Source organism: Hypanus sabinus, unplaced genomic scaffold, assembly GCF_030144855.1.
Source record: "Hypanus sabinus isolate sHypSab1 unplaced genomic scaffold, sHypSab1.hap1 scaffold_678, whole genome shotgun sequence".
Taxonomy (NCBI): domain Eukaryota; kingdom Metazoa; phylum Chordata; class Chondrichthyes; order Myliobatiformes; family Dasyatidae; genus Hypanus; species Hypanus sabinus.
In genome coordinates, this window is record NW_026781531.1 from 13,885 (window position 1) to 158,063 (window position 144,179).

Below are 144,179 nucleotides of genomic sequence, written 5' to 3' on the forward strand. Positions count from 1 at the left end.
ATTTTTTGTGGTGTAATATATAATTGATGTAGGAAATTATACTGCACTAATCTTACCCGAACATTTATTGTATTTGTCATGCTATCAAGACATAGTCTTGACAATTTGTTTCTTCAATTTTAATATTCAAATCACTTTCCCATTTTTGTCTTGACTTATGAATTCCTTGTTTAATTGTCTGTTTTTGAATCAGGTTATACATACAAGATACAATTTTTTTAATATTTCCTTTTTGCATTAAAATTTCTATTTCATTAGGTTTCGGCAATAACATTGTTTGACCTAATTTTTCTCTTAAATAAGCCCTTAATTGAAAATAACAATATAAAGTATTATTTGATACTTTATATGTATTATTTAATTGATCAAATGACATTAATATACCTCCTTCAAATCAATTCGCTATATATCTAATCCCTTTTTGTATCCAATTATATAAAAGTTGATTGTCCATGGTCAAAGGAATAAGTCTATTTTGAATTAAAGGTCTCTTTGCTAATAAAGATTTTTTTTGTCTCATCATCAACATTTATCTTATTCCATAAATCAATCAAATGTTTTAATATAGGAGATTCTTTCTTTTCCCGTATCCGTTTAGATTCCCATTTGTATATAAAATGTATATAAAATGGTACGTTTTCTCCTATTTTATCTGATTCTACTCTAACCCATGCCGGTTTATCTTTCTCGAAAAAAGATGCAATAAATCTGTTGATTTGCTTTATAATAATTCTAAAAATTTGGAAGTTGTAATCCTCCTAGATCAAATTTCCATGTCAATTTTTCCAACGATATTCTTGACATCTTACCTTTCCAGAGAAATTTCCTCACATATTTGTTTAACTCTTGAAAAAACTTCTGGGGTAATTGTATTGGTAATGATTGAAATAAATATTGTAGTCTAGGGAATATATTCATTTTCATAGTATTTACTCTACCTACTAATGTTATTGGTAATGCCATCCATTTATCAAGATCTTCCTGAATTTTTTTCAAAAGTGATAAATAATTTAATTTGTATAAGTTTTTTATGTCATTATCAACTCTCATACCTAAATATTTTATACCATTTGCTGGACAACTAAATTGAGTTATTAATCGACATTGATTATAATCTCCTTTAGTAAGAGGTAAAATTTCACTTTTATCCCAATTTATTTTATAACCCGATATTTTCCCATATTCTTCTAATCTATAGGATAATTTGCGTAGTGAATGTAGTGGATCTGTTAAATAAAGTAGAACATCATCAGCAAATAAGTTAATCTTGTATTCTTCCTGATTAACTCTGAAACCCTTAATATCTGGATCCATTCTAATTAATTCAGCTAGTGGTTCTATTGCCAACACAAACAAAGCTGGTGATAATGGGCAACCTTGCCTAGTTGATCTTGTTAACTGAAATGATGTTGAAATTTGACCATTTGTCACTACTTTAGCTTTGGGATTAGTATTTAAGGTTTTAATCCATTTTATAAATGATTTTCATAATCCATATTTTTCCAATACCTTAAATAAAAAATCCCATTCCAATCTATCAAATGCTTTTTCTGCATCTAAAGCAACTGCCACATTCATTTCCTCCCTCTTTTGCGCTAAATGGATTATACTAAATAAACGGGTTACATTATCTGCCGATTGTCTATTTTTGATAAATCCTGTTTGATCCATATGCACTAATTTTGGTAAGCATTTAGATAATCTATTAGATAAGATTTTTGCTATTATTTTATAATCGGTGTTTAATAAAGAAATAGGTCTATATGATGCTGGTTTTAAAAGGTCTATCTTTTTTTGGCAATACTATTAAAGTAGCTGTTGAAAAAGATTCTGGAAGTTTATGCGTTTTTTCCGCTTGATATATTAACTCCATAAAAGGAGGAATTAATAAATCTTTAAACTTTTTATAAAATTCAGGTGGAAAACGATCTTCTCCTGGAGATTTATTACTTTGAAGTGATCCCAAAGCTTCCTCAACTTCCTTCAATGTAAAAGGCGTATTTAATCTCTTTTGTTCTTCTGTATTTAATTTTGGAAGAGTTATTTGTGATAAAAATTCTTCAATCTTAACATCATCATTCTTTGATTCTGATTGATACAACTCAGAATAAAAATTCTTAAAAGCCTCATTAATTTCTAGAGGCTTATAAGTAATTTCATTCACTTTTGTTCGAATTGCATTTATTGCTTTGGAAATCTGATCTGTTTTTAACTGCAATGCAAGAACTTTATGTGATCTTTCACCTAGTTCAGAATATCTCTGTTTAGTTCTCATAATTACTTTTTCTGTTCGATATGTCTGGAGTGTATTATATTTTAACTTCTTATTAATAAGTTTTCTTCTTTTTTCTTCTGTCATATTTCTTTGAGATTCTTTTTCTAATTTTATAATCTCTTTTTCCAATTGATCTATTTCTATCATATATTCCTACTTAATTTTAGAAGTATAACTTATTATCTGGCCTCTCAATTATGCTTTCATTGCTTCCCATAATATAAATTTATCACCAACTGAATGTAAATTTCTATCTGAAAAGAACTTAATCTGCTTTCTCATAAAATCACAAAAATCTTGACGTTTTAATAGAATTGAATTAAATCTCCATCTATAAACTGATTCCTCGATCTATCATTGTCATTGTCATTGTTAAAGGAGTGTGATCAGACAATAGTCTTGCTTTATATTCCTCATTTTTCACTCTATCGTGAGTATTTGTTGATAATAGTAAAACATCTATCCAAGAGTATGTTTTATGTCTATTTGAATAGAATGAATAATCCCTTTCTTTTGGATAGATTCTTCTACATATATCAATCAAATTTAAATCTTTCATCAATGATAGAGTTAATGTTGCTACTTTTGATATTGTAATAGCCTTTGTTGATCTATCTAAAACTGGATCTAAACAAAAACTAAAATCTTCACCTTTTAATATTTCATCATGTGCGTTAGCCAAATTCAAAAAAAACCTCCTGTATAAATTTTACATCATTTTCATTTGGTGCATAAATATTCATAAGAGTCCATAGTTCTGAAAAAATTTGACAATGTATAATTAAATATCTTCCTGCCGAATCAGTTAATACATTTTGTATTTTAATTGGTAAATGTTTATTAACCAAAATTGAAACTCCTCTCGCCTTTGAGTTAAATGAAGCTGCAATAACATTTCCAACCCAGTCTGTTTTTAATTTCTGATGTTCTATATCCGTTAAATGAGCTTCTTGTAAGAAAGCTATATCTATTTTCATTTTTTTAATATATGTTAAAATTCTTTTTTCTTTTTATTGGTCCATTAAGCCCATTAACATTAAAACTTAAAAAAATTCAATAGATTAGTCATTATTTTTAATTATGTTACTCCAATCTATAATAATATCTAATCTTTCAACTTTCATTGTATCCTGGGAAATCTTTTTAGAAGTCTCCATGTTGCTATGTGTGTCCCCACCAATCATCCAGGCAAAAGAATAGAAGAAAAATACAAAGTAAAGAAAAAAACAAAATACCCCCCTACTAATGTTGTGAAAGAAAAAAAAAACACAACATTACCCTCCTTATTGTACGGGTCATGGCAATCGCCATGATTACACACGTGAATCCCGTAGTAACCGATTCAAAGCTCCCCAGCCCCCCCGCAACATAAAAAGTATATATATAAAAAAACATACTATTCTCAGTTATTATTTCTAAAATTTTACTTTTTTCCCTTATATCATCCTTAAATGTCCATCAGTTCCATGCACTATTTCTGTCTTCATCTTTAACCATTACATTTAAAAGTCTCTACGTTTAATTAGCGAAGAGATGGGATTTTTTGTGCGAACACCTCCGCTTCACGATAATCAGAAAAAAAAATCGTTTTCCCTCCTCCAAAAAAATTATCAGTGTTGCTGGCTGACGCATTAAAAACATAACCTTTTTTCCATAAAACTTTTTTAGCTTGGTTGAATTCTTTCTTTCTCTTCAAAAGGTTATAACTTATATCAGGATAAAAAAGAACTGGTTTCTCTGCTATCATCAATGGACTTTTTCTTCTCTTGGCACCTTGGGCAGCTGCCTTCAAAATCTTTTCTTTGTCCTGGTATCTTAAACACCTTATCAGAATTGATCGCGGATTTTGATCATCTTGAGATCTTGGTCTTAAGACTCTGTGCACCCTTTCAAATTCAATTGAAGTTTCTTCAGCCATTTCCAATTTTTAAGGTATCCATTTTTGATAAAAAAAAATATTGGGTCTTCTCCTTCGGTACCTTCTTTAAGTCCAACAATTTTAATATTGTTGCGTCTACTAAAATTTTCGAGCTTATCAATTTTTCCCACGAGTTGTTTTCTTTCTGATGTCCAGGCATCATTATCATCTTCCATCCTCTTCATTCTTCCATCCATTTCTTCCACTTTGACTTCCAAATCTGTAATTTTCTTTTCCATTTTTACCTGTTTCTTTGTCATTTTATCAAACATAGCCTCCATTTTTGTTATTTTTTCTTTAATTTCTTTTAATGCATTTATTTTTTTTTCTAATTTATGCATTATTTGCCTCAAAATCTTTTTTGTGTTTTCAGAGGAACTTTCATCTTCTTCTTCTGCTCCATCTTCGTCTGATTTTTCCAGAGCGTCCGGCTCTCTCTGAGACTCACTTTCACTGTCGGTTTCAGGCGTTGCTGGGTTTTGTAGTTCTGGGTGCACTCGTTTGCGCATGCTCGTTCCTTTCCGCTTGCGCAGTTCTCGTTGATCTTTTCCTTTAGAAATGGCCGATGCTGCCGCGTTCTCCTTTTCTGTTTCACCATTGGTGTGTTGTAACTGAGTCCGCTGTTCTTCGGTAGAAGTAGGCATTGATTCTGTTCCAAGAGGGATCTTCGTCGAAGTAGTTTTCTTCATCCTCTGTTTATGAGGCATAGCTTAAAACAATCCAGAGTAGTTTATGAGTAACCTTAAAAAAAGTATTGATTGACTTTTCTTCACTTAAACATTAATTTATTAACTTTTTTATGGGAGCTCTGAGTTCCAGCGTCTCGATCCTACGTCATCACGTGACGTCCCCTATGTACCGATTTTAAAGTCCAGTCAGCTGCCTTCTGAACTGTTTGAAACGCTTCCTGCTCTGGGAATATCTGGTGTGAATGTGAGAGGTGTCAGCACGTTTGGGGTGCACACTGAATTGGACATTGCACAGATTCCATGGTATCTTCTCGAATATGTAGATACAAACCGGTCTGGCGATTGAGCAGATTTAGGGATGTGTTCTCCAGTATCGGACGCGCACGGATTTGGGATTAACACTGTAAAATGTTTTTGAATCTGACAGAACCAAACATGCATATGCCGTTGTCAGCAGGTTGAGTGCACATGGAATTTGGGGTTCCGCACGCATTCTGGGTTACGTGCGGATTTTTAATGTCGAGGCCCATCTTCTTACCCTGTTCTGTTCCGGCAGGGCTTCACCCTTAAACTGCTGGAGAAAGTGAGAAAAGGACAGATGCTTTTATTCTCGCGGTAGGGAACAGTCTACAGTGCCAAGTGCTCCTGTCATGTTTTGTCACCCTGCAACCTTATCCTTCAATCTCTTTGAATTACGGAGGTGAACGTGTGTATAAATGTCTCTCTCCAGCTTACTTCATCATGATCATAATGATGAAGTACTTGTACTTTTTTTAATGTTTCCTAATTATAGATGCAATTTTTTTATGGTTTATCGCCAAGCAGCAGTGAACCACCTGATTGGCCTTGCAGAGTTCTCTTTGGGAACTGGTGAACTTGATCAGCTCAGCATTTCTGATCGTGTGCTCACGATCACGCTTAATCAAAAAAGGCGGTCATATTCTGAACAGTTTGAAATGTTAACCTCATGATTATGTGGATGTGTCAGCGGGCTTGGATGGAAACTCAATTAGGAATGGCGCAGATTTAGGGCAGCATCGGCGAATATGGAGGTGCACACTGCTTTGGTGTGCTCATGGATTAGCAGATGCGCACATATAGGGGTGCCTTATAAAATATGGGGTGCACAGTGATTTGGGAAATCCGCAGATTCAGGGGTTTGGAGGCAAACATGTGTCTGCAAACTGTATTATGGAGTGCACATGGATTTGGGGAGTCGTGCAGATTTAAAAGTGTTTACCTGAGCGTTGGGCACGGATTTGGCGATGTGCACAGATTGAGAAGAGTTTTGTCCAATTTGACGGTGCACACAAATTTGGGACATACATTGGAGTTCTGTCTGTCGCCCTATCTGCAGTTGAAATCGCATTTTGGTGTGCGTGGGAATTTTAAATGTCGAAACAGACATTTTCCGAACTGTTTGAATTCATTCCTTCTCTGGAATAATCTATTTTGTATGTGGGATGTCTTTGGGTGAGGTGCACTGACTTGGGGATGCGTTTTGGGTGTGTTGGCGGATCAGGATTTGCAGACGAATAAAGTTTGGTTTTGATGTGGATTTTTAATGACAAGGCTCCAATTTTGTGAACTGGTTGAAATGGACTTTGCTTTGGGATAATATAATATATGTGGTGTGTCAGCGTGTTTGGAGAGCTCACTGAAATGCTGACATGCGCAGATTTCGGGGTGTGTTTTCAAAGATGGGCGTGCACATGTATTTTGAATACATATAGATTTGGCTGTGTTTGCCGGAGCAAAGATTGCGCACGAATCCTTGGGGAGGTCATGAAACCGGGGATGCGCACGGATTTAGGTGAGTTCTCGAAAATGGGATTGCACACGCATTTGCACACGTGCGCTGATTCAGGGTGTGTACTCCAATATGGGGCTGTGGATCTATTTGGGGATTGAGCAGATATAGAGGTGTGTCGACGAATATGGGAGTGGCAAAGATATTGTGGGTGTACATGACGGTTCAGATGGATCTGGCTGTGTCGGAACTTGGGATGCGTGCGGATAATTTAACGCTCAGGTCGCCAGTTTGTGTTTGGAGTGAATCTTCGTCTGGATAATTTAATGTGCATATGGGAATATGCGCAGATCTGGGGGTGCAAGTGGATTTCAGTGATGTGCGCATTTTTAAGTGGGAATTTTAAATATGGGAGTGCACACGAATTTGGGTGACAGCCAGATCTGTGTATGTAGGGCGATTTGCAAACGAATTTTAGGGGGCGTGAGAACTTTTATTGTCGGGACAACCATTTTCTGCTCTGAACCATACCTCTGTAATAGGTGTTTCACTACTTTACGTATTAATCCAGGTTCGAAGTATGTCTGTCTTAAGTGTTACACACCATTTGTGACATAAACTGACCCCGGCCTCGGAGCCACCTGGATAATTAACTGTGTCCAGTCTGATCTTCAGTTTGGCGTTCCTTGACCTCGTCTCTGCCTTTCATTCAATGCTACTTGCTCACCTGTGGTTCTAGTTCCTACTCCGTCGCCCACCCCACAACAGCAGGCATGCGCATACCACATGTTAATGCCAGGGTAGCTGCATTAAACTCCCCAGTTAGAATATTAAATTTTTTTCAGTACACATGTAAAACCCGTGCTCCTTACACCAGCCATACCAAATGCTGGAAGAAAGTCCAATAATGTGTGTATACGATGACCTCCAGCACAAATCGTTAGCCATACATTTACCTGGACTTACTTAGCACCTCTTCCCTCGTCAGATCACTAATTCGGAGTTGCTAGCTCTTCAGCCATGAACCTTCGAAACCACTAAATTAACTTATTTGGAAATGTTGGGGGATCACTAGGCTTGCATAGCACGACTCTCCTGTTCCTCCACACTGTGATCAAATCTACCATATGTACTCTGTTATCCAGTTTAAAATTTTATTGTGTATGAACTACTTATTGTGATAAAATTCTACGTTGTCCACAATATCACATAGTTGTCATTGATTAATTTAGAGATGAAGCGAAGAATAATGAACCATGGAGCACAATAACCTCAATTTTACACCAGCCTAATCGCTAAGTTGTTTTCTGTTTTTTTTTTTCAGTTTACCTTGTGAGAATACCAACAAATATCACGCAGGGGATGTACAAATTCCTTCCTGAAAAAAAACACAGGAGTGAACTCCGATTTCCATCGCCCCGAGCTGGAATCGTCTGATTCTAACCGGGATGCTACGTGGATCCCCAAACTGCAAGTTACCAACCCACATATCCACTTCTTCTCTCAAGTCATTTACAAATATCAGAGAAAGCAGGGTTACAGAACAGATCTTTTGGAAACGCCCCATCTACTGCCAGCCCCCATACTCACCATGCCTCCCGACGTCCTGGATCGAGCTATTGTGGGGACTCTTGTCAAACGCCTCACTCAATTCCATACACAGATCATCTATCTCATTAATTTGTTTTGTCACTCTCTCAGAAAGTCAGTCAGGTGCGTAAGTTATGACCTTCCCCTCACAAAGCCAGTTGATTGCCTGTGATTCTGCTTCTACAATTATTTGTCAAACCTGTCGTGAAGAATCCCCTTCAAACGTTTAGCCTCCATTGATGGCAGTAGTCACTGTTTTACAATTCCCAGGATTATCCTCACTACTTATTACCCGTCTTAACCAAGCTTATATTAAGAGTTTCTACTTCGGTATTACCCGCTCACGATTTAAAATAATAAACATCATGGACCAACCACTGAAGGACTCAGATTAATTTCTCAATTTACCTTTCTCTGGAGAATGTAAAATCTCAATACAAACTGCCGCAATTCCCAACTTATTTCTAATTGTATAAATAATTTATCACTGATCGTGTCTGTTTAGAGAAACCCTCCAATTTCCCAGTTGCGCCAATTCAAAATTAGCAGAACCTTTTTTTCCATTAATTATCAAGTTTCTGTTTCTATCACACTGTCCTTTTCAAACATACTTTCCATGTTCTTTTTCCAAGGTCAGTTCTGCGTTGCTATAGTCGAATATCTCGCTGACAGTGACTAAGAGTAGACCAGTCAGAAGCAGGAGACCATCTGCAGACTCTAGAATTCCAAAGTGCTGGAGGATCTCTGCAGGCCAGGCAGCATCTGTGGACAAGTGCAAACTGTGGACGTTTAGGGCAGAGACCTTTCATCAGAATTGGATTTACTTTTCTCTCTCTACAAGTCTGCTGCCTGGGCTGAAGACTTTCACCAGCACTTTGTGCAGGATTAGTTCATATCAGTTCGCATTTCGCTCTGCTGTGTCTTTTGTCCTTGGGTTCACAGCATCGGCTCGTCCACCTAACACCGCTCCTCCACGTAACACCGCTCCTCCACATTCCCTTTGAAAGCTAACATTCTGTTCCTGGAAATTAGTTCAAATCGGAAAACAGAAGGATAAAATACAGGTAAGGGAGAGGAGAAAATTAGTGTGATGTAAAGGACGGGTAATGATGGGAGCAGGAATGGTTAATACCGACGGAAGTATACTCCATATCAAGCTGTTTTGTCAGAATCGGGAAGAAGGGTTGACAGGTTCGCTTCAAGGCACACCTTAAGCGGTACGAGGGTGAAATGAAAAGGGGATTTTTACTGGGATGCTGAGTCCAGTGGTGCCGTTGCGATCGACTGTACATATTTGTTGTATAACTGTAAGACAACACACACAAAATGCTGGAGCAATTGAGCAGATGGATGGCAACTTTGGAAAAGAGTAAACATTCAACTATGCGGGCCGACAACCTTCATGATTTTGTATGTGTTGTTCTGTATTTCGATCATCGACAGATTTTCTCCTGCTTTGTTTGAAACTCTGTTCATTACATTGTTTCCGTTTATTTACAAGTGGGAGTACAGAATAGGAGCGTGAAGACAGCTGAATTGTAAAACTGCATAGCATTTATTTCTATGCTTTAATGAGTTTCAAAATCCGATTAACTGGGTATTTCACCACATTCTTGAGATCCTTACGGAATTTGCTCTGAGTCAGGACGTAAATACACGTGTTGGTGCAGGAACTTAGAATCTGCAGCATTCCTGATGTCTCTTCTATAATGTAAACGGGATTCATGACAGAGTAATAAACAAAACTCATTGAAATCCGCTGATAGATACAGCATGCCAAACGTGTTCCCCACAACAATATGAAACTTCCCGTTATGCTGAAGAGCAAAATGATGGATTTGCGTCGGCTCTCCATCTCCCGGTCCTTGTCATTCTCTCGACTCTTTTGTGCCCGGAGCCTCCTGCGGGCTTGACTGACCACCAGAATCCGCCCGACAGTCAGAATATTGAAAAATAAAATCAGAAAGAATGGGACACAAGGGGTTAAAATGCGGTGAAACATCTCAAATACCACCCATGACGGAGAGTTTCTGTAGCTCGGTGTAAGAACACAATACCAGGGGATACCATCAATTATTATCAGGCTCGTATACAAAGCCCCAGGGGACACTCTCCAAACAGGCCAGAACACTCACTGTCCCGATAACCACAGCCGCCGTTCTCTCGGTGCAATATTTTGTTTTCAGCTTCTCACAGCAAATAGCCACAAATCGATCGACGGTGAAAGAGGCAGTCAACCAGACAGAGGCAGTAGTGCTCGTATGAATCAGCCATCTAGCGATACTGCACACAGGAGTGATGAACAGGAATGATCGGGGAAAATAAAGCCAAGCAGTCCACATCATGAGCGGAAGCGTGATAACGACCAGGAGATCGGCCGCTGCCATTCCCACCAGGTAGAGAATTACACATTTGGAGAGACCGCACTTATCCCGGGATAGGATCACAATCGCCATCAAGTTCGCTGAAGAGAGAGGGGAAATAGGAAATTGAGAAAATGCTGAGTAAAACCCATTGCCGCAGTTTTCGAGGATCATGTAGTATTCCCATTTTATTGTTGCATTCAACGGTAGAAGGGTGAAGAGAGGGTCAAGAGCTGGCTGAGCTTACACAATAAAATAAAGTCAAATAATGTAAATTCGGATTCCTTTCTGATGACCAAAAATATGAAGAGGCAGCAGACAGATGAAACTAGGTACCTTCAGAGTCAGTACAGTGTGGAACATTTTTATCGGCTTCATCCGCGTCTGATATCAATGAAATAAATCAATTCGGACGCCGATGGCGGGATTCTTTCATTAAACAATCATCAACTTCCCTGTGACTCCCTGTCAGCGACAGAACAGCCGAAGGGCACAACAGAAACAGGAATTCCCGGAACCACTCATCCAGACAAAATAGAATATGATGTGGGAAAGCAGTGAACGTGTATTTTCTGAGCTGTGTTCAGAGAGCCCCCATGACACAACTTTCTCTTACTCTTTCTATACAAGCTGCCTGAGGTTTTGTGTTTCCAGCATTTCCCGTGTTTGTTTCCTATTCCAGCATTTACCACCGCGCCGACTTTACAGCAGAACATTGACTGAGGTAGCAGTCACAACCTAGTCTGATACAGCCTCTCAGATATACTTGACGCTCCCGACTAAATCCATGACAGGGAAGCCGGGAGAATAATCCAACGTACAGTAGCAGGCACGTTGACACAGTCAGATGTATGCAGCGGTGTCAGATGTGGATACATTATAATATGTTTTACGCTATTTATGGTTATATGGACAGTATAATGCATTTCACAGTGTTGGTAGTTATGAATCTACACGTCGGATTTGTTAATTGATCTGCAACGACATCATTGTGTTGTCCAGCAACTGCTTCACTTTCTGTCACACCACACACTTTTACTGAAAACCCTCAATCTTCCTGCTGTAACAGGGAGCTCCTCAAATTTGCTGTATCGTTACCACTAATCGATTGTTTGATCATGACACGTACCACACACAACCGCTCATATACCAAAGCAGGCAATCAATTAGCATCATCTTCGCGATAGTATAAACACAGTATTTGCAAATGCAGTGCAGCTGCTTCGAGACCAGAAGCACTGAGACCCGAGCATCACATTATTGAACAGAAACCGCTAGAAGATATCTGCCTGTCCCACTGAGGTCTTCCGATGTTGGCGGATTCGCTGAATTCCTACAGCCGTTTGTTTTTAGATCCGGATATCAGAATCCACAATCGCTGTCTTTGCTTCCATTCCTAGATTGCCGAATGCTAGCACTGGAGATGAGGTTGTGGAAACCAGTGACAGAAACAATCACTACATTGGCATTAATTTCAGTTCCCACCAACGGCAGCCGATACCGCAGTTTACCGAGAATTCCAAAGGCTGAAATAAAAGGATAGTAAACTTCTCCTATCCGCAAAAGGACTGGATAACCCATGTCCGTGATAAACTGCCAATTGTGTTGCTCCTGAATTCACAGCTCCCTCGGAAACTCTGAGCTGATGTATTCAAAGCGGCCCGGATTTATAAAAATGATCAGTCTCCAGAGACACTGTTCTGCCGCTGACTGACTGCAGTCACTTGAGCAATCATGGTGATTCAACACCATTCATTGTCTCTGGTGTAAATATTGGGCCGACAGAAGACAAGCACTTCTAAATTCCTAGGCATTACCTCCGCGGTACCTCATCTAGTGAGAAGAATGCCGGAGCTCCATTGATAAACACCCGAAGCAGCCACATTTACAGATTTCATTTTTTTTTTCTCCGCTAATTAACCACTTGTGAACAGAGTTCAACGACACGTCCGAACCCAAACTTCTCTCCCTGTGGTTTTTCGTTTTCAACATCATCCTGGACGCACGCACACACACGCGGAATGACCGTGTTCTGATGACCACGATGCTGATGTACGAAAGATGACAACATTTGCAGATGCTGGAAATCCTCAGAGGAAGGCAAACACACAAAGTGCTGGGAAAAAAATCTAGAGATTTTGCTGATGTAATTGGATCATAAGGGCATCTCAGACCTGCCAGAACTCAAAGGAAGAAATGCAAAGGGAATATTCAATAATAAATATTAAACATAGGTCTCTACATTGGGAAATGAATCGACGTAGGATGGATGAAAGTGAATGAATGAAAGACAAGCATCATATGCTATATTATAACTGTGTGAAAAAGACAGAGGGTCAGACCGACAGATTGACAGTGGTACACGCTGCAACGGCCGCTTCACACAACCGTCTGGCATATACCTCTCCCTCACTGACCGACTTTCCTTCTCCTACCAACAGGGAAAACTACAATCAACTCCGATTTTCCCGCCTATGGAGGCACCGGAGCAGTCGCTCCTCTCTGACACGCAAGGTGTGTTACAAAGCACAGAGATACCGACAGCTCATTAGTTCCACAGTTTCAGACAACAGAGAAATTCAGATTCAGTCCCAGACTGAACTCAAGACCCAGACACAGATTACCAGCACAACGGCTACACTGAAACACAGATGGTTAACATTTCCATTGACCTCGGCACCACTGTCCTACAATAGAGATACAGCCCCAGCCTCCATATCCACACCCACGGGATTAGCAGTGTCAGTGTGAGTTCAGGATTGGGCCAACAGCTGGAAAATTGGGAAATTATGAATGTGGTATTGGAAGAACTTAAGAAAGTTTCGGATAAGCGCGCGGTGTTCTGGACGATATGCGTGTGTCAGAATTAGTCAGCAGGTTAATATCAGACTGTCAGGCGGGGCCGGTTGCGGTAGGACTCAAGTACAGACCAATGAATGTTCTTTTACCAGGATTTTATTAGTCTATCAACACCAGGAGGCAGGGACGTAGCCGGAATGGCAGGCGGAGGTCTTACCCGGGAAAAGCTGTCCGGCGAGGGAAGACGATTACGGATGCTTCAGGCAAGAATCAGGTTCCAAACAGGCAGAATCCGGAAACACAAAATTCAACAATTTCAGTTGGCAGTAGTCACTATCAACAAAAATTCAACAAATTCACTATCGCAGGCTGGAACGACTCAGTTCAGGACCTGGACGAAGAGGCAGAGAGTATAAGTCGAGGCAGGGTTTAAGTGGACCGGGTAATAAGCGAGAACAGAAACAGTTGGGTGAGTGCTATTGAGGAGATAAGTGGGTAATTGGCGAGAGTCCAAATAGGGAAGAGGCTGGTTCAAAGCCCACATGGCCAGGTGAAAAAACGTAGAATTTAATGGCTGTCGTGGTCAAGAGTTATCAGCAGAGCCCCTTTGACCCAGTGTTCAGGGCGGATCCTTAATAGAAACCTGTCTGCTCAGATCCCGGGAGGTCTCCTATGGAGGGACATGAGTGGTGAACTTGATCTTCTATAGTGACCATTTCTTCATTTCTCTGGATTGTGTTTTCATTTAACTTCAGTGCTATGCACTCCTTATTAATTTTACACATGCTGTCATGGAGTGCTGAATCCTAGTTTCGTTGTACAAAGTATATCCTGGGGAGATATTTTACTTGACCCCTCTCCATCCCGATGTTCACCCATGACCTACCACCTTGTACTTCTTCCTCCGCTGTCCACTCTACATTCCTTACTTTGTCTTTGCATCTTTTTTTCCACAGAAATGCCAATACTTCAAGAGCATCGGGGACAGAAGTGAGTATACTGTAGACTTTATTACTAAGGAGAAAATGTGTTTTGGAAACTGAAAGTTCTGAAGGTAGATAAGTCTCCCGGACAGATGGTGAACACCCCAGGCTTCAGAAAGAGGTAGCCGAAGAGTTTGCGCAGACATTATAGCCAGAGAGCACTACAGCACAGTATAATGCCATTCTGCCAATCTAGTCTGTGCCAATCCGTCTATCCGCCGAGTTCAAGCAACCTCCACTGGGACCATATTCCCCCATACCCCTCGCACCATGAACCCATACAAAATTCTTTTACATGTTGAAATCGAACCTGCCACTTGCTCTGGCAGCCCATTCTACAGTCTCATCGCCTCTGAGTGAAGAAGTCGCCCATCATCTTTCTCTTAAAGAACGAGTAATGTCCTTTCAAGAATCACTAGATTTGGGAATGGGTCTGGCGGACTACACAGTTGTAAATATCAGCCCATTCTTTAAGAAGCGAATGAGGCCGAAGAAAGGAAATCATAGGACATTTAGACTGACCTTAGTGGTTGGGATGATCTTGGAGTCCATTAACGATGATTTTTCGATGTACTTGGAAGAGCATAATAAAGTAGGCCAACGTCAGCATAGTTTCCCTCAGAGGAAATCTTGCCTGACGAAGCTGTTGGAATTCTTTGATGAAATAACAGGCAGGATAGAGAAAAGAGAAGCAGTAAATGTTGTTTGTTTGAATTTTCAGATGGTCTTTTACAAGTTGCTGCACATGAGGCTCCTTAACAATACAACAGATCAGGGTATTACAGGAAAGATACTGGCATGAATGAGGATTGGTTTACTAGCGGGAGGCAAAGAGTGAGCTGTTATATTTGCTGCCCGTAACTAATGGCGTTCTGCTGGGGTCGGTATTGAGACCAATCTTTCTCATGTTAGATTTCCTTGATCCATTGAGAGAATTGAAGGCTTGGTTACCAACTTTGCAGTTGATATGAAGGTAGGTGCCGGGCAGGTAGCTTAGAGTAAAACTGGTGTCTGCAAAAGGACTCGGACAGGTTTGGAGAAGAGGCAATAAAGTGGGAGATGGAATACACTGTGGGGACTGTGGTCTACTGTCTGGTACTCAAGTTCTCTCAGCATTACGGTGGACGAACATTATTAGAAAAACACTGCGATATAATATGGGTTTCATTTTGTTACATTCAAAAATGCTATTTTAGTACTACAAGTACATTTCCACAGTGGTGGAAAAGTGCCCTATCTCCCCTCGCCAACTGTAAAATCCCTTCCAACTCCTGCATCATTCCACATTTCGTAAACCCCTCCGACCCCGACAGCACTCGCCATCTCTGCCAAACCCTGTACCATCCACCCTGGTGCATTCAGGTGGCAGCTGACACGATGAAGACACTGCCCGTGCCATATGACAGGGTTCATAAAACACCCTCACACTTCCTGTTTGTAAACCGATTTGCATGGTTATCTTGATTAAACCTCTTCCCACATTCCTCCTGAAAAATATATATTCCCTTTTCTCAGTCCCTTTATGCCGGCCATATCTGTTCCCAGTATGAGGTTTTCCCCTTCCGGGACACCAGAGATGTCCCTTCATAGAGAGGGTATTCCTTCCTCCATCATTGATGCTGATCTCAGTCCAATCGGTTCTGTTTCCTGAAAATCCGCCTTCGCTCCATCTTACCGTCCCCTTAACATTGGCAGAGTCCCTCTTGTCCTTACCTGCAAACCCACTAGACATCGGTGGCAGACTCTCCAGGTTAGAGTAATGAGCAGAGCTGGAATAATTAGGCCGGCTCCTTTGGCAATGGGAATTGCGGGGATGGCCAGGAAACGTGAGTAGACTTGTCCATGTATAGGCAGCCTGGATCAAACCAGTTTCCTGTGCTTTGTCGGGGTGACGTCAGTCTTCCAGCCTCCCGGACAGCCATATCTGTACCCGGTGTGTGGAGCTGCAGCTCCTAAGGGACCACGTTAGGGAACGGGAGTTGCAGCTCGATGACTTTCGTCTGGTGAGGGAGAGAAGAGGTGATAGAAATGAGTTAAAGGCATTTGGACACACCGGGGCCACGGGAGATAGACAAATGGGAAACAGGAGAGGGAAGGGGAAGTGTCAGGTACTAGAGAGTACCACTGTGGCTGTTCCCCTGAACAATAAGTCCTCCTGTTTGAGTACTGGTGGGGGGGGAGTCTACCTGGGGATGCAACTGTGTCCGTGCTTCTGGCGTTGTCCGGCCCTGTGGCTCAGAAGGGTAGGGAAAGGAAGAGGAAGACAGTAGCACAAAGGTAGCAATCTCTGTATTATTGCCTGTGCCACGATACAGTTAGTATAGGAATGGAATGAGGTGAAGGTTAAATGCGTGGCTGAGGGATTAGAGCATGGCACAGGAATTCATATTTCTGGGTCATTAAGACTTCTCTTGGGGCAGGTGTGACCTGTACAAAAAGGATGGATTGCACTTGAATCTCAGGGGGACCAATATCCTGTTTTGGAGATTTGCTAACGCTACTGGGGAGAGTTTAAACTGGAATGGTTGGGGGGTGGGAACCGGGAAAGAGGCGGTTGGCTCACAAATAGAGGGAGCTTGGAGACAATGTGTGAGAGGGGATAGGCAGGTGATAGAGAAGAGACACTCTCAGACCAACGGTTCAAGATGAGTCTATTTTAACGCAAGTATTGTGAATGCAGCATTTGGGCTTAAGGCGTGATTCAGACCTTGGAGCCATGATGTTGTGCTCATTACAGAGACGTGTAATGGCTCATGTACCGGAAAGTGCCGGGTTTTAGATGGTTCAGATAGGACATGGAGCGAGGCAGAAGACGTAGGGTGTGGCACTGTTGAACAGAGATAGTGTGGAGTCTGCAGATAAGGAGGACGTAATGGAATGATTGTCTAGGGAGACTTGGTCGGTGGACGTCAGGAACAGGAAGGGGTCGATAATTATACTGGCTGTTTTTTATAGACAGCCCAGTGGTAATAGGGATATCAAGGAGCAGATAGGGAAACAGATCGTGGCAAGGTATAAAAGTAACAGTTGTCAATAACAGGAGGGAGATTTTAATTTCACAAATATAAGTTGGTACCTCACTAGAACAAGTGTTTTAGATGAAGTGTCTGTCGGGAAGCGTATTTCGCCAAATTTTCCACTGAGACAATGCTCAACATTGGAAGGAAAAGACAGGCTACTGAGCGGACGGATGTAACTGCGGAGTTTTCATCTCAGGTAGCTGAAGGATGGACGTCCGCGGTGGAGGGAGGGCCATGCGGGAATGAATGACTGAAAGAGCGCTGAACTCTGGGATCATGGGACTGATTTGGACGGGACTTTGGTCTGATTTAAATACAAGTGCATGAAATTATAAACCCAGCGTTCTCGATTAAGCTGTGCCGTTGGACATGTAAACATCTGTCTTCAATTTATCCCCCAAACTCCGTTTACAGTTTGTGACTCTTAAATGCATTTTTCCTCCTTCTTCACCGATTCCACATTGCTCCTCTTACCACTTCATTTCTTGAAAAATAGATCAGTTCTCTTTATTTCGGTGTGGGAATGTCGTGGGGGAAAATTCCGGTTAACAAAAATTATGTATATACAGCCCGGAAGGTAATTCATCGAAGCGAATGTGGAGATAGTATGGTCTTGTGACGGGGACGTCATTTCTCACAAATACGACTGGTTTTAAAGGAATACTTTCGACGATTTAACGAAGCAGGAAGGTAGAGGAAGTTTGGATAGACTTCAGAAATGTTTCTAAGAAGTCTCCCATGGCAGATACAGGGAAGCCGAGATTAATTTACATACTAGTCACAATATTAGCTCGGTGAATGAATGCAAATCATAGTGTGCGTGTGTCTCCCTCTTCCCGGACGCTGCCAATAAGCGGCGAGATGTATATTTGCTGCTGGATCCTTTTTTGTTTGCAAAACAGTATGTAAAACAAAATGTGACAATGCCCTTTGTGCAATAAAATTCTGGGAGAACATACAGACTTTTGTATGGTCGCTTTTATTTGTAATCTTGCATTGCTAGGTCATACCTCTCTGAATGCAGTGTTATTAGTGGACTGTACAAGAGGAATTGTTCACCTAGCTTTGAGCAGAAGTGTTCCGACTCGGTCTCACAGCCGGACGGAGCACTGATTCGAGCAGGCATAACGCAACGGGTGCAAATCTAATTGCCACGCCATGGGAAGTATACTGCAGGAACTGAGCGATGGTAGATCAAAATTCACCAGATTGTTTCTGAACTGTGGGGAAGGGAATAAGCTATAAGAAGAAATTTGATTGATTGATATAGGAAATAAATTGAAGGGTCCTTGTAGAAGTTTATGCAATTATGGGGAGGTGTATATTGTACAGATAGCGAAAACTTTGTCTTTTCCTACGTCGGTAGTAGCTAAAACTACAGGCACGTGCATACACAGGTCTGAAGACATTCTTTTTTCCGCCCAGTGCTGCGTGACTATGTCTAGAGCAGACGTTCTGGATGCAGGTGACAATAAAATAATGGGTAAGTGTCTGGATAGCCCTTGGTTAACAAAGTTAGCGAGGGATACGGGCTGTATTATGGGTCTTGCGATTGGCATAGTTCGCTATAGTCGACGTGGGTCAGAATCTATGCAATATTGATTTCCGCTGCAAACTACAAGAAGGTGGCTCTGTCACAGCGCTGACCGCAGCGAATCTCCACTGCCAGTGTAAAGCTAGTTGTGATTGCTCCACCTTTACCTGAGTTACACTGCAGCCGATTGAGCCCTGAGTGTCAAAACGATTGAATGAAATCAACTGAGCGATCAGATGCCGGGATTGCTGATGACGTCACGCTGTCAAGGGCGCTCCTGCACGGAAACGTAGTGAGTGTTATTTTATTCCGTCAATTTAATAGCGAGACCCATTGTACTTAAACACATAAATCCCAGATGCATATCGCGACCCAATGGCGGGTGCCCGATGCGGAGAATTAGTTGATAATGAACGTTCGACCTTTAGGAACATGTGCTTTGCTTTCCCTGTGCTTTTTAACTAATATTGAAAACAAAGTCCAAGGAGATTTTAACACCCGCAGCATTTCTTCTCTAAACTTAGCCTGGGTCGCTGTATAAATGCAGGTGTTGGTGCAGGAACTCAGGTACATCAACATGTAGCCGGCTTCAGTGGCGACGTAGGCAGAGTCGGTGTAATCGCCGTCGTAATGCGCGGTTCCTGTGAGTCGGGTGGTCAGAAAACTCACAGTGACCGGCAGCCACAACAGAATGAAACTGCCGGACACACTAAAGAGTAAAATGATGGATTTCCGGCGGCTTTCCATCTCCGGATCCTTCTGTGTTTGACTGTTGTGACCGCGCAGACCGCGACGCACTTTACTGGCTCTTAATATGCGCCTCACTGTTAGACAGTTAAACAGGGTTATCAGAACAAAAGGCATTATTGCCATTAAAATACTCTGCAGAAAGGAGAATGTGACTCCCACAGGAGACGTCTTGAACCATGAGCTCGGCTGACAGCCCCACTGATTACCGTTAACTACATACACAGGTTTATACTGAAATAGATACGGGACGCTCTGTAAATGCAACAGGACCGGCGCGGTTATAATTCCGGCAACAGCTGTCCTCACTGTGCAATATTTCGCTTTAAGCTTCTGACAACAGATCGCTACAAAGCGATCGACTGTGAACAGGACAGTGAACCAGACGGAGGTTAGCAGGCTGGTTGAATTGAAGTACAGGACAACCTTACAAGCGGATGTGTAGGCCAGGAAGGATGTTGGAAGCTGGTACATGACGACATGATAGCCGATTACACAGAATATCATCACTAGGAGATCTGCCATTGCCATGGCAACCATATAGTGGGATATACATTTGGAAAGGCCGCAATTCCCTCGGAAGAGGACCACCATTGTCAGTAGGTTCGCTAGGGAAAGAGATACAAAATGTGAGTTACAAACGGGGCGAGGAGAAGTGTTTGAGAAGACCAATGTGAAAATACTATTCCGACAGTGATCGGTAAAGTTACTGGCGAAATATGTTCCAAGCGAGAATATTTTAAAATTATTTCAAGAGGCCGAAATCCTCTCATTCAGTGAACTAAAATGGTTTGCAGCCGAACTACGCATTTGCTCCTGGTTAAGTTGCTGAAGACATTCTCTCGATTTCACCTTGGCGATGTAACCGAGAGGGACAGCACCTCTGCTCTTTCGCCATCACAACCCAGAAACACAGAGATCACCATCTTCCCCCATACATCCCTTGCGCCCTACAACCCCTACCCGTGGGATCGTCATTTCAATGGCACTTACCCTCGAAACCCCATTCAGGTACCAGCTGTCGGGAATGAGAGCCGGGACAGAGCTGAACCCAGCAGCTGTAGGAGAGTCTGCTGATGTGAACTCGACAGATTCCACTCGACGTAACTCTCACAATTATTGAGCCAGTAGTGCCCCGGACTAAGTGGGGTCGTGCTGCTCTCGGTCGCCAGGCCCAGGGTGAAACCGATGCACTCGTTCCCTGCGTTTAATCAATGAATGAGCACGGGGCCGGTTGAACAGAAACGGACTTCACTGACTCGTCCAGTATCGCTTGTACATAAACTAACTGAAATTCAATAGTTTCAGACATGTCGATCAATAAATAAGCTCCTCCTCTGGGATACATCTGCCCTTTTGATCGCATTCGTTATCATCTTGCAGGAGCAATGGGGAGAAATTATTTCAAATCCCTAGCTGGACATACTTGTGATAGCTACATTTAATATAATTCCCAACTAGTACGGGTAAGACATATTATCAAAGGTTTGATCGAAAAGCCTAAAGTGGCGGGGCGCGGGAGAGTGAGGGGGGGCGGGGAGAGGGAGAGAAAGAGAGAGACGAAGGTAAGCAGAATTTATCCTGAAACTCCACTCTCTGTCCAATTATGAAAGACTGGAAGGTGCTATGTTTAGCGGCAGTTGGTACGATCCACAATGATCCCGCAATTCGTACTCTTCTTCAAAAATAAGTTATATCACAAGATTTATTTCAATCTGTAACAATGCGTGGTTGCCGATTTACAGCAGCCAGCGGGGAGGATTGATTTCTCTGAATTTGAGCAGCAACGTCAGGGGTGACCTTTGGAGAGGGGAGGGGGCGGCAGTGAACGTGAGAGGATCCACCGGAGAGGATCATCTCTGCAGCAGTAGTCTGCCGTGTCTCCGCGCTGGGTTGGTTTCACCGGGACAAGACACCCAGTGAAACGACTGTAAATCGAAGAGCGTCCCAAGCATTTCAGACAGAGAGTAATTCCAATGTGTCGTCTTACCCGGAACACCGAAGACAGCGAGAATAGGGTAAAATGCAATCCTTACATCCCGGATTGTTGGTAGAGCCATTTTTCGGATATTGCACAAAATGTACCGCACTCCTTGCACTAAGGACCACTCGCCTGCGCTCTGAGCTTGCTGCCCTTTTATATATTAATCTACGCCTCGATAAAAATAAAACAACAGGCACAAAGGTTGCACAATGACTCAAGTTAGTTACAGTCAGTGAACAAACAAGGCGCCGTTTCTAATTCTGTGTTCTCTCGGCACCACACCGTCTAGCAAAGTAGACAATCAGGAAGTTCTTAAAGCTGTTCCAGGCGTTCTGCATTGAAAATGCCAGTCGCCTAGTTCTATTGTTGCCTTGATATTCATTTTTTGTAATATTAATTGTATGCTATCTCGGTCCATATCTCTCAAAGCAAATGTTTGCTCAGTGCGAGCTCATGTTTTATCCTGAACACAACCACACGTTATGTGAGCATTACAGCAGTCTTGCACAGTCTGCATTAGTTGCCCAATAAATGAGTGGAACATACCGATTTCATCACCTTATTCCAACTTTGCTCATTTTTCATTTTTTTTAATTTATTTTTTATTGAAATTCATCATTGAACTGACATTTCCATAAGATGTATTTCAGACATTGTACAAATATATCATATAATCACATATGTTACAAAACTCCACATAGCATTTATCTGAGGTAAACACTTATAGAAAACAGTGGAAAGAAACTAAAATAAGCAAATTGAAAAGTAAACTATGTACACGTAGAGAGGGATTTTTTCTAATAACATATTCATTGATATGTGAGAATAAAATCAGGCCTGTGAGGCATTGTGTAGTTAACCCATTTTACCCAGTATGAATCAAATTGTTCCAGCTAATGATTAAAATATGCTGTTATATTCTCCATTTTGAAAATGCCCATTGTAATTTCCATCCATGAATCTAAATGTGGGCTCTCCTGTGATAACCATTTCCTAGTAAGAGTCTTTTTAACAGCCACCAATAGTATATTCATTAAATATTCATCAATTGTATACCATTTGATTCAGATTCGGAAGGAATTTGTCAGCTATGTCCATGATAACTCCTGTTCTGTCGGAAGAATAGAGGGTTGGGTAAAGTTTCGCCAAAGAATGTTCAGTGCCTTTAAGCCGTTTCATTTTCTTCATCAAGAATCCTTCGAACAAAACATACTTCGTCGGGGAGGAGCAGTAACACGACCTGAAAGAGAATTTAAATTGTTTCAAGAAGTCTCTCCTAAGCGACTGGGTAAAAGTTTGGACTTTCGTATTACCACTTATGAGAACTGTTTTTGCATTATCGTTTTAAGAACTGCTTTCGGATTCTCGCTTTAAGAAGTGTTCGAGCTGCCATATCGCAGCTGACTTCCGGTTGTTAATCGTTTGTTTACTTTTTGTTTTTTTAGCAGTGTTTAATAAATGTCTTAATTGTTATAAAAACCATGTTTTTGCTGTTTTCGTTGTTGCTGGATTGTAACATATTCATCTGAACTTTGGAAAAGTCTGTAACAAGATCCCGCATGACAGCTCATCTGGAAGGATAGGTCACGTGGGATTCTCGGAGAGCTGGTGAGCTGGATTCTCACCGGGTTCAATGACTGAGGGTGACTGAAGATGGATTTAACGAATGGATGTCCGTGACGAGTGGGAATTGCATGTCAGTGTCGAGGCCTCGTTAATTAGATATTCATGTCATTGATTTTTATATGATTGTACATGGCATGGTTAGAAAGTTTGATATTAAATTCAGGAGTCTGCTTCATATTGCAACAGGTTACAATGAATTTTCCCAACTTACTGTTTCGGATGTATGGCGGGTCTCCATTGTGCTTAACAAGGTACCATATAACTATCTGATAATAGCCAAGTGATATGTCCAAAGGAATCTTGACCGAGTTTAGATGATAATAATGGTCTTACAGTTCTGCCGGAGATAGCATAGTGGTTCAGAACAAGATGTCATGATGCTATGTGTGAGATTGCATTGTTCAGGATGTCAGAGTGATTCTATATAGACGCAAACCATGTATTGCCACTGTTGTCAATGCCAGGGGATGTAAAACTCAAAGGAGATGGTGAGAATCAGGTGTGACTGAGAAATCTGTATAATTCAGTGACGAGAGGAATGGATGTCCCATTAATCAGCAGAAATGTTTCAACCCACACTGCTGTAACAGCTGTCCATTACTCACCATAGCGCCACCAGTGGTAGGAGGGCCAAAGCAGTGGGCGCTGTCTGCTCAACCTGCCTTGCCATTGCATTGACACATCACTCCCGGTCGAGGACACAAGATTGGCTCCGAAAAGGGAATTGTGTGCAATATAGCACGTAGGTACCCCGGACGTCCCGGCACGGTGTACAATAGATGGAGAGAGCGGGAATCGATGGGCTCAGCTGGATCAGGCCCTGTCAGGGCTTCAGTGGACAGGCTCACGATGTTTGGAAGTGTTTGCCTCAGTTTAATAACAAAACCGTGTTCTCCTGTAAACCCCAATTAATGTTTGACCCTCCTGTTATTTGTTTTGTTACAGAGAAACAAAAGCTGATCACACTTGTCCTCACAATGGGTCAATGCGCGGGCAGGGGAGGACTTCCAGTGCCTTCAACATCGGGAAAGGTCACGGGTATGTTGGCGAATTATTTTAATTTATAAATACTCTGCTGATTCTGCGACCGTATTTAATTCAATATTGGGAATTCACAAAGTGTTTGTGAAAACTGATCAGAGAGATAAGAGAGAGAGTTAACATTTCTGGGGGAAATACAGTCAAACGTAGAAGGTGTACAATTACCGTCTGCTGCTGCTCCTCTAACAGATCGTGATGCACATTGAAATAGTGAGTTACTCTAGAAGACAAGACATTCTGCAGATGCTGAAAGTTTTGGGCAATAAAAAGACACACGAAATATTGACAGAACTCAGCAGGTCAGGCAGTATCCATGGAGAGGTACAAATATTTGACATTTCGGATGAGGACCACAATGAATGGAAAGTAATGTGGCAATATCTAGAATTTCTGTTCCCTCATTTCCAGTCCGATGAAGGGCCTTGGCCCAAAACGTTGATTGCTTATTCTCCTCCATCCCCATATACATATACTTCGCATTGTGTTTGGTGATCTTTAGGTTAAAAAGTGAAGTTACTGTCCAGTATGAGGTCAGTAATTTCTTTAATGCTCCTCATTTTCCTTTACAGGTCCGGGCTCAGTGATCACGGAGCTCCTGGCAAGCTGGGACGATTTCCAGCTGCTGCAGTTGACGGACTTCTACCGGGACAGGCTGGAGCTGGCGATGGAAGGAGGGGTTCACGGAGTGAGTCTGGCGTTAGAGGCTGAGAAACAGTTCAGCAGACAGGAACATCGGGTGAGTGGGAGGGAGAATGGGTTCGAATTTTCCCACATCACAGGACTGATGGCTGTCGGATCTCTGACTCAACGGATATTAAATAAGATAAAAGAATAACTGGGAAATAAATACTCCACATACAATCCGGAACATGTGAATCTGAACCAGAGATGGAAAGAGGTGAAAAGAACCCGCGGACTGGTGGGGAGCTGCTCGATGTTCAGAGTGAGTTGAGCAAGTAACAGCATTAATTGCAAATACGACAGGAAGTTTCAATCTGTGAAAAATGTACAGAGTGACGGCAGGATGTCAGTGAGAACCGGGACATCATCAGTGAATGCCACAGGAGCCTGGGTGTGTTCAGTTCTGGGTGGAGATAATTCTGTTACCATCTGTAACTGCAAACAGTGTGAATCGGGGAACATTGCCATGTTGTAACGTGTAATCACTGAGAAAACCTCTACTGGAAAAGGGAAGCGAAAGGTGTCAGATGTCAGCCAGTAATCCGCTGTCATTTTAGACACTGGCGGACTGAGGAGATGAATCACATCATAAATTCTGAAACTTCTCTGAGGCTATTCAGTCTGTTATATAAAATAAAATCCTCCAGTTTTATTTCTTCCTCTGTGATCGTTATTTTATGATTTCTGCTTTACACCGTCAAATCCGGTGAGGGATTATTTATGGAACTGGAGCCACGTCAATGAAGCGGTCATAGACCAGCCAGGATCTCATTGACTGGTGGACCAGGTTCACAGTGAATGTCCCTCCCTGTGCTCTGCACTCAGAATGTACACTCCATGCCCAGACAGGATCGGCACCCGTCCGGGTGACTGCTCAGTCTGATCCCGTTACACAGCACATCATTTACTTCTCATTCTCTGTGTGAATCTGCCAGTCCCCAATATGTTCACCGTTACTCTTCACAGAAAATCTCTGATCTTGCTGATAAGGGAGAGCGGGCGGACAGTTCTAAAATCCTCCTGAGCCTGGTGATGGAGAAAGGCTCCCACGCCCGGAGGGTGATGTGGGAAACCTATATGAAAATGTGGAATGATGTTCCAATGTTGGACAAAATACTTAACGAAATACAGATGTATGGTGAGAAAATATCAGAGATTAATTCAAATTTGGATTGAATACAGCACACTTTAAAATTTTACACATCTCCCTCAATGTGTTTAAATTCAAACAGGTTGTGATCCCTCCCATCGATCAAATCCTGCTCAAGGTTTAATCAAGGTTCTCAGTGAGCTGAAAGGTAAGTGAACGTGCATTGAACATTGAAGAGTATATAACAGGAATAGGTCATTTGTCATATAATATTGTGCCGAACCAGCTGAGAGGTAAATCTACATAACCCAACTCTAATCTCTCCTTCCTGCACCATGTCCATACTCCTTCATCTTCCTTACATCCATGTGTATATCCAAACGTCTCTAAAAAGCTTCTAATAATTTGTCTCTATCACCTTACCGGGCAGTGCGGTCCATGCAGCCACGGCTCTCTGATGAATAAGAAAGCTCTCCCTCACATCCTGCTTCATTCTACAGTATCTCACCTTCAATACATTCCCTCTGGTAATAGACATTTCAACCGCGACAAACTGGTGATCGCTGTCCACTCTATCTCTGCCTCTCATAATATTCTCAACCTGTGTCAGAGCTCCCCTCGGTCTCCGACGATCCAGAGCAAACAATCTAACTTCATCCAGCCTCTCATCATAGCACATGCCCTCTGATCCAGGCAGCATCCCGGTAAACCTCTTCTGCTCCCTCTCTAAAGCCTCAACATCCCTCCGGTACTGGGGCGGTATGCAATAGCCCAGAATGGGCTGCAGCAGAGTTCATTAAGTTGAAACTTGACCTCGGTTTCCACCAACGGTTGTAAGTTGCGTACGGCGGTTAGGTTGTTGAGCCACAGGGATCTGACCAGGTAAATATGGGCACTGTGACAGAGAACACAGTGAGACACATGGAAGCATGTTTCTTAGAGCGAATGTTTTCAAAGGTCATTTTGAGGAAAGAGGCAGAGAGCTGGAGAGTTTGAGGAAATTGTTCACACCGCTCCAGGGCCTACAAATTCCTCCACAGCGAGTCTACGTGGAGAAAGGGAGAGGGGGATATGGAAAATGGAATTAAAAACTTATATTTCTTCACACAAGATGTCAAAATATTCTCTTGACTGCCACTGCCCTCTCCTTAACAGAATCTTTCTTATCCGTTTTCTAAACTTCCCCCAGCAGATTATCTTTTCTTAGAGTTGGGCGTCCACTGAAGTTCCAGTCACAGAATAGTAATAATAGCATCACTTTAATTAGAAAATCAGGTGACATCCCAACTGGTCTGTTCAACCACAGAGTAGAATATGAACACATTGTGTTCACATCTACACCCCCTAGTGCAAACACTGCTACAGTGTTAGAGAGGGTGAGATTGGGGGACATATTCCTCAGCTCAGTCCACAGAAGCTGAAATTCATGTCTGCCGGTGTTGTGCGCTGGACACTGTCGAAGGGTGAGAGATGGGAATTAGGACAGAGAAACCAAGGGTTATGGGATCGCGGCAAGGAAGGTGAAAATGACTGAAAATATCTCTAAATAATATTGCAATTAGTTAAACTATGACCGTCTGGATGGAAAGCTCAATACATCTATAGGCCCATCATGACTGTGAAAACGGAGCCCGGGGCAGTTCCTGGGCTCAAGAGATTGTGAGGCTTCATCACTGCAGACTGAGTTAGATCACTCAACTGCACATTTAACAGAGGAGAGAGCTTAGGAAAGACAAACATCACAAAACTTATTAATATTGCATCAGCCCATGTTTTACCTGATTATTCAAAGCTCTCAACAGAAATATAAGGAACCTCGGCCAGAACCCTGGTACTGTCTCTCTCAATTACAAGAACAAATTCCAAAGATGATAATTTAAATATGGGACCAGAGTGAGATGAATCAGGATGTTTACAAACTACTCACCTCTGTTAATGCTGTTCCAGTCCACATCATATCAATGAAACCCCTCAGTTTCTCTGCACCATGGGTTTGGTAAATCGCTACAAGCTTTTTGTTCACTATTCCTCATGTTGTTTGCCGAGGGAACAAACACGACAGTGAAATTCCTACAGCCATTTCTGTACATGAAACAGAATCTCTCCATGACTATTGAAGAACACCATTTCTACCACTGTCATATTCTCTAAAGAAAATATGTCTACAATTAATGTTTTCCTACGCTCCCAATTACAGCCGAACACTTTGAATGGAGACCCCACACACCCCTGACAGGGTTCAGATACACTGCGAGACGGCACACAACCTCTGACAGGGTTCTGACACAGTTTGAGACCCCACACAGCCCAGAAACGGTCCTGACACACTGTGAGACCCCACACATCTCTGACATGGTCCTGACACACTGTGTCACCATCACACCACTGGTAAGATCTTCACACATTATGAGACCTCACAGATCGCTGGCAGGGTCCCGAAACTCTGTGAGACCCCATATATCGCGAACAGGGTCCTGACACACTTTGAGACCACACTCATCGCTGGAGGTCCTGACACACAGCCAGACACCAGACAACCCTGACAGGTTCCGGGCATACTGTGGGACCACACACACCCCTGACAGGGTCCTGACACATTGTGAATCCCCACCCACTAATGACAGGGTACTGACATACTGTGAGACCACACAAACACCTGGCAGTGTCCTGACACACAGTGAGACCACACGGACACCTGGCAGGGTCCTGACACACAGTGAGACACCAGACAACCCTGACAGGGTCTTTGACACACTGTGAGACCCCACAAACACCTGGCAGGGTCCTGACACATTGTGAATCCCCACCCACTAATGACAGGGTCCTGACACACAGTGAGACCACACACACCCCTGACAGGGTTCGGACACATTGTGAATCCCCACCCACTAATGACAGTGTCCTGACACACTGTGAGAACCCACAAACACCCCTGACAGGGTCCTGACACACTGTGAATCCCCACCCACTAATGACAGGGTCCTGACACACTGTGAATCCCCACCCACTAATGACAGGGTACTGACACACTGTGAATCACCGCCCATTAATGACAGGGTCCTGACACACTGTGAATCCCCAACCACTAATGACAGGGTCCTGACACACTGTGAGACCACACACCCCTGACAGGGTCCTGACACATTGTGAATCCCCACCCACTAATGAGAGGGTCCTGACATACTGTGAGAACCCACAAACACCTGACAGGGTCCTGACACATTGTGAATCCCCAGCCACTAATGACAGGGCCCTGACATACTGTGAGACCCCACAAACACCTGGCATGGTCCTGACACACAGTGAGACACCAGACAACCCTGACAGGTTGCGGGCATACTGTGGGACCACAAACACCCCTGACAGGGTCCTGACACATTGTGAATCCCCACCCACTAATGACAGGGTCCTGACACAGTGTGAGACCCCACAAACACCTGGCAGGGTCCTGACACACAGTGAAACCCCACCCACTAATGACAGGGTCCTGACATACTGTGGGACCACACACACCCCTGACAGGGTCCTGACATACTGTGAGACCCCACAAACACCTGGCAGGGTCCTGACACACAGTGAGACCACACGGAGACCCAGCAAGTTGCTGATACACAGAGAGACCCATGCACTTCTGACAGGATCCTGTCACGCTTTGAGACCCCACACACCCCTGACAGGGTTCCGACACAGACACCCCACACACCCCTCGCAGATTCCTGACACACTGGGAGTCCCCACACACACCTGACAGGTTCCAGGTACACTAGGAGACCCCCACACACCCCTGAAAGCGTCCTGATACACTGAATCCCCACACAAACCTGACTGGTTCCTGACACACTGTCAGACAGCTCATGCCCCTGACAGGGTCCGGACACACTGTGAATCCCCACCCACTAATGACAGGGTCCTGACATACTGTGGGACCTCACACACCTCAGACAGTGTCCCGACACACCGTGCGGCACCACTCACCACTGACAGGGTCCTGACACATTGTGAAGCCCCTAACACCACTGACAGGGCCTTGACACACTATGACACCCCACACACCCCTGACAGGGTCCAGACACGCCGTTAGACACCACACAACCTTGGCAAGGTCCTGATGCACTGTGAGTCTCCACACACCCCTGACAGGTTCCAGACACGCCGTTAGACACCACAGAACCTTGGCAAGGTCCTGATGTACTGTGAGTCTCCACACACCCCTGACAGGGTCCAGACAAGCCTTTAGACACCACACAACCTTGGCAAGGTCCTGATGCACTGTGAGTCTCCACACAGCTCTGACAGGTTCCCAGTACTCTGTGAGACCCTACACATGCCTAGCCATTGTCTTGAGACACTGTGAGACCCCACACGTCCCTAACAGGTTCCCGGCACTCTGTGATAACCTACATGTCCCTGACACACTGAAATCAGATCTTATCAGGGAGATTATTGTAATGATCCCTTATGAGGCAGCTAGGGACTGCATAATAGAATAGGATACGCAATATAATGTAGCAGAAGTGAGAGGAAAGCTAGTTGATTTGGAAGCTTCTAAAATCTAACAATAGGTAACAAAAAGAAGCATAAAGAAGGGATGAAGACAAAAGAAATAAGTTATAGTCTATCACACAGAAAATGATGGAGAAACTCAGCACATCTATGGAGAAAGTACAGTAAACGTTTCGGGCTGAGAACATTCGATGGGACTGGAGATAAAACGCTGAGGAGTCGATTTGAAAGCTGGCGGGCGGGGTGGGAGGGGAGAGAGAAATGCCAGGCGATAGGTGAAATTTGGAGAGGGAGGGATGAGCAAAGAGCTAGGAAGTTGGTTAGTAAAAGAGACAGAAGGCATGGAAGAAAGGAAAATAGAGGGTGGAGAGAGCAAAAGAGGGAGGCGTAGATGATCTCGGTATGGTCTGTTGTCTCTCGATGAAACCAGTGCCGAGCGTCTGCACTGTGTCCGCCAGAAGAAGCGTGATCTCCCAGTGGCCACCCATTTTATTTCCACTTCCCATTCCCATTCCGATACGTCAGTCCATGACATCCTGCACCGTCAGGATAAGGGCACACTCGGGTTGGAGGAACAACACCTTTTGAGCAGCGTCCAACCTGATGGCATGAATATCAATTACTTAAGATTCCAGAAAGGCTTCCTCTCCCCCTTCACCGTTCCCCATGCCCTCGTACGTCTCACATGTTATCCCCTCGCCTGTCCATCGCCTCCCTCTGGTGACCCTCCCCACCTTTTTCTTGCTTCCATGGCCTCCTGTCTCTATCAAGAATCAACTTCATACACTTTGCTTCATCCCCTCCCCTCCAAGTTTCACCTGTCACCTGTCACTTCACTCTCCCTCCGCCCCCTCCCCCTCCACCTTCCGAATCTACTCCTCAGCTTTTTGTCTCCAGTCCTGCCGAAGGATCTCGAAAGAAAACGTCAGCTGTTCCACAGCTGCTGTCTGGCCTGCTGAGTCCCTCCAACATTTTGTGTGTGTTGCTTGGATTTCCAGCATCTGCAGATTCTCTCTTGTTTGTGGAATTACAGGCCAGTTTGCCTAACCTAAGTGATTGAAGCGTTGGAGTCTATCCTCCTCATATGTTACACTACCACCCAGCTTTGTGTCATCTGCAAATTAGCCAATGTTACTTTTAATCCCTTCATCTAAATCAGTAATGTATATTGTAAATAGCTGCGGTCCCAGCACCAACCCTTGCAGTACCCGACGAGTCACTGTCTGTCATTCTGAAAAGTACCCATTAATCCCTGCTCTTTGTTTCGTGACTGCCAATCAATTTTCTATCCACGTAAATACCCTACCCCCAATACCATGTGTTTTAATTTGCCCACTAATCTCCTATATGGGACCTTATCAAAGGCTTTCTATAAGTCCAGGTACACTACATCCACTGGCTCTTTCTTGTCCATTTTCATAGTTAGATACTCAAAAAAATTCAGAAGATCAGTCAAGCATGATTTCCCCTTCGTAAATACATGCTGACTCGGATCCTGTTACTGTTATCCACATTTACTGTTATTTCATCTTTTATAATTGACTCCAGCATCTTCCTTACCACTGATGTCTGGCTAACTGGTCTATCATTCCCTGTTTTCTCTCTCCCCTCTTTGTTAAAAAGCGAGATAACTTTAGCTATTCTCCAATTCTCAGGAACCGATCCTGAATCTATAGAACATTGGAAAATAATTACCAATGCGTCCACGATTTCTAGAGCCACCTCCTTAAGTACCCTGGGATGCAGACCATAAGGCCTTGGGGATTTATCAGCCTTCAGTCCCATCAGACTACCCAACACCTTTTTCTGCATAATGTGAATTTCCTTCAGTCCCTCCATTATCCTATGTCCTCTGGCCACTATTATATTTGGGAGATTGTCTGTGTCTTCCCTAGTGAGGACAGATCCACAGTATCTGTTCAACTCGTCTGACATTTGCTCACTCTTCATAGTAAATTCACCTGTTTCTGCCTTCAAGGGCCCAACTTTAGTTTTAACTAACGTTTTCCTCTTCACATACCTAAAGAAGCTTTTACTATCCTCCTTTATAGTCTCCGCATATTGCCTTTTTTTTAGTAATTTTTTATTGTTCTTTAAATGTTCCCAGTGCTCTCGCTTCCCGCTCATCTTTGCTATGTTATACTTCTTCTCTCTTATGTTTTATACTCTCCTTGACTTCCCTTGTTAGCCACGGTGAGAATCACTGATCCTGCCGCTCCCTCTCAAATTGTAGATTAAAACTTAACATATTATTGTCACAACCTCCTAATGGCTCCTTTACCTAGAGTTCCCTTATCAAATCTGGTTCATTACACAACACTAGATCCAGAATTGCCTTCTCCCTGGTAGGCTCCAGCACAAGCTGCTCTGAGAATCCATCTCGGAGGCACTCCACCAACTCCCTTTCTTGGGGTCCAGTACCAATCTGATTTTCCCAGTCTACCTGCACGTTGAAATCCCCCATTACAACTGTAGTATTACCTTTGCAACATGCTAATTTTAGATCTTTATTCAACTTGCACCCTATATCCAGGCTACTATTTGGGGGTCTGTAGATAACTCCCATTAGAATATTTTTGCCCTTACAATTTCTCAGTTCTACCCATACTGACTCTGCATCTCCTGATTCTATGTCACTCCTTGCAAGGGACTGTATTTCATTCCTCACCAGCAGAGCCACCCCACCCCATCTGCCCACCTGTCTGTCCTTCCGATAGGATGTATATCCTTGAATATTCATTTCCCTGCCCTGGTCCTCTTGCAGCCATGTCTCTGTTATTCCTACAACATCATACTTACCAACTTCCAACTGAAATTCAAGCTCATCTATATATAATATTTTTAATCCATTACTCCCCTTCTTGTCACATTGGTCCTATTGCACTTGGCCATACTCTCCGATCCCTTCCTGAGCTTTCTGCCCCGTAAATTCTGACGTCTTTCTTAACTTTTCTTATTCACTCTTTCCCTTTAACTCCATCCTTATATTTCCAGTTCGTCTCCTCCCCACACTTATTAGTTTAAACACACGCGTGTTGCAGTGGCAAACCTGCCTGCCAGAATGCTGGTCCCCTGACTGCTAAGGTGCAACCCGTCCCTTTTGTACAATTCATCCTTACCCCGAAACTGATCCCAGTGGTCTAAGAATCTAAAACCCACAGCTCTGCCAGTCGTCTGTCTCTTTGGCTTTGCTTCAGTGCCAATTTTTGACTCGCAGACCCGTCCACCTCTCAGACTGGCAGTGTCTTCTGTCCCAAGCTTCCAAGAGGGTGAACATGATTTCAAGAGGCACATCCCCCGGGGTCTCCTGTACTTCAAGCTTCCATCTCTTCCTCATCGTCGCCCCCGTTGTCTCCTCTGTTATCTTCGGATGTAACGATTTCACTGTAGGTCCTGTCCAGAAAACTCACGTTTTTCCTGGATGAACCTGAGGTCATCCAATTGCCTCTCCAGTGCCCTAACACGGTCTTTCAGGATCTGAACCTGGACACGCTTTTCACAGTTGTAGCAGCCGGAAACACCATCAGTGTCCCTGACCACCCACATCAGGCAAGCATCACACTGAACCAATTTACCTGTCATCTCTTCACCACCTCTCACCCTCACCAACTGTGGCGTAGTCTCCTCCCTCAGCTTCCTCGCCAAAGACTCGCTCTTTCCTCACAAGGACCTTTCCTCAACAAGGCTGCTCCCCGAGTCAAAGCCGCAAAGCTCAACTCCTTTACTGGCTGCTCCACTTGAGCTACCCCTCTATTTATTTGTCTGAGTTTTTCAAGCTGCTTGGTCACCTGAGCTCGATTGCTCAATCAGCTGCTTTCTGCTGATTCTGAGCTATTCAAATCTTGAATTATCTAATTAACTGCTTTCTGTTAAGATATTCAAATCGTAATTGACTTGATTGCACAGTCAAACTGCCAAAATCTCTCAAGCCAAAGACTCGCAGTTCCCTCACAAGGCTCTACCCTCGACAAGGCCGCTCCATGAGTCAAAGCCCCAAAGCTCCAGACCTCTACTGGCAGCTTTGCACTGGCCGCTCCACTTGAGCTACCCCTCTATTTATTGGTATCAGTCTTTCAAAACCGCTTGGTCACTTGACCTTGGTTGCCCAATCAGCTGCTTCTGCTGGGCTCCTTTACTGACCGCATTTGTTGATGATACAAAAATTGGCGAAGGGGCAGATAGTGCTGAGGAAGCAATGCAATTGCAGCAAAACTTCGACGAATTGGAAGAGTGTCGCAAATGGATTACAATGTTGGGGAATGAATGGTAATGCATTTTGGCAAGAGAAACAATAGGGTGGACTATTATCTAAATGAGGAGAATGCTTAAACATCACAGTGTAATGAGACTTCATGCTGGCTGCTACCAAAATTCCTCGGTCTCTGCTCTCTTTAACTCCCGACCTGTAAACAACATGGTTTTCAAACGTGTATTTAAAGCCATAGACCAGTGGTCTCTCCCGTTTCCACAGACGTTGGCTGACCTGTACTCACATCTACATTCGCGTCCTTCGACAGCTGTGATGCAGAGGGCAGGTCAACATGCTGCATAACTGTGGCCAACTGGACAACGGGTAGTCAAAACTGTCCAAACGTATCACCGGCACCCCCATCCCACCTCTCATCAGGGACGTATATACAGAACGGCTCTGGAAAAGGGCCAGCAGCGTTAGGAAGGATCCCACCTATCCTGCCTATGGGCTGTTTGCCCCGCCCCATGAGGGAGGAAGCTACATAGCATCCACAGCAGGACCACCAGACTCAAAATCAGTTACTTTCCTCAAGCAGTAAGACAGATCAACACATCCACAACTAACAACCGCACCCCACCACCAGAACGATTGAAAAAAAAAATACTGAGTTTTCCATTGCATACACTATCTGAGTTTGAGCTTCATCAGAGCCAGAATAACAATTATTTCCTTCTCCTTTACACTCGTGTATATTCAATCTTGGATCTGTTGAGCATTTACAACACAGACTCTTTAAGAGACCCGGTACTGCAGATCTGCCGTCTCGAACCATTTTCTGGACGAACCCAGTGAGCTGAGCAGCATCTGTGATGATGGAAGTGGGGGGTGGGTGGATTGTCTGTGGTTTGTGCCAAAATGCTGACTGTCTCAATCTCCTGAACAAGACATTGACATTTTCTCCCCCAGCCACCCAGCCACAGAGCAGAAACTGATCAGCGAATATACTTCTTTGCATTTTGAATCAGTGATGTTGAGAGGGGAGGGGGGAGCTGTGATTCCCCGACCTGTTCCTTTGACAGAATGCCAACGTCCCTTTTCTCTATCTCCACACACACCTCATCAACAATGGGGATTAAAAGTTTCTTCCACAAGAACAGTGATATCTGTGGCTGTAGTGAGAGGGTGTCCAGTACGGGACAGTCGGGGGTCAGTAAACTACCAGGGAAATTCTCATCTTCACAGCACAGTTAATATGGAAATATGATGACCATGTGTTTATCCAGACCAGGCCTCTCTGTTCAGTCAGGGGACTGTTATGCAAATTTACTTTACTGTACGGACATTCATTGATTAATTCAACTAATGCAATAGCTTTGGGCTCACTCTTGTGTGCTTAAATAATGAGTTCTGAGTTGAGACATCTAACAGTTTGAACACTGTCTGTTCCCATTGAAGATGTTCAACAGAAACACAAGGAGACTCTGCGGGCACAAACTGAAACACTGAGAGTGAACACGATCCTGATGAGGGAGAAGGTGAAGGTTTTCCACCTGGTTGATCGATACGCTGAGCTCATCGTCATTTCTGCTGTTCGAGATCGGAGACTGGTGGAACATGAGCTGCTGGCAAGACGCAGAGACCACGAGCGTTGGAGAGAGAAACATCTCCACGGAGAGATGGAAAAAATCCAGACTGATCAGTTATTCCAGAGCAGCTTTTCCCGAAGTAAATCCGAATCTGGGAGATCAGCAGCAGTGGCCGGAGTCGCGGGGATTGGGAAAACAACAATGGTACAAAAGATTGTTTATGACTGGGCCACGGGGAAGATATTCCAACAATTCCAGTTTGTCTTTAGTTTCAAATTCCGGGAGTTAAACTCCATTAACTGCAGAACAAACCTGAGGGAACTGATTCTGGATCAGTATCCTTACTTTGGGAATTTCCTGAGAGATGTCTGGAAGAACCCACAGGGATTGTTGTTCATATTCGATGGTTTGGATGAATTCAAACACAGAATCTATTTTGCAGATAAATGGAGAGATACAGAACCTAAGCACCAGTGTCCAGATCCCGAGTGCTGGTGTGAAGTGTCGGAAATTGTGTACAGTTTAATCCAGGGCAAGCTGCTCCCAGGGTGTTCGGTGCTGGTGACCACCCGCCCCACTGCGTTACATTTATTGGAAAAGGCAGAGATCAGGGTCTGGGCAGAAATCCTGGGATTTGCTGGTGAGCAATGGAAGGAATATTTCATGAAGCATTTTGATGATCAGACGGTGGCGGCAGCTGTTTTCAAACACGTGAAGGAGAACGAGATCCTGTATACCATGAGCTACAACCCCTCCTACTGCTGGATCCTCGCACTTGCACTCGGCCCTTTCTTCACACAAAGAGACAGGGACCCACAGCAAATTCCCAAGACCATCACCCAACTGTATTCCTACTATATTTACAGCATCCTGAAAAACCACAGCCGTGAGATTGAGAACCCCCGTGATGTGTTACTCAGGGTTGGTCAGATGGCCTTCAGAGGAGTGTCCGATAAGAGAACTGTGTTTACAGATGGAGATTTCAACAACTACAATCTGCAGCCTTCCCAGATCCTGTCTGGGTTCCTGATGGAGCTTTTGGGGAGAGAGGATTCTGCCCAGTGCGTGGTGTACACATTCCCACACCTCACCATCCAAGAGTTTGCAGCTGCAGTCGCACAATTCCTGACTATACATCCCGAGGATATCCTGAAATTCCTCACTGAAGCCCACAATACGACAGATGGGCGATTCGAGGTATTTCTCCGTTTTGTTGCTGGTCTCTCCTCCCCATTGACAGCTCGGGGTCTGGAGGAGTTTCTGGGTCCATTTCCTCATGAAACAACCTGCCGGGTGATGGACTGGGTGAAGGAGGAGGTTAAACGCCAGAGTGAAAACACATCGAGTGAAGCTGGTAAAAGGAGGCTCCTGAACACATTTCACTACCTGTTTGAGTCTCAGAATCGTGAACTGACTCAGACCGCACTGGGATCTGTGGAAGAACTTTCATTCAGTGGAATGACACTGATCCCAGTTGACTGCGCGGTCCTGTCTCATGTTGTCAGACTCTGTGATACAATAAAACGTCTCGACCTGTCGTACTGCCACATTTTGTGTGAGGGAATCCAGCAGCTGGGACCCTGGCTGCACAAGTTCCAGGTATTGAGGTAACCTAATTTTTCTCTCACTCTGAACTGTGAAATTGTTCCATTGTGTTGTTCCAATGTAAAGGGATTTGGGTAAAACTATAGTGAATATGATTGTGAAGAATTGTGACAAATGCGATCCCCCTTCCTCCTGTGAGATGTATCTTCCCCAACTCCGTTCCTGCTGTGGAATCTCTCTTCTCCATCCTGCTTCGTCCTGTGGGATCTCTCTTTCACATCCCCCTTCCTCCTTCATGTCCCGTCTTTCCATCCTTTTCCTCAGATGGTGTCATTTCCCACCAACATTTCTCTATTCACAAATCTTCCTCACTGTGGGACTTTCTCCCCTTCAACCCTGTCCCTTCCGATCCACTCACAGGTCAGGAACACTTTCCTAACCATCGCGCAATGAGACAGAATATGAGGAGTTTACAAGGTCACACCGACAGACTAAATTACTGACATCAGTGAATCCCCTGTAACTGGTCAGTGAGGGACATTGACAGTGATGGGAACACTGATCAGTGATTTACTGAAGGGTTTAATGTTTCCTGAAATAACCGAGTGAGAGAAATTCCTTCTGACCCATTCATTAATTTGTCTGTTTCTGTTTAGTCTTGGACGGAATGACCTGGGAGATTCAGGAGTGAAACTGGTGTCTGCGGCTCTTGGGAACTCGGAGTGTAAAATACAGACACTGAAGTGAGTACCAGACTGTGGGAGATTGTGTTTACAGACACTGGGTGTCTGACACTGAACATTAATGTGATCAGTAATTGTGTTACTGATAAATTCTGGAAATTTGTACTGCCCCTGTCTCTCTGTGTCCTTCACCCTCAATCTATCTCTCATTTCCAGTCTGAACCATGTCGAACTTACAGATTCTGGTGCTGAGGATCTCGCCTCCGCTCTCAGTACAAACCGATCACTGATAGAGCTGGACCTGGGATGGAACCCGCTCACAGACCAGTCTGTCCCCGCTCTCCGCCGGCTCATACTGACCCACCCGAGTCTGGAGCAGATCATGTGAGTGTCTGTGTTAATGTTCAATGTGATAAAATTTCAGCAGATCCGCGGGTTTTCTGGTGATGTTTGCCTGTGATTATTGTTGAAACATTAACCCCAGTACCCTGTTACTGACAGGGTTATATAATCTGTTTTTTTTCATCTTTATTTTTCCATCCGTTTCAGGCTGGCGGTGAATAATTTCAGTGGGACTGGGGAAAATGAACTGGAGTCTCTACGGGAGTCTAGACCCGGACTGAGAGTGTACCTGTAAACGTCTGAATGTGTGAATATACCCGTCCACAAGATGGAGACAATTTGGCCGATATTCCCCCCTCCCCCACTTTAACTCCCGCCCTTATCTTTCCGCACTCCAGAAGCAATTCGCAAGGGTTCAGAAATGACCCTGGATCTGCGGTGATCTGGGACACGGCCCTGAAGTGTGATTTGATAATCATCAGTTCCGTGATGCAGAGTGACAGTGAGAAACGGGACTGATTATTCAAACTGCCCCTGGTTGTCGCCGGTCAGCTAATTGTGTGTGACTGTGAGTGAGTCGGGAGCAACTCATTTATTCCCGAACGTCAGCAGCTCACAAATTGTTTAATTTACATTTGTCGATGAAATCAATAAACCACTGTAACATCCTGTCTTCGTTTCGGACGAGTTTGATTTGAGGTTTCTGCTGTCCCCCTCACCCTGGGTGCCCAGGATCTCATCTCCACCCAGCCCCCTTGCTGAGAAACTCAACCCCTCCTTACACTCCACAAAGAAAGGGAGGGGGGACAGAGAGAGAGCTGGCCTTATTTGGCGGTCCTGCATTTCTTTCTACCATGACACTGCGAGGGGAATGCTAACTACACGGATACCTTAAGGACAGAGCAGGAGTTGAAAACGTCAGTATACGGAGCGGATTCTGTACATGGCAGAATATATTCTGTTAAATTATGCCAGCATTTCCCAGAGACAAACGTGTTGGTGGTTGCTCTCATAACTCACAGAACAGCGAGTGGCAGCCTGAACAGCCAATTGTATTCCTACAGCTAATTGAACTCCACAATATTTCAAAATCTAACTGTTCCTCAGGTGGATTCAACAGCGGCTTTGTCCGTCACTAAGGTTTAAAAGTCCACAGCACGGGCAGGAAATTCTGTTCATATACATTTGAAGAAATGTAATAGGGGCATTTATGCACGCACACACACACACACACACACACCACAAGATGTGGGAAGATGATTTAAGAGATGGAGGGAACCGTGCACAGCTCTGAGCTTCATGTTATTGGAAATAAACATTATAGTGGGAAGCTGATTAAAATGAGGAAAACACTGGTGGTCCAGGGCTGATGAAGAACTACACAGCTTGTCGGTACAGCGAGTACATTTCATATCTGGTGGCACATAGTGGGACGTGTTGGGGTGGTTTTGGTGTCAGACCGACCAAAGTGGATCTGCTGAATATATATTAAAAAATCAATGACGTTAATTGAAAGTCTGCAGAAGGAAACTGGGAAGGTTCTCATGTGTCGCTGGATCACGCCCACACTGAGGGGAAACCGGTTCTACTTGCAGAGGAAACAGCAGGCGTGACTGTGAAAAGTGCCGAAAATGCTGGAAACATCGATTCCGGAATGCTTGTGGGAAGAGAGCCACAGTGAAAGTTTCAGGTTGGAAAATGGGAACAGTCGTGACCATTGACAATACAGCTGTGGAAAAGTTGTAAACAGAGCCGCTGACTGCTCACTTACTGGTCTCGTTGCACATTTTGGTAAAATTACGCAGAAGGATCTAAGTGAGCTAATGCCAATAGTATTAAAGTGTTTGTGTTACATGCCGACAGCTTTTGGACCCGAGACACCGGTGATGTAATTTGTTGGTTCAATAGCAGAATCAAAGGTGGGACTCCGTTACTGCAGATTGATCCCCTGTATAAATCATAGCTTGTTGCTGTATTCAGCCCAGAGTGTCTTGCCGAGCTGTGGAATTCAGGACAATAGCGTTCACTGCGTCACTCAAGTGGGATATACAGTAATGTGGCGGATAGAAGACATTTACTACCCTGTTATTTCAGCCGTTGGAATTCCCGGTAAGTCGCTATCACATCTGCAAACGGCAGAAACTGAGAGTTAATTCTGATATTCGGAAGTGTTTCTCTAGCTACGTGCTTCCACAGTTACCTGCCGTGTCCCCGTATTTCTGCCGTGGGCGGAACGCGCTGACAATATTACTCCCATTGCTTTGGAAGCGGGTCTAATGGAGCCGAGATGCTGCCTTTGACTGAATTCCTCTCTCCTGATTGGATATCATGGAATAATTGTGAATCGAATTGTCTGCACAGGAGGACACGGGCTATACTACAGCTGTGAGAACCAGCCGTCCTTCTGTTACGTCCGTATAAATCGTCTGTGAATTGCGCGGCTTGGTTATGGAACAGAGAGAATAGCTCATTGATTTCCGACATGTGAGTAGAGGGAACTGCAGGTGTGGATTTAATTTCATTCCTGTGCTGTTCAGAGCCAGTGATGCTGTATTGAATGTCCATCCTTTACTGCGCCCGAGGAAGAATTTAAGCAGCTCTCCTCTCGTCGGCTTACGAATTCATTTTGATTTAACACTATTACAAAATTCGCGCAAGTTCTCTTCCACGCCGATAATACATGGCTTCTTATGTACTGGGGATTCTACGCTGTGAGCCAGAAAAAAACCCCCACAAAATCTAATCTAATTCTATCACACGGCTGCTCCGTTACCCTGACTAGTCAGTAATTTCTCTGTTTCTTTTCTTCTATTTTGCAGTTAACCAGTTGGCGATTGCTATCTTCTCCCGAGGTAAGCGCGGTCTCTCCAAATGTCTCAGACGGAACCTGCTGGGAATGGCAGCGGCCGATCTCCTGGTCGTTATCTCTGACCCTCTGCTGAAGTGGAAGGTTATGAAATACTTCTGGTCTTCCTTCCTCCATTGAACTCCCGTTTACAAGTTCGTCCCTTGCTTCCTTTGAGCAAGCACCTGAATCTCTGTCTGGCTGACAGTCGCCTTTACCAATGACAGTTTTGTGGTCATTTGTTGTGAAAAGTTGAAAAGAAAATATTGCATCGAATGAACGGTTGTTATAGTCATAGGCACGGTGAGTGTTCTGGGCTATTTAGAATGTATCCCTTTCTACTTTACATTAGATCCGTTGGTGCTAGTTAACGGAGTTTCCTATGGCTGTTTGACCAGAGCGAGATTCGTGGGTCGCCCTCGTGGGTCGCACTCAGATGATTCACCGTATTTTCATTCCTTGTCTCCCGTTTATTCTGATTTTATTGTTCAATGCTCTGACAGTTAGACGGATTTTTTCCGCCAATAAAGTCCGGATGGTGCTCCCCGGCAGCGACGGAAAGGATGACAGGACCCGGAAATGGAGAACCGAATGAAATCCGTCGTTTTACTATTCAGTATAACCGGTAGTTTTATATTTCTGTGGTTAACACTGGTGGTTTTTTGATATCTACGTACTGATTGCAAATATCCCTCGTTACAGGGACGCGGATCCGACTTATATCGCAGTATCCACGGCAACGATGCTGCAGATCCTCAGCTCCTGCACCAACACATGTATTTACTCAGAGCAAGTTCAGAGAGGAGCTGCAGAACGCGGTGAAACACCCACTGAAACTGTTAACCAAATTCCTTAAATCGTAGATCGGCTTGCTGATTTCTGCAGGTGTTTTGTCAAACACCATGTTTCCTTCATAATTTATCCCCTTGCCGATACGGTATGCAGAACCACGGGTAACAACTGAGCGCTCGGAAATACGCATGCATTTGGTGATGATATATTTCACTCGCTGCTTACCCAGTACAGGTGAAATGTGTCGTTCATCGAACGTGTAATATGTAATGGTCACCTCAGCAGTAATTCACCCCGATGAAGGGTCTATAGTCGGGTCACGCCCGTTTTATTGTAATAATGTCCATTACCTCTGACAATGATTTAATCCGGGTTGGTCCAGTTAGGAAAAATCCTTTCCATTTCTACATTCTCTCCGTTGTTTCTGATTCATTCTTTTTAGTGATGCTCACGGTGTTTTACTCTCAATATCTTTCACGTTGTCCTCGTTTACTCCTTCCCCCACGTCCACTTCTCATCAAAATTTAATCTCATTGCAGACTAGTGAGTTTCATCGTGAGGGAAGATGAACGGGCTGAAACAGAGCGTGTATATTTTTCTTTTTTTTTACTCTATCTCCATCTCCGACCTGCTCCCTCGTTGTCCCTGCATATCTCCCACGCCTTTATCTCTGTTCATATCCCAAGGCCTCGTGACAATCTGTTACTTTCCTTCGCCATCTATACTCTGTTTCTCTCTTACCACACGTCCGGTTCCCTACAGAAAAAAATAAGTCTCATTCGGGAATATATATTTCTATTGATGATAAGTGCACGCTGAAATTTAATGAACTTCCAGAGCAACTGCAAAAAGTTATTTGTTTTGTTTCTCTCCCGAACGAACTGAGTTCTATCTGGAAGGTTTGCCGATGTTTGAAAAATAAAAGAATGATACTGGAAATCCGAATTAAAATTGTTTTTAATGATGTTGCACTACTTTCTTACGGAACATTACTCACTCTGTTGCATTTCCAGTTCCGTCTCACTGCTGTCTGTCCTGCAACCGATTAGCGGTACACAACACTGGTGATTCTCCTCGCCCGGGGCTGACAGTTGACACGACCGATATCTTTTCGAACGCACAATAGATTTATGCACCTCGCGCCAGTTACTACTAACTCGACGCTTTGTTATAAATAATGTTTCTAGTGAAACTTAAGGATTATACTTAAGGTGCAATGTAAATACATCAGATGTTTGCATGTCAGGATAAGCTGTCGTTGGTTAACATCTTAGTCCAGGTGTATTTTCAATTCCGTGTATGGCAGCGCAGAGTTGCTCTGTAAGTCTATTCCATCATACGTCAGGGAAACGGGAAATAACGTCAGTTATGTTGTCTCCTGTTGTTTGACTGCACCTGGATCCCTCTACAAAATCAATATGCTGACAGACTAGCCCACGACGGCAGCCGAGCTTGTCCCTTTAACCACGTGCCCATGGTAGCGTTACATCCATTATTATCGTTTTCACCTCTATTCCTCTGCAAAATTGAACCGCGCTTTGTCCTGCAGGCGAAGTGGGTTCCACGGACGGCATTTCAGAACATCCGGACATTTCCAGTCAAGGGCTTACAAATTTCAAAAATTTGTCCAATAGCCCGAACTTCACACGGGGTCTATAGCCCAATTACCGTGGTGATGCCAATATATATATATATTTGGATATGATGCAACAGAATCGACTTCTGAATTCGCTTCTCTTTATTTCTCCCCGTTTCCTGTTCGAATACGCAAATTAAAGTCATGTACTGTTTTGAGACCCCTCGATGTTTCGGAATCGACCCTAGAAATGGCCTCATTTTTCCTTCGATAGTTATTTGACTTGCCATTTGTCACCCTCCTGCCCCTCTGCTTCGTTTGCCTGAGCGTTATCAGGCGGGTTTGGGATGTTTGATTTTGTTGTATGGCTTCTGCTAACATTAAAACTTTGTCCAGACCTGATTCGGGCCTGAGCTCAGGCTGTCTAGGTGAGGATATAGACATTGAGACGCATCCCCTTTCTTTTGTTTGGACATCGTTTGGTCAGTCAGTCTATTTTTGTTGTTGTTCTTGTTCTGGAGGTTGATATCACTTATACCTCCAGAATTTATTGAACTCAAGTCAAGTTTACTCTCGTTTAACTACACACATGCTCACCGACAAACGAGACGACGATTCGTCGACCCAGAGTGTAGGGTACAGCAGCACACGCAACAGACAAACACTTATGAAAGCAAGAACATCCTCTGGTGAACTACGCACAAACAAACAAAGTGCATAAATCAAAACACATTACTGCATTATAAAATCATAATCCTACGTAGGATCTCCGTCTCCACTACCAGTTTCTTGTTTAAATTATTTGACTTTCTTTAACTAAAAAGACTCCAATAGGACCACCGTCCTTGTGTCCAACCACACAAACCACTAGTAAAACGAATCACATATCTAGTGCAGCATATCCACTTTTCAACCAGACCCTATCAGGAGGGAGATTAGCGGCACCAATGGAACTTCCAGGGATTTTGTTACTCGATCAACTTTCGGGTTATTCTTTCTCGTTTTCTTCTTTACCTTCACAGCGAAGACTCTCCCCGCATTCCTGATCAACGTCACTGTTGCTACTTCCCATCCTTCTTAAATCTACTGACCTGGTCCTGCAAAGGAAAGACAGTCAGTCGCAAGCAGAAGCACGAACGAAATTTCGTTCTGTTCACTTCTTGCAGTCTGATTTCTATCTATTGGTTTTGTTTACCGACCGGATAACATCTTGGGTGCGACTAGGATCCTTATTTCACACAATACTTCACGTAATACTGCTGTCTCTCCTACTTGGTTGCGCCGATCCCATCCTTGCTGCCTGGTGATGGGCCAGGTTCTGTAGGCACAAAACGGAACACCCAACGGGTGGCGAACTTGAATGTGCCTCTGAGACATAGTTACTCCATCGTTTCAATCCCGTTTTGTCGGGATCCTGGTGCACTACAGCAATTTGGCAGAGATATCTCAAAGTGAAGTGCGGTACCAGACTTTAATTGGCGAACCTTTTATATCATGCAGTGTGGAACTCTGTACAAGTAAAAGGCTTGCCTGTAGATCCATTAGCAGGGAAGCGTGCGAAACCGTAGAACAATAGAATTATGTCATAATGTTGTTTTCTTGATTTGTGGGTCATCCGTTTATACCCATCTGACTTGTGCAGCCGGGTTATCGTTCCAAGGAGTATTGGTAAGAAGATGCTATTCTCAAGTGGAAAACGCAGAGGTCTGCAATTTCACAAAACTGAAGCAACATACAGCATTGGAAACGTTATATTCGAAAATGTCGTGCACAAGGAGCGAGGTTGGAGATTAGAGAGAGACAGGGAGGTGGCGAAGAAGGTTATGAGGGAGGGAGAACGCCGATGCGGTTTGGCAGGAGTCGGGTCAGGGGAAGGAGTCACCGAGGCAGGTTGGATGATTCGGCAGCACTTTCCAATGGTGCCACGGCAGTCCCAGAATGCTGTGCGTGACGGAAAGCCCTCCAGACCCTCACGGTACATTTTTCACGGTTTTGGCTCTCTCTTCCCTACACATCCTCATCGAAGATTTACCACGTCCGCGCAGTCTTTCTGTCCCACGTCTCTCTGCCCAAGCCCGGTCTCTTTCCCTACCCCATCCGTCTCGGTCTCCCCCAGCTTCCGATCTTTTCAGTCATTCGAAATCTCTCTCAATACCCTGCCTCTATCTCTATACTGTCCCTCTCCTGCCATTATTATCCACTGTCCCTCCAGTCAATCTCTCTCCACATTGCTCTCTTGTACATCACTCCATGGTTCTTTCTATCTCCAATCTTTCTAACCCCAAATCTCCCTCTCCCCACACTCGCTTTCTACCGTTTCCTTCTCTCCGACTCCCTCTTCCCCTCTATCACTCTCTCTACCTATCTCTATCTTTCCCCCTTTCATCTTTCACCCCAATCTCGTCTTCCCACACATTCTTTCTTCTACCCCAGTCACGCTCAGGTTCTATATCTGTAATTAATTTAGATCACGTTTTAGAGATTCGTTTTCACTTTGACATTTTTTGGTTTATCATTCAAGGAGGCGAATACTTTTCATGGGCACTGCATGGGTATTTGAAAGAAAGGTTTAATTCTTAAAATTGTTCATTCGTTGACACAGTGGCGGATAAAAAGAGATGTGGATCTCTTTTGGTTGGATACGTTGCTGCTGCGAACCAGAAATGGATTCGTTCTGGATTGGAAAGCTCTGGAGCGAGCCTGGGCTCAGCTCTCTGGAGGGTGAGAGGTGAGTTGATCGACTTATGCGCGATCGTAAGCGGCATAGACAGTCTCAACCGCCTGTGTCTTTTTCCCAGTATGGAAATGACAAAAAGGAATGGGAAAATACGGCGGGAGGTTGGTTATAGGTTTTCTATACAAGGAAAAGGAGGTGCAAAGAAAGCGCTGCCAAACATCATGATAGAGGCTGATATATTGTGGCGATAAAACAGACATTGGCACATACAGGCTCTCAGTTTGATACATAATTTCCGTACTTCTGCTTTTCACAGTGAACGCGCTGACGATTGTCATACTGTCACGGGGAAAGTGCGGACTCTCTAAAACAGTCATCCGCTATCTGCTGGCCATGTCAGCGGCTGACCTAGCGGTCGTTTTCCTGGACGTTATATTGATGAAAATTCCGAAGGCTTTTCCGGATGAGTTCTCCTTCCTGTTTTACGTCCGCGTGTGTAGAACCCACGTCTTCTTAATGCAGGCCGCCACAGATTGTTCTGTTTGGTTCACCGTCGCCTTCACCTTTGATCGATTTGTGGCCATTTGCTTCCAGGATCTACTCGCTAAGTATTGTACCGGGAGAACGGCGGATGTGATTCTGACCTTTGCGCCTTCACTGAGTTGCTTAAAGTTTTTCATGGTCCAATATATATATGTATATCTTTCCTTTAACATGCCTTTGCATGCAGAGTTTAGAATTACTTATGTCACTATTTTGGACATTAATATGTGTTCATCGTTCTGTCTTTTCAACTGTGACCCCATTCCTTGTTGTTGTCCTGCTCAATGCTTTCACCATCACGAACCATTTAGTGGTCAGTAGAGCCCACAGCAGACTCCGGGCTCCAAGTAGTAGTCAAAATTACAGCGACCCCGAAAACCTCAGAAAACCTTTGGTTTTACTGCTGGGCGTCTCGGCAGATTTCATCCTGTATGGGAATGGTAAGGGGTGATGGCTGTCTGGAACAGGATGGTTCCTGCAGTGGACGTCCCACGTTGTTTGCATATACCTTCATTTTTCAAGTAACTGTGCTGCATGCTGCAACATCTGAGCTCTTCACCTCGTCAGTCAGACTGAGCTCAGTGAACAGCTGAAGGAGATGCTACATTCTCTATACTTTGAAAAGGATTCGACACTGATGGTCTATGAAACCAGCGTCCTTCACTTCTGTTTTCAGGAAGGCAGTCGAAATGTTGCCCATTGATCATCGGTGTTGCTCGAAGTTCGTCCTGGATGGACGGACACAACTGTAGTTTCAACCCTTCATGTCCCTCACCCTTCCCTGAGGATCCTTCGCAACCTCATCCATTGCCTCTCCAGCTTTGTTCAATTCGTTAAGGAGGATTAAACACTCGGTAACCTCTCGGATACACCACATAGAGTAGACTACAACCACAGACATAATCCCAAATGTTAGCCCCAGAAACGTACGAGGGTTGCGCCAGACAACGAAGCAAGTATAGAAGACACTGAATAACAAACAATGCTGCTGTTCAAACACATTGAAAGTTTCAATGTTATAACGCACCACAACCTAATAAACATACTAATAACATACAACCCGTCAATGGGATAGTCACAAATCGGAGCCATGAAACCGACAAATAAATTTGTTGACTGAAAAATCTACTCATGTATCATCAGGCTAATGACCATGTGAAAAATCACGTCGTGAGAGCAGCGACAGCTGGATGTTTCTGAGAGTAACTCGCTCCACCTGCTTGTAGCTGAAAGGATGGAAAATTCCTGGCCGTCAAAGCACCTTATCTGAGTACAGGTTTTCAGAGTCATTAATAACCTGAACATTATGGGTCACACTGTTTTTAACTCAACTTCATTATTGAAAGGCAGTGAGGCATCAATGGCTCAAAAACCTGGAAATAACACATTTGACTCGCACTCACAATAAAAGTACTAAAAGCGACACAAACCAACTGCCAGAGGAACTCCGCAGGTCAGGCGGCATCTATGGAAGTGAATAAACAGCCAAAGTGCCGGGCCGAGACCTTTCTCCAGGACCAGAAACGAAGTGGTGAGACGCCAGAATAAAAAGGTAACGGAGGAGGAGAAGGGAAGCTGGACGGTGATAGGTCAAGCCTGGTGGACGGGGAAACTAAAGGGATGGAGAGGAAGGAACCTGACTGGACTGGGGAATGGACCGTAGGAGAAAGGGAAGCTGGAGAGAAGCAATGCGGAAGTGATAGGCAGGTGAGAAGAGGTAAAAGGCCAGATTGAGGAACAGCATAAAAAGGGGAAGGGTGATCATTCTTTCCACGGGAAGGAGAATCGATATTCATGCCATCAGGATTGAGGCTACCCAGACAACATAGACTGGAAGTGGTTGCTGCTCCATCCTGGGGATTGTCTCATCGTGGAAGGAGAGAAAGCTGCGGAACAGGAATAGGAATCGGAATCGGAGGTTTTGCCTGGGGGAAGGTCTGTTTTTGGTCGCTGGAGCTGAGCTGCTCGACGAAAAGGTCCCTGATGAATGATGGGTCTCGCCAATGTAGAGAAGGCTGCCTCGGGAACACTGGACACACAGACTACCCCAGGGGATTCGTAGGTAGATTGTTGCCTCGCCTGGAAGGGCTGTTTGGAGACAAAGACTGGTGCTGAGGTAGGACGTGGATGGGCAGCTGTAGCGCTGTGGCCTCTTGCTGGGATAAGCGCCGGGAGGGAGATGAATAGTGAGGTTCGGAATGGAAACGGAATAATGGAGGAAGTGATTCCTGTGGGAAGTGGAGAGCGGTTGTGTGGCTGTGATGGGGAGATAAAGATAAATTTGTTTCTGCGATCTCTTTGGAAATGGCTGAATTTACAAATTATGATTTTTGGGTGCGGAACGTCATGGCGTGGTAGATAAGAGCAACTCCATCACTGTTAAGGTGGTGGAAGACCTGGTGAGCGCTTACAGGCTGATCCCACTTTTAAAGCGATGCTACCAACAAAGATATCACTACCACCCAACCCATTTCGCCGCTTCCCGCAGGGATCTCTGCCTCCATAATCTCGCTCAGCTCTCCACCCCTAACACCCTCACGGCACTTACCCCTGCAAGCCCCCAAAGTGCTACACCCACACATTGATCTCTTCTCCAACCATTAGTCCAGGCCCAAACGCTTTCCCTCCAGGTAAGCAACATTTCACCTGTGGATCTGCTGTGGTCATCTGTTGTGTCTGGTGCCCTTGGTGCGGCCTTCTCTACATTGGTGAGACCAGTGATAAACTGAACCTCATTTCGTCGAGCGCCATCGCTGCAGCGTGAAAAGCGGCGCTTCCCAGCGTCCCAACATTTTAATTCTGATTCCCATTTCCGATCCGACATTTTCAGTCCAATGCTTCCTCTTGTGCCGTGCTGAGGCTTGCCTCAAGACAGGACAGCGACAACATATTTTCCGTCTAGGTAGTCTCCAACCTGGTGTTATGAATGCCGAACAAAAAATATCCCTCCCTCTCCCATCTTCTTCTGTTCACCTCTCTGGGTTCATGCCTATTTTCAGCTGCCTATCACTTCCTAACTGCTTCTGTTTTTCCTGTACTCCACTGTCCGCTCTGATCAGATTCCTTCCGCTCCAGCCCTTCCCCTTTCACCTGGTTTCCTCTATCACCTTTCCCCTCCTCACGCCATCTTATTCTGGCATCTCCCCCCTTACTCTCCAGACCTGAAAAAGGTCTCAGCTGGATACGTCAACCGTTTATCAATTTCCATAAAAGCTGCCCGCCCTGCTGACGTCCTCCAGCGTGCGTTCGTTCTCTCTCTCTCTCACCACACACACACACACACACACACACACACACACACACACACACACACACACATATTTGGCTTCCAGCATCTGCTGAACCAGTTATGTTTAAAATATATATTTGAAAATTTGAAATGGATGGAGACGCACGAATGAATGAATCATTCAGAAATAATTCACACCTTTTATGTTTTCAGAGATTCCGTTGTCGGAGATCATGTGAAAGGAAGCAAATCAACTCTAATCAGAATTTCTAATTCACCCCAAAAATAAACACAAACAAGATTACGTCTGATTTTCTGCTCCTAATAGGGGTGGATTTTATACGAACGAGAAACACACTGTAATAACACATCACTTCACAACGGTGGTGCACCTCAAAATAACACAGAAGCTGTAACTCTTTACCAATTCAGACCATTTCAGCTTCAGGAATGTTAATAAAATATCAATAAATGTATAGAAAGTTATAATCACTGTCTCAAAGAGCAGGAGCATCAGATCCGAATGCAAACAGATGGAGACAAGTTCAAAGGCCTACAGCAACACAGGCCGATAAAATGTCTGTGATTATAAAACATTTTAGTCGGGCTCTGACCAGGACAGTAATAAAACCTCACCGAACCGGAAACAAAAATGTGTTATGTTGAATTGCCAACACATTTGAATCTTTCTCATTCATTCCCTGACTGAGAAATTGGATCAGATTCCCAATCTGGTTCTCTGATTCAGATTCCCAATCTGGTGTATGGCTCTCTTCCCCCCACTATCGAGAGTAGCTCTGCACTCATTGTGGATGGCCCATTTAGAAAGCAAATCATTTCTGGAGTGATACTTGGAATACGAGGGAGTGTTTTCCACAATTAGAAATTGCAGCCAATTTTCCAGCTGGAGTGTAGGGAAATATTTTTCAATAATAACAGTGTATGATGAGCAAATGAGCATGAGTTTCGCATGTAGAGGTTATCATTCGAGGGAAAAAATAATACTAACTCTCTCCACTTCTGATCTCTCTGTGAGGATTGGAATGTCTTTCCTCGTCTTACCCTTCCTCAAGTTCACAATCAGCTCTTGCGTCTTACTGATGTTGAGTGCTAGGTTTTGACTGTGACACCACTCCACTAGTTGGCATATCTCACTCCTGTACGCCCTCGCATCACCACCTGAGATTCTAACAACAATGGTTGTATCATCAGAAAATTTGTAGATGTTGTTTGAGCTATGCCTAGCCACACAGTCATGTGCATATGGAGAATAGTGCAGTGGGCTAAACGCACACCCCTGAGGAGTGCCAGTGTTGATCGTCAGCGAGGAGATATTCTCACCAATCCACAGATTATGGTCTTCCAGTTAGGAAGAGGGCACATCATCAGGATAGGGGGAAGTCCATTCAAAACAGTGATGCAGAGAAATTTCTTTAGCCAGAGGGTGGTAAATCGGTGGAACTTGTTCCCTCATGCAGCTGCTGAAGCCATGTCGTTGGGTGTGTTTAAGGCAGAGATTGTTAGATCCTTGACTTGACATGGCATCAATGATTACGGGGAGATGGCTGGGAACTGGGGTTGAGGAGAATACAAAAAAAAAGATCAGCCATAATTGAAATGGCCGAGCAGACTTGATCAGACAGAGGACCCAATTCTGCTGTTATTCTTTTGGTCATTATGATATTAGATGTAATTCTGATATGAAGTACAGAGAAGCAAACTTAAATGAGAGGCTATCTCAGAAAAATGAATTATCACTCTGAGGAAAAACGTTAACCTGTGTAAGTCCCTCATGGAAGCCATCCCTGTGATCTGAGCAAACAAGGTGTTGACAAAGAAACATCGAGTGCCCGACTCAGAGTTAGAGACCACAACCCAGAATCCGAAGGAATTACAGGAAAAGCTGGTTGACATTAAAAAAAATCAACAATACATAAAATACAAACAGGGTAGTAAGTGCAGAAATTGCCAAGAGAAACCAGACACAATCCAAGACATTCCAGGATCCTGCAGCAGTTTAATTCAATCTTGGCAAATAACATTCAACAAAATCTTGCTTTAAGAGTCTCCATCACTTCATAAAGACACCATAAATTCAAGCCTGATCCAGTTTTAGAGTCAAAAGTTTACAAATTATACGATAATCAAAACATTATTTCAGATAGGACAATCCATAATAACCACCTGGCTAATATATTACAGGATAAACAAGCAGGAACAGCTCCTTCAATCAATAAAACCATTCCCAACATCCACGTTCCTGAACCAGTGGAGCACCTCACCACAGGCATTGCTTGTGTCATCAGTCAGAGAAACAAAAGGTTTTCTCTGTCAATCAGCTTCCAAATGTTTCCACTCTGTTGCAGCCATGTCCCACAGCTGATTCCCTTCTCATCATATGTTCTTACCCCAAACATTGTCCAGAGCCCCAAACTCTGCACTGTGCAGACCTGCCTCTGGTTTCTAACTCTGCGACATTGCACATTCAACTGATGGTTTCCCATTCTGCTTTCAGTATTTAGAGGACAGTGGTGTTTTATAACAACCTTTTAGAAGCAGGGAAAATGACCCATAATGTGGAAATGAGCTGTGCATAAGGAGATTAACTACCAATGTCATTCTCCATCAACCCAGAGATTTGAAGGGTGAAGAACATCCCAGACAGAACTGCAGTCAGCTCGACTTCTTCAGTCAAGGGAAATTCAGAAATTCAAGGGAAACCTCTTCACCCACAGAGTGGTGACAGTTTGGAACCCGTCACCATGGAGATATCGAGAGGGGAACAGGGGAGGATTCAAAAGGACCGTCATGGAACTGAATCACTGGCAGGATCAACTGGCCTTAGTTAACTCTCTACCGTACATTAGGTATGTTATAAATTCACTAAGTACCGATGACGAAGTTCAAAATAGAACTGATTTATTTGTCTCAGATCCAGAATATTAAACTCCAGTCCCATTAAAGGTGAATATGCATCAGAAAAAAACTCCTCCCAGTCACCCAGTGACCAGGGTGCAGAACTGGGTGTGGTGAGCATCAGCAATAATTGCAGAGTTCAGCACTGACAGTCACTATCAAAATTGTATTCAGCAACGGTGATGGACAAATATCCAGCATGCAGCTTATTAAAAGTTTCTCCTAGTGTGAACCCGGTAGTGTGTCACAAGGTTAGATAACTGAGTGAAACCCTTCCCACATTTACTACAGGTGAACGGCCTCTCCCCAGTGTGAACTTTCCGGTGACTCTGTAGGTGGGATGATTGAGTGAATCTCTTCCCACAGTCTGAGCAGGTGAATGGCTTCTCTCCAGTGTGAACTCGTTTGTGACTTTGTAGGTCGGATGACTGACTGAATGTCTTCCCACAGACTGAGCAGGTGAAGGGCCTCTCCCCAGTGTGAACTGATTGGTGTCTCCGTAGGTCAGATAATAAAGTGAAACCTTTCCCACAGACTGGGCAAGTGATCGGCTTCTCCCCAGTGTGAAATCGCTGGTGTCTATTAAGGTCAGATGATCCATGGAATCCCTTCCCACAGTCAGAACAGGTGAATGGTTTCTCCCCCGTATGAACTCGGTGATGTACCTGGAAATCCAATGACTGAGTAAATCTCTTCCCATAGTCTGAGCAGGTGAACGGTCTCTCCCCTGTGTGAACTCGCAGGTGTACCACTAGTCCAGATGACTCAGTGAATCCCTTCCCACAGTCTGAGCAGGTGAACGGCCGCTCCCCGGTGTGAACTCGCTGGTGAGCCATTAGTTCAGATGACCGAGAGAATCCTTCCCCACAAATTCAGCAGAAGACCAGCCTCTGCCCAGTGTGAACTGACTGGTGTGTCCACAAGTGGAAAGACCGACTGAATCTCTTCTCACACACAGAACAGGTGAATGGCCTTTTCCAGTGTGAACTTACTGATGTACCTTCAGTTGAAATGACCAACTGAATCCATTTCCACTGTCTGAGCAGGAGAACGTCCTCTCCCCTTTTTTAAACTGGCATGCATGCCAGTCGGTCAGATGACAGAGTGAATCCCTGCCCATAATCTGAGCAGCAAGGCTGGTTGAATGAATCCCTTGCTCCACTTCTTAAATATCTGGACAGAGACAGCAAAACTGGTGTGCTGTGTTTGAGATTCCTGTAGACAAATTCCTTCAAATTTCTAACCTGTAATAAGATTTACAAAAACCATCAATGGATGAAAGACAACATTACATATGAGATCACTTCAGTAGCTCACATGTGATCTGTTACAGTGAGTTTCAACCGAAGTTGGAGAGAGAAATCATCTTCTGACTGGACACAGTGCTGGTATCTGGAATTACCATCAAATTCCCTGATGCTCTTCCTGTCTCTAAGAATGGGGCATTTCAGCCATCTCCAATCTGTGACCTGGCTCAGTTGACTCTCTCCACTGGTATTATTCCCTGTTCCCACTGAGCTGCATGGGGGCCTGGTCCCACAGTAACTGAAACACTCACACAAATAGCCTTGTTAACGTGCAGCTGGGATTTTCTTTTATGTACTGTTAATTTAAAGTGCCACAGTTTTAACACCATGTAAATATCACCTACTCAGATATATGGTTGGGCTGCACATCTGTTAAAAGGAATTTGAGTGAATATTATTATTATTTAAGGTTCTTGTCATAGACAGGGAAAAGTACAACACAGAAGCAGGCCCTTTGGCCCATCTAGTTTGTGTTGAACTATTTAAACTGTCTACTTCCGTACACCTACCATCCAGGTACCTACACAAACCTCTTAGATGTTGAAAATAAGCTCGCATGCACCTGTTGGGCTGTCTGTTCATTCCTCACCTGAATGATAGTCTGCATGAAGAAGTTTCCCCTCATGTCCCCCTTAATGTTTCACCTTGCACCCTTAACCCATGGCCTCTGGTTTTAGTCCCACCCCATCACAGTGGAAAAAGCCAGCTTGAATTTACCCTGTCTTTAACCCTCATAATTGTGGTATACCTCCTTCAAATTTCCCCTTAATCTTCTACATTCCAAGGAATAAAGTACTGACCTGATCAATCTCTCGTTACAACCCAAGACCTCCAGACCTGGCAGCATCCTTGTGAATTTTCTCTGAACTCTTTCAACTTCTTTTACATCTTTCCTCTAGGTTGGTGACCAAAACCGCACACAATACTCCAAATTAGGCCTCACCAATGTCTTGTCCAAAGTCAACATGACATCCACCTTCTGTACTCAGTACTTTGGTTTATGAAGGCCAATGTGAAGAAATCTTTCATTCCGTCCCTATCGAACTGTGACACCACTTTCAGTGAGATATAGACCTGTATTCCCAGCTTCCTTTCCTCTACAACACTCCTCAATGCCCAACCAGTCACTGTGTAAGACCCACCCTGGTAGGTCCTACCAAAGTGAAACACCTCACACTTGTCTGCATTAAATTCCATTTCTCCAGCTGGTCCAGTTTGCACTGCAAGCCATGATAGTCTTCCTCACAGTCCGCTGAATCCCCAGTCTTGGTTTCAACCACAAATTTGCTGATCCAGTTAAACACACTTTCATCCAGATTACTGATACAGATGACAAACAACAACAGATCCATCGCTGATCCCTGTGGCAACCACTAGTCACAGGCTTCCAGTCAGACAGGCAACCATCTGCTACCACACTCTGGCTTCTCCCAAAATTGGCTCATCCAATTTACTATCTCATCTTGAATGCTGAGTGACTGAACCTTCTTGACCAACCTCCCATATGAGACATTGTTAAGTGCCTTGCTAAAGTCCATGTAGACAACATCCAGTGCCTTGTCTTCATCTACTTTCCTGATAACTTCCTCAAGAAACTCTATTATTGGTTAGACATGACCTACCATGCACAAAGACATGCTCTCTATCCTTCAGAAGTCCACATCTATCCAAATACTTATCTATCCGGTTCCTGCACATACGTTAGAATAACTTTCCCCTTACTGATGTCAAGCTCACCAAGATACAATTTCCTAGTTTATTTTCAGAGCCTTTCTTGAACAGTGGTACAATATTGGCCGTACTACAATTCTCCACTGCCTCACCGGTTACTAAGGACGATTTCAATATCTGTGTTTGGGCCCCAACAATTTCTGCACTTGTCTTCCGCAGATTCCTGGGGAACAACTTGTCAGGCCCTGGGGATTTATCCATGGCAATTTGCCTTCCGACGGCTAACACCTCCACCTCTGTAATCTGTACAGGGTCCATGAAGTTGATGTTGATTAGCCTCACTTCTATAGACTCTGTGTCATTCTCCTGAGTAAATAGAAATGCAGAAAAAATCTTCCCCATCTACTTTGTCTCCTCATATGTATTACCATTCTGATCCTGCAGAGGATTTTTTTTTCCTTGCAATCTTTTTGCTCTTAACATATCTGCAGAATCCCTGAGGATTCTCCTTCACCTTGTCTGCTGGGGCAACCCTTGTCTTCTTTTATTTCTTTCATAAGTGTTCACTTGAATTTCCTGTACTTCATACGTATCCCATTTGTTCCTATCTGCCTGTACCTGGTATGCACCTCCTTTTTATTGATCTCGGAGATGAAAGCCAAAGGAGTGACAGAGCTGCGTGGTGGGAGGTGGGGCATGGGGGGGGGGGTAAACTAAAATTGCAGGTGGAATAACAGAACAGATATTGGAGGGGTTTTGGAGACAGATGTTGTTCTGTCCTCAGACGAGGTCAGGAATGAACAACGTTGAGCATGATGCAGTGAATATGCTGAGCCCTGTATATTTCAATACAAGGAGCAGCGTAGGAAAGGCTGATGTGTTCAGGGAATGGATCAACACCTGGAATAACAACACTAGGATCTGGCAACTGTGGACTGGGACAGGCTGCTTTATGGCAAAGGTGTGCTTGGTCAGTGGGAGGCCTTCAAAGTGAAATTTTGAAAGTACAAAGTGGGTATGTGCTTCTCAGAATAAAAGGTAAAGATAGAAATTGTAGGGAACCTTGGATTTCAAGAGATATGGAGACCCTGGTGAAGCACAAAATGGAGTTGCATAACAGGGATAGGCAGGCAGGCAGGTTCTAATGGAGTATAAAAAACTCAAGAGGACAATAAATCAGGATGGCTAAAAAACAGCATGAGGTTGTTGTTGCAGAAAAGATGAAGGGTAATCCTCGGGGATTCCACAGATAGATTAAGAGCAAAAGGATTGTAAGGCACAAAGTTGGTCCTCTGAAAGACCGGAATGCAATCCATATGTGGAACCAAAGCAGATGGGGGAGATGTTAAATATTTTTTTCATCTCTGTTTGCTCAGGAGATGGACAAAGGGTCTAAGGGAGTGTGAAAAAGCAACATTAAAATGGTGGACCCTGTACCAAGAAGAAAAGTTATTTTGCTGTTCAACATACAGCATAGGTATCTACAGCATGTTCCAGGCCATTCGGCCAACAATGTTGTGCCGACCATGTAACGTACTCTGCAAACTGCGTAGAATTTCCCTAGTGCATAGCCCTCTATTTCTCTGAGCTCCACGTTCCTAACTAAGAGGCTGTTAAAAAACCGTATTTTATCCGCCTTTACCACCGCTGCTAGCAGGGCCTTCCATGCATGCACCACTCTTGGTGTGAAAAACTTACCCCTGATATCCCCTCGGTACCCATTTCCAAGCACCTTAAAACTATGCCCCCTTGTGTTAGTTATTTTGACCCTGGGAAAGAAACCTCTGGCTATCCACACAATCAATGCCCCTCATCATTTTATCCACCTAAAAAAAGGCTCTAAACATAAACAAGGAAATTATACTTTGCTTTGAGGATTTGTTAGAAGTATAGAAGTTAGTTAGTTTTTTTTTTACACAGAGAGTGGTGAGTGTGTGGAATTGGCTGCCAGTGCCGGTGGTGGAGGCGGAAATGAAAGGGTCATTAAGTGAGTCCTGGATGGATACATGGAGCTTAGAAAATTAGAGGGCTATGGGTAAGCCTAGGTAATTCTAAGGTAAGGATATGTTTGGCACAGCTTTGTGGGCCAAAAGGCATGTATCGCGCTGGAGGTTTACTACGTTTCAGTGTAGACAAAATATAAGGGTATAGAACAGGTAAATTCAAGCAGGCTTTTCAAATGATGTTAAGTGTGACAACAACCAGAGGTTATGGGTAAGTGGGGAGGTGAAAATTTATGGGGAACATGTGGAAAATCTCTTCAATGAATTGGACATGAGAGTGCAGAGTAAAATGCCAGCACAAGTGGTGCACACCAGCTCGGAATCACCATTTCAAAGAAGTTTGGATGGCAGCCTAGATGGTAGGGTTGGAGGGCGATGGTCCCAGTGCAGGTAGATGCATTAGACAGCTTGAATGTATTTTCAGCATTGACTAGATGGGCAAATAGTCTGTTTCCATACTGAACTTCTCCATGTTTCTATGACACAGATGCTGGCCGAACTTGTTTGGAAGGGAAAAGGTAGGAGTGACAATGGAGCAGCAATGGCTGGAGTTTCTGGGAGCAATTCGGGAGCTGAGTGATCGATACATCCCAAAGAAGTGGAAGCATTGGAAAGGCAGGAGGACGCAACCAAAGCTGAAGTGAGCCAAAGCCAACATAAAAGCCAAAGAGAGGGCAAACAAAAGAGCAAAAAAATTTGGGAAGCTTTGAGAAACCAACAGAAGACAGAAAAACAAGTCAGATGAGTTGAGGACATAGAATGATGATTAATGAGTCAGTCATTAAAGAGTCTTGGCAGCACCCAACAGTCTGAGGCATTTAGAGGAACAAAGTATCTGGGGCTTCAATATCTCTTGAGAACGAAGGTTCACTGCACCAGTTACCTTTCACCTTTTATTTTGACAGACACATACAAACTCTACACCCTCAAAATTTCACTTCTGAATGCTCCCACTTATCAAGTACTCCTTTGCCAGAAAACAGCCTGTCCCAAACCACACTTGTCAGATCCTTTCTGATACCTTCAAAATTGACCTTTCTGCAAATGAGAATCTCAACCCGTGATCCAGAACTCTCTTTTTCCTTATTTACTTTCAATTTCATGGCATTATGATCTCTAATTGCTGTCACCAGCCATGGATCATTTCCTAACAGCTTATTGCACACTTATACGTCAGGAATTCTAGGTAGTGATTAAGGCCACATTTGACAAACTCTACCCCATCTATTCCTTTTACAGCATGGGAGTCCCAGTCAATATATGGAAAGTTAAAATCACTTACTAAATCAACCTTTGTTTCTTGGCATGGTCTGGGACCTCTCTACAAATTTGTTCCTCCAAATCGCTCAGACTGTTGGGTGCAACCAAGTCCCAATAATGGCTAGAATATCATAAATCCCTGTCTTCAGCTCATCTGGAATCTGGACAGAAGGAATGGAGACAGGCTAACCCCTATTGATATCAATGGATCTGGGGTTGAGAGGGTGAACAACTTTTAGTTCCATGGCACAAACGTCACCAAGGATCTCACATGGTCTGCATATACTGGCTGTGTTGTGAAAAAAGCACAGTGCCTCTTTCACCTCTGAAGATGAAGAAGTTTGGGATGGGGACCCAAATCCTAAGGACTTTCTAAAGGAACACAATTCAGAGCATCCTGACTGGCTGCATCACTGCCTGGTATGAGAAATGTACTTCCCTTAATTGCAAGAACATTTTACTGGTGAAGAGAAGAATTAATGAAATTAAATACCAGCAAATTCTGGAAGCAAACATCATACTGTCCGTAAAAAAGCCGAAGATGAAAAGAGGATGGCTTTTACAAAAAGATAATGATCCTAAACATAACTCAAAATCCACAATGAACTACCTCAAGAGGTGCAAGCAAAAGGTTTTGCCATGGTTCTCACATTCCCCTGACCTAAACATCATCGAGAATCTGTGGATAGACCTCAAAAGATCAGTGCATGCAAGACAGCTCAAGAATCCACAGAACTAGAATCCTTTTGTAAAGGAAGAATGGGCGAAAATCCCTCAAACAAGAATTGAAAGACTGTTAGCTGGCTACAAAAAGCATTTACAAGCGGTGATACTTGCCAAAGGGGGTGTTACTGAGTCGTGACCAGGCAGGTGCCCAAACTTTTGCTTTTGGCCCTCTTCCTTTTTTGTTATTTTGAAACTGTAAAAGATGGAAATGAAAAAGCTTTCTTGCTTAATATATTAAAGAAATGTGTCACCATTTTTGGAAATCAGTTCAAATTTTACTCGTTTAACTACTCACAGTAACAGAAATTTTGACCAGGGATGCCCAAACTTTTGCATGCCAGTGTAATTGAGCAGGCCTCCTTTGAAGCGGCCGTCTCCGCCCAGAAGGCTGAGCTGTTCCTACAACTCATAATACCACGATGACTGTTGTGAAAATATTGCTAAATAACTCCACACTATGGACTTCCAGAAGTGATAAGCTAGGACAATGGGCCAAAATAAATGAGGAAATCTGTAAAGAACTTGCTATAAAACAGCAGTTCCACTGCACCCATCATCTGAACGCAGCGGCATAGTGGAACAAGCCAATGGTACTTTGAAAGGTAAGTTGGCAAAACCTACACAAGAAACTGGATTGAACTGATTGAAGGTTTTACCCTTAGTCCTATTCCATATGAGAATCACGCCATCAAGTAAGACAGGGCTATCACCGGCAGAAATCATCTACAGGAAGCCCATGAGAACCCCATGGGGACCCCGAACTTGTCTGCCGCTCCTCCCTGAGAGCTTACCTGCAACATTGGGTATGCATATCTTGGGGGAGGAGATGGGAAAATACTTATGGAAATTAACTAACACTCTCCAAAGCTTGCATTCACAGGTATGAAAGGCCTATCGAGAGGATGAACCCTAAACTAAAGGTGACTACTTCACCATCCAGCCTGGAGATTTTGTCCTGCTCAAGAACTGGGATGATAAGAAGTTGGGACCGTGGTGGAGAGGACTGTACCAAGTGCTACTGACAACACCTCCTGCAGTGATGGTGGAAGGGCAGCTCCGGCGGATACTTCGAACGGATTGTAAACACGTTACTGGCAGAACTGATAAGGACGGGAAAATGTACTGGTTAATGGTGATTTTAATGACCCTAAGGGAACCAGCCCCTGTCTCGGGAGACCCCCAGTTTAACACTTTCCTGTCCCTCTGCCACACCTATGCTAAGCAAGATGAGCGGGGAGCACATTGGGAATGTGCCCGAATTCTCCAACAGGGTAAGACTATGTCAGTGGTGCCCCTGAATACTAGCGCAGTAAATTCAGTGATGGTGTTTTCTGATAGCCGTAATGGTAGCATTGTCAATGGCACCATATCCAGGTCTGGAAGATGAGACTGGGGATGGTGTTGCTTTGAGGGTTGGAGTTGTAGATCTCCTCCACAAGACCCCTCCAACTATGGCCGGGGATAATAGTTACATCTCCAGCAGTGGCTGGAACTACTTGTTGGTGGAACCAGAATGAGAGTGCACCCTATCAAGTGGGAAGTAGTAACTGTACCAAGAGTCAAGCCTATGATACCCCTGGACCACTAAATGGTGCTTATTGGGTTTGTGGAAATAGGGCCTACCCCTGGCTGCCGGGAGAAAGAACAGGGCAGCTGCATGGAACCACACCCTACCAGACGGGTTCTCGAGGAGGGACGAGGGTCGGAGTGGTTGTTGCTACTTGGCCGACCTTGTGCCACACTTGAGGATCCTGGCTCAGCCTCAGGGTCACCCCCATTGGAATAGGCAACGAAGGGTTGTCTGATAAACTTGGTGGAATGCTTTGAGAAATAATAAGCAGGGTGGACAAAGGAGAATTGGTAGACAAAGTGCCTCACATGAGGCTTATTAACGACCTCTGAGCCTGGTTGGGCGGCGATGAGGAAGGGGCTGATCTCGGGGTGTGTAAATCGAAGGGCAGTTGCAGTGGGAAAGGGCCGGGACCGAGCTAGGCGGCTGGACCGTCTGGGCCGGGAATGTAGGATCAGTTCATTCTGGTTCCCCAAGCTGTGAGAGTGGATGTCGGTGATCGGTCTACATGTACGGGTGTGGGGTAAGTGGTGGGAAAGTTGTGAGGCTACCGACGGGGTGGAGCGAGGTTGGGGACGTGGGTTATCAGATACAGTATGACCCGGGAGGTTTCGTCCTAGGGCAGATTTAGTTGTAAGCAAGGGAGGGATCTGGTCCATTGCATCAGACAGCTTTCAGGAAGCAACAAATCTCTCTTTATATTAATCACTGTCGAATCTTGCTGCTACCATTGTGTTTGTCACAGAGCCCAGAGTCTGGGAACAGCTCGATGGTAGGAAGCAGATGGTGATGATGGGAGCAAACACGAGGAAATCTGCAGATGCTGGAAATTCAAACACCACACTCAAAATTCTGGTGGAACACAGCAGTCCAGGCAGCATCTATAGGGAGAAGCACTGTCGACGTTTTGGGCCGAGATCCTTCGTCAGGACTAACTGAAAGGAAAGAATCTAAGAGATTTGAAAGTATTGGGGGGAGGGGGAATGCAAAATGATAGAAGAAGACCAGAGGGGGTGGGATAAAGCTAAGAGCTGGAAAGGTGATTGGCGAAAGTGATACAGAGCTGGAGAAGGGAGAGGATCATGGGACGGGAGACCTCGGGAGAAAGAAAGGGGGAGGGGGGAAGCACCAGAGGTCTACAGTGTTTCTCCTTATAGATGCTGCCTGGACTGCTGTGTTCCACCATTTTTTGCGTGTTGGTGTTGATGGGAGGCTGTTTATTGGAGTCAAGGCCCGTGCCTCCTGGAGCTCCCCAGGGTTACACCCATTGCTACTTGTCATCTATGTCAATAATCTGGTTGAGAATGTACAGGGTATGGGTAGTGAGTCTGCAGCAAGTAATTGTAAACAATTACCTCCTTTTGCAGGATAGTAAATATAAACACCCCTCTTTCCCTCCCCACACTTAGAACCGACCAAAAGCTACTTCAGAAGATGCAAGTTCTTCAAATGAGCAAACACTGAGGGAATGTGAGTGACTTTAAAGAGCTCGGGCACTGACAGTACATTATTGCAACTGGGTCTGACAGACTGAACTGATACTCCTGGGCAGACACTGTAAATTCCAGAGTATAAGCAGAGAATTTGGTCCTAAAATTAAGGGGTCGGCTTATCCAGAGGGTGCCAACTTTGGAAAAATGAATACAGGGAAGACAGGTCGCATTTATTGGTTGTTTTTGAGTTAAATTCGTTCCACTCTCAATGCATGAATTCTTTGGTTTGTTTAAACTCACATCTAGTGGCTGGAGCACGGAGATCAAACCACCGGGGATGACTGCAATGTCCCTGTTTTCAGCTTTTGATGCTGCTTTTGTCTCACCTGACAAGTGTGCTTTGAACACGTCCCAGACAAGCAGCGACTTTTCCTTCCCGAAACCTTCGGAACGTCGACGCCACACCTCTTTAACCCACGTCAAGCAACCGGCAGCGATTTTGAACGTAAACAACAATACCTCGCGGGAATTTTCTGAGCAATCTTTGTTTTTTGTCTCAACACAAGATCGCGTCTATTCATAAATCGGGTGCACCAACTTCGCGCAGCTTTGAAATTTTCACTGACCTCATGGTGTTTTCGGCCCATTTCAACGTCTGAACTCGAATCATTTCTCTGGTAACAATGTATCCGGATGATCGCTGGTGATTCACCCACTCTAAAACATTTTCTTCCAGTTCTGGCCACTGGCGTGTTTTCCTGCGGTTTGCACATTTCGTCTTTGGCATTTCCCTCAGCGTGTCCTCTGCCTTTCTCCACTCTCTCACTCTCTCTCGTTTACACTAAACCTCTTAGCAGCTGCAGAATTATTCGTTCCTTTAGCAAAATCAACAACCTTCAGCTTGAAGCCAGCATCACATCGCATTTGTTTTAATCTTTTGTACATGGCGGTCGCAATCTCAATATTGATTGCACGTACTGATCCCGCCACCCCGTGTTATGTTTTAACAAGATTACGATGGGTGCTAAATGGTTTTGCGGGAGTAATATTTCAGAGGCTTCTTCACCATTGGAGACCTAATCCAAAACTTTCCTCCCTGATTTATTTATTAAGAATTTGCTTATAACGCTCTTCAATGTGTAAGCCTGTTTTCTTAGCAGGTACCAGTTCATAAAATTTTCAGGTTCCGGATCCTGCAAAGCTGAGTACAGGCATGTGAGATCTTGTGATTGTTTCTGGTTAAATCAAAAATCTTTATAAAAGGGGTCAGCTTATACAAAGGTAACATGAAATAGTCCCTTTTTTAACCTTGAAAATGGGGGTCGGCTTATACTCCGGAATATACTGCATGTAATGTCTAAAGGACCAGTGTTTGAGTAAATGAGACTCACCAGACTTGCTCCTGACTGAATCAATGGAAATCCTGAGTCAGAAGGGTTTCTCTCCAGTCGGTGCTCTCAGTCCTCGGGCTGGTTCACTTGCTGCTGTTCCCTCGTCTTCAGTCGTGGTTTGCTTCAGTTGTGGGCTTTTCTTCCAATAAATCTCTCACCGCAGGTCTAACTTTAACACAGATAATGAAGCATGTTAACAATACAAAGGAGAACAAAATATTTCTGCTCTCTGAAATCTAAACATTGAAGATAAATAAAACGATCTCAGTGAACAAATCTGTAATTGTCCCTGACACGTCACAGAACCTGATATGGGATAGGGAGGAGTCATCATTCAGTCATGGTAAGATTTAAGATGTAGGGACAGAATTTGGTGATTCGATCCATCGAGTCTGCTCCACCACTCAACCATGGCTGAGATTTATTCCAGCACCATATTCCTGCCTTCCTTCTGTAACCCTGAACCTACTTAGCAATCATCAATATATTAATCTCTGCCATAAATATACCCAAAAGGCAGCCTCAACCGACCTCTGCGGCATCAAATTCCACAGATCAGTCATCTTTTGGCTGAAAAAAATTTTCTCATCACAGTTTTGAAGGGAAGCATCTTTATTCTGAGACTGTGCTGTCGTGGAAACATCCTCTCCACGTCCACGGTATCCAGGCTTCTCAGCATTCGGTAGGTTTACTTAACCACCCCCTCCCCTTTCGCCCCCGTCTGAACTCCATTGAGCACAGCCCCATCCAGAACCATCAAATGCTCCTCATACATAAAGCCGATCATACCGGAGATTACTCACGTGAATCTCACCACTCCAGCACCTGTGTAAAAAAAAAGTCAAAATAAACAAACGGGGATTTTAACAGCGGCTGCATATTAAATTGAGGGAATTTTACGGAAGTGGGGGTTGGGGATAGGGGTTGGTGGATGGGGTGGAAATGCCACTAATAACATTAAGATAAGATATTTGATGGTTTTTGGTGAAATACTGGAGCCGTGACTGTGGTGGTCCGTGAATTACTTGCTAATACAAAAGTAATTTTTTTCTCACTTATAACCCTATGGCTTCTAAGCAGACTACGTTACTCCACTTACTTGACAATTATATTTTATGATTATTAGTGATGCAAATGTGCAATACTTTGTCATATTATTAAATTAAGTGTTATATGTATTATTGTACCAGTTATATACTGAAATACAGTGATTGGCTATAATCTTGTTAATGGCTTAACTATCACCGTATTTCTGTGGAGCTCTGGAATTCATATATATTTCTTTCATATTTGTTTAGAGTTTGACATTATAAAAAGCCCAATTTGTGTACTTGCTCATCACATGAATGGGGCAAGGAAGTTACCCAGTACATGAAAGGAGCAGGTACACAAATTAGGTGTGACACTACAAGGGGTGATTGATAAATTCGTGGCCTAGGTGGAAGGTCGATTTAAAAAAAACTTGCAATTTTCCATTATCTGAAACAGAAATACTGCAAAAGTTACTAACTTCAATCTTTCTGTATAATCATTCAAAGAGTTGAACGGCAAGTGCATGTACCGAGAGCTGTATAACTTTAGCCGTTCTAACAGAGGCCACAAACTAATCAATCACCGCTCGTACAGCTAAAAGATTGGCATTGTACCCCTACTCCAGCCGTCCGGCAGAGCCGGGCCCGGCCCTTTCCCAAAGCAAGCGGCCCCCAATTTACAGAAACCCGCCGAGATCAGACCCCACTGACCCCCCGCTCTAGCCGGAGAACCCCCAACAACAGACGCAGTCGGCACTGCGCTTGCGTTTAACAGGAGGTTTTCCGCAGCACCACCGGTGGCCGGAGGTCTGCACATCGCCACTGTGATCGGAGGCGTGAGGGACAACGGAGAGGCAAATCACAAACGCGGCAAAGTCTGCAGATAATACACACAAAATGCTGCTGGGGCACAGCAGGCAAGATAGCATCTATAAGGAGAAGGACGGTCGACACTTCGGGCCAGGACCCTCCCTCTGGACTGAGAGTGGACGGGAAATGGTCAGAGAAAAGAGGTGAGGGTTGAGGATGGGGCAAGAGCTGGGGAGTGGGAGGTGGATCCAGGAGAGGGGGGAGGTGGGAAGGTGGAAATAGTGACGGGGGGGGTGAGTGTTTGGGGTAACACGTGGCTGCAGAAGATATTAATTAATTCCACAGAGGATTAACAAAGAGGTTAGAGCGTATTTGTTATAGAGAGTGCAATGAAGATTCACCAGACTGATCCCTGGAGTGGTGGGTTATCATATGGAGAAAGACCAAATGTGATAACCCTTTCATTTAGAGAATCCAGGACTGAGGTGAACACTTTGAAATGCACAACATCATTACCAGTTGAACCAGGGATCCCAGTCATTGAAAAAGGGGATGGACTGTCCCAGACTGAGCGGAGGGGAAATGTCTGTAAATCCCCACCACAGAGGGCGGTGAGGACTCAGTGATCGTCCTCTCTTAAAACAGAGACGGGCAGATTTGTGGGGATCGAAGGGATCAAGCAAATGAGGATCGGGCAGAAACATGTGGCTGAGAGGGCAGAGCAGCCGCCATCATGTTGATGATTAGAGGGGCTGAATGGCCTCCTCCTGCAGTTTCTCACTTGATGTCTCAGTGTTCCTGTCCAGTGAGGCTGGCGGAATGTGAACAGACTGATTTAAATGAAACCTGCGCACTTCCTGTTTGGGTCTGATTTGTGTGTTGTACCGGGATGTCAATCGAGCCCATGACTTTGTGACCACGGCGTTGGAGGGAATGGGATGGGGAAGACATGGAGGGAAAAACTAAATATGTATCTGGTGTAAATATGAAATAATGTGGGAAATGCGGCCAATGGGTCGGGCAGCATGTGAGAGTGAGGAGCAGAGTCACTAGTTCAGGTGAGAGACCCATCACCTGATCCCGATACCTGTTCACGTTTCTCTGCAGATATGCAGCATCAGCGGGTCACTGCTCTCCGTGTACGTGTAGTTTTATCTTTCACCCTTTCAGACAAGGCAGTGAGATCCGGATCTGTCACGTCCTCTCGTTGTGGGTGGACAATGTTCTTTTTCTGCAATATTTTCAGCATGTTTCATTCCACTGTTTTACCTGCTGAAGTGCAGCCGATGCCTTCTGGATGTGTGACACATTTATGTGAGAATGTCGCCTTTTGATTTATCTGAGCTTCTCATAAATGTGTACAGTTCAACTAAGCTTCACTCCAGAATTTCCAAAGCAACAACCCAGTCAGTCAAATAGTTCCACACAATTAAAGGTTTATTACATTTTCTGTACTACTTATATAATTTATCTATTTAATATGTATATTCTTATTTTAAATCACAATTGTCAATATCTATTGTTATGAATTAGGTTCTACTGCTGCCGCAGAGACAACAAATTTCATGACATATGCCGGTGCTATTAAACCTGATTCTGATATTGATATGGGAGACCCACCACCGGTCACGATCCCAGTTACCGCAGATTATAATGTGAGGTTGAAGCCTTTTCTATTTATTTGCATTCCTCAGAAAAGGCAACTGTTATGTTTCCTTCTGTGGTTCCAAAGCAGAAGCTCAGTCTGTCTAATATTTCCACACAATTAAAATGGGGATATTGTTTATTATCATCATGTACTGAGCTAGACTGAAAAACTTGCCTGCTGTACCATCCACACAGATCAATACATTACGACAGTATATTGAGTTGATATACGACGACAATAACTGTAACAAAGCATTATGGCTGCAGAGAAAGTGCAGTGCAGATAGACATCTGGTGCAGTGTCACGTCGTGTTACATTGTGAGGTCGAGTCCATTTTATCGTTCATTTGGCTTATAACCACAGACAGGAAGCCGACCTTGGGCCGGGTGGTACGCGCTTTAAGGCTTTTGTATAGCTTCCTTGAAGGGAGAGCAGGTTTGGAGCAAGAATGTCCAGGTTGCGAGGATCTTTGAGTACATGGCCTGCTTTTCTGAGGTAGGGGAAGTGTAGGAAGAGTCAATGGACGGGAGGCTTGTATCTCTGATGTTCTCTGCTCTCCAAAGCTCTCTGCAGTTCCTTGCAGTCATGGGCAGAGCAGTAGCCATACCAAGGCGCGAAGTGTCGACAAGAAGCTCAGAGACCTCACCCTGCCTTGTGCAGCTGGATCCTGGTCTTCCTGTCAGATCGCCGGCAGGTGCTAAGTGTGGACTCCCTCACTTCTGTCTCTCTGACCCTCAGCACAATTACCCCACAGGGTTGTCTCCCTGGCCCCCTCCTTTACTCTTTGTGCACCCACGACTTGTGTCGCCACTCACAGCTCCAATCTGCGAATTAAATTTGTTGACGACACTACATTGACTGGCCTAATCTCAAATAATAATTTTCAATCAATCTCCTGACAAGACTCGGTCCAAACAAACTTGCCACCCTTCTTCAGGAGATTAGTCAGTGGAAGAGCGATACCAGCAAAGTTCTTACAGAACTTACGATAATATCCAACCATTCCCAGAAACCTTCCAAAAGCCTTGTTACCAGTCGGAATAGAAACTTCAGAAAATTGCCTGCACTTTTGCCTGAACAGGAACCAATTTGCTTTGACCTACGACATTGCCAAGATAGGTCACAATGGCATAGCCAAATCCACTCTTAGGTGAGTTAACTGTAAGGCTGGCCTGGGAAAGCCGGTCAAACAGCTTTTCTACTGCAGAGATACGGTCATCCCAAGTGTCTCTCCCTGTGACCACGTCATTAGTACAGGTCTCTGTGTGTTCCAACCCTCTAATTACAGAATCAATCATTCTTTGGAATGTTCCTAGAGCATTTTTCATTCCAAACGGCAAAACATTGTATTCGTACAACCCAGAACGTGTCACAAACACGGAAATTTCTCTACCTCTGTCGGTCAATGGAACACACCGATACCCTTTCAACAGATCAATCTTTGTAAGAAATTTAGCTTTTCCAGCCTTATCAATGTAATCATCCAACCTAGGGACAGGATATGCATCTGTTTTTGTTACTGTATTTACCTTTCCATAATTAGTGCAAAATCTAGCAGTGTTATGTATATCTAGGTGTAAAGATATATTTCCCAAACTTAGCTGGTAAATGATACAGTCTTACGCTGGTGTGGTAAGGATATTCAGTTCAGTTCACGGGATTGAAGTGAGTGAGAGATTTTGCATCCAAACAGGTGTTGTCGACCCTCTTCCAATGTCCTCCAAATCTTCCAAGTTAGCCAACCATGACCAACTTAAGAGCACCGTCTTCAAGTGACTATATACCAACCCAGGCAAGGGTTTCTAGCAGATTTCACAGGGTCGCTCTTACATGCATTAATAGTCACAGACTGATTCATCTTAACTGATCCTCAACCCCACCCCACACGCGAGGGCATTTAAACCATCAGTGACAACTCTTCCCACTAGCCTTTGTGTGTCTGCGTGTCCTATGAAACAAACAGCAACACTCCTTTAAATACCATTGTGCTGAACACCAGCTGTCCATCATGCAGGCCCTCCGCTCTATCTGTCTCTGTAACAAGCTGCTTGTGCTCGTCTCTCTCTCTGTTTTACAGACATGGTTCTTAGAGGCACAGTCCATAATCACAGGCCTAATAATACCATTGTTCAGCATATATTCAATTTCTTGCTCAGCCAATTTACACTTTTCTACCTTTGTGCAATATGAGTGTTGTTTAATCAGTTTGGCTGGACCGAAATCTACGTCGTGTACTGCTACCGTGGTTTGCTTGGGAACATTGGGAAATAAACCTTTAAACTTCAGAATTAATTTCTTCAGCTGTTGTTGTTGTTTTGGCTGCAGATGAGCCAACTTGTTATCAATGTTTTCTTGAACAACCGAGTTCATTAGCCTAACTGGGACCATGTTTGGCTTCTGAAAAGTCTCAGATGGGTCAATTGTTTCATTCTCAGGGTTGCCAGATTCATATGTTTTGACAACAACACCCACAGATGGTGCCTGCTTGTCAAAATAAGTCTGTATCATATTTATGTGTACTTCCTGTGTTGGTTTGCGTCGGTCGGGTGTCTTAACATAATTCACATCATTAACTTGAGAGACTATTTCATACGGTCCATTGAGTTTCGCCTTAAGTGGATTCATCCACGGTGGAAATAAAGCAAGCACCTTACCCCCCACCTGGTATTTTCTTTCACAAGTCTGTTTATGAAACCAAAACTTCATTTTGCTTTGAGAAATCTATAAGTTTTGTCTTGCTAGGCTACAGGACTGGTGTAGTTTGTTTTTGAACTTCAAAACATAGTCTAACGAGTTAACATGTATATCCCATCAATCCACTGTTCCTTTAACAAGGTCAAAGGTCCCTCACTCTCTGACCAAGTACAAGTTCAAATGGACTAAAGCCCATTAATTCCTGTACTGACTCTCTTACTGTGAACAAAAGCAATTATATTCCTTCATCCCATTATTTTCCATTTTCAACAAAGTATGTACTATTCATTGTTTTGAGGGTGGAATGAAATCTATCTAAAGCCCCTTGTGATTCCGGATGGTACACAGATGATGTAATCAGCTCCCAGTTCATAAACCACCTGCTGGAATAAACCAGATGTAAAATTACTTCCTTGAACAGACTGGATTGCTTTAGGCAAACCAAACAGAGTAAAAAAAACTTGGCAAGAGCCTTCGTCACAGTTTGAGCTTTAATATTCCTGAGAGGTATTGCCTCTGGGAATCTGGATGAGGTACTCATAATAGTTAGCAAATACTGATGGCCAGCTTTAGTCTTTGGCAATGGGCCAACACAATCCACTATAACTGGAAAAGGGTTCACCGAATGCAGGTATAGGCTGGAGTGCGGCCATTGGTGTGACCTGATTAGGCTTATCCACAACTTGACAAGTATGATAAAAGGTCATAACATCTTTCCTCAAATTGGGCCGTAAAATTCCTTCATAATCCTGTTTACAGTTTTATTCACTCCAAAATGGCCACCTAAGGGCATACTGTGGGCCAAAGTTAACATTTTTATCCTATGGACTTTAGGAACTACAACTTGGTGAACAATTGCCCATTCCTCACTCACAGGTATAGCAGGTGGCACCACTTCCTGATTAACACTCCATCCTTGAGATAATACCTTACTTGCATTTTCTTATTATCATCATCTGAGAGAGCGGTTTCTTTTAAAACTTCAATCTCAGGGTCTCGGTTCTGTTCTGCTATAAACTCCTTTCTAGACAGGGATAAGTCTTTCTCATCAGACTTACTACCTGAATCCTGTTGAAACACTGAAGGCAGAAAAGTCCGACAGGTCAGCATTACCTGAATCCCAATTTTGGCTATCATGGGTATCAGAATCATGCTGCACAGAACCGTCTGTGTCGGCAGACTTTTTAGCCATACTTGGGAGTTACTACACAGGAAGAATAAATGTTAAAATCCATCTGTCGGTCATCAGTGGTTGGCTTAGTTGTCAACTGCACTGCAGGAACAACTGTATCATCTGCCAGGTCATTCCCTAACAGCAAAGTAACATCTTCCACCGGCAAACTGGAGCAAAATCCAATCTTAACAAGTCTGGAAACCAAACGTGACTGTAAAGTTACCTTGTGCAATGGCACAGAAGCCCCAATGCCTTTAATAAAATGCTGCTCCCAATGCCTTTAATACGATTTACCTCACCAGTGTTAGTCTCATCACCAAACGTTAGAACACTGTCTAATGTAAGTGACTGAGAAGCCCCAGTATCTCAAAGAATTTTCACTGGTACAGGGGTTGACCGTTCCTTTACTTCAGATACAAACCCATCTGACATAAAATGATGAATCCGTTCTTAACTCGGTCAGACCTCTCAGTTCTTAACTGACCTTCAACAGAATGTTCAGAACCCTGTGGGTTTATAGGTGCTTCAACATATTGAACACAGGCATTTGCGACTGCCTCCTTTTTCTTTTTCTTATTCAGGATAGAACAGTTAGCCATCATATGAGCAGCTTCTTACAATAGTAAGAAGTAAGACCAGAATATTTCTCCTTCAGCTGCTTCCCTTCATCCTTACTCGTGTCACTAGTCCCAGCTTTAATTTCTGGTTTACCCTGGTGATCCCTGCTACTCTTTTGGAAACTCTTATTCTGGGTAAATTTAATATTATAAGTTAAAACAAACTCATCTGCTAATCTAGCAGACTCCTGCAATGTAGCAGCATCCTTTTCATCTAAATATGTCTTTATGTCATCAGGGACACACCTTTTGAATTCTTCAATTACAACCAACTCTTTCAAGCGGTTAAAATCATCATTTATATTTTTATATGTGCACCAGCCAAAACACAAACTTCTCACAAGAAAATTCCATATAAGTCTGGTTCACAGATTTCCTTGAATTTCTAAACTTTTGCCTGTATGATTCTGGGGCCAACTCGTAAGCTTTGAGCACACCCTGTTTCACTATGTCATAATCAGCTGCTTCATCAACTGTCAAGGCAGAATATGCTTGCTGAGCCTTCCCCTTAATTACACATTGTAAGAGAATAGGCCAACCCTTTTCTGGCCACTTTAAACTATGAGCAATCTTCTCAAAATGCTGAAAGTATTTATCAACCTCTGCCTCGACAAGTGGAGGTACCAATTTAACTTCCCGACTGTCCTCAAACTTATCACCGGAGTCTAACACTGGACCCCTTTGCTGTAATCTGTCTATCTTTTCCAGCCGAACACCCTCTGTCTTTATGCTTCCTCCCTGTTTTTCTGCCTCTCTAGCCTCAAACTGCCTCTGCCTTTCCGCAGCCTCCATCTTTAATTTTTCTAACTTGTCCTGGAGCTCAAGTTCACTCGGTTTACTTTCAGGAAACACCTCCAACTCCTCCACTTTAAACACACCTCAGATACATAATGTTCAGCTATAATCCTCTGCATCTGTGCCTTTCTCATTGTCAATTTCACCTTAGCAAGTTTAAACCTTTTCACAATACACAACAACACGATCCTTCTGGTGTCCTCTAATGCCTCAGAAGTTGGTGCTTCCAGACATTTATCAACATCCATTGCTGCTGTTTTTGCACACACAAATAAATCAAAAGGGATTTCCCCAATGAAATCAATAATTAATTAATCAACACGCCCTCAAATTTGTTCATATCCCAGATGCAGGCCCCAATTTTGTTACGAACAAAAATTTAGAAACTAAAGCTTTAGAAATGAACCAGCAGCAATAGACTACTCCTGGAGTCTAGTTTTGATGTTAAAACCACTATCTTTATTAGTATCTACTTTTAATAAAGTAATTTAAGCAAGATAAACAAAAGTTAACAGTGTTATGTGTATTTATGTGTGTAAATTGTTACGTACCCCGTAACTGGGTCACTTACCAGCAAAGATAGAGGTCCGTTGAAGTCTGATGGTACTATTTTTAACAGTATTTATTGATAAAAATACACAAAAATAATATCAATGCAAATATACAGATAATATACGTCGTCAATACTAAATCTAAAAGCGCGGGTATAATAATAATCAATAAGAAATAACTCTATTGTTGTGTAGGGGATAATGTATTGTCCGATGCAAATGTAAAACTTATTCAAGTTCATGCAGGCTGCAGCCTTTTGTTGGGAGTCAGGAGAGAGAGAGATGTTTTAAACTTGCCGGCTTTCCTTTTTATGATGTCGATCCTTCGAGAGTTCCGTTTTTGAAGTCGGTCCTTTAGCTAAGCCGTTCCGTGGAAAACTCGTCATCCGGGCAAGGATGGACACACACACACACACACGAGTCACCACCGGCTGTCACTATTAAACGCTGTCACGGGATTTCTATCGTTTCTCTTGGTGCGTCTAAAGGGTTTGTTCCCCAGACCCTCTTTTATCCTTACTCACGGGGTCACAGATGTCAATCAGGTTGGGATGATGCAATCCCTCAGCCAGCCCCCTCGGCTCATTCCCTGAGGGCTTCAAATAAATAGTACGGTACCGAATACACAGTTAGGTCTCCAAGAGACACTGGCCGTTTCCCGGGGCTAGGACATTCCAAACCCCATGTGGATTCTGCGTGTCTTTCTCTCATATCCTGGGTCTCCTGACCTGAATTAATAGCGATCCTGCGATTCTCAAAAAGGAGGGGGCTACTTTGTACACTTCTGCTGCTCAGAGTTGGGGCACAGGCGTAACACCCCCTTGTTTCAAAGCGTTTTAGTAATACAGAGTCTTACAGGATTTTAGAATCTAACAAAGCTTTTTTTTTGCATTACAGAGTAATAAGGTTATACATTCAATTCGGCATCTAAACTGTTAACGATTACATTTTCACTTCCTTTAATAACTCAACGTCTTATAACTTACTAAAGTCTTGTAGCATCAGACTTCAATTTAATAACCACCTGTGTTGTCTTTACGACAGTTATTTAGTTTATAGTATTTTCGCTTAGTAATTCATTCGATAGTATTTTCTAGTTAGAATTAGAAGTGTTTAAAGTATATTAATTGCATGTAAAATATATCGGCATGCGATGACGTCACATCCGGTTTCGCCGCGTCTTGTGGGAGAGTACCAGTTTGAAATTAACGCGAGGGTGGGGGCTCACCACGAGGCACACCTGAGCAGAAGTTGTTTTGCAGGCATTAGAAATCACAGTGAGAGCAACGCTTTTTCACCATATGTTAATGTGAAGAGTGAACAGTAAATGGTTAATCTTACTGCAAACTGGTTTCATTGACTGTGGTTTATCTCGACGTTGAATTCGGCGTTCCGTTACACCCGAAGGAGAACGTTACAGTGAAAAAGCGGCATTATCAGGTGTTTCAAGTGCTGCAATGTCAGCTCGATCCAGCATCAAGTCGATGGCGCCCAGCGACAAGGACAGTAGAGCGGCATCAAGTAAGTCCACCCAAGCAAGAGCCAAGGCAGAAGCCACCAGGATGCGACTGCGTTACGCCAGAGAAGAAGCAGTTTTGAAATTGGAACAGGCCACCAGAGAAGCCGAAATCCAGAAGGAAAAGGCTGCCAGAGAAGCCAAAATCCAGAAGGAAAGGGCCGCCAGACAAAGTGAAGCGGCCGCCAGAGAAGCCGAAATCCAGAAGGAAAGGGCCGCCAGACAAAGTGAAGCGGCCGCCGGAGAAGCCGAAATCCAGAAGGAAAGGGCCGCCAGAGAAGCCGAAACACAGGCGAGAATCCAGAAGGAAAGGGCCGCCAGAGAAAGGGAAGCGGCCGCCAGAGAAGCCGAAATCCAGAAGGAAAGGGCCGCCAGAGAAGCCGAAACCCAGTTGGAAATGGCAAAAATATCGACAGAGTTGCAAGTGCTGCAGCTAGAAAGAGAAGAAGAAGCTGCCAAGGCGGAAGCAGAGTACATAGAAGAAGCTGAAGGGACGCATGATCTGACCGAAGTAAGATCTACTTTAGGAAGGACCAGACTGGAACGCACAAGCGACTATGTATAATCTCAAATAGACAGGCAGGCTCGTCTCCCCTCTCCATACGTATTCGATAACTTCCCCAGCTACGAGGAACCTCAGAGAGGCACGATTGCATCACATCCATACGAGGAAGGAAACTTACCCTCGCGACTCCGTGATGAAGTCAAGAATGAAAGAGCTGACAACCGATACTTCTTGACACCAAACTTACAAAGTTCGATGCGAAGAGACGCGGAGGTCGAATCCAGGACGGCAAATTCCATAAGAAACGTACGCTCTCAGTCATATAGGCGCCAACGTACTTCTCCAGCCCGCATGCCGCTTACAGCCGATCCCACGATGCAGTATTTAGCACGACGGGATCTCGTCACTTCGGGACTGTACCAGTTTGACGATAAACCTGAAAATTACCGTGCATGGTACTCCACATTCACCAACGCGATCGACGGAGTCCAGCTCAGTGTAACCCAAAAGTTGGACCTTATGGCGAAATGGCTGGGGAAAGAATCACGCGACCAGGTGAGACGCATACGTTCAGTGTACATCAACAAACCCGAGCTAGCCTTAAGCGAAGCGTGGGAGAGACTTCAGGAGAGATATGGGGCCCCCGAAATTATTGAAGCGGCGCTATATCGACGTCTGGAAAACTTTCCTAAGGTGTCAGCCAAAGATCACTTTAAGTTAAGAGAATTCGGAGATTTACTCATGGAGATCCAAGGCGCCAAAGAAGATGGCTACTCAGCTGGTCTAGTATACCTAGATACTCCATCCGGGATTAGACAAATCGTGGACAAACTTCCATTTGGGCTGCAGGACAGGTGGCTGACTGTTGCCTCAGAGTACAAGGAAGGCCACGGTGGTCGATTTCCTCCGTTTAAGTTTGTGCGCAAGGAGGCGAAGATGCGAAACGACCCTAGCCTCACGGGTCCAGGAAGCAGTACGATTTAGACCAAGCCAGGTAGATCCTCTTCGAATGTTTTCAACATTGATAAACCCGTGTCAGTGCTCAAGACTGAAGCCCTTACAACTAACAACGACCCTAGCAAGAATTGTCCACCGCAAACCGACGACGCTCCTTCACCCCCACAACAGGACGGCGGGGAGGGAGAGGCCAACCCAGGACAACAGTTGTCAGCTCGAACTGTACAGAAGTTTGCGGTCAAGCTCAGTCAAGCCGTTCTTGTTCCAAGATCTGCCTCACTAAGGTGTACCCTAAAGGAGCCAAAGACAAGGCCATCAAAGCCTATGTGATTCTGGACGATCAGAGCAATCGCTCACTAGTCAGTCCAGAGTTCTTTAAATTGTTCAACATTGAGAGTGAGCAGTTCCCATACTACCGCAAAACTTGCTCAGGCAACATGGAAACCCAAGGAAGGAAGGCAGAAGGCATCCAGATCGAGTCCCTGGATGGTAAAGTCGTCATCTGTCTCCCTCCGCTCTTAGAGTGCGATGGAATCATGAATAACTGCACTGAGATCCTGACACCAAGTGCGGCGCTACACCAGCCACATCTCCACCACATCGCCAAACACATCCCAGAACTGGATCCAAAAGCGGAAATACTCCTGCTATTAGGAAGAGATGTAATCTGGGTACACAAGGTTAGGCAGCAGGTCAATGGACCACACGACGCCCCCTTTGCACAACGCTTGGATCTAGGCTGGGTGGTGATAGGAGGGGTGTGCCCTGAAGACGTACACAAACCGATGGTTAACACATTCAAGACCAATGTGCTAGAGGGTGGCCGCCATTCAATCTTTCAACCCTGCCCGAGTGTCCCGTGCATTAAGGAAGCACAACAAGACATTAACGACGAGATGCTAGGTCAGTCAGTTTTTGTTCAAACCGAGCACGGAAATAAACTTGCACAATCAGCTCAAGATGCCATTTCTTTAAAAACAAAGGACACCAAGGTCTTCAGAGATGAAGCAAATAATGGGGTTGCCCCATTGCCTTTCAGAGAACCACGCCAACGCTCACCAGATAACAAAGAGCAGGCAGTCAAACGGTTCACGTCCTTACGGAAAACCCGGAAAAGGAAACCTGAGATGCAGCAACGCACCCGATTGACCCACGAGGTACTGTGCACCCTAATGGCAGAAGGTCACAGCCATTATAAATGCACGACCACTCCTGCCTGTGTCCTCTGACCAAGAAAACCCCTTCATACTTTCGCCATCAATGCTCCTTACACAGAAGGCAGGAGCACCTCCTCCACCAGGAGACTTCTCAGACAAGGATTTGTACACAAAGCAATGGAGACAAGTCCAGGCTCTGGCAAATCAGTTCTGGTCTCGCTGGAGACAGGAATATCTACCTTTGTTGCAACAGAGACAAAAGTGGACAGAACCCCGCAGGAATCTTCAAGTTGGAGACTTAGTCCTGCTCAGGGACAAGCAAATCGCCCGCAACAGCTGGCCAATGGCCAGAATCACTGCTACATTCCCTAGCGGGGATGGACATGTCAGGAAGATCGAATTGAAGACTACCGACCAAGGCGATGTGAAAATTTACCAAAGGCCAGTTACAGAAGTTATTCTACTTCTACCCAATGACTGATTAAGAGACTAAGTTTTGTACTCTGTTCATTATGACCTTACGAAGGTCAAGCGGGGAGTGTGCTGTCTTTACGACAGTTATTTAGTTTATCGTATTTTCGCTTAGTAATTCATTCGATAGTATTTTCTAGTTAGAATTAGAAGTGTTTAAAGTATATTCATTGCATGTAAAATATATCGGCATGCGATGACGTCACATCCGGTTTCGCCGCGTCTTGTGGGAAAGTACCGGTTTGAAATTAACGCGAGTGTGGGGGCTCACCACGAGGCACACCTGAGCAGAAGTTGTTTTGCAGGCATTAGAAATCACAGTGAGAGCAACGCTTTTTCACCATATGTTACTGTGAAGCGTGAACAGTAAATGGTTAATCTTACTGCAAACTGTTTTCATTGACTGTGGTTTATCTCGACGTTGAATTCGGCGTTCCGTTACACCCGAAGGAGAACGCTACACCACCTATTTTTATTTATTTCCTTCAGCAAACAAAACTAAAGAGTTGTGATCTTAGCTTATGTGTGTACGACAAAAGTTCATGCAAAATACTAATCTTTATGTTACTATCAAAATTAACAGTCAAGCTTCCATGGGGGTTGTCTTTATTATTCACATACTTTGGCGAAATCCCTTAAAACCGGCTTCTGCTATTTAAAAATGGTGTCCCCATTAACCCTCGCCTCTTCTCCGGTTAATTCCCTCGTGGTGATCTTGGGCACCCTGTCGAAATAGGCTTTCGCCCGCTCCTTTCATAGGAGCTATTTTATCAACAATGTGTTCCAATCTTAGACCATCTTCCGAATTTCCACCCAATGCTTTAATTTTACGCAAGTTGCTAGTTTCCTCTTCAGGACCCTTCAGGCTATTAGTTTTCAGTTTAAACTCTTTGCTCAAACAACATTTCAATTTCTGCCTTTTCACACCACACTCTGGAATAACAATAGAGTGTGGGGCTCCTTTACCTTCCAACTCAACCTGTAATTGATTCACAGGCTTTGTGGTACCAAGCCATTGTTTCTGTAGCTTGGTTGCTGCTTCTGATATCAGTACAGCCTTTAAATTCTCTTCATTCAATTTGGGAACTACACATTTCCCTTTTCATTCAATAATAATATTCAACTCACCACCTTTGATCTCCTCATTAACTTGTAACACACCTTCGAGCACAAACACCTGGGAACTCTCACTTCCCACTATTATCAAGGTTAACCCTTTATTCACTGAACCAAGTCCATCTGACCCACAAGAACTGCATTCCTTTTCAACCGAATCAAATACCTCAGACTTTTTCTGAACTCCATTACTAGGTTCAGTACAACGTGCATCCACATCTTGGACACACAGAAACGAGACATTTGCCTCTTCCAGGCTTTCAATACGCGTACCCGGACCAAATCCTAAATTCCCCTGTTCCTCCCAGCTACTCTCTGGGCAATTCCCTTCCGGAGTAAACTCAACCCCACGGGTTGAAACAACCTCATCTGCCAACTCAGCAGACTTCTTCAAGGTAAGGGTACCCTTTTCATCTAGGACTGCCCTCATTTCATCATCGGGAACACCGTTAGAATTTTCCACTTCTTCAAACAGTTCTGCCAAACCGGACAGATCATCCATGTCCAACCCTAGACCTTTTAACAGCTCTGTCTGTTTCTCATCTTTATTTCGTGCCTCTAGAACTTTTCTCCTCGCTAAGGGCAGGTCTACCTCCTCTCCCTTACTCTCTTTCACTTTACTACTCTTAGTTTTACCACCGTCTAAACCCTCGTGGTACAGGGTTGGGAATAACGTCTCGGCCAACACGACACTGGCCGGATTTAAAGTGCTCTCGTTCTCAGCTGCCTTTCTCGACATGCTGCGAGTGATCGCGTATGCGGGATAGATCTTGGAATCTGGGGCGGGGTCTCCACCGGCTGTCTTGTCAGCTTCATTGCTGACCAAACACTACCACCGGCGAAATCATTACCCAGAAGGACGTCCGCGTCAGTTCTCGGGAATTCTGATCGCACACCCATTTCAACTGGTCCAGAGACTAGCTCACAATTCATAATGAACCTATGCAAGGGCACCATTTCCTTCCCTTTTCCTATTCCTTTCACAGCTACCATTCCCATCTTGCGACCAAAATCCAGTACCTTATGGCTACTCAATGATAGTTCAGCCACTGTCTCTCTCCAGATTCGCAAGGGAACTGGTGGGTGTCCCTCTCTCACAGACCCGGTTCCATTTGACATACAAGTCTCAGACCCTTCTCGTACTCTGTCTACCCAGGGCTCTCTTGTCGATTTACTGATTATCACGGCACATCCAATAGGGACTGCTGCTTTCCCCTTTCCTGTCTCCTTCCTCGGAGCAAAGCACCTAGATGTAATATGTCCCCCCTTTCCACAAATAAAATAGGTCAATCATGGAAATCTCTGGCTGTTTTGCCTCTCCTCCCCAATCTTACCAGTGACTGCCGGCGGGACCTCTGCCTCAGCCTCAGGCTTTCTCTATCGTTCCCACGATCTCTCTGGGAACTTTTATTCGAGGTAAACTTTGTCTTGTGGGTTAGGGCATATTCATCTGCGAACCTAGCAAATTTGGAGATGGACTTATTAGGCTTCTCATTCAAATACATCCGGATATCCTCCGAAACACCACTTTTAAATTCCTCAATCAGAATTACCTCCCCGAGACGCCAGAAATCCTCTTCCACTATTTCTGCTGTACACCATCAATCCAAGAGCACACCCTTCTCATAGGTAAACTCGGTATACATCTGATTCCACCCTTCCTTTAGATTTCTGAACTTTTGTCTATACGCTTCAGGTACCAATTCGTAAGTCTGCAGAATGGCCGCTTTTACTTAGTCATAATTCTCTGCCTCGTCCTCCTCCATAGACAACGCCCTTTGTGCTTTCCCTTTTAACACACTTTGTAACAACGCCACCCACTGCTCTTTGGGCCACTTCCGATTCACTGCCACCTTTTCAAAAAGCAAGAAATAACTTTCAACATCCCTCTCCTCGAATGAAGGTACTAACCTCAACTCCCGACTAACATTAAACCGCTCCTCTCGGTCTGACCCTTGAGCTCTTCGCTCTTGCCTTAACTTTTCCATATCCAAGTCATTTTGCCTCTTTCTCTGCCTCCTCATACTCTCACACCTTCTCGGCTCTCTCCTTTTCCTTTTCAGCTGCCTCCAGCTGTTTTAACTGAATTTCATGCTCTCTTTGCTTCTCAGCTCTGTCCTGCTCTTTTTTCACCTCTAACTCCTTTACCTTGAGCGCGTGCCCCCTTTGTTTGTCGGCTCTTTCTTTCTCCTTCTCAGCTCTGCCTTTCTCCTTCTCAGCTGCTTCCAGCTGCTTTAATTTAATTTCATATTCCAACCTCAATTTCTCAAACTCTAATTGAGCCGTCCCACTAGCTGGTACCTTTTCAGGGATATTTTCCAATACCTCAGCTGCAAACACATTCTTCACAATATAATACTGAGTTATGGCCATTCGCACCTCTCGCTTTTTCATTGACAACCTCACCTCTGCGAGGTTTAGCCCCTTCGCCATATTTATCAAGTCCGATTTGGTGGCCGCCTCTAGCGGTTCCAGAGTCGGGTTTTCTATAAATTCATACACGTCCATCTTTGCTGGTTTCCCGTCTGGCTAGATGCAAGTTTGGACTCCTTTTCCCGATTCACTGGCCTCCCAATTTGATGTCAAATCTCAAGACGAGAACCCCAAGTTGTTACGTACCCCATAACTGGGTTACTTACCAGCAAAGATAGAGAGGTCCGTTGAAGTCTGATGGCACTATTTTAACAGTATTTATTGAAAAAAATACACAAAAATAATTTCAATGCAAACATACAGATAATATATGTCGTCAATACTAAATCTAAAAGCACGGGTATAATAATAATCAATAAGAAAAAAACTCTATCGTTGTCTAGGAGATAATGTATTGTCCGATGGAAATATAAAAGTCACTCAAGTTCCTGCAGGCTGCAGCCTTTTGTTGGAGTCAGGAGAGAGAGAGAGATGTTTCAAACTTGCCGGCTTTCCTTTTTATGATGTCAATCCTTCGAGAGTTCCGTTTTTGTAGTTGGTCCTTTAGCTAAGCCGTTCCGTGGAAAACTCGTCATCCGGGCAAGGATGGACAGACGGGATTTCTATCGTTTCCCTAGTGCATCTAAAGCGGTTGTTCCCCAGACCCTCTTTTATTGTTACTCACAGGTTCTCAGATGTCAATCAGGTTGGAATGATGCAATCCCTCAGCCAGCCCCCTCGGCTCATTCCCTGAGGGCTTCAAATAAATAGTACGGAACTCAATACACTATTCCATCTCCAAGTGACAATGACCATTTCCCGTGGCTTTGTATCGCTGAGGGGCTGGGACATTCCAAACCCCATGTGGATTCTGCGTGTCTTTTTCTCATTTCCTGGGTCTCCTGACCTGAATTCATAGCGATCTTGCGATTCTCAAAAAGCAGGGGGCTACTTTGTACCCTTCGGCCCCTCAGAGGTTGGGGCGTAACAAAATATAACTCCCAAACTATTGAGCTTGGGGGAAACAAGGCTTGAGAGTCTTGAGATGGTAAAGTATGGAAGTTCAGTTCATCCACGGAATAGGTAACGAGAGAGAGATATTTGTAATCCAGGGTAAATGTCGAGAGAAGGCAATTACGTTGAATTCCAAAGGTTCCATTGTAGTAAAATGAGAGAACAGTTGCTGTAGATTTTATGCTTCATCGTTCCAAATCCACATACGAATTATCACCGAAAGTGACTTGTCACAAGGGGTATCATCTTCAAGTGTATTATCACACCACACCCCGCCAAGCGTTAACACAAAAGTAGTCTTAACAGGATACCTTAAATCCGATCCACACCTATGGATCAAACAAGGTGACAACCACACATTCGATGCATGGTGAATCAATACTTAACCCACACTTGTGGGCATAGGAAAGCTCTAAACAGTGACTCTTGGCCACTAGTTCCCTGGTTTCGATCCTTCCATTTTCCCTCCTTTATCTCCGTCTGACTCTGAGTGTCTGAGTCCTCGGTTAAAACTAAACAAGCTGTGAGTGATGTAAACAAGCTGCAAGCCAGACTGATTTGCCTTCTTAATCACTCTCTCTCTTAAAATGAATGTCCTCAGCAAGCAAAAGCAAGGGATTAATAACAATGAGAACTGACTGGTGTGCCAGTAGTTGGGATGACTGAATGAATCCTTTCCAACATTCTGAGCAGGTGAATAGCTCAGAATGTGTGAACTGACTGGTGTTTCTGTAGGGTGGAGGACTGAGCGAATCCCTTCCCACAGACTGAGCAGGTGAATGGCTTCTTCCCAGTGTGAACTTTCTGGTGTCTCTGTAGGGTGGATGAATCAGTGAATCTCTTCCCTCATTCTGAGCAGATGAATGGCTTCTCCTGAGTGTGAACTCGCTGATGTCTCAGTAGGTGGGATGACCGAGTGAATGCCTTCCCGCATTCTGAGCAGGTGAATGGCTTCACCCCAGTGTGAACTCGCTGATGACTCTGCAGGTTGGATATCCAAGTGAAACCCTTCCCACAGTCTAAGCAGGTGAACGACTTCTCCCCAGTGTGAACTCGCTGATGTCTCAGTAGGTGGGATGACAGTGTGAATCCCTGCCCACACTCTGAGCAGGTGAATGGCTTCTCCCCGGTGTGAACTCGCTGATGTCTCTGTAGGCTGGATGACCGACTGAATCCCTTCCCACATTCTGAGCAGCTGAATGGCTTCTCCCCAGTGTGAACTCGCTGATGTACCTTCAGTTGGGATGAGCAAGTGAATCCCTTCCCACATTCTGAGCAAGTGAACGGCCTCTCCCCAGTGTGAACTCGCTGATGTACCTTCAGTTGGGATGAGCAAGTGAATCCCTTCCCACAGTCTGAGCAGATGAACGGCTTCTCCCCAGTGTGAACTCGCTGGTGTATCAGTAGGTGAGATGACATAGTGAATCCCTTACCACATTCTGAGCAAGTGAATGGCTTCTCCCCAGTGTGAACTCGCTGGTGTATCAGTAGGTGAGATGACATAGTGAATCCCTTACCACATTCTGAGCAAGTGAATGGCTTCTCCCCAGTGTGAACTCGCTGGTGTATCAGTAGGTGAGATGACATAGTGAATCCCTTACCACATTCTGAGCAAGTGAATAGCTTCTCCCCAGTGTGAACTCGCTGGTGTATCAGTAGGTGAGATGACATAGTGAATCCCTTACCACATTCTGAGCAAGTGAATGGCTTCTCCCCAGTGTGAAGTTGCTGATGACTCCGCAGGTTACTTGACTGAGCGAATCCCTTCCCACAGACTGAGCAAGTGAATGGCTTCTCCCCAGTGTGAACTCGCTGGTGTTTCACTAGAGTCGATTCCAAAGTGAATCCCTTCCCACAGACTGAGCAAGTGAACGGCTTCTTCCCAGTGTGAACTCGCTGGTGTTTCACTAGAGTCGATTCCAAAGTGAATCCCTTCCCACAGTCCGAGCAGGTGAATGGACACTCCTTGGTGTGAAATCGCTGGTGAGCCTTTAGGTCAGATGACTGAGTGAATCTCTTCCCACAGTCTGAGCAGGTGAATGGCTTCTCCCCAGTGTGAACTCGCTGGTGACACTGTAGGGTGAATAACCGTGCGAATCTCATCCCACAGTTCGAGCAAGTGAACGGCCGCTCCCCGGTGTGAATTCGCTGGTGTGCCATCAGGTTAGATGAGGAAGTGAATCCCTTCCCACAGTCTGAGCAGGTAAACAGCCTCTCCCCAGTGTGAACTCGCTGATGTACTATCAGTTCAGTTGAGTTAATGAATCCCTTCCCACAGTCTGAGCAGGTGAATGGCCTCTCTCCAGTGTGAACTCGCTGATGAACTATCAGTTCAGTTGAGTTAATGAATCCCTTCCCACAGACTGAACAGGTGAACGGCCACTCCCCAGTGTGAACCACCTGATGTACCTTCAGGTTAGATGAGAAAGTGAATCTCTTCCCACAGTCTGAGCAGGTGAACGGTTTCTCCCTGGTGTGAACTCGCTGGTGTACCTTAAGTGTCGATGAGAAAGTGAATCCCTTCCCGCATTCTGAGCAGGTGAATGGCCTCTCTCCAGTGTGAACTCGCTGATGACTCTGCAGGTTGGATAACCGAGTGAATTCCTTCCCACAGACTGAGCAGGTGAACGACTTCTCTCCAGTGTGAGCTTGCTGGTGTCTCTGTAGGGTGGATGAATGAGTGAATCCCTTCCCACATTCTGAGCAGCTGAACGGTTTCTCTCCAGTGTGAACTTGCTGATGACTCAGCAGGCTGGATGACGAAATGAATTTTTTCCCGCATTTTAGGCAGATGAATGGCTTCTCCCCAGTGTGAACTTGCTTATGATTCTGCAGGTAGGATGACCGAGTGAATCCCTTCCCACAGACTGAGCAGGTGAATGGCTTCTCCCCAGTGTGAACTCGCTGGTGTACCTTTAGGACAGATGACCGAGTAAATCCCTTACCGCAGTCCGAGCAGGTGAATGGCTTCTCCCTTGTGTGAACTGACTGGTGAGCCATTAGGTCAGATGACCGAGTGAATTCTTCCCCAGAAATTCAGCAGATGACCAGCTTCTGACTGGTGGGTCCACAGGTGGGATGACAGACTAAATACTTTTTTACACACAGAACAGGTGAATGACCTTGCCCAATGTGAACTTACTGATGTACCTTCAGTTGAGATGACTGACTGAATCCATTCCCACAGCCTGAGCAGAAGAATGGGCTCTCCCCTGTGTAAAATAACGGAGGTGCCAGTTGGTCAAATGACTGAGTGAATCCTGCCCCGTAGTCTAATTAGATAGGAAGGTTGATTGAATCCCTTGCTTCACCTCTTAAATATCTAGACAGAGACAGCAAAACTGTTGTGCCATGTTTGAGCTTCTGGGAGACAAATTCCTTCTTGTTTTTAACTTGTAAAAAGATTTACAAAATACATCAACGGGAGTAGGACAACACTTCAGATGAGATTACTAGAGTTGCCAAGGTTTGATCCAGCATCGCACTGTTATAGTGAGGTTCCACCCAAGTTGGACAGAGAAATCAACTTCTAACTGGGCACAGTGCTGGTATCTGGAATAACCATCAATTCCCTGATGCTCTTCTTGTTTCTATAGGAATGGGGCATTTCTGCCATCTCAAATCTGTGACCTGGCTCAGTCCATTGGTATTATTCCCTGTTCCTGCTGAGCTGCATGGGTGCCTGGCCACACAGTAACTGAAACATTCTCACACAAATAGTCTTTCTTAATGGGCAGCTGGAATTTTCCCATATGTATTATTAACTTAAAGTGCCACAGTTTTAATGCCTTATAAAAATTTCCTGCTGAGATGAATAGTTGGTCCACACAGCTGTTCAATGGACACAGAGTGAATCTTTGAATTATTTCAGGCCCTTGCAGAAAAGTACCAACACAGAAACAGGCCCTTTGGACAATCTAGTTTGTGCTAAACTATTTAAACTGCCCACTCCCACAACCCTACCATTCAGGTACCTACACAAACCTCCTTAAATGTTGAAATTCAGCTCGAATTCTCCACTTGTGTTGGCTGCTCATTCCACACCCAGATAACCATCTGTGAGAAGAAGTTTCCCCTCACATTTCCCCTTAACATTTCACCTTTCACCCTTAACCCATGGCTTCTGGTTGTAGTCGCACACCATCTCCGTGGTAAAAGCCAGCTTGCATTTAGTCTATCTATGCCCCTCTATCACAATCAAATCTCCCCTCAATCTTCTACATTCCAAGGAATAAAATCCTATCCTGTTCAATCTTTCCTTGTAACCAAAGTCGCCCAGACCTGGCAACATCCTTGTGAATTTTCTCTGAACTCTCCGAACCTCTTTTACAACTTTCATGTAGGTAGGTGACCAACACAGCACAAAATATTCCAAATTAGGCCTCACCAATACCTTCTACAAGTCAACATAACATCTACTTACTGTTGACAGTGCTTTGGTTCATGAAGGCCAATGGGCCGAAATCTTTCTTTCCATCTCTATATAACTGTGACACCACTTTCAGTGAATTACGGACTTGTATTCCCAGGTCCCTTTCTTCTACAACACTCCTCAGTGCCCAACCAGTCAAATACAACACCTCACTCTTGTCTGCATTGAATTTCATTTTCCATTTCTCAAACCATTTTTCCAGCTGGTCCAGGTCGCACTATAAGCCATGATCATCTTCCTTGCTGTCCACTACACCCCAATCTTGTTGTCATCAACAAATTTACTGATGCAGTTAACCACAGTAATCCAGTAATCCAGGTTACTGATATAGATGACAAACAACATCAGATCCAGCACTGATCCCTATGACACACCACTGGTCAAAGGGTTCCAGTCAGAGAGGTAACCATCTGCTACCATACTCTGGCTTCTCCCAAAGACAGTGTCTCATCCAATTTACTATCTCATCTTGAATGTTGAGTGACTGAACCTTCTTGACCAACCTCCCATATAAGACTTTGTCAAGTGCCTTGCCGAAGTCCATGTAGACAACATCCACTGCCTTGCCTTCATCCACTTCCCTGATAACTTCCTCGAGACGCTATAAGATTGGTTAGACATGACCTACCATGAACAAAGCTATGCTATCCATCCTTAATCAGTCCACATCGATCCAAATACTTATATATCCAGTTCCTGCACATATGTTAGAATAACTTTCCCCCTACTGATGTCAAGCTTACCAAGGTACAATTTCTTAGTTTATTTTTAGAGCCCTTCTTGAACAGCAGAACAACATTGGCTGTCCTCCAATCTTCCAGTACCTCAACTGTCACTAAGGATGATTTAAATATCTGTGCTTGGGCCCCTACAACTTCTGCACTTGTCTTCCACAGGGTCCGAGGGAACAATTTGTCAGGCACTGGGGATATATTCCTGGTAATTTTCCTTCATACGGCAACAAGATTACCTCTGTAATCTGTACAGTGTCCATGAAGTTGATGCTACTTTGCCTCACTTCTACAGACTCTGTGTCAATCTCCTGAGTAAATACGAATGCAGAAAAAATCTCCCCCATCTATTTTGTCTCCTCATATGGATTACCATTCTGATCTTGCAAAGGATTAATTTTTTCCCTTGCAATTTTTTGCACTTAACATATCTGCAGAATCCATGCCTTCTTTCATCAGTGTTCACTTGAATTTCCAGTATCTCATAAGTAGCCCATTTGTTCCTATCTGCCTGTATGCACCTCCTTTTTATTGATCTGGGAGTGATCAAAACACTATCAAAACAAAGGGATGATACAGCTGCATGTTGGGGGGTGGGGGTAAGTGGGGTTAAACTAAGGTTGCAGGGGGAATGGATGCCTGAATAACAGAACAGAAAGTGGAGGGGTTTTGAAGACAGGTGTTGTTCAGACCTCGGACAAAGTCAGGAATGAAAAACGTTGAGCATGATGCAGTGAATATGCTGAGCCCTGTATATCTCAATGCAAGGTGCATGATAGGAAAGGTGGATGTGTTCAGGGCATGGATCAACACCTGGAATTAAGACACAAGGATCTGGCCAACCACGTAACTTACTCTAGAAACTGCCTAGAATTTCCCTAGCAAATAGCCCTCTATTTTTCTAAGCTCCATGTGCCTATCTAAGAGGCTGTTAAAACACCCTATTGTATCTGCCTGAACCACCGCTGCTGGCAGTGGATTACACGCACGCACTATTTTCTAGGTAAAAAACTTACCCTTGCCATCCCCTCGGTAGCTATTTCCAAGCACCTTAAAGCTATGCCCTCTCGTGTTAGCCATTTCAACCCTGGGGGAAAAACCTCTGACTATCCACACGATCAATGCCCTTCATCACTTTATAAACCTAAAAAAGGCTCTGAGCATTAGAAAGTAAGTTTGCTTTGAGGATCTGTTAGAATTATGATAGGGTAAATGCAAACAGCTTTTTCCGCTGAGGTTGGGTAGGATGACAACCAGAGGTCATGGGTAAGTGGGGAAGGTGAAAATTTAATGGAACCATTTGGGAAAGCTCTCTAATGAAATGGTCGTGAGAGTGTGGAATGAGATGCCAGCAAAAGTGGTGAATATAAGCCCGGTTTCAACAATAAGAGAAGTTTGATAGGTACTTGGATGGTAGGGGCATAAAGGGTGATTGTCCCAGTGTAGGTAGTTGAATTAGACAGCTTAAATGTGTTCTCGGCATTGAATAGGTGGGCCAAATAGCCTGTTTCTCTACTGAACTTCTCCATGTTTCTATGACAGAGAAGCTAGCCAAACTTGTAAGGGGAAAGGTAGCAGTGACAACAGAGCAGCAATGGCTGGAGTTTCTGGGAGCAATTCGGCAGCTGAGTGATCGATGCAGCCCAATGAAGTGGAAGCATAGGAAAGGCAGGAGAACACAACCATGGCTAAAATGAGAAGCCAAAGCAACATAAAAACCAAAGAGAGAGCAAACAACCAAGAGCAAAAACTATTGGGAAGCTTTTAGAAACCAACAGAAGATGACTAAAAAAAAAGTCAGATGAGCTCGCATGGATTTATGATTTGTAGTCATTAATGAGTCTTGGTAGCACCCAACAGTCTGAGGCATTCAGAAGAATAAAATATCCGTGGCCTCAATATCTCTTGAAAACCAAGGTTCCCTGCATCAGTTACCTTTCAACTTTTATTTTGACAGACACATACAAACTCAACACCCTCAAAATTTCACTTCTGAAGGCCTCACACTTACGAAGTACTCCTTTGCCAGAAAACAGCCAGTCACAAACCACACTTATCAGATCCTTTCTGATACCATCAAAATTGACCTTTCTCCAATTTAGAACATCAATCCATGGTCCAAACCTCTCTTTTTCCATATTTACTTTTGAATCTCATGGCATTACGATCACTAATTTCTGTCATCAGCCCTGGATCATTTCCTAACAGCTTATTGCACACTTCTATGTTGGGAATCCTACGCACTGATTAAGGGCACATTTGACAAACTTTACTCCATCTAGTCCTTTTACATTATGGGAGTCCTAGTCAATATATGGAAAGTTAAAATCACTTACTGCATCAACCTTTGTTTCTTGTCATGGTCTGCAATCTCTCTAAATCTTGTTCCTCTAAATCCCTCAGACTATTGGGTGCAACAAAGTCCCAATCATGGCTACAATATCTTAATTCCCTGCCCTGAGCTCATCTGGCTTTCCTACGATGCTTCTTGCTTTGTGATATACACAGTTCAGCACATTCATCGCACCATGCTCAGCCATTTGATTGCTGATTCCATCTGAGGACTGAAAAACTTCTGACCAAGCCTTTAAAGGCGGGAATCTGTCCCCCCAGTTTAACTCCCTACTGCTCCAATACTTACCAACTAAGTTAGCCAACATGATTAAAACAAATAACATGGATGGCCTGACAATGACCAAAATCGAATGTGACGAGCTTTAACATATTGTTGGGACCTGACTTTCAAATCCCAATCAACCCTGAAGGGAACTAATATTAACGGTGAAGATGTTCAGTGGGAAGAAGGACACAAGAGGGCGATATCTGGGGATCAGAAATGGGAAGAAAAACCTACCAAGAGACAGGTGGGGACAACAACCCGTTTTCAAATTAACAAGCTAGGATGCTTCCTGCCGTGAGTACCATCCCTCAGGAAGAGCCCAACGGAACATTGCAAGTTGCTGGAATTCCAATTCCGTTTATGATTGATATGCCGGCAACCACAGCCACTCTCAATCAGGAAGTAATATCGGAAAATGGATTCCAGCTATGAAACACTACAATCACTCTGTCTGGGTTCGAAGGCACGGAACGCACGTATTCACATACACAGCCACTGCAGGTGGAATTCCAGGGGGATTGAGAAAAGCCAGTATTATGCACCCCTCTAGGGACAAAGTTCCCAGTCACATTAGAGCAGTTAAAGGAAGAGAGAACAGTGTACTACTGGCCGAAGTTCCGGATTTCCTTTGGTGACAAACAGGACAGGTGGTTCCCCATACACCGTGAGGGTTTGCCTTGGGTTCAAGCCAAAGAGCCTAGGGTTCCTTGCCTACACCCTGATGAAACAAGCCTCCAGCACCGAGGGAGGCTGGCCAGACTTGGCCGCAAGCCAACTCTGATACTGGAAGGACTCAGGTGAAGACAGGACATCTGGTAAGACTCTCTTTTAATATTGACCGAACCCAAGAGGCTGTACCCCATCTTTGCGCAATTTCAGGCCATGAAATTGGCCTTGCTTGTTAATTTCTAAAACTGCCCCCCATCTGGATCACCATGAAAAGAGGACAGAGATTCCCATCCATTCTGCTATATCCCCTCAAGCCCGAGGCAATGTTTTATGAGAATGGAAGCCCTTTTGTCGATCCAGCAGGGAAACAATATTCTGGTGATGCGATAGTAACTGACAGTGAAGTAATTGAGCGGGATTCTTTTGAAGCAGCTGTCTCATCCAGAAGCCTGAGCTGTTTGCTCTGACTTGTGCCTGTATCCGAGCAACAGATAAAAGTGAGAACAATTACACGGACTCCCGTTATGCATTTGGAGTTGTACATGACTACGGGGCTCTCTGGGAACATGGGGATTCCTGACTTCCTCTGGCCACCCCATTAGTAATGCCACCTTTGTAAACAACTTACTCACTGCTCCACAGCTACCTTGAGTTCTGGCCATTATTAATGTGCGGCCCACACCCGCATGTCCAAACAGGTCACTAAACCCAATGCTTTAGCAGATTAGACAGCAAAAAGTGCTGCACAATCCTCGATAGTTGTAGTCTCCTCGGGTTCCCATCAAGCAATCCTCCATGACTCAGGCAGAACAAGTTTGCCAGACATGCGAGAGTTACGTACTTCTTAGGGGGACACCTGTGAGGAGGAGTGCAAGCTGTGGTCCCAGATGGGGTGCCAGAAAGACCCCGACCCAGGTTTTTGGAACACCACAGTGGGACAGGTTTGTGTTCCTACACAGTTTTTACCTATATTGGTCAATTATGTACACACCCGGAAAAGGAGGGAATGGTTGCTAACCTGCACCCTGCACACCGGGTACGACTCCCTTGACCATTTTTGTGTCTACAAGTTGATGTTACTGAATTGCCTAGAATACATTGCTATAGATACTGCTTAGTTATTACAGAAGTATTTAATAGATGGATTGAAGCTATTCCAACTACCAATAATACTGTTATGACTGTTGTGAAGGTATTATTACGGGATATAATTCCCAGGTACGGCCTGCCAGAGATGCTGAGCTCTGACAATCGCCCACACTTCGTGGCGAAAGCAAGCGAAGGGGTGTGTAACAAATTAGCTATCAAGCAACAATTCCACTCTGTACACCACCCACGGGCCGCTGGCTTATTGTAAAGTGTCAATGGCGCTCTGAAGAGTAAGTTGGCCAAACTAACAGCGGAGACTGGACTCACTTGGTTGAAGGTCCTACTGTTAGACCTATTCCACATGAGGGTCACCCCACAGGGGAAAACAGTGTTGTCACCAGCTGAAATCATTTATGGACGGCCCATGAGGACACCCTGTGGACCAAGACCTTGTCCACCATTGTTCTCAGAAAGTCTACCAGGTAAATTGGATATGCATACCCTAGGGGAAGAGATGGGGAAATGCATATGCCAACTAAACAAACTTTTCCAAGCATTCCATTCACAGGTACGATTGGCTTACAAGGAAGAGAACTACCACGCAGAGAGGAGTGACTATCCCACCCAAGAACCTGGAAATTTTGACCTGATCAAGAACTGGGATTGAGGGAAACTCAGAACTCAGTGGAGAGGAGCATATTAGGTGTTACTGACCACTCCACGGCTCTGAGACTGAAGGGGCAATCTCGGTGGATATATCGAACAGACTACAAATGTGTTACTGAAGGAACTGAGTAGAAGGGCTCTCTCGGAATAAAGGAAAATGTATTGGTTGATAGTGGTGTGTCGAACCTCGAGGTTTCTTGCCATGGACTGTCATTGTAAGAGAGAGTGCCTGAGTGACGTCATCCGCCAGCTTTCTCGGCTGCTGTTTGATTCTTACTGAGAGAGAGGGAGGGGTGGAACTATTTCACTCTGGAGCGTGTTTACACTTGCTCACAGCTTGTGTTTACATAGCTCGCAGTTTGCTTTATTTAAGCAAGAACAGTCAGAGACAGACAGTCAGACGGAGAGAAAGAAAGAGGATGGAAGGTTCGAAACAAAGGACCTAGTGGCCGAAGTTCGCTGTTTGAACTCTCCTGTGCCCACAGAACAATACTGAATGTGTGATTGTCACTTTGTTTGATCCACGGGAGTGGATCTTTATGTTTGGCAGTGTCCTGTGAAGACCACTTGTGCTAACCCTTGCCTGGGTGGTAACTCACTTGTACAGGGTACCCCGTGACAAATCACTGTTGGTGATAATTCACATAATCCATATGGGGATTTTGATGGAGTATCCCGTGGCTACAACTCTTGTTAACCCTAACTGGATTTGGGTGCGTTATCTGGTGACCACTTGTGAGAAAGGTATTCTGTGGAAATCACTGTCGGTAATACTTTGTGTGTTGGATCTGGATTGAGAGTACCTTGTGGAATCTACCTGTGTGTTAACCCTTGCCTGGGTGGTAGTTCCCTTTGAAGACGGTACTCCTGTTATCAGCTAGTTTTGGTGATAATTCAAATGTGGATTTGGAACGAAGACGGATAAGATCTTCGGCGACTGTTATCCTGTTTTACCACCGTGGAACTTGTGGAATTGGAAGCAATTGCCTACTCTCGACATTCACCTTGGATTACAAATATCTCTCTTTCATCATTTATTCGGGGGATGAGCTGAACTTTCATACTTTACCATCTTCAGACTCTAAGCTTGGTATTCCCTGAGCTCAATGGTTTGGGAGTTATATTTACACATATGTATACACATAACACTGTTAACCATAGAACACTACAGCACAGTACAGCCCCTTCAGCCCTTCATGTTGTGCCGACCCATATAACCCTTAAAAAAAATGTACTAAATCCACACTACCATATAACCCTCTATTTTTCTTTCATCCATGTGCCTGTCCAAGAGGCTCTTAAATAGCCCTAATGTTATAGCCTCCAACACCATCCCTGGCAAGTCATTCCAGGCACCCACAAACCTCTGTGTAAAAAAAACTTACCACTGATGTCTCCCCTAGACTTCCCTCCCTTAATTTTGTACATATGCCCTCCTTCCTATAATGAGGTGACCAGAACTGAACGTAATACTCTTAAAGTGCAGTCTCACCAGAGATTTGTAGAGTTGCAACATGACCTCTCTACTCTTGAACTCAATCCCCCTGTTAATGAAGCCTAGCAGCCCATAGGCCTTCTTAACCACCGTATCAACCTGTGCAGCAACCTTGAGGGATGTATGGATTTGAACCCAAAGGTCCCTTTTGATTGTTTTGATTAAGTTGTTATAGTATAAGTAGATACAAATAAAGATAGTGGTGTTAATATCAAAACCAGACTCCATGTCTGGTCTATAGCTGCTGGTTCAATTAAATTGTTACAGGTATGTAACACTGGTATTCGTGTTTATGTCTTTGAGAGGGATCACCCCAGCATCCAGGGTCCCCATGTTAACACATTTCTGTATCTCTGTCACACCGATGCCGAACAGGTAGAACTAGGGGCCTGCTGGGTTTGTGCCGAAATTCTGCAGCATAGTAAAACTATGATTCCAATGTCAGTAATCCCTCTCAGCCAGAGTGAGGAACTCTCAGCCTGGGCTTTCACAAATAACGCCAGGGGAAGATAGATGAGGAACTGGGGTCCAGTCAGAGATGACTGTGGCTGTCAGTATTCTGAGGGATGGTATCTCAGGCTCCCACCAAACACAACTTCCTAGACTGGGAAACATTCATCCTGACCATACTTGCAGGTGCCCAGTAGTGGAGAGGAATAACTGAGACTGAGCGATTTTGGATGATCACTGTTCTCTCCTATGGAGTAGCCAGGAATCCACCAAAGATAATCAATTTAGCTACAGCACTTGAGGAGCTGGCCACAATACTGCAGGGGCTCTGACAGAAACACAGGCCCAAGAAAACAGACAATTCCACTGAAATGAGTGCAATCCAGCAAACAGTCGTACAGAATCATTTGGCTTTAGATTTTATCCTCACTGAGAAAGGGGGAACCTGTGCTATTAGTGACATAGAATGCTGCACCTATATCCCTGATGAGTCTACCAACATTACATCCCTTTCCGAGCACACTGCCAGGGAGATTGACAGCATCAAGAAAGTAGGGCAGGATTTACACAGGTTCACCGAAGGGTCGAAATGTTAGTATTTGAAGGCCTGTTTGGTAATATGTGAGGCATGATATTGCATGGCTTAATAGTTGTGCACATCATTGTTATATTTACTGTTGTGCACTGTTTTTATCCATTGATAAGTCAATGTTGTACACGGTTGCTTTCTCTGTGAAAAAATTACTGCTTGATCATGTAATGATCAAAAGCAGGGAGTGGTGAACTATGTAAAAGGGTTAACACTTCCTTAAACAATAGCCGCCTGCTTTTCTGAAAGAAATTGCTGATGATCAGCCAATGTACCAAGCCATGCTGAGCCATATTTCTTCTTGAGGGTAGCTAGCTAGGGTTTCTGGATGTTTATCTGAATTGTGCACTCATGCGTAGAGATAGGACAGCTTCAATCTGTCCTGTGTGTGTAAGCCGTTATGACTATTTTGTAATTTATCTTAAGGGGCTGTAATATAGTAAATAACCAGCCTGCCTTCTGTGGTGGGTATCTGGGTACCTGTGGTGTAAGGGGAATTGTTAGTCAGTTAGTGGATTGGGCGGGAACAGTCATAGACTGTTCCTGTTTGAGCGACTAACTGAGTAAGTCCCTGGTGCTTGGAGTAAAGAGTTTGTATTTATATGGTCTTTGAGTGACTTTTTCCAGATTCGACTTCCACAGAATGGCAGTGGTTTTAAAGGGCTGGGCTGCTGGAAGCACATTACCAGACCTGGAGTGATTGCAACTGGATCTGACAGAGGCATAACTGGTTCTTCTGGGCACATTCAGTCTCCCTCCAACTATTTCTCACCTTCCTTTGTACAGGTATGTAATGTCTAAAGGACTGTGTTTGAGTAAATGAGACTCACCAAACTTTCTCCTGACTGAATCACTGGAATCTCCGAGTCAGATGGATTCTCTTCAGTTGATGCTCTCAATCCTCGGGCTGGTTCACTTGTTGATGTTCCCTCATCTTCAGTCGTGGTTTGCTTCCAGTTGGGTTTTTTATTCCAATAAATCTCTCACCGCAGGTCTAACTTTAACATGAAAAATAATGAAGCACATTGACAATAGTAAGGAGAACCAAACATTTCTGCTTAATGCTACTAAGAGCAAAACTCATTGAAATTTAAATGTTGAATATAATGATCTCAGTGAACAATCTTTTATTGTCCCTCACACTTCACAAAAAGATATGGGAGAAGAAGGAGCCATCATTCAGTCATGGTAAGACACAAGACACAGGAACAAAATTAGTTGATTCGATCAATCTGGTTTGCCCACCATTCAACCATGGCTGATTTTCATTCCAACACCATATTCCTGCCTTCCTCCTGTAACCCTGAAGCTACTTAGCAATCATCAATATATTAATCTCTGTCATAAACATAACCAAATGGCAGCCTCAACCACCCTCTGCGGCAACAAATTCCACAGATTAGACATCCTTTGGCTGAAGAAATTTTCTCACCTCAATTTTAAAGGGAAGCGTCTTTATTCTGAGCCTATGCTGTCAGATCACAGACTCTCCGTCTAATGGAAACATCCTCTCCATGTCCACTGTATCCAGGCTATCCAGCATTCGGTAGGTTTACTTAACCATACATCCCTCCACCAACCCCACTGTCCCTCTGAACTCCATTGAGCACAGGTCCAGAACCATCAAATGCTCCTCAAACATAAAGCCGATCATTCCTGAGATTATTCTTGTAAACCTTGTTCGCAACACACCACGTGATCGTGCGTCACAAAGCGGAGGGCGGGGCCGATCTGCGGCGCACAGTCTCACGTGACCTGTTGGCGGGACTCCCCTTTCAGTGCTGAGAAAATAGACAGCCTGGGCTCCTGGTTTGGATCGCTTAATGCAGATTCCGTGAAGCCGATACATTTCTGACGAGCCCAGATAACTGGGTACTAAATGAGTAATAGGCCCTCATTTCGGGGCTCAAGGCCAACATCGGATCTCCCCGCCCGGGATCGGTCTCAATACTCACCGATTCTTCTGCCCCCAGACAATGATCCCAAATCCGCAGAACGCAACCCACCTGGAGACTGTGAGCATGTGCAAAGATATAGGCGCATCATCCGGAGGGCGGGGCCTCGGAAGCGACGCAGAGTTGCAGCTCATCTGTGGTTAAATGGGAGGGGCAAATCGGATCACGTGACTCCTCCTCGCGCGCGCTCTCTCTCTCTCTCTCCACCCACCCCCCCACCCCCTTCCCGGGGCAGTGACTCCAGCTGTCCATTACTCTTTGGAAAGAAGCAAACATGCCACTCACATCTCCTCTCACCCTAAATGTATTAGACATTTCACCCCCAGGAAAAATATATCGTCTGTCCACTCTATTTATTCCTCTCGTAATCTTATAAATGTCCAGTCTCACCCCAGCCTGCGCCGCTCTGGAGTAAACAACACAAGTTTGTGCAACCTCTCGTTACAGCTCATGCCCTCTAATCCAGGCAAAATCCTGGTAACCCGCTTCTGCGCCCTCTCCAAAGCCCCGACATCCTTGTGAGAATGGGGGCGACCAGAACTGTATGAAATACTTCAGATGTGGTCTTAAAACTGTGTTACGAACTGTTACGTTTTAGAGACGAACCAGCAGCAATAGAGTTCACACTGGAGTCTGGTTTTGATGTTTAAACCACTCTCTTTATTAGTATCTACTTATAGTAACAACGAAATAAAGGAAAGGTAACAGTGTTATGTGTGTATATGTGTAACTATAACTCTAAACTATCGAGCCTGAGGGAACAAAGCTTAGAGTCTTGAGATGGTAAAGTAGGAAAGTTCAGTCATCCCCGGAATAAATGATGGCAGAGAGATATTTGTGTTCCACGGTGAAACGTAGAGAAAAGGCCGTTACTTCGACATAACCGTCATCGAACATTTTATCCGTTGAATCTGTCCATATACGAGTTATCAGCGAAAGTGACCTGTCACAGGAATACCGTCTACCAGGGGTTACCGTACAACATACCCAAGCAAGGGTTAACACAAGGGACAACCATACACGTTCGTTGTGGTTCTGTGCACCAATGATCAACCCACTCTTCTGGGCATAGGAGAGTTCCAAGCCACAGCTGCAACAAACTGAAGCTATCAGCTTTTCCAGTCTCTCCTTCTCTCTTTAGACGGGCCGACTGCCTGTCTGCAGATCTCTCTCTCTCTCTCTCTCTCTCTCTCATGGTTAATCCACAGTCAGCGCCGTCAGCCTGTGACTGACGACATAGTCCCGCCTCCTCACGCTGGCGCTCTTAAAGAAACAGTTACGACCGCAGGCTCGTAACGGCTGCAACACAACTTCCCGACTTTTGAACTCAATGCTTCAACTAATGGCAACCACGCCATTTGCCTTCTGAACCACCCGATCAATCTGTGCAGTCTCTTTCAGGGAGCGTTGAACTTGGAGTCTGAGATCCCTCTGATCATCAACAGAGTTCAGGATTTTGCATTTAACAGTGTACTCATTGTCTCATACATTCCACCTACCGAGCTTCCGAGATTATCATCACTAATCAAATCTCACTGAGATTTCTCAGGTCCTGTTGAATTTATTGCCAAGTGCACAAGTACGGGAAGGTACAGGTAGAGAATCACTGACTTGTGGCAGCATCACAGGCAAGTACATTCAGATAACACACGGAACAAACAATGATACGATTCTCTGTCAGTAACAATCTATTATCTATAAATATGTCATTATGCGTATTTTAAATACAATACGTTCTGTCATATTCAATATTAAAATGTGCAATAACGGACTTGGAAATGTTGAATTTGGTCCCTGTTTCCATTCCTCCTGTAATCCACCACCAGCTCCTTTGTTTTTGTCACAATGAGGGAGAGATTGTTATCTTGACACCACTGTGTCGGGGTGATGACTTCTTCTCTGTGGGCTGTCTCGTTATTATTTGAGATTAGGCCAGTCAGTGCAGTGTCCTCACATATTTAATAAACTGATTGGAGCTGTGGGTGGCGACACAAGTCATGGATATACAGAGAGTAAAGGTGGGGGCAAGGAGACACCCCTGTGGGGTATGTGTGCTGCGGGTCAGAGAGACAGAGGTGAGGGAGCCCATTCTCGCGATCTGACAGGAAGTCCAGGATCCAGCTGCACAAGACAGGGTGAAGGCCGAGGTCTCTGAGCTTCTTGTCGATACGTCACGCCTTCGTATGGCTACTGCTCTGCCCATGACCGCAAGGAACTGCAGAGAACTTTGGAGAGCCGAGAACATCAGAGAAACAAGCCTCCCCTCAATGGACTCTTCCTACACTTCCCCAGCCTCGGAAAAGCAGGCCATGTACTCAATGATCCTCACAACCTGGACATTCTTGCTGCAAACCCGCTCCCCCATCGGGGAAGAGACACAAAAGCCTTAAAGCGTGTACCACCAGGCTCAATGTCGGCTTCCTGTCTGTGGTTATAATCCAAATGAATGGTCTTCAGTCCGATAAAATGGACTTAACCTCACAATGTAACTCGACGTGACCCTGCACCAGCTGTCTATCTACACTGCACTTTCTCTGCAGCCATAATGCTTTGTTACAGTTATTGTTTTGTCGTATATCAGCTCAATGTACTGTCGTAATATATTGATCTGTGTGGATGGTACGGCAGGCAAGATTTTCACAGTAGCTCGGTACGTGATAAGAAAAAAACGAATTCCCCATTTTAACTGTGTGGAAATATTAGACAGACTGAGCGTCTGCTTTGGAACCTCAGGAGGAAACTTAACTGAACTGTTGTCATTTCTGAGGAATGCAAATAAATAGAAAAGGCTTCAATCTCGCATTACGATCTGCGGTAACTGGGATCAGGTGACCGGTGATCAGTTTACCACCGACAGATGCCGGGGGGACATAATAATCAGAAAGTCCCTAGTCGCAGCCGTATAAATAAAATGTGATATCAGTAGGTGTGTGGTGCATGACAATACACAATAGGTGCCGGAGTAGGCCATTCGGCCCTTCGAGCCTGCACCGCCAGTCAATGTGACCATGGCTGATCATCCACAATCAGTACCCCGTTCATACCTTATCCCCGTATCCCTTGACTCCGCTATCTTTAAAAGCTCTACTTAACTCTTTCTTGAAGACATCCAGGGAATTGGCCTTCACTGCCCTCTGCAGCAGAGTATTCCATAGATCCTCATCCCTGTGGGTGAAAATTTCCTGAACTCCGTTCTAAATGGCCTACCCCTTATTGTTAAACTGTGGCCTTTGGTTCCGGACTCCCCCAACATTGGGAACATGTTTCCTGCCTCCAGTGTGTCCAATCCGTAAATAATTTTATCTGTACCAATCAGATCCCTTCTCATCCTTCTAAGAATGTGAAGGAGATAGACAAGCTGAGCAAAGTCACAGATTGATGAAGGGGAGGAATGATCCATTTTGATACAGAGGGAAGCGGAGAGTTTGATATTGTTCCTGATGCCGGAACTGTAGCCAGTAAGAAGATGAAATCTTGTTTCTCCAAATTGTTCTGAGCTGTGACAGAGTTTTTTTTTTATCAGAAGACACCATGGAGACTAAAATTATCTGAGTTGAAATGTCCTTCACCCACTGACGTGCTTTGTAACGTTTTAACAGTGTAGAGAAGTCAAAGGATTTGTGTATGGGAATCTCAAACACAACAGCACGTTAGTTCCGCTGTATCTGTCAGTTCGCCAGTACTTGAATGCCACCGATCCTTGAATGTGGAGGCAGAGATGTTGGGGAAGACAGCGCCCCACTCGCTGCAAGGAGAGCCCGAACACGTGTCCATGTCCGTGATCTGATTTGATACATTGCCATGACTTGATAGCAGTGTGACGTCATTCACTGACGAAAGGTCTCGGCCCGAACGTTGACTGCTCGTTTCAACGGATGCTGCCCGACCTGCTGAGTTCATCCAGCTTGTTTGTACCTGTTGATGTCATTCACTGGCTCTCATTTTGGAAGGGATTCAGTCGGCCATCGCAGATACACCAGCAGCTTCGCCCTGGGAAGCGGCCGTTCACCTGCTCCGTGTGTGTGAAGAGACTCATTCAGTTAACCCACCTTGTCATGCTCCGGTGAGTTCACAATAAATAGAAGCCACATTTCTGTCCGGAGTGAGCAAAGAGTTTTACTCAATCATCCCGGCTGCTGCAACGCCAACAACTTCACATCAGGGAGGAAGTTCAAATCAGCTCCGTGTTAAATGTTTAACCATCACGGTGACAGAAGGCAGCTGCAGGTTCATGAGGGACTGTTACTGTCAGATTCTGCAGTTCCTGCGACTGCTCATCGCACCCAGGATTGAACCCTGGTCACTGAGCATTGGAGGTTTCTGTTCTGCTGATGTTAGCCTTGAACTAGACTGGTGTTTAATATTGTGGATCCGTGAAAGATAAATCAGTTCTGTATTCACTCCACTGTCTCAGGTAGTTACTGTCTTTACCACACTCACAATGTACGCTAGAAAAGCCACTCGGCCTATCTTACCCCTGCCCATGTTTCTGTTCCATATCAGTACATCAAAGCCTATCCGTGCCATTCTCCTATCACTCTCCCTGAGATGATAGGTTTCAACTAGTCACCACACAGTGGGATAGGAGATTTCCGTTGAATTTCATAGAATCATAGAAGTCTACAGCATATTACAGCTGTGCCGACCATGTAAATTACTCTGGTAACTGTCTAGAATTTCCCTACCGCATAGACAGCTATTTTCCTGAGTTCCATTTACCTCTCTAAGAGTCTCTTAAAATACCCTATTGTATCCGCCTCTACCACCGGCGCTGGCAGTGCATTCCACACAGGCACCACTCTTTGTTTAAAAAAACTTAGCTCTGGCATCTCCTCTGTAGGTACTTCCAAGCAGCTTAAACCTATTACCCCTCGTGTTAGCCGTTTCAGCCCTGGGAAAAAAGCCTCTGGCTATCCACACGACCAATGCCTCTCATCATCTCATACACCTGCATGAATCTCCTGCATGATTTTCTCCGGGCTGAACAAGACGATGAGCTCAATGTGGTTGTGACGTTCTTCAGGGCTCCGGACGAAGTTGGTTAAACTCCTTCTTCCCCGCTCTTTTCAACGTTTTGGGTCATTTTCACCAATTTTAAAGGACTGTGCCTCAGACAGCTGGGTTGTTGGAATTGTTACGTACCAGCAGCAATAGATCACTAATGGAGTCTGGTTTCGATGTTAAATCCACTATCTTTATCAGTATCTACTCCAAATATAAAAGATTAAACGAAACAAACAGAAGTTAACAGCGTTATCGTATATATATATATATATATGTATGTAGAGCTTCCAAACTATCAAGCTTGGGAAACAATGCTTAAAGTCCTAAAATGGTAAGGTAGAAAAGTTCAGTAATCCACGGAATACGTGAGAGAGGGGAGAGATTTATAAATCCACCCGAACATGTAGAGAGAGGGCAATTACGAAGAATTCCACACACATTCCACGCTGGGTAAACGAAATAACAGTCGCCAAAGATCTTATCCGTTGATTCGTTCCGAAATCCACTTCGAACTATCACCAGGTGACAGTGACAGGAATACCGTCTTCAAGTGGTTACCGTAGAACACCCCGATACCAGGTAAGGGCCAACAAAAGTGATACCACAGTATACTCCAGCAAATTCACAAATATGGATTATACGAAGTGACAGTCACACATCCGTTGTGCACGGCGTGCCGATCATGAACCCGATTTTCTGGGCATTGCAACCCATAGCAGTGACAAGCGGAAGTTCCAACAACTTCCCCCTCTCTCTCTCTCTCTCTCTCCCTCTCTCTCTGCCGCAGCTTGTGTCTGACGTCACAGTCCCGCCTCACTCAGACATTTAAAGCGACACTCACAGTAAACGAACCTGCGGTCTCGCAACACAATGCATCTCTAAAGTCTGATAGTAGACTAGCTAGTGAATCTTCCATGGTGCAGTCGGAAACCAAAGAGTTGCCAGCCTTAGTCAGGGCTTTGGGGCTCCAGAGAGAGATGGGGCCTGGAGTTCACGAGGAGGAGGTGGAATCAAACCAGCAGGCTGTGGCTACAAAAGAAAGATCGGAAACATTTGGAAACAGGTTGCCCGAAAAAAAAGGTGGTTAATTTCTGGAAAATAGTAGTGGAAATTAACAGATCAGGCAATAAATGTGGAGAGGAATAAATAGACAACGTTTAGGCGGAGCCCCTTCAGCTCGATTGTGTATTCCGCTAATTAGTTGCTCCCTGAATTGCAGAGTTCCTTCTGCATTTTGTGTGTGTGCGTCTCTGTATTTCCAAAATGCAGAATCTCCTGCGTTTCAGATCTGCATTTTACTTTGGCATGAGATACACGTTGATACTGAGTATATTGTTTATCGGAGCCGCTTTCTGCGTTAAAACAGCTGCAGATTTTTCTATACACACGAAAAAAAAATGAGGTACGGACATTAAACCAGTGCTTGCAGAAATGTTTAATGGCACCGTGAATACCCATAGGCCCCTGCGTTATAGTTTTTGGCCGGCATTGAAGCACAGATGAAATGCGCAGGCGTCAGGGTTGTGGCGTCTCTGAGTATGACGCATGCGCACAGTACTCAGAAGGCCTTTGAAATATCGTGTGTAGGTAAGAGCGATTTTCTGTCTCTTTACCTTAAACACCGATTTCCTGTCTCTTTACCTTAAACACCGATTTCGGGGCAATTCCTGTGACCCGCAACCCCAGGAGAGTCCTGCTCTCTTCCCTCTCTCTCAGCCCCCGATCCGTACACGGGCCCCAGGGAATGGGAACTGATGGTTCTCAGACAGAGCTGAGCTCCAGCTTGGGAACTCAGAGAAAGGGCACAAAATCTTTTACATCACCAGTTGAGAAAATCACCTTTGGTCTACCTCCAGTCGCAAGCAAGAGAAAATCTGCAGATGCTGGAAATGTAAGCAACGCACACAAAATGCCGGCGGAATTCAACATTAGTTCTTTTTTCCATAGATTCTGCCTGGCTTGCTGAGTTCCTCCTGCCTTTTGTGTGTGTTGCTTGTTCTAACTCCTCTTGCTCTGGACTTTTCTACCAGTGAGAACATGTTTTATCTCATTCTGTCTGGCAACAAGTAGCATTCACATCACAGATGTGCCAGACTACAATGAGACAGACTACTGCCCTTCCCTTCATATTCATTGGCATTGCCATCACTGATTTCACCACTGTCAGTCATTTGGGGGTGGGTTCAGGGGAAATATTTATGTCCAATATAGAAACTGTTGTTACCTGTGTGGATTGTGGTGATGCAAAAGTTGCTGGAGAATTTGCAAGTGGGAAGAAGTGGAGTGATATTTGGAAATCTGACTTTTTAAATTGTAATTTAGCAAGCAAACCACATATGAACAAAGTGCAAAAGCTCTGGTGAGAAAATCCTTCATTACCCTGTTATGTACCCCGTAACTGGGTGTCTTACCAGCAAAAATAGAAGTATCCGTTTATTTTCAAAACAGTGTTTATTAGTAAAATATACAAATCAATATCAACAATGCAGATAATACACGTTAGCAATACTAAACTTAAAAGTGTGGGTATAATAATAATCAATAATAAACAAGCTATCATTGTCTAGGGGATAATGAATTGTCATATGTGAGTATAAAGTTCAGTTCATACAGGCTGAGGTAGTTGTTGGTTGATGTGTTGTAATTGTTGGAGAGAGAGAGAGTGAGCAAACAGTAACAGCTATTGTCTTGCAAACCTTCCTTTACGATCTTGATCTATTGATGTGTTGTTGTGGCCATTCAGGTATGACCCCTCTCACCTTTAGCTAGACCGTTCTTCTATGGTGGACTCGTCACCCAGGCAAGGGTGGACTCACCCACAAGCCCCCACCGGCCTCGCTATAAACACTGTGAGTTAAAATTCTTCATTCGGTCTCTGATGTCACCAACTTTTCTCGTGGGTTCCAACACTTAAACAGTGCTCACTAGTGTGTCTCTTGGTGCGTCTGAGAGGTGTATCCCCAGACCTCACTTTTATCCCTACTCACAGGCTCTCAGGTGTCAATCAGTTTTGAATGGCTGAGCCCATCAAACCAGCCCACTCCGGCTGTCCACTGAGGAATTTTAATGAACAGAATAGTACCAAGTAAACAGCCCTCTCCGGAGCCGTGAGTCTTACAGGAGTCATAATATGGTCTCTCTCCCCCGGTGTTATCTAGCCCCTGTCTGAAGCAAATGTTCCATTCCAATATGTTTTGCTCCATCTCTTTCTCTCTCATTAACAGGCTGGCAACAGTAACGGTTTGTAATTCTCCCAGGGGAGGGGGACATGGGCAACCCTGCACCCTTCTGCCCATCAGAGCTGTTCATCCTTCGTAACAACCTGTTCCAGGCCTGTTAAACCAGTTGCGTGAGAGTGCAGATGAACTCGATTGAACCCAGACGAGATCAAAGTTCCTATCGACAGTGATTTGCTAGCTATTAAAATGAATGCCTCTCCATATAAAATTCACTGTGCACATCTTGTCACTGGCTAAAAATGCACAGTACAAGATTTATGTGCACACTGGTCATTACAAATTAGGGGGGACATTGGTGGGTAGGTGAGGAGACCTCCAGTGTCCTTGAGGCCCTCACCTACAAGATGTGCATCCAGCTGCAGCTTGTAACCCTGCACTTGAAGGAGTTGGAACTTGAAATGGATGAATTCTGGATCATCCAACAGTTGGAGGGCGTAATAGATATTACATGAAGAAAGGTGAGTTACACACAAGGTGCAGGACACAGGAAATTGGGTGAGAGTCAGGAAGGGAAATGAGGTTAAATAGCCATCGCAGAGTACTCTTGCGGCCATCCCCCATAACAACAGGTGGACCACTTTAGAAACTGTTGAGGGGAGTTGCCTGGCAGAGGAAAGTCAAAGGGGTGAGAGGGGATTGGTGAGTTAGGGGAGCAGAACAGGAAGGGGTCTAATATTCTAGCAGTGAGGCTTGCTAGAGCTAGTGCGGGGGAGGGTGATGTAAATTGTAAGGGGAATAGGAGGCAGAATGACAGAACAGATAGTGGAGAGATTGAATTGAATTGACTTTATTATGCGCATCCTTCATATACATGAACAGTAGAAACCTTTATATTACATCTCCATCTAAATGTGCAATGTGTAATTTATAGTAATTAATAATAAATAGGACTGTCAATACAACATGAAAGTGCAATTGTATCAGCATGAATTAATCAGTCTGATGACCTGGTGGAAGATGATGACCGGAGCCTGTTGCTCCTTTTGCTTTGGTACTGTTTCCTGGATGGTAGCAGCAGGAACAGTTGGTGTTTGTGGTGAATTGGGTCCCCAAAATCCTTTGGGCCCCTTTTGCACAGCTGGCTTTGTAAATGTCCTGAATAGTGGGAAGTTCACATCTGCAGATATGCCGGGCTGTCCACACCACTCTCTGTAGGTTCCTGCGATTAAAGGAAGTACAGTTCCCATAACAGGCAGTGATGCAGCTGGTCAGGATGCTTTCAATTGTGTCCCTGCAGAAAGTTATTAGGATTTGGGGCCCCATCGCAAACTTCTTCAGCCGTCTGAAGTGAAAGAGGTGCTGTTTTGCTTTTCTCACAACATAGCCAGTATGTGCAGACAAAGTGAAATCTTGGTGATTTTTATACCAAAGAACTTAAAGCTGTTCACCCTCTGAACCCCAGATCCATTGGTGTCAATGTAGGTTAGTCTGTCTCCATTCCTCCTGTCGTCTACAATCAGCTCCTTTGTTTTTGTGATAATGAGGGAGAGTTTGTTTTCTGACACCAGTCAGATGTTGTTCAGACCTCAGACAGAGTCAGCAATCAAATGGCTGAGCATGGTGCGATGAATGTGCTGAGCTGTGTATATCACAATGCAAGAAGCATCGTAGGAAAGCCAGATGAGCTCAGGACAGGGAATTATGATATTGAATCAATTACTAGGACTTGTTTCCACGCAACAGTCTGTGGTGTTTGGAGGAACAGATTTGTCGGGAGATCACAATAGACAATAGGTGCAGAAGTAGACCATTCGACCCCTCAAGCCTGCACCACCATTCTGAGATCATGGCTGATCAACTACTATCAATACCCGGTTCCTGCCTTGTCCCCATATCCCTTGATTCCCCTATCCATAAGATACTTATCTCGCTCCTTCTTGAAAGCATCTAGAGAATTGGCCTCCACAACCTTCCAAGACAGTGCATTCCAGGCCCCCACAACTCTCCTTAACTCCTTAGTTTTTCCTTAACTCTGTCCAAAATGACCAACCCCTTATTCTCAAACCATACCCTCTGGTACTGGACTCTGGAACATATTTCCTGCCTTTATCTTGTCCAATCCCTTAATGATCTTATATGTTTCAATCAGATCCCCTCTCAATCTCCTTAATTCCAGCGTGTAAAAGCCCAGTCTCTATAACCTCTCTGCGTAAGACAGTCCAGACATCCCAGGAATTAACCTCGTGAATCTACGCTGCACTTCCTCTACAGCCAGGATGTCCTTCCTTAACCCTGGAGACCAAAACTGTACACAATACTCCAGGTGTAGTCTCACTAGGGCTCTGTACAAATGCAAGAGGATTTCCTTGCGCTTGTACTGAAATTCCCTTTGTAATAAATGCCAATATTCCATTAGCCTTCTTCACTGCCTGCTGCATTTGCTCATTCACATTCAGTGACTGATGAACAGGACTCCTAGATCTCTTACCTAACTCTACACCATTCAGATAATAGTCTGCCTTCCTGTTCTTACTCCCAAAGTGGATAACCTTACACTTATTCACATTAAACGTCATCTGCCAAGTATCTGCCCACTCACCCAGCCTATCCAGGTCACCCTGAATTCTCCTAACATCCTCATCACATGTCACCCAACATACCACCCAACTTAGTATCATCAGCAAATTTGCTGATGTTATTTTCAATGCCTTCATCCAAATCGTTGACATAAATTGTAAACAGCTGTGGTCCCAATACCGAGCCCTGTGGCACCCCACTAGTCACCACCTGCCATTCCGAGAAACACCCATTCACCACTACCCTTTACTTTCTATCTGCCAGCCAGTTTTCTATCCATGTCAATGTCTTCCCCCCGAGGCCCTGAGCTTTGATTTTACCCACCAATCTCCTATGTGGGACCTTATCAAATGCCTTCTGAAAATCGAGGTACACTATATCCACTAGATCTCCCCCGTCTAACTTCCTGGTTACATCCTCGAAAAACTCCAACAGATTAGTCAAGCATGATTTAACCTTGATAAATCCATGCTGGCTCAGCCCAATCCTATCACTGCTATCTAGATATGCCACTATTTCATCCTTAATAATGGACTCTAGCATCTTCCCCACCACCGATGTCAGGCTGACAGGTCGATAGTTCTCTGTTTTCTCCCTCCCTACTTTCTTAAAAAGAAAGATAACATTAGCCATTCTCCAATCCTCAGGAACTGATCCTGAATCTAAGGAACATTGGAGAATGATTACCAATGCATCCACAATTTCCAGGGCCACCTCCTTTAATACCCTAGGATGCAGACCATCTGGACCTGGGGATTTGTCAGCATTCAGTCCCATCAGTCTTCTCAACACCATTTCCTTCCTAATGTTAATGTGTTTCATTTCCTCTGTCACCCTATGTCCTTGGGTATCACAGACCATGCCAAGAAACAAAGGTTGATTCAATAAGTGATTTTAACTTTCCATATTTTGACTAGGACTCCCATAATGTAAAAGGACTAGATGGGGTAGAGTTTGTCAAATGTGCCCTTGTTCAGTACGTAGAATTCCCGATGCAGAAGTATGCAATAAGCTGTTAGGAAATGATCCAGGGCTGGTGACAGACATTAGTGATCATAATGCCATTAGATTCAAAGTAAATATGGAAAAAGAGAGGTCTGGACCACGGGTTGAGATTCTAAATTGGAGAAAGGTCAATTTGGATGGTATCAGAAAGGATCTGACGTGTGGTTTGGGAAAGGCTGTTTTCTGGCAATGGTAAGTGGGAGGCCTTCAGAAATGAAATTTTGAGCGTGTGGAGTTTGAATGTGCCTGCCGAAACAAAAGCTGAAAGGTACCTGGTGTGGGGAGCCGTGCTTTTCAGGAGATATTGAGGCCCGGATCATTTTGTTCCTCTGAATGCCTCAGTCCGTTGGGTGCTACCAAGACTCATTAATGACTACAAATCATAATTCCAAGCCTTGAGCTCATCTGACTTTTTTTTTACTCATTATCTGTTAGTTTCCAAAAGCTTCCCAATAGTTTTTGCTCTTTTGTTTGCCCTCACTTTGGCTTTTATGTTGGCTTTGGCTTCTCATTTCAGCCAACGTTGTGTCCTCCTGCCTTTCCAATACTTCCACTTCTTTGGGATGTATCAATCACTCGGCTCCCGAATTGTTCCCAGAAACTCTAGCCATTGCAGCTCCATTGTCCCTCCTACCTTTTCCCTTCCAAACAAGTTTGGACAACTTCTCTGCCATAGAAATATGGAGAAGTTCTGTACAGAAACAGGCTATTTGGCCCATCTAGTCAATGCTGAAAAAAACATTTAAGCTGTCTAATACAACTACCTGCTCCGGGATCATCACCCTCCATAACCCTACAATCTAGGTACCTATCAAACTTCTCTTAATCGTGAATTTGAGGTCATATTCACCACTTGCGCTGGCATCTCATTCCACACTCTCCCAACCATTTCAGTAAAGAGCTTTTCCACACTATCCCATTAAATGGTCACCTTCCACTTACCCATGACCTCTGGTTATCATCCCACCCAACCTCAGTGGAAAAAGCTGTCTGCATTTACCTGATCCATACCCTCATAATTTTCTATACTTCTCACAAATCCTCAAAGCAAGGTTTAATTTCCTTGTTTATATTTAGAGCCTTTTTTAGGTGTATAAAATGATGAGGGGTATTGATCGTGTGGATAGCCAGAGGTTTTTTTCTCAGGGTTGAAATGGCTAACTTGAGGGGGCATAGTTTCAAGGTGCTTGGAAATAGCTACCATGGGGATGTCAGGCATAAGTTTTTTATACACAGAGAGTTGTGGGTGCCGGTAGCGGTGGTCGAGGCAGATACAGTAGGGTCTTTTAACAGCCTCTTAGATAGGTACATGGAGCTTAGGAAAATAGAGGGCTATGCGCTGGGGAAATTCTGGGCAGTTACCAGAGTAAGTTACATGGTTGGCACATTTTAGGCTGAAAAATCTGGAATATGCTGTAGACTTCTATGTTTGAAGTTGAACAGCAAAGTAACTTCTCTTCTTTAAACTGTACATGTCTAGGATTTTAATGCCACTTTCCCACACTCCCGTAGGTCCTTTGTCCATCTCCTGAGTAAATAGAGATGAAAAATTATTTAAGATCACGGCCATCTGCTTTGGTTCCACACGTGGGTTGCACTCTCTCTTGGAGGCTGCTTCGAGGGTCTCTCTCTCCTGAAGCAAATACAGTTCTCTTTATATCATGCAGTCACGTAAACAGATACCTGTGGGTTCACCCCCCTTAGTTTCTCTACAGATGGGTATTGTTAACTTTATCAGTCATAAATTGTTTGTATAACAGTTTTATTTGCTTCTATGTCTGGATGCAGACAGACACAGGCCCACCACCCAAAGTCTGCTGCCCTTGTAAATAGTCACTCGCTCTAATTGCTTATCTTGCAGGAGCCATGAGAAACACAAGGCACAATGTGCTTCTCACACCAAGGCTGCTCACCCGCTCAGCTTATCTCATGGGAAAGCAATTGTGCCTTTATACTCTTATTCTCAAGCTCATGGATGCTATGACCTTTAAAAAAAATAGCCAGGGTCACAAGCGGCCTACGAGATGCTAACTTCTTAATATGACAGTGATATCTTAATTCCAGGTGTTGATCCACGCCCTTAACACATCCACCTGTCCTACACTGTTACTTGTATTGAAATATACCGGGCTCAGCAGATTCACAGCACAATGCTCAACTTTTTCATTCCTGACTTTGAGGACAGAACAACATCTGTCTCCACCACCCCTCTAATATCTGTTCTGATATTCAGGCTCCCATTCCCCCTGCAACTTTAGATTAACCCCCCCCCCCCCTTACCCCCACCTCCCACCATGCAGGTCTATCAGCCCTTTGGCTTTCCTCTCCCAGATCTATAAAAAGGAGGTGCATACCAGCTACAGGTAAATAGGAAGAAATGGGGTACAAGAAATTCAAGTGAATACTTATGAAAGAAATAAAAGAAGGCATGAGGTTGTCCCAGCAGACAAGGTGAAGGGAAATCCTCAGAGATTCTGCAGATGCGTTGAGAGCAAAAAGATTGCAAGCGAAAAAAAAATCATCTGAAAGATCAGAATATGAGGAGACAAAATAGATGGGGGAGATATTTTTCTGCTTCCGTATTTACACAGAAGATGGACACAGTATATAGAAGTGAGGCAAAGCAGCATCAACTCCATGGACCCTGTACAGATTACAGAGGTGGAGGTGTTTGCTGTCTTAAGGGAAATTACCATGGATAAGTTCCCAGGGCCTGTCAAGTTGTTCCCTTGGACCCTGTGGACGACAAGTGCAGAAATTGTTGGGGTCAAAGCACAGATACTTAAATCCCCGTTAGTGACAGGTGAGGAACTGGAGGATTGGAGGACAGCCAGTGTTGTTCCACTGTTCAAGAAAGACTCTAAAAATAAACTAGGAAATTATACATTGGTGAGCCTGATATCACTAGTGGGAAAGTTATTGGAAAGTGTGTGCAGGTTGCAGATATTTCATTTTAAAATCTTTTTTTAAATAAATTATTATTGATGATTAACAAAAAAGATACATTAAGTCGATATGTCATTATGTACAATAAAAAATTAAATTAGCAAATAACTGATTAACAAAGCTAAGCAATATATCAGTAATAATAAGAAAATAAATTTATAAGAATATTTTTTGAAAGAAAAAGAAGCAAAAAAATACCCTGTTAACTAAAAAAAAAACCCTGAAAGAAAAAAACAAAAAAAAGCATTAGCAGCAGAACCCCGGAGCTATACATCATACACGCTTGCATAAAAAATAAACATCAATCCACTAACTCAAATCCACTTAAAGAAAAATCAGAATGAAACCATATTAATTAACTCAAATCAGATGATAGAGGTGGGCAAATGAACTCCACCTTTTCTCAAAATCAAATCGAGAATCAAAAGTTTGACTTCTGATTTTCGCCAAACTAAGACATAACATCACCTGAGAAAACCATTGTATCAACGTAGGAGCAGAAGCATCTTTCCATTTCAACAAAATAGCCCTTCTGGCCGATAATGTGACAAATGCAATTACATGTTGGTCTGATGGAGAAATACCATGAAAATATTGAGGGATTATGCCAAATAAAACAGTCAATTTATTAGGTTGTAAATTAATTTTTAAAACTTTAGAAATTGTAGAGAAAATAAACTTCCAAAAATGTTTCAGTACAGAACATGACCAAAACATATAGGAGCTGGATATACAAGTATTTGGATCAATGTGGACTGATTCAGGATAGGCAGCATGGCTTTCAGCATGGTAGGTCCTGTCTAACCGATCTTACAGAGTATCTCGAAGAAGTTATCAGGAAAGTGGATGAAGATAAGGCAGAGGATATCTACATGGACTTCAGCAAGGCATTTGACGAAGTCTCATATGGGATGTTGGTCAAGAAGGTTCAGTCACTCAACATTCAGGATGAGATAGTAATTTGGATGAGTAAATTGGGAAAAGCCAGAGAGTGGTAGCAGATGGTTGCCTCTCTGACCGGAGGCCTGCGCCTAGTGGTGTGCCACAGGGATCACTGTTGGATCTGTTGGTGTTTGTCATCTATATCAGTAATCTGGATGTTAACATGGTTCGCTGGATCAGCAACTCAGTGGATGAAACCAAGATTGGGGTGTAGTGAACAGCAAGGAAGACTATCACGGCTTGCAGTGTGATCTGGACCCGCTGGAAAAATGGGTTATGTAATGCAAAATGGAATTTAATTGAGACAAGTTGCATTTTGGTAGGACCTAGGTCTTACACAGTGAATGGGAGGGCACTGAGGAACACTGTTGAAGAAAGGGATCTGGGAATACAGATTCACTGGGAATTCACTGCAAGTGGTGTCACAGTTTGATAGGGACGGAAAGAAAGATTTCGTCACATTGGCCTTAATAAACCAAAGTACTGAGTACAGGAGATGCATGATATGTTGACTTTGGACAAGACATTGGTGAGGCCTAATTTGGAGTATTGTGTGCAGTTTTGGTCACCTACCTACATGAAAGATGTAAAAGAGGTTGAAAGAGTTCATTGAAAATTCACAAGGATGTTGCCAGATCTGGAGCACTTGGGTTATAAGGGAAGATTGTACAGGTCAGGATTTTATTCCTTAGAACATAAAAGACTGAGGGGAGATTTGATTGTGATAGAGGGGCATAGCTCGGGTAAATGCAAGCTGGCTTTTACCACTGAGATGGGGTGGGACTACAACCAGCGACCATGGGTTAAGGGTGAAAGGTGAAACGTTAAGGGAAACATGAGGGGAAACTTCTTCACACAGACGGTCATCTGGGTGTGGAATGAGCAGCCAGCACAAGTGGTGCAATTTCAGCTTTTAAGATCTTTGTATAGGTACCTAAATGGTAAGGGTATGGGAGTGTGCAGTTGAAGTAGTTCAGCAGTAACTAGATGGCCAAAAGGGCCTGTTTCTGTGTTGTAATTTTCTATTACTGTAACAAGAACCTGAAATAATACAAAAATTCATTCTAAATCCTTTTAACAGCTGTGAAGACCAACCATTCATCTCAGCAGGAATTTTTTTTTATATATGGCATTAAAACTGTGGCATGTTAAGTTAAGGAAAATCCCAGTTGCACATCAAGAAAGACTATTTGCATGAGACTGTTTCAGTTACTGTGGGGCCAGGCACCAATGCTGCTCAGCAGGAACCGGGAATAATACCAATGCATAGAGTCAAACTGAGCCAAGGTACAAATTGGAGATGGCAGAAATGCCCATTCCTATAGAGACACAAGAGCATGAGGAAATTGATGGTCATTCCAGATACCAGCACTGTGCCCAGTCAGGAGATAATTTCTCTCTCCAACTTGGGTTGAACTTCACTGTAACAGTGTGATACCAGTTCAAACCTTGGCAACTCAAGTGATCTCATCTGAAATGTTGTCCTACACCCATTGATGGATTTTGTAAATCTTGTTTCAGGTTGAGAATGAGAAGGAATTTATCTCCAAGACTCTCAAACACGGCACACCAGTTTTGCTGTCTCTGACTAGATACTTAAGAAGTGGAGCAAGAGATTCAATAGACCATCTGTCCTTCACAGACTGTGGGGAGGGATTCACTCGGTCCTTTGGCCAACTAGCATGTCTGTCATTTTACGCAGGGGAAAGGCTGTTCACCTGCTCAGACAGTGGGAATGGATTGACGCGGTTATCTCGATTGAAGGTACATCAGCAAGTTCACACTGGGTAAGGCCATTCACCTGTTCCGTGTGTGGGAAGGGATTCAGTCAGTCTTCCCACCTGTGCACACACCAGTCAGTTCATAACACACCAGGCAGAGGCTGGTCATCTGCTGAACTTCTGGGAAAGGATCCACTCAGTCATCTGACCTAATGGCTCATCAGCGAGTTCACACTGGGGATAAGCCGTTCACCTGCTCAGATTGTGGGAAGAGATTCATTCATTCATCCAGCCTACAGAGACATCAGCGAGTTCACACTGGGGAGAAGCCATTCATCTGCTCAGAATGTGGGAAGGGATTCACTGATTCATCCAGCCTACAGAGACATCAGCGAGTTCACACTGGGGAGAAGCCGTTCACCTGCTCAGAATGTGGGAAGAGATTCACTCAGTCATCCACCCTACAGAATCACCAGCGAGTTCACACTGGGGAGAAGCCATTCACCTGCACAATCTGTGGGAAGAAATTCACACAGTCATCCACCCTACTGAGTCACCAGCGTGTTCACACTGGAGAGAGGCCATTCACCTGCTTAGACTGTGGGAAGAGATTCACTCATTCATCCACCCTACTGAGTCACCAGCAAGTTCACACGGGGGAGAGGCCGTTTACCTGCTCAGAATGTGGGAAGGGATTCATTGATTCATCCAGCCTGCAGAGACATCAGCGAATTCACACTGGGGAGAGGCCATTCACCTGCTCAGAATGTGGGAAGGGATTCATTCAGTTATTCCACCTACAGAATCATCAGCGAGTTCACACTAGTGTGAGGCCGTTCACCTGCACAATCTGTGGGAAGAGATTCACACAGTCATCCACCCTACTGAGTCATCAGCGAGTTCACACTGGAGAGAGGCCATTCACCTGCTCAGTCTGTGGGAAGAGATTCACTCGGTCATCCGACCTACAGAGTCACCAACGAGTTCACATTAGGGAGAAGCCGTTCACTTGTTCATTCTGTGGGAAGGGATTCACTAAGTCATCCACACTACAGAGTCACCAGCGAGTTCACACTGGAGAGAGGCCGTTCACCTGCTCAGTCTGTGGGAAGAGATTCACTCAGTCATCCAACCTACAGACTCATCAGCGAGTTCACACTGGGGAGAAGCCGTTTACCTGCTCAGAATGCGGGAAGAGATTCACTCGCTCTTCCACCCTACGGAGACATCAGCAAGTTCACACCGGGGAGAAGCCATTCATCTGTTCATAATTTGGGAAAGGATTCACTCAGTCATCCCAACTACTGGCACACCAGTCAGTTCACAATGGGGAGTGGTCGTTATTATGAATCCCTAGGTTTTGTTTGCTGTGGACTGTCATTTTAAGAGAGAGAGACAGAAATTAGGATGGTGAGTCAGTCTGACTTGCAGGTTGTTTAATTTGCTCACAGCTTGTTTAGTTTTAACTGAGGACAGAGACACTCAGACGGAGAGGAAGGAGGAAAAGTGGAAGGATCGGAACCGGGGAACTAGTGGCTGAGGGTCACTGTTTGCAACTTTCCTGTGACCACAAGGGTGGGTTAATTATCGATTCACCATATATCGAATGTGTGGTTATCACCTCGTTTGATCCATAGGTGTGGATCGGATTTGGCGTATCCTGTGAAGACCACTTATGTGTTAACCCTTGTCTGGGTTTGATGTGATAATTCACTTGAAGATGATACCCCTTGTGACAAGTCACTTTCAGTGATAATTTGTATGTGGATTTGGAACGATGAAGCATAAAATCTACAGCGACTGTTGTCTCGTTTTACCACGGTGGAGCCTGTGGAATTCGACATAATTGCCTTCTCTCGCCATTTACCCTGGATTACAAATATCTCTCTCATCACCTATTCTGTGGTTATACTGAACTTTCATACTCTAACACATCAAGACTTGAAGCCTTGTTTCCCCCAAGCTTAATAGTTTGGAAGTTATATTTACACACATATATACACATAACTTCTGATTATCTTGCTTAAGTTACTGTATTATAACTAGATTCTAATAAAGATCCTTTTATCATCAAAAACTATCTTCAGGTGTCGTCTATTGCTGCTGGTTCGTTTCTAAAGCGTTACGATTCATAACAAAATTGGGGGTGTGTCCTGGATATGAACAGATTTGGGAGCATATTGATTGATTAATTATTGATTTCATTGGGGAAATCCCTTTTGATTTGTTTGTGTGTGGAATATCAGCATCAACAGATGTTGATAGATTTCCGGAAGCCTCAACCTCTGAGGCATTAGAGGATGCCAGTAGGATTGAGTTGTTGAGTATTGGTAAAAGGTGAAATTGACAATGAAGAGAGCACATATGAAGAGGATAATAGCAGAACATTATTTATCTGAGGGTGTGTTTAAAGTGGAGGAGTTGGAGGTGTTTTCTGAAAGCAATCTTAGCGAGCTGGAGGTCCAGTACAAGATAGAAAAATTAAAGATGGAGGCTGCAGAAAGGCAGAGGCAGTTTGAGGCTAGAGAGGCAGAAAAACAGAGGGAGGAAGCAGAAAGACAGAGGGTGTTAGAGCTGGAAAATATAGAGAGATTGCAGCAAAGGGGTCTGGCATTAGACTCTGGTGATAAGTTTGAGGCCAGTCAGTAAGTTAAATTGGTAGAACAAACATGAGGAAAGTGGTTCGACAGTGGTTCTCCCTATAGATGCTGCCTGGACTGCTGTGTTCCTCCAGCATTTTGTGTGTGTTAGTTAAATTGGTACCTCCTTTTTACGAGGCAGAGTTTGATGAATACTTTCAGCTGTTTCAGAAGGTTGCTCAGAGTTTAAAGTGGCCAAAAGAGGACTGGCATATTCTCTTACAAAGTGTAATTAAGGGGAAGGCTCAGCAAGCATATTCTGTTTTGACAGTTGATGAAGCAGCTGATTTTGACATAGTGAAACAGGGTGTGCTCTAAGCTTATGGGTTGGTCCCTGAAGCATACAGGCAAAAGTTTAGACATTTGGAAATCTGTGAGGCAGACTTATATGGAATTTGCTTATGAGAAGTTTGTGTATTTTGACCACTGGTGCACATATAAGAATATAAATGATGATCTTAACAGCTTGAAAGAGTTGGTTTTAATTGAACAATTTGAAAGATGCGTCTCTGATGACATAAAGGCATTTTTAGATGAAAAGGATGCTGCCACTTTGCAGGAGTCTGCTAAATCAGCAGATGAGTTTGCTTTAACTCATATTGTTAAAGTTACCCAGAATACGAGTTTCCAAAAGAGTAGCAGGGATCACCAGGGTAAACCAGAAATTAAAGCTGGGACTAGTGACACGAGTAAGGATGAAGGGAAGCAGCTGAAGGAGAAATATTCTGGTCTTACTTGTTACTATTGTAAGAAAGCTGCTCATATGATGACCAATTGTTCAATTTGAACTTGCATTTGGTCAGAGAGTGAGGGAGCTTTGACCTTGTTAAAGGAACAGTGGATTGATGGGGATGTACATGTTAACTTGTGAGACTATGTTTTGAAGTTCAAAAACAAACTACAGCAGTCCTGTAGTCTAGCAAGACATCTGAAGAAGAAAAAGAAAAAGGAACCAGTCCCGAATGCCTGTGTTCAGTATGTTGAAGCACCGATAACCCCACAGGGTTCTGAACATTCTGTTGAGACTCAGTTAAGGACTGAGAGTTCTGACTGAGTTAAGAAGGGATTTGATTATTATATATCTGATGGGTTTGTATTAGTACAGGAAGGGTCTGCGAAGGTACCAGTGAAAATTCTACAAGATGCTGTGGCTTCTCAGTCACTTATATGAGACAGCGTTCTAAAGTTTGGTGATGAGACTGACACTGGTGAGGTAAATCTTATTAAAGGCATTGGGGGCAGCGTGGTTTCTGTGCCATTGCACAAGGGACCTTTACAGTCAGGGTTGATTTCCGGACCTGCTAAGATCAGATTATGCTCCAGTTTACTGGTGGAAGATGTTACTTTGCTGTTAGAGAATGACCTGGCAGATGGTAAAGTTGTTCCTACAGTGCAGTTGACAACTAAGCCAACCACTGTCGACCCACAGATGGATTTTAACATTTATCCTTCCTGCGCAGTAACTCACAGTATGGCTAAAAAGTCTGCCGACGCAGACAGTTCTGTGCAGCATGATTCTGATACCCATGATAGCCAAAATCGGGATTCAGATTATGCTGACTTGTCAGGGACTTTTCTGCCTTCAGTGTTTAAACAGTATTCATGTAGACAGTCTGATGAGAAAGATTTATCCCTGTCTAGGAAGGAGTTTATAGCAGAACAGAACCGGGACCCTGAGATTGAAGCTTTAAAAGAAACAGCTCTTTCTGATGATGAGATTAAGAAAGTGCCAGTAGGGTATTATCTCAAGGATGGAGTGTTAATGAGGAAGTGGATGCCGCCTGCTATACCTGCAAGTGAGGAATGGCCAATTGTTCACCAAGTTGTAGTTCCTAAAGTTTACAGGACTGAAAATTTAACTTTGGCCCACAGTATGTACTTTGGTGGCCATTTTGGAGTGAATTATACTGTAAAAAGGATTATGAAGGAATTTTACTGGCCTAATTTGAGGAAAGATGTTGTGATCTTTTGCAGGACCTGTCACACTTGTCAAGTTGTGGGTAAACCTGATCAGGTCATACCAATGGGCCCACTCCAGCCTATACCTGCATTCGGTGAACCCTTTTCCAAAGTTATAGTGGGTTGTTTTGGCCTATTGCCAAAGACTAAAGGAAGCCATCGGTATTTGCTAACTATTATGAATACCTCATCCAGATTCCCAGAGGCACTACCTCTCAGGAATATTAAAGCTCAAACTGTGACAAAGGCTCTTACCAAGTTTTTTACTTTATTTGGTTTGCCCAAAGAAATCCAATCTGATCAAGAAAGTAATTTTACATCTGGATTATTCCAGCAGGTAGTTTGTGAACTGGGAGCTAAACGAATTACATCGTCTGTGTACCATCCAGAATCACAAGGGGTTTAGATGGATTTCATTCTACCCTCAAAACAATGATTAAGACATACTGTGTTGAAAATGGAAAAGACTGCGATGAAGGAATACATTTGCTTTTGTTTGCAGAAAGAGAGTTAGTACAGGAATCACTGGGCTTTAATCTATTTGAACTTGTATTTGGTCAGAGAGTGAGGGACCTTTGACCTTGTTACAGGAACAGTGGATTGATGGAGATGTACATGTTAACCTGTCAGACTATGTTTTGAAATTCAAAATCAAACTACACCAGTCCTGTAGTCTAGCAAGACAAAATTTAAAGATTTCTCGAAACACAATGAAGTTTTGGTTTGATTAGCGGGCTTGCGAAAGAAAATACCAGGTGGGGGATAAGGTGCTTGCTTTATTTCCAATGTGGGTGAATCGACTTAAGGCGAAACTCAATGGACCGCATGAAATAATCTCTCGTTAACTATGTGAATTATGTTATTAAAAGACCAGACCAACGTAAATTAACACAGGTAGTACACATAAATAAGATAAACCCTTATGTTGACAAGCAGGCACCATCTGTGAGTGTTGTTGTCAAAACATATGAACCTGGCAACCCTGAGAATGAAACAATTGACTCGTCCGAGACTTTTCACAAGCCAAACACTGTCCCAGTTAAGCTAATGAACTCGGTTGTTCAAGAAATCATTGATAACAAATTGGCTCATCTGCAGCCAAAGCAACAACAACTGCTGAAGGAATTAATTCTGAAGTATAAAGATTTATTTCCTATCGTTCCCAAGCAAACTACGGTCACAGTATATGACGTAGATATTGGTCAATCCAACCCAATTAAACAACACACATATTGCATGAATGTAGAAAAGTGTAAATTGGCTGAGCAAGAAATTGAATATATGCTGAACAATGGTATTATTAGGCCTGTGATTATGGACTGTGCCTCTAAGAACCATGTCTGTAAAAGAGAGAGAGAGAGACGAGCACAAGCAGCTTGTTACAGAGACAGATAGAGCGGAGGGCCTGCATGATGGACAGCTGGTGTTCAGCACAATGGTATTTAAAGGAGCGTTGCTGTTTGTTTCATAGGACAGGCAGACACACAAAGGCTAGTGGGAAGAGTTGTCACTGAAGTTTTAAATGCCCTCGCGTGTGGGGTTGAGGATCGGTTATGATGAATCGATCTGTGACTATTAGTGCATGTGAGAGCAACCCTGTGAAATCTGCTGAAAACCCTTGCCTGGGTTGGTAGATTTCACTTGAAGATGAAGCTCTTTAGTTGGTCGCATTTGACTAAATTGGAAGATTCGGAGAACATCGACACCTGTTTACTTGAATGCCAAATTTCTCACTCACTTCAATCCTGTGAACTGAACTGAATATCCTTACCACACCAGCGTAAGACTGTATCATTTACCGCCTAAGTTTGGGACATATATATTTAAAACTATATATGCATAACACTGCTAGATTTTGCACTGATTATGGAAAGGTAAATGCAGTAACAATAACAGATGTCTATCCTATCCCTCAGTTGAATGATTGCATCGTAAGGTTGGAAAAGCTATATTTCTAACAAAGATTGATCTGTTGAGAGATTATCGATGTGTTCCGTTGACGGACGGAGGTAGAGAAATTTCTGTGTTTGTGACACCATCTGGGTTGTACGAATACAATGTTTTGCTGTTTGGAATGAAAAATGCCCCAGGAACATTCCAGAGAATGATTGATTCTGTAATTCGAGAGTTGGAACACACAGATACCTGTTCTACTGACATAGTCACTGGGAGTGACACTTGGGAAGAGCATATCTCTGCAGTAGAAAAGCTGTTTGACAGGCTTTCCCAGGCCAGCCTTACAGTTAACTTAGCTAAGAGTGAACTTGGCCATGCCACTGTGACCTATGATGGCTATGTTGTAGGTCAAGTCAAGTTGGCTTCTGTTCAGGCAAAAGTCCAGGTAATTTTCTGAAGTTTCTATTCCGACTGGTAACAAGGCTCTTGGAAGGTTTCTGGGAATGGTTGGATATTATTGTAAGAACTTTGTAAGAGCTTTGCTGGCATCGCTCTTCCGCTGACTAATCTCCTGAAGAAGGGTGACAAGTTTGTTTGGACCAAGTCTTGTCAGGAGATTGATTGAAAATTATTATTTGAGATTAGGCCAATCAATGTAATGTCGTCAACAAATTGAATTCACAGATTTGAGCTGTGAGTGGCGACACAAGTCGTGGGTGCACAGAGAGTAAAGGAAGGGGCAAGGAGACACCCCTGTGGGGTATGTGTGCTGACGGTCAGAGAGACAGAGGTGAGGGAGCCCATTCTCGCGATCTGACAGGAAGTCCAGGATCCAGCTGCACAAGACAGGGTGAAGGCCGAGGTCTGTGAGCTTCTTGTCGATACGTCACGCCTTCGTATGGCTACTCCTCTGCCCATGACCGCAAGGAACTGCAGAGAACTTAGGAGAGCCGAGAACATCAGAGAAACAAGCCTCCCCTCCATGGACTCTTCCTACACTTCCCCTGCCTCGGAAAAGCAGGCAATGTACTCAAAGCTCCTCACAACCTGGACATTCTTGCTGCAAAACCGCTCTCCCTTCAAGTAAGCGATACAAAAGCCTTAACGCGCGTACCACCTGGCTCAAGGTCGGCTTCCTGTCTGCGGTTATAAGCCAAATGAATGATAAAATGGACTCGGCCTCACAATGTAACTCGACGTGACCCTGCACCAGATGTCTATCTGCACTGCACTTTCTCTGCAGCCATAATGCTTTGTTACAGTTATTGTCTTGTCGTATATCAACTCAATGTACTGTCGTAATGTATTGATCTGTGTGGATGGTACATCAGGCAAGATTTTCACTGTAGCTCAGTACACGATGATAATAAACAATATCCCCATTTTAATTGTGTGGAAATATTAGACAGACAGAGCTTCTGCTTTGGAACCAAGAAGGAAACTTAACTGTTGCCTTTTCTGAGGAATACCAATAAATAGAAAATGCTTCAATCTCACATTACGGTAACTGGGATCAGGTGACCGGTGATGGGTCTCCCATATCAATATCAGAATCAAGTTTAATTGCACCAGCATATGTCATGAAATTTGTTGTCTCTGCGGCAGCGGTAGAACCTAACTCATAACAATAACCAAACCAGAAATGTGGAGGATTCATTTAAATCAGTCCATGTTTATAAACACTAATTTCTATTCATATTCCTCCGGCCTCACTGGACAGGAACACTGAAACAACAAGTGAGAGACAGCAAGAGGAGGCCATTCAGCCCCTCTAACCATCAACAAAATGGCGGCTGCTTTCTCATCTCACCTGTTTCTGCACAATGCTCATTTCCTCGATCCCTTTGGTCTGCACATTTCTGCCGGCCTCTGTTTTATGTGAGGACGATCACCGAGTCTTCACTGCCCTCTGTCGTGTGTTTTTAGGGACATTCCCCACCCTCAGAGTGGAGACATTTCCCCTCATCTCAGTCCGGGACAGTCCATCCCCTTTTTCAGAGACTGGGATCCCTGGTTCAACTGGTAATGATGTTGTGCATATCAATATGTTCACCTCTCAGTCTTAAGTGAAAGGGTTATCGCATTTGATCTTTCTCCATATGATGACCCCACCACTCCAGGGATCAGTCTGGTGAATCTTCATTGCACTCTCTATCACAAATACTCTCTAACCTCTTTGTTAATCCTCTACGGAATTAATTTCCATCTTCTGCAGCCCCGTGTTGCCCCAACCACTCATCTCCCACCCCCGTCACTATTTCCACCTTCCCACCTCGCCCCTCACCTGGATCCACCTCTCACTCCCCAGCTCTTGCCCCATCCCCACCCCTCACCTCCTTTCTCTGACTATTTCCCGTCCACTCTCAGTCCAGAGGGAGGGTCTCAGCCCAAAAGGGTCCATTTCCCTCCACAGATGCTGCCTGACCCACTGAGTTCCTCCGGCAGTTTGTTCTTTCGTCTGTATAACCCGTGTTAGTATGGGGAGCGGGATTTTACACCATATTCTAGGTACAGTGTCAACAAAACCCAAATAATTGTCACTTTGCGCGGACCATTGGCTCCAATTGCAGGGTAACAGTGTGCCGGTGTTTGCCCCCCAATGTGGTGAATCCCTCTGCTCGCCACCACCATGGGTTTCAGTCATTTCCAGAGATGAGCCCCTCCTGTCCCCACCGGGACAAACATCCTGTCCGCCCCCCTCACACCATCTTCATCCTTTCAGTAAAATCATCCTCCTCTCTCCCGGAATCGCCGATGGGCCGAGCGGTTTCCTCCTACCTCTCAGTGATACATCAGACTCCGGCCTCAGGAGATGCTTCACAAACTCCGCAACTTCCCTTGGACGGAAATGGAAATAAATCAGAAAGCGGACATTTACTTTGGGATTTGTTCCGCCCTGACGGGAGATTGACACTTTAGTGGGAAAGTTTCCGCGAGGCAATGTCCACTTGGCTTGTCTGCCTCCATTACTGGTTGTAACCAGTGATTGACATTGCTTCGCATCAATGGGAGTAGCGCAGCCCCTGAAGCTTTGGTTTACAGCGGTCGGGGTGGGGACGGTCACGCGATTGGTGGCTCAGCCGTTAAACCGATAAAGCTCGAGCTCACCAGCGTGTCGGTGATGTAAGACACCACGCACATGAGGGCAGCCCATGTGTGACGTCAGGCGCGTGAATTCGCGTGTGTGACGTCACCTGTGTGGGAGCGCTTGTAATTAAAACACCTGAATGGACGTTTCTGATCATTCCAGTGGGACAACAACATTAATCTCGGGTTTCATCACTGAATCCAGTGTTGTGAGATGTAAAGTCCCCTGATATGTGTCCGGCTGTGCCGTGTTGTTGGTGGAGTGGGCAGCGTGGTGTTTGTCTCGATTCGGGTCACAACACCAGAATTGCCAGCGGGGTCCACACACAGTGTATTAGTCAACAGAAAACCTCTCGTCCCTGCAGTCTTTGTCCCTGGTAAACTCAACATCCTGACACTGTGGACCATAGACACCCCTTCCTCTCAGAGTCAGGGAATCACTCAGACAGCTGATCACTGAGAGGAATTATATTTATTGGTCATTAAAGTTCGCCCAGATTCGTTTGGACAGATTTGATATGGAGCTCGGGGTGTCACAGTGAAAGGGCCGGACGGCCGATCTCTCTCCGTTGTACAAACATCTTTCCAGGTGAGGCGACACTTCACCTGTGAATTTTCCGGGAACGCCTATTGTGTCCGCTGCTCCCGATGCGGCCGCCTCTACACTGGTGACACCAGCTCCTCCGCAGTTGTGCGGGGTAGGGTTGTTTTTTTGGGGGGCGGATCGATGTTATTGTTCCGTTTTGTGCGGGAGGGGTGGGTTTTGGGGGTTGATGATCGGGATGCCGTTCTTGTTGATGTGGGGGGTGGGGTGGGAGTTTGATTTTTCTCTCTGAAAGACTTTCATGCTCTTTCTTTGTTTTGTGGTTCTCTGGAGAAAAAAAACGCAAGAGTTGTTTATGGATACCTGCTTTGATAATAAACTGACCTTTGAACTATCCGCTCCCGGCGGGACTTCCCAGTGTCCAAACATTTTCATTCTGATTCCCATTCCCATTCCCGTTCCGACGTGTCAACCCATCGCCTCCTCTTGTGCCAAGTTAAGGCCACCCTCAGGGTCCAGGATCTGCACCTTATATTCCGTCTGGGTAGCTCCTCCCCCTAACCTGATGGCATGAATATCAATTTCTCCTTCCAGTGAACACTCCCCCTCTTCCTCTCTGATTTTTCACGTCCTCTCACGTGCTTATCACTTCCCTCTGGATTCTATTTTCTTCAGCTCTTGAGCTTTCCCATCCACCTGGCTTCAACCTATCACCATCCCGGCAGGCATTTTCTCGCCCGCCCCGATTTTATTTAGATATTTCCCCCATTCCATCTCAATCTTGAAGGAGGGTTCAGCTGGAAACGTCGACTGTCGACCCTTTTCGATCGATGCTGCCGGGTCTGCTGAGTTCCACCAGCCTTTTGTTTGTGCTGAGCTGGATTTCCTGCATGTGCAGACTTTGTCACGTTTGTGATTTGCCTCTCCGTTGTCCCACACGCCTCCGGGCACTGGGGGCGCTGTATGGACCTCCGACCACTGGTGGTCATGTGTACCTCCGACCGCTGGTGGTGCTGCGGAGAACATCCTGATAAACGCATGCGCACTGCCGAAAGCAGCTGTCGTTGGCGGTTCACCGACTCGAGCGGGGGTGAGTGGAGTTTGATCCCGGCGGGTTTGTGTAAATCCGGGCCGGTTGCATTGGGAAAGGGCCGGGCCCGAGCTCTGCTGGACGGCTGGAGCAGGGGTGCAGTGCCAGTCTTTTAGCTACCAGAGCTGTACGAGGGGTGATTGATAAGTTCGTGGCCTAATGTTATACAGCTCTTGGTACCTGCACTCTTTGAGTCATTTTGCAGAAAGTTTGAAGTTAATCAGTTTTGTGCTGTTTCCATTGCAGATAACTGAAAATTGCTAGGTTTTGTAAAATTGACTCCTTTCATCTTAGGCCATGAACTTATCAGTCACCCCTAGTATGTCACACCCAATTTGTGTACCTGCTCCTTTCGTGTACTGGGCAACTTCCTTGTCCCATTCATTTGATGAGCAGGTACCCAAATTGGGGGTGTGTATATGTATGTGTGTATGTGTGTGTGTGTGCGTGTGGAAAGCTGCCGGAGCTGTACGAGGGGTGATTGATAAGTTTATGGCCTATGTTAGGAGGTCTAAAGTTATATAGATCTCGGTACATGTATGTGATGTTCAACTATTTGAGTGATTATGAAAGTTTGAAATTAATCACTTTTGCCATATTTCTGTTTCAGATAATTGAAAATTGCAAGGTTTTCTAAAATCGACTCGTTCCACCTTAGGCCACGAACCTGTCAGTCACCCCTCTATGTCACACCCAATTTGTGTACCTGCTCATTTCAAATACTGGGCAACTTCCCTGTCCCATTCATGTGATGAGCAGTTACACAAATTGGGGGGGGGGGGGGGTGCTTGTGTGTGTGTGTGTGTGTGTATATGAATAGAGCTTTTTATAATGTCAAACACTAAACCAAGGTGAAAGAAATATATATGATTTCCAGAGCTCCACAGAAATACAGTGATAAATAAAACATTAACATGCTTATAACCAATCACTGCATTTCAGTATGTAACTGGTACAATAAAGCATATAACAATTTAATAATAAATCAAATATTGCACAGTTGCATTCACTAATTATCATAAAATATAATGATCAACCAAGTGAAATAAGGTTGTTTGCTTAGAAGCCATAAGGTTGTTAGTGAGAAAAATTTACTTTTGTATTAGTGAGTCATCCACGGACCACCACAGTCACAGCTCCAGGAGTTCACCAAAAGCTATCAAATATCTTATCTTAATGTTATTGGTAGTATTTTCCTCACCAGCCACCAACCCCTCTCCCTAACCCCAGTTTCCTTAAAATTCCCTCTATTTAATATGCGGCCGCTGTTAAATTCCCTGCTTGTTTATTTTTTTTACTTATTTTCTAACGGAAGTGCTGGAGTGGTGCTCCGGTGAGGTCCGGAGGTGCTCTGCACCCCTGTTTAGATCCAAGTAACATGGACCCGGGGATCAAGCTGCCCGGGTTTATGAGCTGTTGAGCGAGTATTTCTGGTCTGGGATCTAGTGTTTTTTACAGAGGTGCTGGAGTGGTGCTCCGGTGAGGTCCGGAGGTGCTCTGCACCCCTGTTTAGATCCAAGTAAACTGGACCCGGGGATCAAGCTGCCCCGGTTTATGAGGTGTTGAGCGAGTATTTCTGGTCTGGGATCTAGTGTTTTTTACAGAGGTGCTGGAGTGGTGCTCCGGTGAGCTCCGGAGGTGCTCTGCACCCCTGTTTAGATCCAAGTAAAATGGACCCAGAGATCAAGCTGCCCGGGTTCATGAGGTGTTGAGCGAGTATTTCTGGTCTGGGATCAAATGTTTGCTTCTGGAGTTCCTTTGGAAGCAATGCTGCTAATCTGAGGAGAGATTGAGTTTGTATTCCATCCCTCACAAGGACAGGCTGTGAGTAAATGAGCTGATCTGTGTTTGAACCAGTAGAAATAGACCTGGGGGGTTCAGTGTTCGAACTGTGTTTCGGAATTCCTCCTCGCTGTTACCTGTCAGACAGTAGGAATCAAACAGAAACTCATGTTGCTGGAAATCTGCACTAAAAATAAAAAGTTCTTAATCCATTCTGACAAAAGATTGTGAACCTGAATCGTTAAATTTGTTGCTCTCCCCACAGCAGTTCCTTACCTTTTGAGCGATTCTGGTGATTCCGGTTTCTTTTTATTCCATTCACTCGGGAATGGTTTAAATTTCCTGATGGTCTGTTATACTTGGGAATGTGTTCAGTGCAGTTGTTACTAACAAGTTTCACCTGAATAATCTCAGGGATGATCGGCTTTATGTTTGAGGAGCATTTGATGGTTGTGGACCTGTGCTCAATGGGGTTCAGAGGAACGGTGGGGTTGGTGGAGGGATGTATGGTTAAGTAAACCTACCGAATGCTGGAAAGCCTGGATACAGTGGACATGGAGAGGATGTTTCCATTAGACAGAGAATCTGTGACCTGACAGCACAGGCTCAGAATAAAGATGCTTACCTTTAAAATTGAGTTGAGAAAAATTTCTTCATCCAAAAGATGAGTGAACTGTGGAATTTGTTGCTGCAGAGGTTGGTTGAGGCTGCCATTTGGGTATATTTATGGCAGAGATTAATATACTCATGATTGCTAAGTAGCTTCAGGGTTACAGCAGGAAGGCAGGGATATGGTGTTGGAATAAATCTCAGCCATGGTTGAGTGGTGGAGCAGATTTGATGGATGGAATCACCTAATTCTGTTCCTGCATCTTACATCTTACCATGACAGAATGATGACCCCTTCCTATCCCACATCAGGTTTTGTGACGTGTCAGGGACAATTACAGATTTGTTCACTGAGTTCATTATATTTGTCTTCAATATTTAGATTTCAGTGAGCAGAAATATTTTGTTGTCCTTTGTATTGTTAACATGCTTCATTATCTTTTATGTTAAAGTTAGACCTGCGGTGAGAGATTTATTGGAAGAAAAGCCCACAACTGGAAGCAAACCATGACTGAAGACGAGGGAACAGCAGCAAGTGAACCAGCCCGAGGACTGAGAGCACCGACTGGAGAGAAACCCTTCTGACTCAGGATTTCCATTGATTCAGTCAGGAGCAAGTCTGGTGAGTCTCATTTACTCAAACACTGGTCCTTTAGACATTACATACTTATAAAAGGAAGGTAGGGAATAGTTGGAGTGAGCTGAATGTGACCAGAAATACTATCAGACCAGTTGCAATCATTCCAGGTCTGGTAATGTGCTATCAGTATCCCAGCTCTTTAAAGTCTCTCACATTCCCTCAGTGTTTGCTCATTTGAAGAACTTGTATCTTCTGAAGTAGCTTTTGGTCGGTTCTGAGTGTGGGGAGGGAAAGAGGGGTGTTTATATTTACTATCCTGCAAAAGGAGGTAATTGTTTGCAATTACCTGCTGCAGACTCACTACCCATACCCTGTACATTCTCAACCAGATTATTGACATCGATGACAAGTAGCAATGGGTGTCACCCTGGGGAGCTCCAGGAGGCACGGGCCTTGACTCCAATAAACAGCCTCCCATCATCACCATCTGCTTCCTACCATCGAGCTGTTCCCAGACTCTGGGCTCTGTGACAAACACAATGTTAGTAGAAAGATTAGACTGTGAGTAATATAAAGAGATATTTGTTGCTTCCTGAAAGCTGTCTGATGCAATGGACCTGATCCTCCTTTGCTCACAACATGATCTGCCCTAGGACTCTTCCTCCCGGGTCACACTGTGTCCGATAACCCACATCCCCAACCTCCCTCCACCCCGCCAGTAACCCCACAACTTTCCCACCATTAACCCACAACTTTCCCACCATTTACCCCACACCCATACACGTAAACAGATCCTCGTTACCGACATCCACTCTCACTGCTTGGGGAACCAGAACTAACTGATCCTACATTCCTGGCCCAGACTGTCCAGCCGTCTGGGTGGGTCCCGGCCCTTTCCCACTGCAATCGCCTTTCGATTTATACAAACTTGAAATCAGATCCTTCCTCATCGCTGCCCAACCAGGCTCAGAACTTGTTAAGGAGCCTCATGTGTGGCACCTTGTCAAAGGTCTGAAAATCCAAGTACACAACATCAACCAATTCTCCTTTGTCTACTCTGCTTATTATTTCTCAAAGCATTCCAACAAATTCATCAGGCAAGATTTTCCCTTGCAGAAAGAATGTTCAGTCCAGCCTATTTTATCTTGTGCCTCCAAGTGTCCCAAACTCACATCCTTAACAATCGACTCCAACATCTTTCATACCACTCTCAGACTAAGTAGCCTATAGTTTCCTTTCTTCTGCCTCTCTCCCTTCTTGAAGAGTGGAGTGACATTTCTGAAATCTTTATGGGTTGAGCTAAGAAATCGCAGGGGTAAAAGGACCATGATGGCAGTTATCTACAGGCCTCTAAACAGCTGCAGTGATGTGGACTGCAAATTACAACAGGAAATCGGCTGTACCGGATTGGGTATTGTGTAATGAACCAGAGGTGATTTGAGAGATGGAAGTGAAGGTAGTGATAACAACATGATTGAGTTCACTGTGAAATTTGAGAAAGAGAAGCCAAAATCCGATGTGTCGGTATTTCAGTGGAGTAAAGGCAATTACAGTGGCATTGGACAGGAACTGGCCAAGGTTGACTGGAAAGAGACACTAGCGGGAAGGACGGCAGAGCAGCAGTGGCTGGAGTTTATGCGAGAAGTGAGGAAGGTGCAAGACAGATATTTTGCAAAGAAGAAGACATTTTTGAATGGAAAAAGGATGCGTCAGTGGCTGACAAGAGAAGTCAAAGCCAAAGTAAAAGCAAAGCAGAGGGCATATGGTTATGGGGTTCTGCTTCTACAACATGATACAAAACATGGCCAAAGGCACTGTAGGACACAGGCAATAATCAAAATTAATACAATCAGACTTCCGAAATGCAAAAACAACCTCCAGAAGCCCTCGAATATGTTGAAGGGCCAGGGCCACCCCCCTGCCTTACTGGTCCCAAAATTATGTAGCTTACTGCCAACATCTTGAATTTTCTGAATCTCTTGGGTTATGTGTTTAGACAAGTCAGTAATATTGGAAGATCTATCATGGATTTAAGAACAGCATTCATTACCTGTGATAGCACAGGTCCCTCCTTTTTCTGCTAATATAAAGTCATGGACCACCCGATTCTGTCGCACTGTTTGGCGAATTTGGGTGTGGTTCCATGCCGCTGCCCTGTTCTTTCTCCCGGCAGCCAGGGGTAGGCGCTATTTCCACAAAGCCAATAAGTTCCATTTAGTGGTTCAGGGGTATCATTAGTTTGACTCTTGGTACAGTTACTACTTCCCACTTGATAGGGTGCACTCTCATTCTGGTTACACCAGCAAGTTGTACTAGTGTTACGTATTCAGGCAACAATAAATATATGAGTTTGGCAAGGGTTTCTTATAACAAACAACTCGTTTATTAAGCACAGAAAACAAACCCCCCCCAAAAGTAAACGAACACTACCGTAACCGGAAACAGCTGCTGTGCGGCAGCCCAAACAGTTCTTAAAGTGATATTGCAAAAACAGTTCTTTAAAGTGGTATTGCCAAAAGTTCGATATGCTCACAGTCCATTTAAAAGGAGAGACTTTATAAGACGATTTAAATTCTCTTTCACGTCGCTTGGCTTCGATCCCCGACGTCGAACTTCCCATGAAGAATTTACGAAACGAAACGGCTTAAAGGCACTGACCTTTCCTTCTTCACTACCTTCAATCCTTTCTGGTAAAACCCAGGGATTAACACGAAGATAGTCAACAAAATCCTTCCGTATAAGGATCAAACAAACGTTGAAACCCGTTTCACCGTAGAAAGCGATTCTCCTCGACCTTTAACTCTCGAACTTCGATCTTCACTCTCCACTGTCTCTAGCAGAATCGTAAAGAACCTGTTGGCAATGACCTTTTAAACTTTAGGCATTAGATAAAAGCTTCATCCTTTAACTAAACTGCGTCATCACCTAAAACACGCAGTGGCATGAAGTCAACTTGGCAAATCCAGCCACGAACTGCCCCTCCTCACAGGGTGGGGTCTTCCTTTTATAACCTGTAAAAAAAAACCTGTCAAATGATCTCTACTGGCGGGAAAATTATGTCATTCCACCATCACAAGACCATACCTCAAGTCCAGTATAGCTTCAACCCCAGTCATGTGACAAGGGTACCACTGTCATGTGTCACGAGCACTTAACACTAGCCACTGCTGGAGACGTAACTCCTACCCCCGGCCATAGCTTGGAGAGGTCTTGTGGAGGAGGTCTACGACTCCAACACTCAAAGCAACACCATCCCCAGTCTCGCCTTCCAGACCTGGATATGGTGCAATTGACAATGCTACCATTACGGCTATCAGAAAACACCAGAACTGAATTGACTGCGCTAGTATTCAGGGGCACCACTGACATAGTCTTACCCTGTTGGAGAATTCTGGCACATATCCAATATGCTCCCCGCTCAACTTGCTTAGCATAAGTGTGGTAGAGGGACAGGAAACTGTTAAACTGGGGGCCTCCCAAGACAGGGGCAGGTTCCCTTAGGGTCATTAAAATCAGCATTAACCAGTACATTATTCAGTCTTATCAGTTCTGCCAGTAACTTGTTTACAGTCCGTTCGATGTATCCGCCGGAGCTGCCCTTACACCATCACTGCAGGAGGTGTTGTCAGTAGCACTTGGTACAGTCCTCTCCAGTTCAGTCCCAACTTCTTATCATCCCAGTTCTTGAGCAGGACAATTCTCTAGGCTGGATGGTGGAGTAGTCACCTGTAGTTTGGGGTTCATCCTCTCGATAGGCTTGTCGTACCTGTGAATGCAAGCTTTGGAGAGTGTTAGTTAATTTCCATAAGTATTTTCCCATCTCCTCCCCCAAGGTATGCATATCCAATGTTGCAGGTAAGGTCTCAGGGAGGAGCGGCAGACAAGGTCGGGGTCCCCATGGGGTTCTCATGGGCTTCCCATAGATGATTTCTGCCAGTGATAGCCCTGTCTAACTTGATAGCGTGATTCTCATCTGGAATAGGACTAAGGGTAAAACCTTCAATCAGGTCAATCCAGTTTCTTGTGTAAGTTTTGCCAACTTATCTTTCAAAGTACCATTGGTTCGTTCCAATGTCGCTGCGTTCAGATGATGGGTGCAGTGGAACTGCTGTTTTATAGCAAGTTCTTTACAGATTTCCTCATTTATTTTGGCCCATTGTCCGAACTTATCATTTCTGAAAGTCCATAGTGTTACGTATTCAGGCAACAATATATATATGAGTTCAGCAAGGGATTATATAACAAACAAAACTTTTATTAAACACTGAAAACAAACCCCCCAAAAGTAAACAAACTTGATGAGTTTGTATCTCCTTAGGTAATCCAAAATAAGTGAAGAATTTTATAATTCTTATAATTTATATTTTTCAATTTGTCATTGTTTTAGCTTTTATATTGGTAAGTGGTACTAACTTAAGTGGCTAAGTGGTGTGGCTAAGTGGCTTATATTGGCTAAGTGGTACTGCCTCTGGAAACCTAGACAAAGTACACACAATAGTCAACAAATACTGATAACCAGATTTTGTCTTTGGTAATGGACCAACACAATCTATAATAACTTAAGAAAATGGTTCACCAAGTGCTGGAATAGGTTGTAATGGAGCTCCTGGTGTAACCTGATTTGGTTTACCCACAATTTGACAAGTATGGCACATTTTGCAAAACATCGCCACATCTTTTCTTAGACCAGGCCAGTAAAAATGTTTTAAAATGTTGTCCACAGTTTTCCTTACCCCTTGATGTCCACCTAAAGGCACACTATGAGCTAAAGTCAAAATCTCATTTCAATAATCTTTCGGTACAACTACCTGGTAAACAACATTCCAATTCTCACTTGCAGGAATTGTAGGTGATCTCCACTTCCTCATCAACCCCCCTTTTTCCAAGTAATATCCTAATGGCACCTTCTCAATTTCACTACCTAGTAAAGCTTGCTCTCTTAATTTTATAATCTCAGAGTCTCTATTCTGCTCTGCTATCATCTCCTTCCGAGACAGAGATAAATCTTCATAGTCAGACTTCCCCCAAGAATCTTGATCAATCAACGAAGATAAGAAAGTCTCTGACACATCCGCAAAACTCGAATCCTAAGTTGAACAGTCCTGAGTAACAACCTCATTTTGCACGTCAATCTTTTTAGCCATAGCTCTAGTCACAATACAGGAAGAATCTGTGTTGGAATTCAACTCTGGTTCCTCTGACTCCATTGTCAAATGCACTTCAGGAAAATCTTGTCCACCTGCCAAGTCATTACCTAACAATAAAGAAATACCCTTCACAGGTAAGCTATGCTGTAATCGTACTTTAACAAATCCTGTAATGAACCCTGACTTTAAATTTACTTTATGTAAATGTACAGGCATAAAATCACTCCCATCCTCTTATGTAATTTACCTCACCAGTATCAGACTCTTTAAACTTAAACACACTGTCTAACATCAGTGATTGAGAAGCTCCAGTATCCCTAAGGATTCTTATTGGCACCAGAGTAGATCCTTCTTTCAAAGATACAAAAGCTTCAGTTATAAAATGATCATATCCCTTCCTAACTTGGTCAGCCTGTAACAAAACCTCATTTGTGTTTATCAAACCCTGTAACTTTACAGGTGCTTCAGTATGTTGCACACAAGCATCTGGAACTGCTTCCTTCTCTTTCTTTTTCAAGCTGAAACAGTTAGCTATGACATGGCCAGGCTTCTTACACTAGTTACAAATAAAACCAAACTGACTTTCTGGTGTTCCAGAAACAAACTGGTTTTCCTTCCTCCTTACCTTTCTCATTAACTTCTGATTTAATTTCTGATTTACCTTGAGTCTCCATGTTATTTTTCCTCTTAAAAATTAAGCCCTGAGGAAATTTATTCGTATGGATTAAAACATACTCATCAGCTAATCTAGTACAGTCTTGCAATTTATCAGTATCCCTCTCATTTAAGTAGGTCCTTACTTCAACGGGAATGCTTCTTTTAAATTCCTCCATTAAAAACAGCTCTCTCAATTTATCATAGTCCCCATTTACATTTATAGAAGAAACCCATCTCTCAAAACACATAGCTTTATCGTAGGCAAATTCCACATAGGTTTTATCCCCAGACTTTTTCAGAGTTCTGAATCTTTCCCTATAAGCTTCTGGGACTAATTCATATGCTTTTAGAATATGCATTTTCACAATATCATAATCAAGTTCTTGTGCAGCAGTTAAAGCTGTGTAAACTTGTTGTGCTTTGCCTTTAATTACACTCTGTAACAACACTGACCGTTTATCTTTCGGCCACTCTGACATCCGAGCAATAGCTTCAAAATGTTGAAAATATCTCTCCACTTCTGTTTCACTAAATGGAGGGACCAATTTAATTTCTTGACTAGCAACAAATGGTTTTCTAGAAGCAGAAGACTGTTTCCCAGACCTTAATTCCTCCATTGCATATGCAAATGCTCTCTGCTTTTGTTCAGCCTCTAATTTACAACGCTCTAACATCATTTGTTCGATTTGTAACTGCATCTCCAGAGCACTTATTGGAAACGACTCTAAAATAGATACATCAAAAACACCCGAATCCACATAGTGTGACGCGATTTTTCTCTGTATGACAGCCATAGATGTAGTCGTCAAAATACTTTTAAGTTGCAATCTACGAGCTATCTCAGAGACCTCAGTTTTTTTTGCCTTCACTAAGAACCCCGCGACTGGCGAAACCAGAAACTCATCAATATTCATTGTTGCCGAATACCACTCACAAGCCAGTCAAACAAAAGAATCTAGTATTCTCCTTTTCCAAAACACCGATTCAAAAGTTAGCAACCATCTAAACTCAAACGATCCAATTCGGACGCAGCCCCCATATTTATGTTACGTATTCAGGCAACAATAAATATATGAGTTAGGCAACGGATTATATAACAAACAACACTTTTATTAAACACTGTAAACAAACCCCCCAAAAGTAAACAAACACTAACGTAACCGGAAACAGCTGCTGTGCGGCAGCTTAAACAGTTCTTAAAGCGATGTTGCAAAAACAGTTCTTTAAAGTAGTATTGCCAAAAGTTCAGAAATGCTCACAGTCCAATTAAAAGGAGAGACTTTATCAGACGATTTAAATTCTCTTTCACGTTGTTCTGCTTCGATCCCCGACGTCAAACTTTTCCCACAAAGAGTTTACGAAATGAAACGGCTTAAAGGCACTGACCTTTCCTTTATCACAATCTTCTGCTATCTAGCAGAGATTAACACGAGAACAGTCAACGAATTCCTTCCAAATAAGGATTAAATAAGGTCGAACCTGTTTCACCGTCGAAATAGATTCTCCTCGATCTTTAACTGCCGAACTCCGATCCTCACTCTCCACTGATTCTCAGCTAGTAGTATTGTAAAGAAACAGCTGGCAATGACCTTTAAAACTTTAGGCATTAGATAAAAACTTCATCCTTCAACTAAACTGCGTCATCACATTAAATCACGCAGTGGCATGAAGTCAACTTGGCAAATCCAGCCATGAACTGCCCCTCCTCACAGGGTGGGGTCTTCCTTTTATAACCTGTTAATAAAAAAAACCTGTCACATGATCTCTACTGGCGGGAAAATGACATCACTCCACCGTCACAAGACCATTACCTCCAGTATAGCTTCAACCCCAGTCACGTGACAAGGGTACCACTGTCATGGCACAAGTATATAACAATAGCGAGGAGTTATTTCTTTTAGCAATATGTTCACAACAGTCATAGTGGTATCATTAGTTGTAGGAACAGCTTCAATCCATCTGCTAAATGCATCTACTATCACTGAGCAACACCTATAACAATGTACTCAGGTGATTCTATAAACTGAAGTTACAAGCAAGGAAAAGGTCCACCAGGCAAGGGGGTAGTTCCCGAACCACAAGGCATCCCCTTTCCTGCATCTGTTTTTTTTTTACAATTTAAGCATGCTTTGGCTGGTTTTTCAGCTGCTCTCTGGAAGTCAAGATTGTAATAATGTATTAACCATTCCCTCCTTGCACAAGCGTGTACAATTATGTACATAATCTATCAAAATAGGTACGAACACAGAGGGAACACGGAGCTGTCCCGCAGGGGTCACCCATAAATTGGTCTGAGGTTCCAGGTGGAAACCCATTTGGGACCATAGTTTGCGCTCTCCTTCAGGGGGGTCCCCCTGTTAGTTACGTATTTCCCCCATGTCTGGCATACCCGTGCTTAGATTTTGACTAATAGGAGCTTGCTGGGTTCCCCAGGGGACTAAAAGTGTGAGATTCAAGGCTGTCTGTTTGGCCGCTGCATCAGCCCGAACATTACCCTGGAACATCTCATCAAACTCCCCAGTATGGGCTGCACATTTAATAATAGTGAAAACTCGAGGTAGCTGTAGTTGTTTACAAAGGTAGCATTACTAATGGGGTGGCCAGAGGATGTCAGGAATCCCTAAAGCCCCGTAGTCAGTTCCTAACGGGAGTCCATGTAAAAGTCCGCACTTCAGTTTGTTGCTAGGACACAGGCAGGAGTCAGAGCAAACAGCTCAGCTTTCTGGGCAGAGACAGCTGATTCAAAAGAGGCCTGCTCAACTACAATGGCATGCAAAAGCTTGGTTACCCCGGTCAAAATTTCTGTTACTGTTAAACGAGTAAAAGTTGAACTGATTTCCAAAAGACGTAAGTTAAAGATCACACATTTTAAGCAAGGAATTTTTTTTTTTTAATTTCCATCTTTTACAGTTCCAAAATAACAAAAAAGGCAAAGGGCCTGAAGCAAAAGTTTGGGCACCCTCCATTGTCAACACCTAGTAACACCCCCTTTTGGCAAGTATCACAGCTTGTAAATGCTTTTTGTAGCCAGCTAATGGTCTTTCAATTCTTGTTTGGGGCAGTTTTGCCCATTCTTCCTTGTAAAAGGCTTCTAGTTCTGTGAGACTCTTGAGCCATCTTGCATGCACTGCTCTTTTGAGGTCTATCCCCCGATTCTCAATGATGTTTAGGTTGGGGAACTGTGAGGGCCTTGGCAAAACCTTCAGCTTGCACCTCTTGAGGTCGTCCATTGTGGATTTTGAGTTATGTGTAGGATCATTATCCTGTTGTAGAAGCCATCCTCTTTTCATCTTTGGCTTTTTTACAGACAGTGTGATGTTTGCTTCCAGAATTTGCTGGTATTTAATTGAATAAATTCTTTCCTCTACCAGGAAATGTTCCCTGTGTCACTGGCTGCAACACAAGCTAAAAGCATGATCGATCCACCCCCGTGCTTAACAGATGGAGAGGTATTCTTCTCATGAAATTCTGCACCCTTTTTTCCCCAAAGATATCTTTGCTCATTGCCATTAAAGAGTTCTATGTTAACTTCATCAGTCCAGAGGGTTGTTTCCAAAATGCATCAGACTTGTTTAGATGTTCTTTGAAACTTCTGAATTGAACTCTGGGCTCTTTGGCTTTCACCCAGGGCAAACCCAGACAGTGATATGGGGAAGCATCAGTTCTGTCTGTCGCCAAAGGAAATCCAGAACTATAGGGAGAAATGCGCTGACCTCTTTTCCTTTAACCTCTCCAATCACCGTGACTGGGAACTTCTGTCCCTCGAGGGGTGCATAATATTGGCTTTCCTCAGTTGAGCACCCTGGAGGGTCATAGATTCTGCAGGCTTAGGTTTGCTTTGATGTACTTTAGTGATGTATGCAGGTTGCTGGAGAGCCCTTTCCAAGGGTTGAATAATCCGGTCTGTCTGTTCATTCTCATTATGGTTTCCCAACTGTAACTCCAGGTAGCTTTGGTATCTCAGTTCTGCCTTCCGTTTCCGCCCCTCATCAGCTGAGAGAATCATGCAGCAGAGCGAATAAATCTTGCGGAGTCGCATTAAGCACTCAGCATCAAATTCACTGTCCTCAAACAGGGTCGGTATGCCAGTCATATGTTTGGTATCCCTTGTTTCACTTATCAGTTAGAACTTCATACTGATGTTCCTATGTAGGCCGGCCTTGATTTGCTTACGTTGTTTTCCCTACTCTCGTTTTCGGTGCCCATCCACCCATTCATGCTCCGCTTTCAGCCTCTCCCAACCTTTGGTGTTCCTTCTGCAGTGCATACCTCGATCCCTTTGTCACATGCATTATTCCTCAAACTTGCTAATAATGTACTGTTCCACTTTTCATCTGCCTTATCCTTCCATTCCCTTTTCAGTAATTTCCACTTCTTTCCACAGTTCTTTTTCCATATCAAATTTACTGCTTGTTCTCATGAGGTAATATCCCAGGCTCCCCCCCAGTGGCCAGATTTTGTTCCCCAATTTCTTATTCAATGCTGCACTCAACATTCGCAAATCTTTTCCCTTGTCTGGAAAACTCTCACACATATTGTGTTGGGCTGCTGTTGTCCCACCCATATCACTCGACTGCAATTGACCCATGTTCTTTACCCAGCACAAAGCCTTCTGTTCAATTAACAAGCAGATAAATTTACATGGCTGGCACCTCCTGTTAAATTGATAAATTTATTTGGGACCACCTCCTGCCCACTTACTAAAATTTACCCGGCCCATCTGCCTCCTCAGTAAAATTTTGCCCACCTTATACAAGTCTCCCAACAGATTCTTTCCCGATTCCGTCAAGGTATGCGATCAGCTTGGGCGAGGGACCGTACCTCGAAAGGAACTAACGGAGAATGACAAAATACCTATTGGGCGCCCGGTCAGTCTCCGCAGTCCCCAGAGTGGTCCAGCCACTTACTCAGCCCGTCTGCTTGGCACTCCCTATATTGGGATCCTGTTCGTGACACCAAATGTTAAAGTTGAATCTGAATAAAACATGAGAGACCAGCTATCATCACCACAGTTTATTGCGCATTCTCCTGTAGGAGTTGGAGACCCAGTTGTCAAAGGGAAGGCACGTAAGCAGTCAGGTTACAGTCATGTATTTATACATACTAAGCCCCATACATTACTATTTGTAAGATGTTATTTGAACTAGTATGCTCATCAAGTCTGTTGGTGCAAAACTTAATTACTTAGATAAGAGAGTTCATTAAATGAAGGTTTTAATTGCAGATGCACGTGCTGTTCTGTCCTTATCAGTTATTCCCTTTGCAAGGCCCTGACTTAGTTACAGACAGATGTTCATTCCTGTCCTTTTCAGTGAGTCCTCCTCCTTTTACTCAAATAAGGGTACAATGTATAATGTTATCAACTAACGAGGGTATAATGTATAATGTTATCAGCTCTCAGTGTGTCTCTCTGTAAGCCAGAGAGAAAATGGGAATGTGTCTGCCTTAGTTAACCGCTGAAGACAGAGTTCTCTTAAGTTCAAAAATTCCTATTCAGTCCCAATTATTCTTTTAGCCAGAGGTTACAAAGGATCAAAATGATTTTGTTATATATCCTCAATTCCTCAGGAGTGCTCAGGGGAAATACCCATGTTACCTGTAGTTATTGTGGCGATGCAGTAGTTGCTGGAGAATTTACAAGTGCGAAGAAGTGTAGTGATATTTGGAAATCTGACATTTTAAAGTGTAATTTAGCAAGCAAATCGCATATGGACAAAGTGCAAAAGCCCTGGTGAGAAAAGTTTTCAATACCCGTTACAAGTCTACTACATAGGTTGTGTGAGAGTGCAGATGAACTTGATCTAACTCAGAGATCAAAGTGTTTATGGACAATGCTTTGCAAGCTGTTAAAATGAATACCTCTCTATATGAAGTGCACTGTGCACATGTTGTCACTGGGTAAAAAAATGCACATTACGAGATTTATGTGTCCACTGGTCATTACAAGTTAGAGGGGGACATTGGTGGGAAGGTGGGGAGTCCTCCAGTGTCCTTGATGCCCTCACCTACAAGATGTGCATCCTACTGCAGCTTGTAACCATGCACTTTAAGGAGTTGGAACTTGAAATGGATGAATTCTGGATCATCCAGGAGTTAGAGGGGGTGATAGCTATGACATGAAGTGAGGTGAGTTATACCCAAGGTACAGGACACCAGAAACTGGGTGAAAGTGAGGAAAGGGATGAGGTTAAACATCCCTCACATAATACTCCTGTGACCATCCCACACAACAACAGGTGGACCACTTTAGAAACTGTTGGGGATTATTAGCAGAGGAAAGTCAAAGGGGTGATATGGGATTCGTTAGTTAGGGGAACAGAACAAGAAGGAATGAATATCCTCGTGGTAAGGCTTTCTAATGATAGTGTGGGGGGAGGGGTGATGTGATTAAAGTAATTTGTCGGGGGAACGGTAACCAGAATGACAGAACAGATAGTGGAGAGGGTTAATTGAATTGAATTTATTACATACATTCTGCATCTACATGAGTAGTAAAAATCTTCAATTTACGTCTCTGTCTAAATGTGTCAATTATAGTAATATATAACAAATAGTATGTAGATAGGGCAGTCAATATGACATAGAAATCAATTAATCAGTCTGATGTCCTGGTGGAAGATGTTCTCCCGGAGCCCGTTGGTCCTTTTATTGTGGTACCGTTTCCGGGATGGTCGCAGCAGGATCAGTTTGTGGTTGTGGTGAATTGGGTCCTCATTATCCTTCGGGCCCTTTTAACACACCTGATTCTGCAAATGTCCTGAATAGTGGGAAGTTCACATCTAGAGATGTGCTAGGCTATGCGCACCCCTCTCTGTAGGTTCTTGCAATTAAGGAAAGTGCAGTTGACCAGGCAGTCATTCAGCCAGTCAGGATGCTCTCATTTGTGTTCCTGTAGAAAGGTCTAAGGATTTGGGTCCCCATCCCAAACTTCAACCGTCTGAGGTGAAAGAGGTATTTTTATCACAACACTGCTAGTATATACAGACCATGTCAGATCCTTGGTGACCCTCTCAACCCCAGATCCATTGATGCCAAAAGGGGTTAGCCTGTCCCCATTCCTTTTGTCATCCACAATTAGCTCCTTTGGGTTTGTGACAATGATTGAGAGGTTGTTTTCTTGACACCAGTCAGATGTTGTTCAGACAAAAGACAGAGTCAGCAATCAAATGGTTGAGCATGGTGCGATGAATGTGCTGAGCTGTGTATATCACAATGCAAGAAGCATCGTAGGAAAGCCAGATGAGCTCAGGACAGGGAAATATGATATTGTAGCCATTACTGGGACTTGGTTACACCCAACAGTCTGAGAGATTTAGAGAAACAAATTTGTAGAGAGATCACAGACCATGCCAAGAAACAAAGGTTGATTCAATTGGTGATTTTAACTTCCCAGATATTGACTGGGATTCCCATACTGTGAAAGGACTAGAAGGGGCAGAGTTTGTCAAATGTGCCCTTAATCAGGACGTAGAATTCCTGACGTAAATTGTGCAATAAGCTGTTAGGAAATGACCCAGGGCTGTTAACAGGAATTAGTGATCATAATGCCATGAAATTGAAAGTAAATATTGGAAAAAGAGTTCTGGACCATGGGTTGAGAATCTAAACTGGGGAAAGGTCAATTTTGATGGTATCAGAAAGGATCTGACAAGTGTGGTTTGGGACAGCCTGTGTTCTGGCAAAGGAGTAGTTGTAAGTGGGAGGCCTTCAGAAGTGAAATTTTAAGGGTGTGGGGTTTTTATGTGCCTGTCAAAATAAAAGCTGAAAGGTAACTGGTGCAGGGAACCTTGGTTCTCAAGAGATATTGAGGCCCCGGATATTTTGTTCCTCTAAATGCCTCAGACTGTTGGGTGCTGCCAAGACTCATTAACGATGACTCATTAATCATCATTCCAATTCCTGAGCTCATCTGACATTTTTTTTAGTCGTCTTCTGTTGGTTCCTAAAAGCTTCCCAATAGTTTTTGCTCTTTTGTTTGCCTTCTGGTTGGCTTCTCATTTCAGCCATTGTTGTGTCCTCCTGCCTTTCCAATGCTTCCACTTCTTTCGTAAGTATCGATCATTCAACTCCCGAGTTGCTGCCAGAAACTTCAGCCATTGCTGTTCCATTGTCACTCCAACTTGTTTTCCCTTTGAAGCAAGTTAGCCCTGCTTCTCCATCACAGAAACATGGAAAAGTTCAGCACAGAAACAGGCTATTTGGCCCATATAGTCAATGCCAAAAAAACATTTAAGCTGTCTAATACATCTACCTGCACCGGGACCATTGCCCTCCATACCCCTACCATCCAGGCTCCCATCCAAACCTCTTTTAAATGGTGAAACCGAGCTCACATTCATCACTTGTGCTGGCATCGCATTCCACACTCTCGCGACCATTTCAGTGAAGGGCTTTTCCACATATTCCTGTCAAATTTTCACCTTCCCCACTGACCCATGAACTCTGGTTGTCATCCCACCCAACCTCAGTGGAAAGAGCTGCTGGCATTTAACCTATCGTTTTCCTCATAGTTTTGTAGACTTCTAATAAATCCTCAAAGCAATGTATAATTTCCTTGTTTATGTTTAGAGACTTTTTTTAGGTGGATAAGATGATGAGGGGCATTGATCGTGTGGATAGTCAGAGGTTTCTTTCCCAGGGCTGAAATGGCTAACACAAGGGGGCATAGTTTTAAGGTGCTTTGAAGTAGATACCGAGGGGATGTCAGGGGTAAGTTTTTTTACACAGAAAATGGTGGGTGCGTAGAGAGTATTTCAGTTCCTGTGGGACCA

The 144,179-nt window shown here is 44.1% G+C and overlaps 2 protein-coding genes across 3 annotated transcripts; one reads left to right on the forward strand and one right to left on the reverse strand.

Moving 5' to 3' along the window:
- The first annotated feature begins 26,229 nt into the window (after nt 1–26,229).
- On the forward strand, nt 26,230–39,604 carry LOC132389849 (NACHT, LRR and PYD domains-containing protein 3-like). Its single transcript, XM_059962411.1, has 5 exons — nt 26,230–26,298; nt 36,241–37,978; nt 38,573–38,659; nt 38,816–38,983; nt 39,149–39,604. The coding sequence occupies exons 2-5, from the start codon at nt 36,309–36,311 to the stop codon at nt 39,234–39,236; spliced, it is 2,013 nt and encodes a 670-aa protein (XP_059818394.1). The 5' UTR covers nt 26,230–26,298; nt 36,241–36,308; the 3' UTR covers nt 39,237–39,604.
- A 13,896-nt stretch (nt 39,605–53,500) lies between these two features.
- On the reverse strand, nt 53,501–97,660 carry LOC132389850 (zinc finger protein 239-like). 2 transcript variants are annotated; one of them, XM_059962414.1, is made up of 5 exons: nt 97,522–97,660; nt 96,920–97,087; nt 65,670–65,705; nt 64,881–65,049; nt 53,501–54,763 (listed from the first exon to the last, which is right to left on the reverse strand). In XM_059962414.1, the coding sequence occupies exon 5, from the start codon at nt 54,353–54,355 to the stop codon at nt 53,729–53,731; it is 627 nt and encodes a 208-aa protein (XP_059818397.1). In that variant the 5' UTR covers nt 54,356–54,763; nt 64,881–65,049; nt 65,670–65,705; nt 96,920–97,087; nt 97,522–97,660; the 3' UTR covers nt 53,501–53,728. The 2 variants fall into 2 exon arrangements, with proteins under 2 accessions (XP_059818397.1, XP_059818395.1); XM_059962412.1 differs by lacking the exons at nt 96,920–97,087; nt 97,522–97,660 and adding an exon at nt 67,809–68,110 and having other exon boundaries at nt 65,684–65,705.
- Nucleotides 97,661–144,179: the final 46,519 nt, after the last annotated feature.

What these genes read in the sequence shown, in the direction of transcription:
- LOC132389849 (XM_059962411.1), top strand. Translation starts at nt 36,309, where the DNA reads ATGAGGGAGAAGGTGAAGGTTTTCCACCTGGTTGATCGATACGCTGAG. An exon ending in TGTAAAATACAGACACTGAA is followed by an intron (nt 38,660 to 38,815) that starts GTGAGTACCAGA and finishes TCTCATTTCCAG; the next exon opens with TCTGAACCATGTCGAACTTA. An exon ending in CCGAGTCTGGAGCAGATCAT is followed by an intron (nt 38,984 to 39,148) that starts GTGAGTGTCTGT and finishes CATCCGTTTCAG; the next exon opens with GCTGGCGGTGAATAATTTCA.
- LOC132389850 (XM_059962414.1), bottom strand. Translation starts at nt 54,355, where the DNA reads ATGGCTCACCAGCGAGTTCACACCGGGGAGCGGCCGTTCACCTGCTCA.